Source organism: Chiloscyllium plagiosum, unplaced genomic scaffold, assembly GCF_037043375.1.
Source record: "Chiloscyllium plagiosum isolate Xiang-an unplaced genomic scaffold, Cpla_swu_hap1 HiC_scaffold_13, whole genome shotgun sequence".
NCBI classification, from domain to species: domain Eukaryota; kingdom Metazoa; phylum Chordata; class Chondrichthyes; order Orectolobiformes; family Hemiscylliidae; genus Chiloscyllium; species Chiloscyllium plagiosum.
Window position 1 is genome coordinate 34821208 of NW_028270151.1, and position 110796 is coordinate 34932003.

General features: G+C 41.5%; 1 protein-coding gene and 1 long non-coding RNA gene across 3 annotated transcripts; one reads left to right on the forward strand and one right to left on the reverse strand.

The window, feature by feature from the left end:
- Positions 1-42024: 42024 nt before the first annotated feature.
- Positions 42025-54178, forward strand: LOC148148298 (uncharacterized). Its single transcript, XR_015759167.1, has 3 exons — positions 42025-42105; positions 53380-53563; positions 53669-54178. It is a non-coding gene; the product is annotated as an uncharacterized LOC148148298 (long non-coding RNA).
- LOC122556326 (NACHT, LRR and PYD domains-containing protein 3-like) lies at positions 47834-108628 on the reverse strand. Of its 2 annotated transcripts, XM_087993509.1 has the most exons (14): positions 108510-108628; positions 100028-100116; positions 99767-99928; positions 93996-94130; positions 87287-87466; positions 83865-85641; positions 74976-75062; positions 74263-74433; positions 69085-69255; positions 67402-67518; positions 64778-64948; positions 62202-62372; positions 54589-54756; positions 47834-48170 (listed from the first exon to the last, which is right to left on the reverse strand). In XM_087993509.1, the coding sequence occupies exons 4-14, from the start codon at positions 94003-94005 to the stop codon at positions 48074-48076; spliced, it is 3120 nt and encodes a 1039-aa protein (XP_087849635.1). In that variant the 5' UTR covers positions 94006-94130; positions 99767-99928; positions 100028-100116; positions 108510-108628; the 3' UTR covers positions 47834-48073. The 2 variants fall into 2 exon arrangements, with proteins under 2 accessions (XP_087849635.1, XP_087849634.1); XM_087993508.1 differs by lacking the exon at positions 99767-99928.
- Between the last annotated feature and the right edge of the window lie 2168 nt (positions 108629-110796).

A 110796-nucleotide genomic window follows, 5' to 3' on the forward strand; every position in this document is an offset into this window, starting at 1 on the left:
TCTGATGTTTATACTTTGTTATATATACTGAAAGACTGCAGAGAATGTAGAATAGTACACACATGGTAATAGAAGCAAATAATAAACCTTTGGAAAAGATAAAAGATAAACTTTATGTAAGATAAATGAAAAGCATGCTAAATTTTGGCCATAAGTTGGTGGGTTTGGAAGACTATGTTTGTGCAATATTAACATGGAGGTGAGGATTTTATGGAGCCTGCTTCTGTGATATGTGTGATTGTGGGGTGACTTAACTCGGTGGAATTGTAATTTCCTGATGACAGGTTGCGCTGCAGAGATGAAGCCAGAGGAATGTTTGCAGCACACCAAGCAGTAGGAACATTCGTATTTGTAATACATTTGTTCACCATGAATACTCATCAAAGCAAAACTACTTTTAATTGTCACATACCTTCAAGATTAAATCAGCGGTGCATGAGCATCTTGTAACATCCTTTTTAACCGTCATTTGACGATGCCTTGCACAAAGAAGGGGGTGCAAGAAAATAGCAGCTTGCCTGGAGATTCAGGACTGGGAAAGATGACTTAGTGGGGTGTTTTGGAATGGTATCGGCCTCATGGAAGAGTGGAGGAGGGGTCTGGGGAGGACAGAGAATGGGGTTAGCAGAATGGAAGTGTGTAAAGTGGTGAGCCTGGCATCCTGAATGTGGTCAGGAATGATGGGGTCAGTCTTAGAGTCATATAGCATGAAAACAAACCCTTTGGTCCAACTTGTCCATGCTGAGCATCTAGCCTCAGACAACTGTGTGGAGTTTGTACATTCTCCCCATGTCTCTGTGGACTTCCTCCGGGTGCTCCTTTTCCTCTCGCAGTCCAAAGATGTGCAGGTTAGGTGGATTGGACATGTTAAAATGCACATACCATCACAGGGAGGTGTAGGTTAGCTATGGGAAATGCAGGGTTACAGAGTTAGGATAGGATGGGGTGATGAGTCTGAATGGAGAGTCCTTCAGGGAGTCCAAGTGGACTTGTTGGGCCAAATGACCTGTTTCCACACTGTAGGGATTCTATGATTCTATGACCAAGTTTCCCAAATAAACTAGTCCTATTTACCTGCGTTTGGCCCATATCTCTCTAAACCTTACCTATTCATGTATGTATCAAAATACCTTTTAAATATTGTAACTGTACCTGCATCTATCACTTCCTCTGACAGTTTATTCTGCATATGCACCACATACTATGTGAAAAAGTTGCCCCTCGGGTCCTTTCTAAATAATTTCCTTCATCTCAAAAGTACGTCCCCTCGTTTTCAACTTTGCTATTCACCTTATCTATGCTCTTAGTGATTTTATAAACCATGATAGAGCCACCCCTCAAGCTCCTACACTCTAATGGAGAAAGTCCCAACCTATCCATCCTCTCCTTAAAACTGAAATACCCTAGTTCCCAATAAAACACTTGTAAATCTTTTCTTCGCCCTCTCCAATTTTATAATATCCTTCCTCCACCAGGGCAACCAGAATTGTCCAACCGTCCTCACGAACTTCCTCTACAAACACAACATGATGACCCATGTTTAACTCCTATACTCACTACTCTGAGCAACGAAAGCAAGCATGCTAAATGCTTTCTTCACCACTCTGTCTACCTATGATGCAACTTTCAAGGAACTATGTACATGCAGTCCTAGGTCTCTCTGTTCACCAACACTCCCCAGACAATCAAGTTTTAAAAAGCAGTGGCTTAAACCATAGTATCAATATTATCCAAAAGAACAGTGCTCTCAGTTGTTAGCTGGTGACATTCTGACAGAACTTCGAGTTCACTGGCAACATCTCAATTATGAGAAAGTGAGGACTGCAGATGTTGGAGCTCAGAGTCGAGAGTGTGGTGTTGGAAAAGCACATCTGGTCAGGCAGCATCCGAGGAGCAGGAGAATCGATATTTCGGGGATAAGGCTTTCATCACCCCCAATATCTCAATTATACCTACTCAGACATTGATCTTGGCAATGCTCTTTTGTAATGCGAAGGAGGAAGGGTCACAAAACCTGCGAGATCACCCATGTCCCCACAATGCTCCAAGTATAACATTGGACCGTAACAAGAAGATTCAATAGAAGTGAACAAAGAGGCTTCTTTCACAATAAAGGAAATAACTTCCTTCAATGAATACCAACCATGAGGTGTACATAATTTTATATCTCTTAGCTAGAGATATAAACAAGTAACAATGATCACATGTGTTTAAAGTGAAACTAATGAAGCGTGAAATATTTGCAAGTGAAATTTAATTTTGAAAAACACCCATGTCCCTTTGTGCTCTCCAGTCTTTTGTTAATGCTGCATGATATGTTAGGTGAAGAGTCTCTTTGACCAGGACGCTCTTTGTTCAGCTGCATAGGATGTAACATAGTCATGTGATGGGGTTTCACCAATGACAAGCTTCAATAAATGGAACACCTGTTTCATGCATGCAACTGTTAATTCGAATGTTAATTATAATCACATGAGAAACAGCAAAATGAAAGAAAGTTGAACTGGTTCACAATTCAGGATGTGACATTGGGAATGTTCTTTTTAATTCACTCATGGGACATGGGTGTTACTGGCTGGACCAGCATTTATTGTCTGTCCCTGGTTACCCTGAAGAAGGTGATAGTGAGCTGTCTTCTAGAGTTGCTGCAGATAAAGAATGATGTGCTATTGACAGAATCCCAGCCATGATGATAATACTTTAATAACATTGCAGTAATATGACTAACAAATATTCTTTTAATATTTTATAACAAACTGAGAGGTGTTGTAAAGATTTTGGCATCCAATACAATTCATCTTTTTTTGCTATAACCATAACTCGGGGTGGAGCATTGTGTAACTGTGTACTTACCTCAATTGAAATGTCACCAGTGGAAGGAAGAGGCTTAGGGCTTTTGAATGAAGCCTGGCCTCATTCAAATCCATGACTAAAGTCCCACCCATTCTGCACAGAATAAAGATTATAACTATTGAGGCCTCTGTTTCCTTTGGTGGGGTGGTGGTGGTGGTGAGGTGGGGGGCACGGGGTGGGATGCAGAGGAGCACTGACCCCAAAACAAAATAAAAATATTTGATGACCATCAGAAATGGACCACATAGAACAGTACAACACAGTACAGCCCAGAATGTTATGCCAAGCATTTATACTAATCTAAGATAAACTAATCTACACACCCCTCAATTTATTGCCATCTATGTGCATGTCCAACAATCGCTTAAATGTCCCTAATGTCTCTGACTCTGCTACCACCGCTGGCAGTGCATTCCACGCACCCACCACTCTCTGCATAAAGAACCTTCCTCTGACATCTCCCCCCAGCACAAATTCAGTCATTTAGTGGGTTGGCTTGGGAAATAGACTGAATCATCATTACTTGCTCAAGTCTCCTGTTTGAAATTGCAGTCATGCCCAATAACATCCTGAGGCCAGATATGGATAAGCTAAAGAGGAATCAAAAACTTGATAAAGAAGGTGGAGATGAACAGAAGGGAGGAGCAAATTAAAACAGTATCAAATAAGAGTATGTTTGCACTTACTGTATCTGATGAATAAATAGGCTCAATAGATCTTACATGAGATGTTGACGGTGTCAACCTTTCTTTACAAGGGAATCCTGGATTAGCGTTCTGAGCTGGGGTTACATACTGCTGCAGGAGACTTGGAGAAGATTTCAGAAAGTCCAGGAGTATCATGTTTCCACAAGTGTCTATGGACGCCAATTTTAATATAAAGCAGAATGATACCTGTTTCAGATGGCTGGGCTGCTCTCTCATTTACAAGCTGCCTGAAATTGTGTCAGACAGATCTTGTGTATCCAAGAAGTGGTGAGGTGCACCAAGACATTCCCAATTTTCATTTGAATGGATAGCCAAATGTTGAATTTCTGCTCTCCATGATTTTCTGATTAATTGCCAAATTTTGTGAGATTCTACTAACAGCACAAAGATGGTAAGTTGTTCCATTATTAGCTTGTAGGTTGGTTTGGATTGTCCCATTGGTAATCTTCCCTTTTCCCTTGTGTATGAGTTGTTTGGCATAGTCTTTGATACAAAGACTCTGTGCTATATAAGTTCTCATTGTTCAATACCAGTTGCAAAATTGATGTGGTGGAGCCAGTGTTGGACTGGGGTGGACAAAGTTAAAAATCACACAACATCACGTTATAGTCCAACAGATTTATTTACAAGCACTAGTTTTTGGAGTGCTGCTCCTTCATCAGACAACCACCTGATGAAGGAGCAGCGCTCTGAAAGCTAGTGCTTCCAAATAAACCTGTTGGACTATAACCTGGTGTTGTGTAAGTTATAAGATTGCTCTTTTGTGTTCTTGTACATATCACTGCCTTCTTATTTATCTTGCAAATTTATTTTTATAATGCTTCTATCCTTATAAATGTGTCCCACTCACGCTTCTTAACAATTGAATCCAACAATTTTATTAATTGTTTATCAATCAATTAACAATTCTATTAATTAGGATCTCTTGCAATTTGAGTCAGTGTAGGAAACTCAGTGCTTCTTTGAGCTAGTATTTCTTTATACCCTGTTCTTACCCTTTATCCTGAGATTTCCAGCTATTTATTGTAATTACTCATGATTCTAGTTCATTACCTTCAGTAACTGCTCAAGTGTGTGAAAGCTATTTGCTTCAGGGAGTGAATGAAGGTGATCAGATTTTGTGATTCCTAGAGATTGTATGGTTGAAACCAGGTTATTTTTATTTTAATAGCCTGGTGGTTGAGAGAGGGAGGGAGGGACTATAACTGAAGAGTGGTCATACCACATATCCATGTATTCTTGGAAGGGTTTGTTGGAGTTTAAATAAGAGAAAACAATTGTAGCATCACTACTGTCAGCTCAGCTCAGATCTGGTAGTGAAATCTAAAGCAAGGATTGAAACCAGGCACATTTCTCCTTTCCATGGTTCAAAAATGCATTGGAAGGTATACCTATCAAATGCGTAATCGGAAAGAGCACATTTTACATGATCATATAATCGGGTTATTCAGCCTGTTCCACCATTCCAGATCTTGGCTGACCATCTCCTCAAAGCCATTTCCTAATATTTACTTCACATCCCTTAATGTCATTAATCTCCACAAGCCTCTTGATTTCTGCATTGAATCTCCTCAGTGATTGAGTTTCCACAACCTTCTTGGTTAGGGAATCCCAAAGAATCTGAGTGAAGAAATTCTGATTCATTCCTACTGTTCCTGCTGTTAGCGCGGATGAAATGATATCAGTCCGAGCCCAGAGTGCGGTTCAACAATCGGTAACGTTTATTGATGCAGTAACACCGGCGGAGACCAACCGAGGTCCAAATCTCGGCTGTTCTGCTGTTCCCGCACGCTGCTACACATTATATACCTTTCTTTGTCAGGATGTGAGGATTTTGAGTATGAATGGGATGATAGTCTCCCCATCATCGCTGGAGTAGATGCAAATGGTGGGTTTCCTGCCGTCCCAGGAGAGTTGCAGTGTACACACAATAGGGTGCTAATTGGATTATGTAAACGGGTCCGGGTACTATCTGCTTGTCTCTCTCTGTGAGGGCTGGGGGCTAGCACCCCCCTTTGTTCCCTTGGGGTGCTGGTGTGTATTAGTCTGTTCGTTCCTGTCTGGTGGATGCCTGTCCTTTGTGTCAGGATGGTTCTGTATTGATGAATATGGGTGTGTTTCAATCAGTCTCTTGATTTGATTAGGAGATGGGTTTCCATATTAATTAGCTCCGGAGTTTCGGTCTATGAGTCATGGTTAGTGTCTGGCCTAGTGTGGATTTGATCTGTCCTCTGGCTCCCATCTCCCGGTCACGTGGGCGGACCGGCAGCTGCTGAGTTCTGTGGGTTTAAGCTGCGGCTGCCGTTTAAAACACAAAATTAATTCCTATAGTTTTACCGATGTAGGCATAGTCCCGTGGCAAATGCGGGGCAGCTCTAATGCCCGCTTGCACTGCAATGCCTTAATGTTGAGATTGTCTCATGCTTCTAGAATTACTATTTGCCTCCTACCTGCATGCACACAGTAAGAACGTTGTATGTTTTAAAGAGATCACCTCTCATCTTCAAAACTCCAAAGAGTTCAGGTCTAGTTTTTTGAATCTCTCCTCATAAAACAGTTCCTTCATGCCCAATCTCCTTGGAATGAATATCAATGTATTGTATTTCTATTTGCTTGCTGTACCTGTATGACTCATACCCTGCATGCACCTTTTACTGACTCATAGACCCCTTTAGATGCCTACACGTTTTCAGAAAGTTTGAAAATATTGCAATTTACATTCCCATCCAAATAATTTACATAAATGGGAACAGTTGTGGACGTCGCACTGACCATTGTGGTATACTGCTGGTACAGCCTGCCATCCTGAGGATGCCCCATTGATTCACATTATCTACTTTTTAACTATTAACCAGTTCTCCATCTACATTAGTAGATTTCCCCCAATTCTTGTCCTTTAATTTTATTCACTAACCTCCTACGAGACCGCTAAAGGCCTTCTGGATATCAGAACACACCATATCACTGGATCTTCATCATCTATGCTGCAAGTATCATTCTCAAACTCCATGTTTGTCAAACATAATATCTATCTCATAATTCCATGTTGACTTTGTCCAACTTTGCCATTTTTTAAATGTTTATTATCACTTCCTTTATAACATATTCTAACATTTTTCCTCCTCCTGACATCAAACTAACCCACTGATCTTCTTCATCCTTTTGTAAATAGCAAAGTTACATTTGTTACCTTCCAGTCAACAGCAAACTTTCCAGAATCCATGGAATTATGGAAGATAACCATCTGTGTGTCCATTATCTGTGCTGCTGTTTCCTGTAAAAATCTGAGGTGAATCTCTTCTGATAGATTGATCAACCTTCAATCCAGCTAATGTTTCAAGTACTTTTTATAAATGAGATACAGGCATCACAGGCTGCACCAGCGTGTATTGCCCAAACCTAATTGCCTTTTGAATTGATTGTTTGCTGAAGCTATTTCAAAGAACAGACTCCGTTAAGAGTCTGCAACATTACAATGAGTTTGGAATCTCCTGCAGACCAGACCAGGTAAGTTCACTGTCCGCTATGGTGGAATTCAAAAACATATACCTAGACTTTTAGTCTGGAGCCTGGATTACCAGGTGAAAGTGAAGACTGCAGATGCTGGAGATTAGAGTCGAGAGTGTGATGCTGGAAAAGCACAGCAGATCCAGGCAGCATCTGAGGAGCAGGAAAATCACACTTAGGGCAAAACCCCTTCATCAGGGAGGTCCAGTGACAATATCTCTATGCCACTTCCTTTGCTAGGTCATACCTTGGTTGCAATCCTTTTGCTTATCATTATTTTTTGGCATTCATATAATCATTGCCCGTGATATAATGCACTCTTTAAAGTATTTCATTTGTATCGTGATTCACCTTTCCTTTTAGATGTTTGTGCCTCAAAGGAATGTATATCTGTTGTTAACTTGGTGACGTTTTTTTAACTACCTTTAAATCTTTTAATGCATTTTCCTAATCCACTCCAACCAACTTGCCTCTCATCCACATATAGATTCCTTTATTCAAACTTAAGACCTGGTTTCAGAATGAACTATGTCACATTCTGTTTCACTTTATTATTATAATCACTATTTTTCCAAAGGCCGCTTTACACAAGTTATTAATTCGTTTTTAATCATTGCAAAATACCAAATCTAAAATGGCCTGATCCCTAGTTGGCTCCTCAACATACTGTTCCAGTAACCCATTTCGTAAACACTCCTGGACTTCAGTGCTAGTACTGGCTTGACCCAGCTGGTTTGCAATACGGAGAGATGCCAACAGTTCAATACCGCACTGACTCAAGTTACCATGAATGACTCTTCTTTTTAACCTCTTCTCTTATCTGAGATAAGGTGCCCCTCAGGTAAACTATCACCAGTCTGGTAAAATTATAGAATCCCTACAGTGCAAAAAAGAGGCCATTCAACCCATTGAGTGTACATGAAGTGTCCTAAGAGTATCTCACCAGACCACCACCACCAACACCTCCACACCTTCTCCCACCCAACCCCAGTATCCAAAGCAGAAAACTGAATGAGATTGCCTAAAGAGACTTCCGCAACACCATTTGCCTTGTTATCTTGTACGGTCTGGTGGTCACCCATTCCTTATCTGCCAACGCAACTTTAAGCGGAAGTGTAACTACCTCTCTCAATGTGTTATCCACATAATTCCTCTGCTTCACAGATGCACACGCTATCTCCAGCTGTGACTTGAGTTTTGAAATGTGGAGTTCAAACTCCACTTATGCAGATAGTGAGACTTCTTGCACATGTGTTCATCTGGAACAGATGGTGAATCTACATCTTCTCACATACCATATGCTCTACATTCTACTTGGCCAAACTGCCCGACCACATTGTTATTGTACACACTATTTATTACAAGTTGAATAGTTTATTAGTAACGCAACAATAGCTTCTTTACTGCATTGGCGTAGGAGCCAATTACTGGACATTGAAGAAAGTAAATAAAAAGATTTAAAAATGCAAAATAAAATGTATCTTCTCCCTTTGTCATCCAACTCACATTAACAGAACTCACTCTGCATGAAATCTGCACTCCACTTGCCGGCTGCACAGCAACCTCTATATGTATACTGCTTGTAGTTATTGTGCGAGAACAGGACTGAACCAGTTTATCAAATTAACTAATCACCTCCTCCTGTGGAGATTGATTACCTTGTCTCAGGCTGAAAGAAAGGCAAACTGCAGCCTTTATTCATTTTGTTTGTGTTTACTTTTGCACACAGTCATTAAAAACTCCAGTTTGCAAGTATCGAATTACTTGCCTTGACATAAAGGTCCTATACTGCAACATGACCACCTTTGGATTCATTGGAGTGGGTACTGGAGACAGACGAGGGGTGATCTAGAGGGGTATTTAGATGAGATGGTAGCTAAGGACAGGTAAACTGTATGGCCTGATGTTTAAACAGACTCGGATGAGCTCTATGTGAGGGGAAATGTAAGCCATGCCCCCTATCAGCTGTGAGCAGAATGGTTTTATGGTTATGGTGCCACAACACTGCCAGTGAGGGGCAACACTGATTGCCAACATTTGATTGAGTGTATACCACCTTTTAAAGATGGTGCAAACACAAGAAACATGGTCTTTCAGTGGTTATCTGTATAGTATTAAATAGTTCTGGGAAAATAGAGGGAAAATCGCACATGAGGGACACCACAGAAGTGGGTAGGTAGTTAATGAGGCAAAGATGCAGCAAGAAATTTCACTAGGCCTTGTAACAAAAGCCCTCCTAAAAAATTTGATCGCAACTGACACTTAACCGAAGAAATGTAAAATTCAGACCCACATGTTGCACTGTACACAGGAAACAGTTTCCCTTCCATCCTACTGAAAACAGCTTCGCCTAAATCTAGAATGTCAGGAACTGTTTTGTGTTTCTCCCTTCTAAAAATTGCTTTGAACTTGATCACATTGCATTTGCTACTAAATATTCGCACACCTTTAGACTGTTAATTAAAGCTGACTTATTGCTAATTTAGTTTAGTGCAGTGAAAAGTTTTGTTTTGCTTGCAGTACAGACAGATCATAACACACCAAGATGTGTTGACTGTTCATTGGATGATTGAACAGTGAGGAATACAAAATTATGGCTGCAAAGAAGGTGCTCAAAATGCCAGATCAACATTAAATTTAAAATTTGTGAGGTCCATTCAGAAACATTGAAACATAGAAGATAGGAGCAGGAGGCCATTCGGCCCTCTGAGCCTGCTCCACCATTCATCATGGTCATGGCTGATCATCCAACTCAATAACCTAGTCCTGCTTTCTCCCCATAACCTTTGATCCCATTTCCCTCCAAATGCTGTATCCAATCGCTTCTTAAATACACCCAATGTTTTGACATCCACTACGTCCTGTTGTAAGGAATTCCACAGGCTCACCACTCTTTGGATGGAGAAATATCTCCTCATCTTCATCCTAAATGATTTACCAAGAATCCTCAGACCGTTACTATTGATTCTAGACACACTCACCATCGGGAATAAATTCCCTGCATCTACCCTGTCTGGTTCTGTTAGAATTTTATAAGTCCAGATGAGATTACCCTCATCCATCTGAACGCTTGTGAAAACAATCCTAACCTAGTCACTCTCTCCTCATATGTCAATCCCACCATCCCCGGAATCAGCATGGTAAATATTCGCAGCACTCCTTTGAGAGCAAGAGCATCCTTCCTCAGAAAAGGAGAACAAAACTGCACACAATAGTCTAGATGGGCCTCACCACAGCCCTGTATAACTACAACAACACATACCCGCTCCTGTACTCGAAACTTCTCGCAATGAAAGCCAGCACACCATTTGCTTTCTTTTCTGCCTGCTGCACCTGCATGCTTACCTTCAGTGACTGGTGCACAAGTACACCCAGGTCCCACTGCACACTCCCCTCTCCCAATTTACAGCCATTCAAATAGTAATCTGCCTTCTTGTTTTTGCTTCCAAAGTGAATAACCTCACATTTATCCATATTATACTGCATCTGCCATTGATTTGCCCACTCACCCAACCTGTCCAGATCATACCAAAGGACCTCTGCATCTTCATCATACGTCACCCTCCCATCCAACTTCGAATCATCTGCAAACTTTGAGATGTTCGATTTTGTTCCCTCATCCAAATCATTAACATACATTGTGAATAGTTGGGGTCCCAGCACTGATCCCGGTGGCACCCTACTATTTACTGCCTGTCAATTTGAAAAGGACCAATAATTCCTACTCATTGTTTCCTCTCTGTCAACCAGTTTTCTATCCATCTCAATACACCTCCTACAATCCCATGCACTTTGCATAATATTGCATAATAATCTCTTTCGTGGGACTTTGTCACACATTTTCTGAAAGTCCAAATATACCACAGCGACTGGCTCCCCTTTGTCAACTCTAATAATTACATCTTCATTGAATTCCAACAGATTTGTCAAGCATGATTTCCCTTTCATAAATCCATGCAGACTCTGTCTGATCCCATCACTGCTTTCTAAAGTCTTTGATAATGGATTCAAGGTTTTTCATGACTATCGATGTTAGGCTTGCTGGTCTGTAATTCCCTGGTTTCTCTCTACCTCCTTCTTTGAATATTGAAGTGACATTAGCAACCCTCCAATGCAGGGTTGCTAGTGGAGGGAGTCTTCCAGAGTCGATAGAATCGCAGAGTCTATAAACAGTGGAGTCAAAGCTGTTCTTGAACCTGTTGGAACATACGTTTAAAGTTTTGTTTCTTCTGCCTGATGAAAGAGGTTAGAAGGATTATATCTAGAGTAGGAGGCATCTTTGACGATGTTGGCTGCCGTTCTGCAGCATTGAGAAGTGTAGATGGAGTCAGTGGATGGATGATTGGCTGGTGTGATGGTCTGGGCTATATTCGCAATTTTCTGTTGTTTTGGACCAATGGCTAAAAAGCAGCTAATACTAAAACAGTAATGAAATCCATAACCACTGCTGATAACAAGTTTCATTCTACATAGTGGTATAGAAAATAGGGAGCACAAAAAATTATATTTAATACTGAGTTGATAATGTTGTCTGCTTCATAAAGCTTTAAAGGAAACATTTGGAGAACAGGAAAGCAAGAGAATGGAAAAGATACCTATATCAAATGGCACTGGGAAAATACCAATGCCAAATGACTCTCAGTGATGAGTTAATTCACTTTAGGAAGAAATAGTTTTGCAATGAGTTAATCAACTACTGTCAAACCTGATGAATCCACAGGCATTTCTAGAATGTCCCAATTACTCACCTGTCTTTAGTACAAATGGAATGAGGAAATAAAGTATGACTTGCTGATTTGTAAAGAGCCAAAGATAAGGGAAAAGATAAGCAAAATTTCTACAGTGCTGGATAATTTCACAGTTTAAATAAGGATCACCTGAATAAATTAACTTAGGAAAAGCACCAATGACTAGAAAATATTTTGGTTTTGTGCAACAAAAGTAAAAGCCATTGCGTGTTATACCAGAAGAGCTTTGGCATGAAAGATAAAGAACTAGACCTGTACAGTGTTTTCAATATAATGATAATTTTTAGATTAGATTACTTACAGTGTGGAAACAGGCCCTTCGGCCCAACAAGTCCCCACCGACCCGCCGAAGCGCAACCCACCCATTCCCCTACATTTACCCCTTTTACCTAACACTACGGGCAATTTAGCATGGCCAATTCACCTGACCTGCACATCTTTGGACTGTGGGAGGAAACCGGAGCACCCGGAGGAAACCCACGCAGACACGGGGAGAATGTGCAAACTCCACACAGTCAGTCGCCTGAGTCGGGAATTGAACCCAGGTCTCTGGCGCTGTGAGGCAGCAGTGCTAACCACTGTGCCACCGTGCCGCCCACAAAATATTCATTCATTTTATTAAATCTTGGGTAACAAATGCCAAAACCAGAAAATTGGACTCCCCGGCTCCATTTTATCATGATGAGATATTTTGGCTCAGAAAAATGGTGGCTACTCTACAACCAGCTACCAATATGCTGACAATAAAGTATAATTACTGTCAAACAAAATGGAAATTGGCTGTGTATGTCCTGCCCACAAAATGGAGGACAAATCCAATTGAGCCAGTTACCACCCCAACAATCTATTCTCAGTCTTTCCTTAGTAATAGAAAGTGTCCTTGACAGTGTAACCAATCAACATTTACTCAGCAACAACCTGCTCGTGGATATCCAGTTGGGTTCTGCTAGGATCACTTGGATCCAGACGTCATAACCAATGCTAAACTAATTGAAGCCATCTGTCCTGTGTTTGAGTTTGTAATTGCATTGGTCTCAGCCTGTGGTAAGTGAGAGGGGAGCGGAATCAACTGTAGCTTCTATTCTGATCATTATTTACTGACCTAATGCTGAAAGGTGCCTTTATATTGATGATGTGTGACACATAGTCAGGCTGCATCATTGTCAAGGTATACACATGAAGAATGCTCCCTTGAGTAAGGCAACCGAGTGCTGACAATACAGGAGGAATTCTACACCAGTATAAATCAGCATGTTCAGGAAAGAAAGGGAGGGTAATGAAAATATGAAAAGACCATTCATTGAAAGTATCTAAAGGCTATTGTTAATTGGTTCGTTATGTCTCAGGATACAGGATGAGATTCAGCGGACCAGTGACCAAACACAAAATGAGTATTTTAGCTGTTTGTGATTGGTAAAGCATTCAAAGTATTGTTTGAGCTCACCTTAATTTTAGAAGGGCATTGTAGAATCTGAAAATGTTCCAAGGAAGATTACAATAATAAAAGCAAGCCTAACAAGGTTGTCATGCCATTCATAATCAGAATAGCAATTTCAGGTAGAAACAGGTACTTGCTTATTGCTCAAGACAATGGGTGATAAGAATATGAGGAAGTAACACTCAATTTCAGTGAATAAGAAGGAAATGATGAAGTAAACTGATTTTAAATATTTTAGAACTGTAATCTGAGCAGAATAGATTTGAAGATACTGGCGAAATTTGACCTCTACAGCTAGTTGAAATCCTTATCTTAATTGAGAATTTGTAAGAATTAACAGTGGGCACATAGAGAAGTACATATTTTCACACCATTTATCACATTATTCTAAATTGTTAGTTTCAGCTGTATGATTTTCAGTTTGTTGTTATGGCTAGTTCAGTTAAATGTCGAGAGTGTGGTGCTGGAAAAGCACAGCAAGTCAGGCAGCATCGGAGGAGCAGGAGAATCAATGTTTCAGGCATTAACCCTTCACCAGAAATGAGGCTTGTGGACCAGGGAGCTGAGAGATAAATGGGGGGGGGGGTGCTGTTGGAGGATAGTGGATAGCTCCATCCTTCTCTCCGACCTCCATCTACCAACCACATTCTCAGCTGCCTTCCACCCCAATCCCACCCTCAGCCTCCCCAGCCCACAAGCCTCATTCCTGATGGACTTACGCCCGAAATGTCGATTTTCCTGCACCTTAGATGCTACCTGACCTGCTGTGTCTTTCTAGCACTACACTCTCAACTCTGATCTCCAGCATCTGCAGTCCTCACTCTCTCCTAGTTCAGTTAGCTACTAGTCAATGGCTGTACCTCAGCGATATTGTGATTCCTGAAAATCAGGGAGACGTGATTGATTATCCTTTTGCTTGAAATGTGTACTCTCTGGTGTTTATTTCTATGAATATTATCTTCTATTTCACAACCCACGGCTGGATGTTTTCCAAGGAATTGGGGGGCATAGAAAGAGGGTTTAGAGAGCTGAGGAAGGTGCGTGAAAGTGGACAGAAGAGGTGCAGTGGGATGCAGAGAAAGTTTATACAAAATAAAGCAGTCTTGATGGCAACCACATTATAGAAGCAGCAGGACATTAGTCTGTTAAATCAGGCTGCTTTGGTTGGGTTTTATGTTGCAAAATGGTGCTATTTTTATAGAGTTGTACAGCGCAGAAACAAACCCTTCAGTCCAACCAGTCCATACTGACCATAACCCCAAACTAAACTACTACCACCCACCTACACTTGGCCCATATCCTTCCAAACATTTCTTATTCATGTACTTATTTAATTTTTTTTTTAAATGTTGTAACTGTATCCATATCCACCACTTCCTCTGGACGTTAATTCCACATACTAACCACTCCCTGCTTAAAAAATGTTTCCCCTCATGTCTTTGTTCAATCTTTCTCCTCTCACCTTAAATACATGCCCCCTAAGCATGAAATACCCCACTCAAGGGTAAAGACACCTGCCATTTACTTTATCTGTACCATTCATTATTTTATAAACCTCTTTCAGGTCATCTCCCAACTTCCTACGGCTCCAGCGAAAAGGTCCCAGCCTATCCAGCCGGTCCTTATACCTCAAACCCTCCATTCCTGGCAACATCCTGGTAAATTTCTTCTGAACCCTCGCCAGCTTAACATTATCCTTCTTTTAACAGGGAGACCAAAACTGGACGCAATACTCAAAAAGAAGCCTCACCAACATCCTGTACAACCTCAACATAATGTTCCCAATTCCTCTACTCAAAGATCTGAGCAGTGAAGGCAAGCATGCTAAACACCTTCTTAACTACCCCAACTATCTGCTCATGAATCTTAGAATAGAAGAGGATTACACAGAAATAAATGGGACTATTTTTGCCACGCAAATAATAGAATAATAGAAAGGTACATTTTTTTTTAATTCAGGGGCAGCCAATTTACCTTCTTATGTCCCAAATAGAAGCAATTTCCCTACCTTGTCAGCATCTTGCCAGTGGTTGAATGATGCCTCACGCCACACACAGCTGCCAGCTTTATGGAGGCAGACTGTTTGCACCAATCCATCGGAGGCAGAACTGCAGTCCGAAAGGGAAAAGGTCATGGACATCTAAAGCCATCCCCACAACTCCAGTGATCCAAATGGAGGCGTTCACCTCCAGTCCAAGAGCCCCACCACTTTTCATTCATTCTGATGGCTCTGAGGAACCCATCGTTCTTACATGCCCTGGCAATCATGGAGTCATAGACTAATAGAGATGTACAGCATAGTTTCTTCCCTACTTCAGTACTCGAATTTGACAAACTTCGAGAGCTTGCTCATCCTGTTTAGTCAGAACATGAGTAGAGGCCAGTTTGGACCAGGAAAATAATTCTCTGCATGTAACAGAATTCCAGCACAAGAGTCAGGAAAGGAAAGGTCACAGAGCTGAGTAACAGCAAGAGCAGTGTAGTATATCTTCAACAAAAACAGCATTGATGAACATCTTCACAGGTCTACAAGCAGGTTGACGGGCTGAGTATGTTGAGGGTGTGATGCTGGAAAAGCACAGCAGGTCAGGCAGCATCCACCCTAGCAGGAAAATTGACGTTGATTCTCCTGCTCCTTCGATGCTGCCTGATCTGCTGTGCTTTTCCAGCACCACACTCTCAACTCTGATCTCCAGCATCTGCAGTCATCATTTTCTCCTGGCTGAGTATGTTATTCTTGTTTTATGATTCCCTCCAAGTAAAGGAATTTGGTTAAATTAGGCAATTCAGTTATTAGGCTGATCATTTTAAAGTTTGTTTTCAATTCAATAAGTTTTAAGTAGGCCTAAGTCTAAGTAGAGTCAAAGAGATGTACAGCATGGAAACAGACACTTAGGTCCAACCCGTCCATGCCGACCAGATATCCCAACCCAATCTAGTCCCATCTGCCAGCACCCAGCCCATATCCCTCAAAATCCTTCCTATTCAGATACCCATCCAAATGCCTCTTAAATGTTGCAATTGTACCAGCCTCCACCACTTCCTCTGGTAGCTCATTCCATACACGTACCACCCTCTGTGTGAAAAGGTTGCTCCTTAGGTCTATTTTATATCTTTCCCCTCTCATCCTAAACCTATGCCCTCCAGTTCTGGACTCCTTGACCCCAGGGAAAAGACTTTGCCTATTTATCCTATCCATGCCCCTCATATTTTTATAAATCTCCATAAGGTCACCCCTCAGCCTCCAACACTCCAGGAAAAAACCCCAGCCTGTTCAGTCTCTCCCTATAGCTCAAATCCTCCAACCCTGGCAACATCCTTGTAAATCTTTTCTGAACCCTTTCAAGTTTCACAACATCTTTCCAATAGGAAGGAAAGCAGAATTGCACGCAATATTCCAACAGTGGCCTAACCAATGTCCTGCACAGCTGCAACATAACCTCCCAACTCTTGTACTCAGTACTCTGACCAATAAAAGATTGCATACCAAACACCTTCTTCACTGTCCTATCTACCTGTGACTCCACTTTCAAGGAGCTATGAATCTGCACTCCAAGATCTCTTTGTTCAGCAACACTCCCTAGGACCTTACCATTAAGTGTATAAGTCCTGCTAAGATTTGCTTTCCCAAAGTGCAGCACCTCATATTTATCTAAATTCAACTCCATTTGCAAATTCTCAGTACATTGGCCCATCTGGTCAAGATCCTGTTGTAATCTGAGGTAACCCTCTTCGCCATTTGGATACAGAACTGGCTCAAAGGTAGAAGACAGAGGGTGGTGGTGGAGGATTGTTTTTCAGACTGGAGGCCTGTGACCAGTGGAGGTGACCATCCCTTTCTTATTTCTCAGTTTCACCCAAATAACTTCCCTGGATGTATTTCCAGGAATATCCTCCCTCAGCACAGCAATCTAGGTTTGTTCACTATATCATTTCAGTTGCATGACACAGTGATCTGTTGCTACAAATTCTGTTTCTTATCATCCTACTCCACAACCACCTGATGAAAGAGCAGCACTCTGAAAGCTAGTGCTTTCAAATAAACCTATTGGATCTGGTGTTATGTTATTTTTAACTTTGTCCGCCCCAGTCCAACACCTGTACTTCCACATCATATTTTTGTGTCAGCATTCATCCTGCGGGAAGTGTTGTGACCCTAAAAAAATGCAAATTATGTGTTTCAGAGCAAGTGATATCATAGCAATGCACCTCAGCCTGTTCATTCAGTGGGTGATAATTTGTCCAGCAGGATAATAGAGATGAAGGCATTAGCAATAAAATCATGATATTTCATGATTTGCAGCATGAATAATTGAGTCTTACACATAACGTTTAACTACCCTGGTTCCTCTATCCCAACTACACCAGCTCCCCCTACTCCTCGTGTCCGACCCCCAGCTCCCCCTTGGTTCCTTTACCCATTTCCAGCCCAGGTCACCAGATTTCTCATACCACCCCCATTTCTTGGCTGCTCTTCCCACAACCATTCCATCCCTCCTAGCTCCTCAGTCAGACCAATCTGGAATACAGACTACTGGTCCCTTCATCATGTGTTTTTCTGACACTACTGAGATTGAGGAACTGGATGTGGGCTGGAGGAATCAGATGGCCTTCAGGATATCAGGCCTTAATATGTGAGTGACAGATCCCAGACAATAGAAGGTTTCGGGAAAGTCAAAGGCCAAAGATAACTGTTGCATAACCTGCCCATGCCTGCATTTTCTGGACATGTCTCTCTCTTCCTCTTTTAGTTCTAATTCCATTCCTCTGTCTCAGAGTTTAGAAGCTTATAAACAGTTTACAAAATGGTGGGGGAGTAAAAATGGTTCAGGATAGTAGGGGAGTGAACATATTCCTCAAGAGATGTGTTGGAACCCCTTGAAAGTCACAACATAATAATGCAGGAATTGCCTGGAAATGTATATTTCCAATGGGCGATTACTTTCCATCTGGGAACTCTCTGAGAAAGACTCCCAGTCTGAGTTACAAAGACTCTTTGGAGGGCTGTGTCTCACTGACCTGCATAATTATCCAGGAAATGTTAGACAGATAAAAACCAGTTCCAATCCTGAGTAACTGTAGAACTCGCCTCATTCTAATACTTCACTGTGTCTCCCAGCTCACCATCTCTATTCCTCCCAGCTGGATAGTCCGAATGCCTAACACATCCCGAACTCACATTTGGCCTCTCAATTCAGATAAGTGTTAGGTGATGCACTTGTCGAGGCAAACAAGGCAAGGAAATGTATGATGTACAGTAGGACCCTGGGAAGCATTGAAATATCAGAGGGACTTTGATGTGCATGTCCACTGGTCCTTTAACATCATGGGATAGGAAGATAAAGTGTTTAAGATACTTTCCTTATAGCCAAGGCACAGAATGCAAGACAGGAAGGTGATGCCAAAACAATATAAAACATTCGTTCGGCCACAGCTAGTGTATTGTGTGGAGTTCTGGAATGCAAGTTATACGAGATATATGATTGCACTGGAGAGGGTGCAGAGGAGATTTTCCAGGATATTGCCTGGACTGGAAAGTTTTAGTTATGAAGTGGGATTTGTAAGACTGGGGTCATTTTCATTGGGGCATTGATTACTGAAGGGAGGGTCAAAATCGAGATATGTAAAATTATGAGGTGCAGAGACAGGAAGAGACTTTTCCCATTGGGGGGAGAATCAATGACGGGGAGCACGTAAGTGGCAGAAGGTTTAGAGGGGGTGTGAGGAAGACTTTTTTCCACCAGAGAGTAGTGGGAATTGGGAACTCACTAACTGTAAGGATGCTCAAGGCAGAAACCCTCAAAACAGTTCAGAAGGATTCAGATGTGCACTTGCAACGCCAAGGCATTCAAAACTACAGGATAAGTGCTGGAAAATAGGATTAGAAACAGTTAGATGGCTGGTTTAGACTGGCATGGACTCGATGGGGCGAAGGGCCTTCTGTGCTGTACACTTCAGCGACTCTCATTCCTGATGAAGGGCTCTTGACTTAAACATCGATTTTCCTGCTCCTCAGATGCTGCCTGACCTGCTAATCTTGACTCCAATCTCCAGCATCTGCAGTCCCCACGTTCGCCTACCTCAGTGACTCCGCTAGACCCCCTCACTCGGCGAAAGTGAAGACTGCAGATGCTGAAGATCAGAGCCAAGAGTATGGTGCTGGAAAAGCACAGCAGGTCAGGCAGCATCCGAGGGACAGGAGAATTTTGGGCAAAAGCCCTTCATCAGACCAACTAACTGTTCACCTATTTCCTAACCCTCACAAATGTGGCATCCTACTCCTCACCCACTAACTTCACACACTTGGCTTCTCTCTGCATCTTCTCCATGACACCTGGACCCTTTAAACTATTTTTTCTTTTAAACCAGATAACAGCAGCAAGTTCTGAGGTTTGGCTTCTGCAAAGAAGCCTTCCAAAGCTTTCTACATTTGGTGAGTTTGGGTCCGAAGTAGGCATTCCAACTCAGATCCAAAGATTTGGGGTATTGTAATTAAGGAAAAGGTATATGAGGTATTGGATGGAATACATCCTGTGAAGATTGAAGTATTTATTATCCTTACAACTGGATAAACAAGCACTGAAAATGAAATGCATCCCAAGTTAATAATTTGAACAAGATAGAAAATAGCACAGGCTTTAACCATCATTTTCAAATCCTGTCAGGCAACATCATGATTTCAGAGGGCTAGAGCATTACCAGAGTTGGAATAAAAACGAAATACTGTGGATGCTAAAAATCTGAAATAAACACAGAGAATGTTGGAGAAACTCAACAGCACCTATGGAGCAAAAAACAGACTTAATGCGTCGAGTTGCCTTCAGAGCTCCTAATGTTGCATTGTTGTTTAAAACGTGAAGAGAGATAACCGGAGTAATTCAAACCTGTCAACCTAAGCTCTGGGATGGTCAAGTTAAAATTCTGGGTGACAGCAAAAATTCTCATTTACAGTCAGTAAATATTTGATAAGAGAAGCTTGTATCAGACTAAGGTGAATGAATTTTTTTGAGGAGCTAGAAGGAGTGTTAATGAAGATAGCACATTTGGTATAATCAATATTGATTTTCACAAGGCCTATGATTTTGTCCCTCATGAGAGGCTGATCGAAAAATTAATATGTCCTGGGATCCAAGCAATGTTTCTTTTGGTGTGAGGCTGGTTTGTTTCATTTAAATCTTATTGCACAACTGCACATGTGAAATAGATATGAGGCCAAATTGTACATTACCTCCTCAGGACCTTCTGAGGTCCTTATTAAAATCCATATATATAATTTGGGAATATGGTGGACTAGTGTTTAAGGTTTCTTGACTACTGTTTTCAACAGTAAGTGAAGTATGTCATCAGACAATCACCATCTCTTGCTTTGTGAATGTTTACATTCCTGAAGGTCTATTCAACAACAGGTAATTACTGATCAAACAGAAAGCTGTTGAGACAGGCAGTGAACAATTGCAGCCATAGCAAGTAAAACATCACCTCCTTAAGTAACTACAAGATAAAACTGATCCCATTTATCAGGTTATTCCCTAAAATTGTTCAATTGTGAGGCCCCGTGACAGCAGCAACATGTACAAAATCTCAAATTTGGTCGAAAACAGATTATAGCCTGTGTGAACTTTGTGAACAATTACACCAAGTACAGTTTCTGGTAATCAAGTTAAAAATTAATATTTCAGAGCGGCCTTGCAAATGTGTGCAGCTGTCATGTGTGGCGGCGGTGATGATTAATAAAAATGAATGGAAAAATCGAAGATGCCAGTCACTGCATAATGCACATCTGAGAGGTTGTTTGTTCCCACTTGCATCTTGGATACAAACCTATTTGTGAAGGTGACAACAAGATCCAGGAATGGTTTCCCAGCTAGAAGGATTGGCAAAATAATGATGTAGGGCCTGCAAGCCTAGCTCAGAATGTTCATCTCATGTTTTCACACACAAGAATATTTTTTGGCGAGACTATTAAAAAGAAAGATCATAAAAAACTTTTGTTTCAATGTTATACAACAGCAAGTTTCCAGGTGATTTTATAGGTAGCCAGTTGTGCACTACCTTAATCATCACTGGATAGTCATACAATCTTAAATTACCAAACATTGAGCTCCTCCTTGCTCAGTGATAATGTTTGACAACTGACTAATTTTGTTTTCATTTATATTGTAAAATAAATTTCTTAAGATGGTTTAAAATGTTTTAAAACTGTTGCGTTTTGATTTCTTACAGCTAAATTCAGTGGTACTGGACAATAAAACAAATAACGCAGAAAGCAATGCCTGTCATTATTCTTAAATACCCTGGTGGTGATGTAGCTGATGAGAGGAATAGATGGTCCCATGTCAAAGTAGAACTGCAGGATAGAGTCATAGTCGTTGAATTGTATAGCACAGTAACAGACCCTTCGGTCCAACTCATCTTTGCTGACCAGATATCCTAAATTAATCTAGTCCCATTTGCCAGCATTTGGCCATATTCTTCTAAACCCTTCCTATTCATATACCCAAATCCTTCTAGTCCAGAATGTTGTCTGACACAGTTGACTGTCACTATTTCAGACTCATTTATATTACTAATTGCCATAGAATTTAAATGTAACATATCAAAGTGCACCAGCTTTAAAATACTTACAATAAGATTGTATGACTATCCAGTGATAATTAAATGAACAGCGACAGAAAGTAAATAATTCCTAAATCATTATTTCTTTTTCTATTTTATTTGTAATTTCCAGTATCCACAGAATTGTGCTTTTGTAGTCAATAATTCTTGTTGGTCAGGTTTCACAAGATATTCTGTTCCCGTAGATGGGTGTGAGCTTCTGAAACCCTGTTGAGAGAACAAAAGAAGTGAAATGATGCATTCAATTCACTGCATGCATCTTATATAATTAGTTGCACCTGCTTTCAGTAAGCCCAAGAATTCTCTATAGAAATATAGGAAATTGGAGCAAGTGTTGGCAGTTCGACCCTTCAACACTGTTCTGACATTCACTATGATCATATATATTTAAATTCACTCATGGGACTTGGATATGACTGGCTTGCCTCGGTTGCCCTGTGAAGGCTATTGAGAGTTGCCTTCTTGAAGCATTACAGTCTGTGCTGCAGATTAACCCTCAATGTCCTTGAGGAGGGATATTGAGGAATTTGACCTAGCAATAATGCCAATCAAGCAGGATGCTTTGTCCTGGATGGTATCAAGCTTCTTGAGTGTTAGAGCTGCTGCACCCATGCAGATAGGTGGGGAGATTCCATCAGACTCCTGATTGGACCTTGTAGGTATTGGATTGGCTATGGGGAATCAGGAGATGAGTTATTCACCACAGTATTCCTAGCCTCTGACCTGCTCTTGTAGCCATTGTGTTTACATGGTGTGTCCAGTTGAGTTTATGATCAATGATAATCATACGTGTGTTGATAGTAGGGGATTCACTTATGGTAACACCATCAAATGTCAAGGGGTGATTGTGAATTGTCTCTTACTGGAGATAGTTGTTGCCTGGCATTTGTGTGCCATGAATGTTACTTACCACTTGTCAGCCCAAGCCCAAGATATTGTCCTGATCCTGTTGCATTTAAATATGGACTGCTTCAGAATCTGAAGAGTAACGAATGGTGCTGAACCTGGTGCAATCATCCCCAGTTCTGACCTTATGATGGAGGAACAGTTATTGATGAAGCAGCTGAGGATGATTGAGCCGATAACACTACCCCGAGGAACTCTTGCAGAGACAACCAGAAGCTGTAAAGACTGACCTCTAGCAACCATGACCAATCCTCCTGTTTGCCAGGTATGACTCCAACCAGTGGAGTGTTTGGCTCTTGATATCCGTTGATTCCAGTTTTGCGTGAGCTCCTTGATGCCACAAATGTGGTCTGGATGTTAGGGGCTGTCACTCACACTTCTTAATAACTTCATAGTTATTAGTAACTTCTTAATTCCTGATATTTCTTATTAAAATCAAATTCTACCATCTAGCACAGTGGGATTTGAACCCATACCTTCAGAACATTAGCCTGGATTAACAGCCTGGTGATCGTGTCATTAGGCCATCACCTCACCCCCATGGCTCTTTCATTGGAAGATAGAATCTCTAAAGTTTGGAAGCAGGACAGTCAGCCCATCTAGTCCACGGCTGACGCCCCAAAGGACAACCTAACAAGACCTACCTTCTTACCCTATTCCTATAACCCTGCATTTTAGCCATGGAAGTAGCCTGCACATCCCAGAACAACTTCAGCAGTTTAGCATGGTCAATTAACATAGCCTGCACACCTTTGGACTGTGAGATGAAACCAGAGCACCCAGAGGAAACCCAAGCAGACACAAGGAGAATGTGCAAATTCCACCCAGTCACCCAAAGCTGGCTCCCTGGTGCTGTGAGGCGGCAGTGCTACCGACTGAGCCCTTCTTGAAAACATTCAGTATTTTGGCCACAGAATACAAAGGAATTCAATATAGCTTTGGGCAAAAGAGATCAAATGCCATAAGCAGAAAGTGTGAATAGGACACAGATTTGGATGATCTGCTATTATCATATTGAATGTTCATAGCACATTCAAAGACTGCTCCAATTTCTGTGTTTCTGTACAAAAGTCTCATGCTCACTGAAAGTGGCTCCAAATCAGTATAGTATGCAGGCAATGTTTGAATGTATCATTCCACTCTCTTTGTTCTCTCAACCCTGTTTCTGCAATTCACACCCATCTACAGGAACTAAAGCACTTTTCGTACAACCTGACTGACAAGAATTATCAATTACAAAAGCACGATACTGTGGATACTGTTGTAAATGGTTGCTTAATTTTTAAAAAGCCGTTTTTCTTCATGACACTCTAAGAGACAATCCTAATGAAGTCCAAGACATAAGAGATGCTGAAGTTTCTTCACTTCTTCACTCGACTCCTTATGGACTTTATCCAGCTTAGATTATGGAAATGTGGTCCAACTGGAGATCCAGGCCAAAGTCAGATTCCAAAAACACATAACACAAAGGCAAATAAACCACATACCTTTCCTTTCAAGGATGCCAGCTGATATAACGGTAAGATGCAGTAACTGCGTTCTCCAGTTTATGAGCAGCAGCAGAATAATAGGGCTGAGATCTGCAACATGTAAGGTGTAATCAATTTATGAATCACAGAGTCTCTGACAGTCTTTCTCAATGCCCACCGTGTTTCCTCACTGCCACTTCCACTCCTAGAAGCTGTGAGGTTCGAGAAAAGTGCATGCTCTTGATAGACTCGTTGCATCATGTTTCAGTTTGGTCCAGATGGTCTGATTTTGCAAGGTAAGGTATGTTTTGGGGTGGCAATGGAAACAAATAAATAAGACATACACTAGGAACTGATCTGAGAAGCCAATATAATACAGTCCCAGAAACTAAGGAGACTGCTCAGCCCATCGTGTCCATACAGACTCTGCAAGAGCAGCTCAGCAAGCCGGCTCCTCTGATCCCTCACTGTAGACCTGCAGTTCTTTTTCTTCTGCTTCTTGCAAAATGAAGAAGACAGGGACCATTGCTGCACACAACATCCAATATCCAAGCCACACAAATTAATGGGGATCCCAGAAACAGAAATGATCTCTCATGCCTCTATATTTGAAAGCAGCCAGAAACATTCTGGATGTTCCAGAGGCGAGCATCCAGAGGCCTACCTGCAGCATAACCAATAGTAGAGTAACGTTACAAACTACAAGGTGAAACAGCAATGATGTGTGATAACTGCGCATCTAAATAAAACTGGAAAAGATAAGAACATTTGCCTTGTATGTCACCATGTGAATCACAATGTGAAAAGAGAATTTGAGACAGCACCACCCAACATTACACAGTAAATTTATGATAGCTTTCCCTTGAACAGCATGCTTCAGACAAAGGAAGTTGAAGAGCTGAAAGCTGTTTTGAAAATTCCACAGCAGTTTTTGTTTTAAACCAGCAGAAAAAAGGAAGAACTGCAGATGCTGAATTTCTAAAGCAGAAAAAGAAATTGCTGGAAAACTCAGCAGATGCGGCAATATCTGTGGAGAGAAAGCAGAGTTATTGTTTCAAGCCCGAAAGGTTAACTCTGCTTTCTCTCGACAGATGCTGCCAGATCTGCTGAGTTTCCAGAAATTTCCATTCTTGTTTCAGAACTTCAGCATCTGCAGTTCTTTGATTTTATTTTAATGTTTAACTCACTGCCACATTTCACACTTCAACCGACAAAGGGGCAGCACTCTGAAAGCTTGTGATTTTGAATCAACCTGTCAGACTATAACCTGGTGTCATGTGACTTCTAACATCTTTTCAAAGTAGGCCCATCTTGAAGAAGTTCCGCTATTCCCTCTGACAGGATTTCTGTTCTACTCTTTCTTCTTTACCATCATTGTTATTATTGTCGCTCCGAGCGTTTGACTGCGTGTTTGCCTAAACTTGTTTCTATTCCAAATAACATTCCTCAGTGATTGCCACCAACTCAGATTCACCACACATGGATTCCAACTAAAGTTACATTCTTTGTGTTTTGAATCCTCCCCAGATCAAAGGAATTTCAGTGATGTGCAATGCACCTCAGAAAGCTGTTATCGCCATACTCAGTGCTATGTACTGCCAAATGCACACTCCCAACCTCTCCATGCTGGCTCAGAGCTGTCCTGGCCCCCAATTCCACTCCGTCCTCTGATTTGTTCAACATTCTAACAAGAAACATGTTTTCTTCCTTGCAGGCGTTAAGGAACTCAAGCTACAGCAACTCAGAAGTACCCGTGCCCCTTTGGAACAATCTTCCCTCCACTTGTCTCTGGCCCCATTCCTTCTCATAACCCCACCACTTTTTAAGTAATTACAATCCCTTCTGACATTCCACTCTCTAATGCTCAACATTCTGTACTCAGCAAAGGTCTTAGTTTTATCCCTCTGTGTCCAACCTCAATGAATGCTCTGAAGAAGGTTCACTAGACCCAAAACAATAACTCTGCTATCTCTCCACAGATGTTGCCAGACCTGCCGAGTTTTTCCAGCAATCTCTGTTTTTGTTGCAAAAGGTAATAAATCTACATTGAAGCATAATTTTACGTTTGCCAGCCTCAGGTGAACAGAAGAAATCATTTGCAAGAGGCCTGGCAGGTAGGGCAAATGAACTCGGGGTGTGGTTGGGTACATGAAACATATTACAGTTACAATAGAAACCTGGCTGAGGGAGGATCAGGACTGGTAGCTTAATGTTCTGGAGTACAGATGTTATAGGAAGGATAGAAGATGGGGGTGAGGCCACATTTGGAGTACTGCATGCAGTTCTGCTTGTTTTACCTGAGAAAGGATATTACTAATCTAGAAAGAGTGCAGAAAAGATTTACTAGGATGCTACCTGGGCTGCAAATTTAGGTTATAAAGAGAGACTGGATAGGCTGGGAATTTATTATTTCGAGTTGTAGAAGACTTGGGGGTGACCTTCTAGAGGTCTATAAAATCATGAGAGGCAGAGATAAGGTAGAAAATAGTTTTTTTCCCATAGTAGAGGAGTTTAAAACTAGGGGGACATAGGACTAAGGTGAAAGGGGAGAGATACGAAAGGGTCCAGAGAGGCAATTATTTTACACAAAGGGTGGTGAATGTCTGAAATGGGGTATCAGAAGTGGTGGTGGATACAAGTACAATTTTGTCATTTAAGAAACATTTAGACAGGTACATGAATGGGATACGTTTGGAGGGATATGGACCAAATGCAGGCAAATGGGATTAATTTAAATTGTGAAAACTGGGTGACTTGGGCAAGTTGGGGCAAAAGGACCTGTTTTCATGCTGTCGACCTCTAAGACTCTGTACATAGACGGTGAAATGATTAAAGAAGTGATGACTGTGGTCACTGACTCTTTATTCAAAGACTTTAAGAACAACCAACTAATAAGGCAATCCACAGCTTGTCACTTGGTGCTTTCACAGGAGCAAAGTGAGTGGAATCTTTGTCCAATGACATCTTTCAGCAACAACAGCAGGACCTGAAGGACTACGAATGCTTCTCACTGTAGATTGATGAATTCATCCACAAGACCAGCAAACTCCAGCCGATTGCTTTTCTCCACCTGTTTTAAAAGAACATAACAACCGAGGAGGATCTCCTCATCCTTTTGTGCCTTAAAGAGAGATCAATTAATGAGGATATCTGCAACAAATTCAGAAAGTGTGTATTTGAGAAAAACATTCCAGTCAAGAAATTGTTTTCTATTGCAACTGATGTGCATCAGACATGCTACACATAAATACAAGGCTTGTTGCATTTTTCAACAATGATCCTGATTTCCACCCTTTTGTCAGTTACCATTGTATAATCCACCAGCTAGCAATAATTAATAAAATTCCGGTCTTTCTGCTATAACGCTCGTTTCATTCATGTAAATTCACTATAATGCGATTGACGAATTGGGAATACTGTTTTTAAAACACAAACATTTAAAACATGTATTGGAGATAACGTGATTCCAGCCCCATTAGTTTAAATGGTGCTGCTATTACACAATTTTCTTATAACACCGGATTGCATGAGAACAGAACTACCATGTTCTAGCGGAAACGACTGTAATGGACTCTTTTACATAAGAACTCTGTGGGAAACTAGAGAAGTAATTGCTAGGCCTCTTGCTGAGATATTTGTATCATCGATAGTCACAGGTGAGGTGCCGGAAGACTGGAGGTTATCTAACGTGCTGCCACTGTTTCAGAAGGGTGGTAAAGACAAGTCGGAAACTATAGACCAGTGAGCCTGATGTCAGTGGTGGGCAAGTTGTTGGAGGGAATCCTGAGGGACAGGATGTACATATATTTGTAAAGGCAAGGATTGATTAGGGATAGTCAACATGGCTTTGTGCATGGGAAATCATGTCTCAAAAACTTGATTGAGTTTTTTGAAGAAGTAACAAAGATGATTGATGAGGGCAGAGTGGTAGATGTGATCTATATGGACTTCAGAAAGGCATTCAACAAGGTTCCCCATGGGAGACTGATGAGCAAGGTTAGATCTCATGGAATACAGGGAGAACTAGCCATTTGGATACAGAACTGGCTCAAAGGTAGAAGACAGAGGGTGGTGGTGGAGGGTTGTCTTTCAGACTGGAGGCCTGTGACCAGTGGAGTGTCACAAGGATCGGTGCTGGGCCCTCTACTTTTTGACATTTACATAAATGATTTGGGTGCGAACATAATAAGAGGTACAGTTCGTAAGTTTGCAGATGACACCAAAATTGGAGGTGTAGTGGACAGCGAAGAGGGTTACCTCAGATTATAACAGGTGGGCCAATGGGCTGAGAAGTGGCAGATGGAGTTTAATTCAGATAAATGCGAGGTGCACATTTTGGAAAAGCAAATCTTAGCAGGACTTATGCACTTAATGGTAAGGTCCTAGGGAGTGTTGCTGAACAAAGAGACCTTGGAGTGCATGTTCATAGCTCCTTGAAAGTGGAGTCGCAGGTAGATAGGATAGTGAAGAAGGCGTTTGGTATGCTTTCCTTTATTGGTCAGAGTATTGAGTACAGGAGTTGGGACGTCATGTTGCAGCTGTACAGGACATTGGTTAGGCCACTGTTGGAATATTGTGTGCAATTCTGGTCTCCTTCCTATCGGAAAGATGTTGTGAAACTTGAAAGGGTTCAGAAAAGACTTACAAGGATGTTGGCAGGGTTGGAGGATTTGAGCAATAGGGAGAGGCTGAACAGGGGCAGGGGCTTTTTTCCCTGGAGTGTCGGAGGCTGAGGGGTGACCTTATAGAGGTTTACAAAATCCTGAGGGGCATGGATAGGGTAAATAGGCAGAGTCTTTTCCCTGGGGTCGGAGAGTCCAGAACTAGAGGGCATAGGTTTAGGGTGAGAGGAAAGATATAAAAGAGACCTAAGGGGCAACTTTTTCACGCAGAGGATAGTACATATATGGAATGAGCTGCCAGAGGATGTGGTGGAGGCTGATACAATTGCAACATTTAAGAGGCATTTGGATGGGTATATGAATAGGGTTTGGAGAGATATGGGCTGGGTGCTGTCAGGTGGGACTAGATTGGGTTGGGATATCTGGTCGGCATGGACGGGCTGGACTGAAGGGTCTGTTTCCATGTTGTATATCTCTATTTCTCTATGACTCTATGTAATAAAATTGTTGTTAACATTATAAACTCAATCCAAGCAAGAGCCCTTCAGCACCATTTGTTTAAATACTTAATAAACTCGATGCTGCCTACAATGAATCCTCAATGCTGACGTAGGGTTATTATATCAAAGGAAGGATCTACAAAGATTGTTAGATCTAATGCCTGAAATCATCGCTTTTCTTAAATCAAGGAATAAAGTTGTCTGACTGCTCACTAAATATGTGTGGCTGCTTGATTTTGGTTCCTTACTGACATACCATCAAAATTGAACCAACTGAACTATGAACTGCAGGAAGAGGACAGAGACTTAGCATATACAGTCAATGGTGTGAATGCTGTCAAATTGAAACTGGGTCTGTGGTCCTCCCAATTAACAAACATGAAGCACCATAAATACATCTCCAGTCTGGAGAAAATATTAGAGAAAATCACACAAAAAATGTTTCCACCCAGAAAACATCCTGCACACCTGAGGGAGTTAGCAGGAGAACTCATCAAGCAACTTCAAGAATTAGATGGGTTGGAACAAATCCATTCCTTCACACAGGTATTGGTGAATTCTGGACTAAATTCCATCAGTTGTTTGGTTAATAAGGCATTGATATGGAGAGAATTACTATGTAAAGTTAGATTCAACCGTAAGTCAGTTTGAGGGACAATGACATTTGGGGACTTGTAAATAGAGAAAAATACCCGCTTCTATCATCCTTTGTAATTAAATTGAAAGCTTAATTTGACTCCACGTACCTCTGTGAGACAGCGTTTTCTAAATGAAGGTAATTCAAGTCCACATATCACTATTTCATCACTCACTATTTCATTTATTGTAACAGCTATATTTAAATGTAGATCTTTATCAACAGAGACCAAGGAAGTAGCTTTATATTCAGGTCATTCATGCTGATGGTTAATGTATTGCACAACTGGCTCTTTATAAATATAGCATGCAAATTATCTGAGCGTTAACACTGTTTGTATATTTTCCTTGCAGTTGTTTCACTCTCATTGTCCTTGTCGACACAGTCATCCCAAGAGGGATCTCCCACTGTACTTGCTTGCTCCAGCTCCAGCAACATCAGTTCTTGGGAGTTTAGAGACCCTTAGTTACCCCTCAGCCTCTGACACGTTTTGGCAAAAACAATCCAAGTTTCTCCTATCTCTCATTATAGCGAATGTACGCCAATCCAGCCAAAATTCTGGTCAACCTCTTATGCACCATTTCCAAATCTTCCACATCTTATAGTGTGGCAACCAGAATTGCACACAGTACTCCAAGGAGGAGAAAGTGAGGTCTGCAGATGCTGGAGATCAGAGATGGAAATGTGTTGCTGGAAAAGCGCAGCAGGTCAGGCAGCATCTAGGGAACAGGAGAATCGACGTTTCGGGCATTAGCCCTTCTTCAGGAATGAGGAAAGTTGGTCCATCGTCAGACCACAGCGAAACGACGGTTGGAGGAAGAACGCCTCATCTTCCGGCTAGGAACCCTCCAACCACAAGGGATGAACTCGGATTTCACCAGTTTCCTCATTTCCCCTCCCCCCAGCCTGTCCCAGTCAAATCCATCAAATTCAGCACCGCCTTCCTAACCTGCAATCTTCTTCCCGACCTCTCCGCCCCCACCCCAGTCTGACCTATCACCCTCACCTTGACCTCTTTCCACATTTCCGACGCCCCTCTCCCAAGTCCCTCCTCCCTATCTTTTATCTTAGCCTGCTGGACCAACTTTCCTCATTCCTGAAGAAGGGCTAATGCCCGAAACGTCGATTCTCCTGTTCCCTAGATGCTGCCTGACCTGCTGCGCTTTTCCAGCAACACATTTCCATCACAGTACTCCAAGGTCAGCCAGGTGGATCTCATAGAATAGCAGTTCCCTGACTGGACCAGATTAACAGCCTCAGTCAGGGAGCCCTAGCTCACAGATAAAAAGAGGAGTGACTGTCATTCTGAGAGCTGGCCCAATGTCAAAGACTTTCCAGAAGTAAATAAGGGGTGATTTGACAATGGGATACCAGCCTATGCTGAGTCATTTCAGTTGTGAGGAGAGTGGGATGCTGGTGCCGCTGGTTAGGCCAGCATTTATTGGTCAACCTTCATTTCCCTCAAGCAAATTGACTACCTGTCTTCTTAGAGGATGCAGCCAATCCATCTTGCAGCCTGACTGTACAAAAATGCTGACAGTGAGGGACAAGATGGAAATCTATTATTTTTCTGTTATTTTACCTCCAACACATTCTCAACACCTGAGAGTAGGTCAAATTCAATCTGGAATTCTCAACCCGCTCATCTGAGCAGGATTGGGAAGATCCCACCCCAATTCAGAACCTGATGAAATGTGACAATCATTGGAACCTTTTATGTGGAGCACATGGGTTGCAGAGTATTCCAATAGAAGTGGACACCCTTGCCAGTCCAACTGAGCTTGGGAACAACACTTAAGTAAAGGCAATTGCATAGGGTATATCCTGAAGAGAGGGAGTCATGGTCAGCCCACAGCAAAATTCCAAAACAAAGCCAAGCCTTGGCCACACAATTAAATATATCTTCAGGATCCGGGCTGGCAAACCATTATAGTTATGGCCAGTACGCAAACTTGAGACAGCAAACGAGTCCTACTAGAGCTAAATTGAGTAAGAGAACTCATAGGTCAGTATCCAGGAGAGTGCAAACCCTGGAAAGTCCACTGACATCTAGTTTGGAACAGTTAAATTGTATAGCAACATCCAAATCAGATCCAATCAAAATAAACATCTGATCAAATGGTCACCTGGCTCGAACAGAGGTCAGTGTTGGTGCAGCCATTTCAGTGATTGCAAAACCAGTCTTTAACAAAATTTATAATGGACTCCAACCCTTCAGTTTATGCAAGGCCTCAGCTAGATTGAGAACCTATACCCACGAGCTTTTACAGAGTAAAGGTATGACTTTGGTTCCAGTCTCATATGAGAAGCATCTGATTCAGTTACCATGGATTGTCGTATAAGGCTCGGACCCAACCTTGATAGGGCAAAATTGGTTGAGAGAAATTGACCTAGATTGGCTCAATATTTTTTTATTAGAAAATGGCTCCCTGAGTGGCATCCTAATGAAACCTGGACGTTTCCTACCCAGATGTTTTTCAGGAAAGTCTAGGGACTATCAAAGGAGCCAAGGCCACCTTGTGTGTTGACCAGGAAGCTATTGCATGATACTGCAAGGCCCACACAGTGCTGTAGAAGCAGAAAAGTCTGGAAAGCAAAGGAATTAACAAGCTAATCTAGTTTGTGGAATAGGCAGCATCAGTCATACCAATTTTGAAATCCATTGGGTCAGTTTGTCTTTGTGGAGATGTTAAACAAACAGTAAACTCTGTTTTTGCAGCTGAAAAATACCCAATCCCTTGCATAGAGGATTTATACTCAAAGCTGGCAGGGGCGTTCACGAAGCTGGACATGAGCCATGCTTACTTGCAATTGAAGTTAGATGAGGAATCCCAGAAGTATGCTACAATTAATACCCCATAAGGATTTGTACCAGTATACATGCCTGCCATTTGGGGTCAGCCAGTCCAATGTTTCAGCGGATGATGGAGAACCTTTTCAAGGTCTACCTCAATTCACCATTTATCTGGATGATGTGCTAACAATAGGGAAGATCAATAAGGAACACTTAGAGAACTTTGGCATAGTCATTCGACACTTCTCCTTAGGGCATACACCTTAGAAGAGAAAGATGTGTGTTCCAGGCACCCCAAGTGACCTACTTGGGTTAGAGTCGACAAGATCAGGTTACACCCATTGGAAAATAAAGTGAGGGCAATCAAAGTGCCCCAGCTCCCAGGTCTATACCAGAGATTAGATCTTTTCTTGTGCTGTGAATTCTTATAGAAAGTTCATTTATAACCTGGCCTCTGTCCTGACACCTCTGCATCAACACTTTAAAAAGTGTCAACCTTGGAAATGGTCATTTAGCGAAGCCATTAACTTTCAGGGAAGTGAAGAAACAGCTATCATCCTCTAAGGTGTTGGCACACTATAATCCCAAGTGAGATTTGGTATTGACATGCACTGCCTCCTCGTTCAGCATGAGGTAATATTAGCTCATAGGTGGCCTAATGAAGAAAACACTCAACAGTTGTGCATCCAGGGAGATAGCTAATGCAGAGTGTAAATATGCCCACATAGAGAAAGAAGGTTTGACAGTTATGATTGGAGTCAGGAAGTTCCACCAATACCTGTATGAATGTAAATTTGTAATAATAATGGAACACAAAACCCTACTAAGGTCTATTTAAAGACGACACAGCATCTCCGCCCATAGTTTCCGCCTGAATTCAGTAATGGACTTTAATACTAAGTATGTATAATTACAAAGTGGAACACCACCTGGGAAGCCAAGTAGTAAATGCGGATGGATGTATTGAGCCACCTCCCTTTGGCAGGTACCACCACCACTGGAAGAGTCCCTAATGGCTTTAAATATTCTGGGCACACTCCCAGTCACATCTGATGATATCAAACTATGGACACAGAAAGAACTGTTCCTGGCAAAAACTGGAACAGCTGGTGGTGGTGGAGGAAACCAACAGCCATCACAACCAGAAGTGAAATGTTTCAGACTTGGAGAGATCAGATCGCGGTAGAGGACAGCACATTATTATGGGGAGAAGAGTGATTGTCCCAAGGAATGATCACAGCCAAATACTGTCTGAACTCCACCAGGGACACATAGGGGTGTCCAAAATGAAGATGTTGACACAAAGTTATGTCTGGTGGCCAGGTTTGGATGCAGACATAACTGCTTTGGTGGGGTAGTGCACAGAGTGCCAGCAAGGGCAAAACTTACCACCAGCAGCTTCCCCCATATTCGTGTGAATGCCCGGGTAAACCCTGTACTCAGTTAATACATTGACTATGCAGGTCCTTCTGTGGGCTCAATGTCCTTAGTCATTGTTGATGCCCATTCAAAGTGATTGGACGTGCAGAGAGTTCATATCTCAAACAGAGGAATGGTGGTAGAAAAACTGTTCACGTCTTTTGCAATACACATACTCCCAGAAGAGTTGGTCACAGATAATAGACTATTGTTTACCAGCACAGGATTTGAGAATTTCCTAAAGTAGAATGGGGTTCAACATATAAGGATAGCTCCATATCATCCATCATCCAATTGCCTGGCAGAAAGAGCAGTCCAAATTGTGGAGGCAGACTTGAAGAAACAGCCTACAGCTTCACTAGATACCAAACTTGCCTGGTTCCTGTTTGATTATAGGACCACCCCTCTAGCAATTACTGGGATAGCTCCAGTAGGCTTGCTAATGGGGAGAAGACTTCACATCAGGCTAATTCGGATCTTTCCGCACCTGGGGGATGTGAAGTGGCATCAGAAAGGCCAGTGCTGGTTGCCAGACTCAGCCAAGCGAGACAGAAAGTTTACTACAGTGGACAAAATTTGGTGTCAGAACCACGGCAATGGCCCTGTATAGCTCAGAAGCATGGTCCATGCAAGGTCACAACCAATGATGTTTAAAGTTTGCGGAGGAACGACGGCCCTGAAATGGCGTATGGACCATATGAAAGCCGCAAACTTGAAATGGGGAGGGAGCAAAATGTGCCCTGCCACTTGGAACTGTTGGAAAGGCTATTGGAACCCATGGGTTCTCCCTGAAGAGGCCTCTGAATCAGAGATGGACATGGTGGATCTTGCCACTTCAATACCTTTGCCGCCAGAGGAAGAGTAAATTCCTCCTGAGATGCTCTGGGTGCATTACTTGCCACCCATATCAAACATGGAGTCGGAGGAACCTAACCCGGTGCTAAAACGTTCCAGGAGGCATTATAAGAGAAAGGACCGGCCTCTGTCCTTGGACTCGGAGGGGGTGGTGGCGGGGGGGGGGGGGGGGGGGGGGGGGGGGGGGGGGGGTGGAGGTGGCATGCAATAATTGTAACAAGGTTAGCCAGGTTGACATCATAGAATATGAGTTCTTGGATTGGGGCTGTTAATCTGGTCCAGCCAAGGAGCCCTGGCTGACAGATAAGAATAGGAGTGTCAGACATTGTGATTACTTTTAGACCTGGCTCTGAAGGAGGTGGATCAGTGTCAAGGACTTTCCACGTGTAAATAAAGGCTGACTTGGATTAGAGGTATTGGCCTCTGTGGAGTTATTTTGGGGAGTACCCCAGAGGAACACATTAGGAAATAGGAGATGTTATCATCAGAATTGGACGAGGAGCTTATTCTGTCCACAGAAACCAAAGGTTGTTTACATTTGTCAACAGAGGATTAATTGTAAGCCAGCTGCCTCTGATAAATTGACATATGACGACAATTGAATGTTATAACAGTCGACCACTATATTAAAACAACCGGGAAATGAAACTCAAATCCTTCAGACGGAAACATATTTGTATACAAATTTTGAAATGAACAGACAGATCAAACTCATTCTTTCATGTTATTTTTTCAAAAGTATTGATTTACGTGTATTGATATATTTTAGACCACTACTTTCCAAAACATTTCCAAAGATTCACTATTTTAATTCAAAATTAGCATGACTTGACCCCCAAAACCAACAAAAATATAAATACAAAAGACTGGAAATCTGGAATAAACACAGAAAATGCTGGAGAAATTTGAGCAGAGCTGACAACCTCTGAGGCAAAAAATAGAGTTAATGTTTCAAGTCTGGTTTGATTCTTCTTTAAAACTGATAGGTGTTGGAAAATAGGTTCTTTTTCATACTTTTAACAGAGGCAGAGGAGGAGTAAGAGGCCAGATGGTGTAGAGGCCCAGTACAAAATACAAAGGGATTGTTGAGCATGGAGAAAGAAAAAGAGATGTAGAAAGGGTGTACATTATAGCATGAAAGGGAGATAATTGGTCCTTTCTACTAAGTCAAGATGCATGGTGCTGGAAAAGCACAGCCGGTTAGGCAGCATCCAAGGAGCACTCCTTTTCAAGCACCATACCTTTTGACTCTGATCTCCAGCATCTGCAGGCCTCTCTTTCTCCATTTTCTAATAAGTCCAATGTAAACTAGACACAAACACAACATGGCTGTGGGGGAAGGGGTGGTTCAGCATTTTAGAAAAACTGAGAACAGATGTAATAGAGCATAGAACATAGAAAAATACAGCGCAGTACAGGCCCTTTGGCCCTCGATGTTGCACCGATCCAAGCCCACCTAACCTACACTACCCCACTATCCTCCATATGCCTATCCAATGCCCATTTAAATGCCCATAAAGAGGGAGAGTCCACCACTGCTACTGGCAGGGCATTCCATGAACTCACGACTCGCTGAGTAAAGAATCCACCCCTAACATCTGTCCTGTACCTACCCCCCCTTAATTTAAAGCTATGCCCCCTCGTAATAGCTGACTCCATACGTGGAAAAAGGTTCTCATGGTCAACCCTATCTAAACCCCTAATCATCAAGTCACCCCTAAACCTTCTTTTCTCCAATGAAAACAACCCCAAGTGCCTCAGCCTTTCCTCATACATCTTCCTACCATACCAGGCAACATCCTGGTAAACCTCCTCTGCACCCGTTCCAGTGCCTCCACATCCTTCCTATAGTACGGCGACCAAAACTGCACACAATACTCCAGATGCGGCCGCACCAGAGTCTTATACAACTGCAACTCCGGAACTCAATTCCTCTATCAATAAAAGCCAGTACGCCATATGCCTTCTTCACCGCACTATTTACCTGGGTGGCAACTTTCAAAGATCTGTGTACATGGATACCAAGATCCCTCTGCTCATCCACACTACGAAGTATCCAACCATTAGCCCAGTACCCCACCTTTTTGTTACTCATACAAAAGTGAATCACCTCACACTTACCCACATTGAACTCCATTTGCCACCTTTCTGCCCAGCCCTGCAGCTTATCTATATCCCGCTGTAACCTGACACATCCTTCCTCACTGTCAACAACTCCACCGACTTTCGTATCATCCGCAAACTTGCTCACCCAACCTTCTAGCCCCTCCTCCAGGTCATTTATAAAAATGACAAACAGCAATCCCAAAGCAGATCCTTGTGGAACACTGCTAGTAACTGCACTCCAAGATGAACCTTTACTATCAACGACTACCCTCTGTCTTCTTCCGGCCAGCCAATTCTTAATCCAAACCTCCAACTCACCCTCAATGCCATACCTCTGTATTTTTTGCAGTAGCCTACCATGGGGAACCTTATCAAACGCCTTACTAAAATCCATATACACTGCATCTACCACTTTACCCTCGTCCACCTCCTTAGTCACCTTCTCAAAGAATTCAATAAGGTTTGTGAGGCACGACCTGCTCTTCACAAAACCATGCTGGCTATCCTTGATCACATTATTCCTATCCAGATGTTCATAAATCCTATCCCTTACAATTCTCTCTAAGATTTTGCCCACAACAGAAGTGAGACTCACCTGCCTATAGTTACTAGGGTTATCCCTACTCCCCTTCGTGAACAAGGGAACCACATTTCTATCCTTCAGTCTTCTGGCACTATTCCTGTAGACAACGAGGTCATAAAAATCAAGGCCAATGGCTCTGCAATCTCCTCCCTTGCTTCCCAGAGAATCCTAGGATAAATGCCATCAGGCCCAAGGGACTTACCTATTTTCACCCTTTCCAGAATTTCCAACACCTCTTCCCTACATACCTCAAAGCCGTCCATTCTAATTAATTGTGACTCAGTATTCACATCGGCAACAATGTCCTGTTCCAGAGTGAATACTGACGAAAAGTATTCATTCAATGTCTCCCCAATCTCTTCAGCCCCCACACGCAACTTCCCACTACTATCCTTGACTGGAAGTATTCCTACCCTAGTCATTCTTTTATTCCTGACATACCTATAGAAAGCCTTTGGGTTTTCCCTAATCCTACCAACTAAGGACTTTTCATGTCCCCTCCTTGCTGCTCTTAGCTCTCTCTTCAGATCCTTCCTGGCTACCTTATAACTCTCAATCGCCCCAATTGAACCTTCATGCCTCATCTTTACATAGGCCGCCCTCTTCCCTTTAACAAGGGATTCCAATTCCTTATTAAACCACGGCTCCCTCACACGACCCTTTCCTCCCTGCCTGACAGGTACATACTTATCATGGACACTCAATAGTTGCTCCTTGAACAAGCTCCACATATCAATTGCGCCCTTGCCTTGAAGCCTACTTTTCCAAGCCATGCATCCTAAGTCATGCCTCACCGCATCATAATTTCCCTGCCCCCAGCTATAACTCTTGCCCTGCAGTGCACACTTATCCCTCTCCATCACTAGAGTAAAAGTCACCGAATTGTGGTCACTGTCGCCAAAGTGCTCACCTACCTCCAATTCTAACACCTGGCCTGGTTCGTTACCCAGAACCAAATCCAGTATGGCCTCACCTCTTGTTGGCCTGTCTACATATTGTGTCAGGAAATCCTCCTGCATACATTGGACAAATGTTGTCAGTTTCTCAGTTTTTGAATTCAACATTGAGATCTCAAGATTGCAAAGTGCTCAATGGAAAGTAAGGTGTCATTCCTTGAGCTTGTGTTGTGCTTTGTTGGAATATTGCACAAACCCAGGACACAAATCTCACCATGAGAACAAGATGATTTATTCAAATGGTGAGCAACTAGGAGGCCTGGATCATTTCTAAGACAGAATAGACCTGCTCTGCAAAGCAGTTAAGTAGTTTGTGTTTGGTCTTGCCAATGTGAAAGAAACCCACATTATGAACAGTGAATACAGCTGACTAGATTGGAAAAAATACAATAAAATGCTGGTTCACCTGGAAGGTGTGTTCAGGGCCTTCGACAATGAAGACAGAGGAGATGAATGGGAAAGTGCTGCAATTGCACAGGAAGGTGCCATGGGAGAGTGAGAAAGTGATAGGAGTGATGGAGGAGTGAACCAGGATGTCACAGAAGTAACAGTCCCTGCAGAATACTGTGGAGGGAAGGGGAAGATATGTTCAGTGGTTGAATCTTGCTGCAAGTAGTGGAAATGGTGGAGGATGTTCCTTTGAATGTGGAGTGTGGTGGGGTAGAAAGTAAGGACAAGGAGAACCCTATTGTTGCTCTGAGAATAAGGGGAAATGATGGGGGCAAAATTGTGGGAGATGAGTCAGACACAGCTGAAGACGCTGTGGTCAACCAAGATGAGGGGAATCCTCAGATGAGGTTAAAGGAGGCCACTCTGAAGGCAGCCCAGTTGAAATGACATCATCACAGCAAATGCAATGGACACAGAAAAACTGGGAGAATGGAATGGAATTCTTCCAGTAAGCAGGGTGTGAGGAGTATAGTTGAGGTCACCATAGGAGTCTTGTGATGGAATTTGATGGTTAACCTATCCTCAGGAATGGAAGCTGTGAAGCCAAGGAGGGGATGTGAGAAGTCAGAGATGGACCAATTGAACATGAGGAAGGATGGAAATTGGATGCACGCCTGATGAATTTTTCCATTTCCGACTAAGAGCAGACAGCAACATTGAAGACATTATCAATGTTTCAGATAAATAGTGGGTTCATTCTGGCCATCGCAGTAATAAATAAGGGCTCTCCTCATCTGTGTCCTGGTGTTCTCAAACCAATCCATGTTATATGCGCATACCATGTCCACGACACTCGACGTGTCCTCTTTGAATCTGTCGCTTAAATTATCGTAAGTGAGGACTGGTTTATTTCCGTCACCCCGCCCATTTGTTCCTGCCACTTAGTTAGTTCTCCTGGTGACAAGGTCATACAACAGAGGGCAAACAGATCTCGGGGTATTGCATTGTCCATTTTAATTGTGTGCCAGACGTATTAGGTGAATTGGGCAGGTTTATCTTTAGCAATCCGGGGCCTGATTCATTATCATGATCATCTCTTGGGGTTTCCAAGGGACATAGACCCCAATAATTGGTGGTTCATCTTCCTCATCTGCCTTGAGGTTCAGTAGCTGTCTTGTGGGGAGCATAGTTTTGGGGAGGGTGACATGGAGATGGTGAACTCCAGTGCAAAGATAAGAGGGTGCAGCTGGTTTCCAAGAGCGCATCTTAACGCGATCAGTTAGACTGGAACTCAGGTACAGCAGCAGGGATGGAGTCATTGGTGCCTCAACGGGAGGCACTGGTGCACTGGGTTACATCACCACTCCCCCTCTACCTCTGTATCATTCCGTCCCTCCTCAAACTGGGTTGGAATGCCAAACCTGAGCTTGGGATCCCAAGAAGAGCTTCGGTCCTCTCTATACCTTTGTTGATTTAGCCTTTCTTGTTTATCTTTTTCAGCTTTAGCTTCTTCATGCTGTTTTTCCTGTTTCCTTTTTTTAAATATGTCATTAATACATCCAATTTCAACATCTAAGAGAAGTATTGCCTCCATACTGTCCAGAAATAGCAGTGTAAAGAATCCCATCAATTAGATTTATCCTACTCCTAGGCAAGCTTATCAAGTAAAAATAAAAGTGGTTACCCCAAAGAAGGTTATTCAACCTCTTGTTTCAGTGCCAGTGCTTTGCATGAGGAACACAAAGTCTCACTTTCCCTTAACGGTTCCTCACTTGCTATGCTACCTACATATTTCCTTATATTGCCATAACTTCTGTCACCGATTGAACATTAATCAATGCAGCCATGCTTTAAAGTAACCATGAAGCAATGACACAGATCACTGACAATGTGTAACGGTATAAAGCCTTACCAATTAATTAATTAACTAACTGTGATAATGCAATTCAGGATAGTATAAATTGTTTTAAAATATTGAGTAATAAGTATATTTAATAAGAGATGTAAACTGAACAAGTGACTAGCACTGTGAAATAATAAGAACGAACAAACGGATTTTAAAGTCACAGAAATGATTCAAATCTGTTTAGTGTTGCATATATGAAGTTGTAGCAGGATTGTTCAATTACATGCATATCCCACTCAGCTGACCAAATCACAAGTTTTTTCCTATCAAGTAGGAATTTTGTTAAGAGTCTTCAATATAAACTGGAAATTCATTTGATCAAAATCCAGTGCTATAATGTAGAATGTGCACAGTTTCCAACTCTGAACTCCATTATAATTACCTGGTTCCAGTCTTTCAATTTAAATCCCCAATTTGTTTTTTTTTTCAAGGAGTTTTGATTAGTCATTGCTCATTTGTAATGCCCTAGGCTATGAAATGACTTCAGCAGCATTAATAAAAGTCTTGTCAAGATGCCTCATATGCAAAAGTAATGACTAACCCAAAGACACAGATATTTACAACAGTATCTTAATCTTTGTTACACGATTATTTTTTGCAAGATAATGTTGAACTGACACTTTAGTTCTCAGTGAGGAAGGGAAATTGACACAGAATAAAGCTATGAATGGCATTCCCATCTGACAAAGGAGATGCAGCAGTCTTAAAATTACGTGGAGGTAAACGAGTCCGAATCAAAGATTTAATTCAACCAGTATCATTTTCTGAAAACAATTTTGCTGGTTTGGTATATCCAGACCCACCTTTACACTCTGTTTTACAATTTTTAAATTAAACTATATAACGTTCACTGTAATTCCTCCACTTAATTAACAAATGTTAAAGTCTGAGGTGATTTTCCTCAGTTAGGTTTCGATTTCTTTTTGTTAAGGAATGAGCAAATAAGCTTCACAAATCACCAACACTTTCCATACGGACACTAGGACCCTGCAAAATACTGACACGAGTAACTTGTAGCCAAGTATCGAGAATTGTAACAGCTTCCCCCTGCATGGCCGGGAGGGACCAAAGCAGCGACCTCGTCCACCTGACGGTAACTTTAGGGGTACTGAGGGGAATAGGACAACAGGGAGGTGGAAGGGCCTCCCGAAAGAACCCTTTAGATGCTGTCTGCGATCTCTTTAATTTTAGGGCACTAATGACCCCCAGCCACCTTCCCAAAACCATCCAGGTATTAGATCACATGAATCCTACCCCACAAAGGGTCTCTGCACCCACCCTCTATATTTCCTTTCCCCCCACCTTACTTTTGCAGCGGGGCACTTCTGTGTTCTCCGTGAGACGGCAGACTGACACTGGCCACCCTTCTCAGTGAGACAAGACTTACTTATCCCCAGGGGCAGCCTTTCTCTGGCATTTTAGAGTTCAGCCCAGCATTCTGTAAGCAAACAAACCAGAAACAAGGAACAAACAATAATACAAAACCCACACGACAGGACTAAACACTGGCACTCTGGTTAATTGTTTCAATGCAATCGCAATTAAAAGTGCTAAGTCATAGTTTTGGAATCCATTCACCATTCAAATGAAAGCTTTCACCACACATAACATCACAATCACCAAAAATTCAAACTGGATATCTTCTAATTTGTACATGAAAATTTAGCAAGTCAGTGGGACCTACAACCCCTATAACCATTTCCCTGATCAGGTATTTTCTCACAGATTGTCCCCCTTCCCCACTACATAGAGGGACTGTCCCATTTTTCTTATGCCTCCTTGCTCTGCTGTAAACTATCTCCACCGGCCATATCAATACTGTGGGATGAGAAATTTACCGAGCCTGCCCTCTTTTCTTATTATATATTAATCTCCACTGTCCATATCTGAAAGTGCAGCTCCCTAAACCGAATCCGTCAGATAGTGATGAACACTTCCATGACTAGGGTCCCCAGTCCCAACCTTTTACCTACAGGAACAATAAAGAGTAACCAATGTCACCCCGCAGCAATTCAGAGCAATCTGACAAAACTTTCCTACCTTACAAGCTAAGTCCGGGTGGTTAATTTGACTTTGCTGACTAAGTCACAACTTCTCAAGTTCAAATTCTCTCTCTTTTTGTTTCTCCCTTTCTTCTGTCTCTCTTTGCTCAGCTAAGAACCTTCTCACTCTCTTTTTCCTCTCCCTCGCTCCTCTCTCTCTTTCCTCTCTCTCTCTGTTTATCTTCTAACTCCATTTTCCTCAATTGTAATTGAAGTTTTTCTACCTCTACTGCACTTGTCTGTTTCTCTGACACACCTAAGTGTTTGAGTAATTCCCTTACAAATTCAGGTTTATTTTTGTAAAACCAAATTCAACTTGTTTGCTAATTCTAAAAGTATGGCCTTTTTCTTTCATTCTAAACTTTCTTGGCAAATCATTCTTGAGAATCATCTTCAAATCCCAACACCTCTTTAGCAATTTTAAGAGCCATTTCTTTCACTTTTAATTTAATCAACCACAAATTGCCAAAATTAAACAAATGCCTCACTTACGCTTTATTTAAAGATCTAGACACTAACCTGCAAGTGTTTAAATCAGCTGGGCTTTTTCGTACCCCAAATCTATTCAAATCTGGGTAAAACTGTTCAAATGACACCAAGGAGTCCCCAAACTGTTACGGCACAGGGTAAATCCCTCTGCTCATTTAAACCCAACACACAGAAAAGATTCACCCCATGCTGTAATCTGTGAAAATTCGAGAGACAAAGAATTATCCCAAAAGTCACTATTTAAAGTAAAAATCAACAACTTTAATTTTTAAAAGTGTAATAGAGAAGAATTAACTAACAATTATTGACAACTCATTTATCTAAACCTGTAGAGTCATAGAGATGTACAGCATGGAAACAGACCTTTCGGTCCAACCCGTCCATGCCGACCAGATATCCCAACCCAATCTAGTCTCACCTGCCAGCACCTGGCCCATATCCCTCCAAACCCTTCCTATTCATATACCCATCCAAATGCCTCTTAAATGTTGCAATTGTACCAGCCTCCGCCACATCCTCTGGCAGCTCATTCCATACACGTACCACCCTCTGCGTGAAAAAGTTGCTCCTTAGGTCCCTTTTATATCTTTCTCCTCTCACCCTAAACCTATGCCCTCCAGTTCTGGACTCCCCGACCCCAGGGAAAAGACTTTGTCTATTTATCCTATCCATGCCCCTCATAATTTTATAAACCTCTATAAGGTCACCCCTCAGCCTCCGACGCTCCAGGGAAAACAACCCCAGCCTGTTCAGCCTCTCCCGATAGCTCAAATCCTCCAACCCTGACAACATCCTTGTAAATCTTTTCTGAACCCTTTCAAATTTCACAACATCTTTCCGATGGGAAGGAGACCAGAATTGCATGCAATATTCCAACAGTGGCCTAACCAATGCCCTGTACAGCCGCAACATGACCTCCCAACTCTTGTACTCAATATTCTGACCAATAAAGGAAAGCATACCAAATGCCTTCTTCACTATCCTATCTACCTGCAACTCCACTTTCAAGGAGCTATGAACCTGCACTCCAAGGTCTCTTTGTTCAGCAACACTCCCTAGGACCTTACCATTAAGTGTATAAGTCCTGCTAAGATTTGCTTACCAAAATGTAGCACCTTGCATTTATCTGAATTAAACTCCATCTGCCACTTCTCAGCCCATTGGCCCATCTGGTCCAGATCCTGTTGTAATCTGAGGTAATCCTCTTCGCTGTCCACTACACCTCCAATTTTGGTGTCATCTGCAAACTTACTAACTGTACCTCTTATGCTCGCATCCAAATCATTTCTGTAAATGTCAAAAAGTAGAGGACCCAGCACCGATCCTTGTGGCACTCCACTGGTCACAGGCCTCCAGTCTGAAAAACAACCCTCCACCAATACCCTCTGTCTTCTACATTTGAACCAGTTCTGTATCCAAATGGCTAGTTCTCCATGTATTCCATGAGATTTAACCTTGCTAATCTGTCTCCCATGAGGAACTTTGTCGAACGCCTTACTGAAGTCCATATAGATCACATCCACTGCTCTGCCCTCTTCAATCTTCTTTGTTACTTCTTGAAAAAAATCAATCAAGTTTGTGAGACATGATTTCCCAGGCACAAAGCCATGTTGACTCTCCCTAATCAGTCCTTGCCTTTCCAAATACATGTAAATCCTGTCCCTCAGGATTCCCTCCAACAACTTGCCCACCACCGAGGTCAGGCTCACCCGTCTATAGTTCCCTGGCTTGTCCATACCACCCTTCTTAAACAGTGGCACCACATTTGCCAACCTCCAGTCTTCTGTCACCTCACCTGTGACTATCAATGATACAAATATCTCAGCAAGAGGCCCAGCAATCACTTCTCTAGCTTCCCACTGAGTTCTCGGGTACACCTGATCAGGTCCTGGGGATTTATCCACCTTTAACCGTTTCAAGACATCCAGCACTTCCTCTTCTGTAATCTGGACATTTTGCAAGATGTCATCATCTATTTCCCTACAGTCTATATCTTCCAGATCCTTTTCCACAGTAAATACTGATGCAAAATATTCATTTAGTATCTCCCCCATTTTCTGCGGCTCCACACAAAGGCCGCCTTGCTGATCTTTGAGGGGCCCTATTCTCTCCCTAGTTACCCTTTTGTCCTTAATATTTTTATAAAAACCCTTTTGATTCACCTTAATTCTATTTGCCAACGCTATCTCATGTCCCCTTTTTGCCCTCCTGCTTTCCCTCTTAAGTATACTCCTACTTTCTTTATACTCTTCTAAGGATTCACTCGATCTATGCTGTCTAGACCTGACATATGCTTCCTTCTTTTTCTTAACCAAGCCCTGAATTTCTTTAGTCATCCAGCATTCCCTATACCTATCAGCCTTCCCTTTCACCCTGACAGGAATATACTTTCTCTGGATTCTTGTTATCTCATTTCTGAAGGCTTCGCATTTTCCAGCTGTCCCTTTACCTGCGAACATCTGCCTCCAATCAGCTTTCGAAAGTTCTTGCCTGATACCATCAAAATTGGCCTTTCTCCAATTTAGAGCTTCAACTTTTAGGTCTGGTCTATCCTTTTCCATCACGATCTTCCCCTCTACTCTACCAGTCCGATAAAACCCCTGATTAAGATTTACAGAAAAATTTAAATTTCAAATCCAGCCAGCTGTCGAATCTTATCTTTATATCTCCCTCTGTAGATTTGCTCTCCAAGATGGTGTTGATGTTATTTTTTCTGTGCAAACTCCTTCTCTCGACAGGTACCTCTCAGAGAGTTCGTACTACCAGCCTAAATCTGTTGATCTTTTAGCAGTTCTCCCCCAATCGTTCAATCTTTTCTAGCGTCATACCCCAAAAGGATCAGATTGTTTCATTGGTTTTAATATTATCAAAATACCAACTTCAAACTTGGTTGAAATTTGGTATCTTGGGACATAATTTAAACCAATTGACTGAATTTGAATATGTTTTTGTCTCATAGCAACCCAGCCAGTGCTAGCTGTTCTGACCCAGCGTTACATTGTTAGCATGTTCCGGACTCTCTGTGCTTCCATAAGTCCTTGCTGGCTTTCAACTTTCTTAAAGGTGCAGTCCCCTTTACACCTTTCCAACAAGAATACTGCTGTTGCATTATTGCCCAGATATTGGAAAGGCACTATACCTTTAAGACAGCTAGATGGCATCAGGGCATGATGCTCTTTTTTAGAAGTACTCTTTTATAAAATTTCTGCACCTTACTCTCTGTACATGCAGTCAACTGACCTTGTTGAAACTCTTTCTTTGTTCTGTTTATATTGTTGTTACTTTTGTGGACAATGAGGATGGGAGCCGTACTTCGCACTGAAAAATGCTTTCCAATTCTGAGCACATGTTCTGAACCCTGGCGACATGCAGACAACACAGCCATCTGGACAGACTGTTTGTGGCAAAGAACAATGCCAATCCATCTAACTAATGTCAAGATTAGAGTGGTGCTGGAAAAGCACAGCAGGTCAGGCAGCATCCAAGAAGCAGGAAAATCGACATTTCAGGCAAAAGCCCTTCATCAGGCTCATTTGTGAACGTAGGGTTTGGGGTGATGTGGGTTGCTGAGAGATAAATAGAATCGTGGGGGTTGGGACAGGGGTGAAGGTGGGTGGGAAGGTAACAGGTTGATGAAGCTGGGGATAATTGTGATTGATTGGTGGGAAGGGTGGAGCAGATAGGTGGGAAGGAAGATGGACAGGTAGTACAGTTGAAGAGGGCAGTGCCAAGTTGGAGGGTTAGATCTGGGATGAGGTGGGGGGAGGGGAGGTTTGAAAACTAGTGAAGTCAACATTGATACTGTGTGGTTGAAGGGTCCCTAAGTGGAAGATGGGGCATTCTTCCTCCAGTCATCGGATGGCTTTAATTTTGCAGTGTAGGAAACCCAGGACCCTCCCCACCGACCTATTGCAATCACTCACTACCTGCATCCCCATATTGCCTTCCCATCCACCTGACCCCAGCCCCACCCTTCTATCTATATCTCACCCCTACCCCCCTCTCGCCCCCATCGCCACTGCCCCCCAGCCAGATTCCTGATGAAGAGCTTATGCCCAAAATGGCAATTCTCCTGTTCCTCGGATGTTGCCTGACCTGCTGTGCTTTTCCAGCACCACTCTAATCTTGACATTAGTTAGATGGATTGGCATTGTTCTTTGCCACAAACACAGCTGTGTTTTTCTAGCGCCACACCTTTCGACTCCCATTCCCACTGTTTTCCCATTTTCTGGCACAAAGTTGAATTTCAGGACCTGTTTTATCACACTTAAGTCTAGATACATTTAGATGCCAAGTATATAAATGCATTTTATTTTCAAAAAATTATGTGTAGAAAGTCCTATGAACAACAAACAGCTTTAATCATAAACAAACTGATGCTAGCATATAACAAGAAAGAAATGGATGTCAGTTTCGTAATTAAAACCATTTGCTGGTATACATTGCAATACAGATTTAAAATATTTTTAATCACAAGAATTATGCAATCAAGTACAAAAGATACTCAAAATTTAAATGTTAGGTAATATTTTAGCTTCTTTCTACAACAATCCGAACTCCTGATTTCTCCATGCTCAGATTCTTTATTGTCATCTGTCCATTTGTGGTGAACTGGTTCAGCTCCAACCTATAGCAGAGAGAAATATTATGAGATACTGATCAGATACTGTACATATTGGAAATAAGATAACTTCTGTATCTATTCTTTAAGGCTACATCCTATATTTCCCTATCTTTTTATTTGACAACATCTTGAACCAGCACAAGTGTTGAGTTGCAACAGAATTATGATATTAACTGGAAAATATCTTTCCGTGTGAATAGGTCTGCTTTGCTTTTCAAACACCTGAAACATTTCTTCAAAGGAACATGACTTACAATTATCAATGTGAGTAATGATTAGGTGGAATCATGTTTTCTTTCAGAAAAATATTGGGCTGAATTTTAATGACCAAAAACAGGTGAGTGTTGGTGGGTCATATGTTAAAAGTTTATAAGAGCTCTAGGCCAATTCTAATCTACCTCAATCCTTCTGGAGATGAGACAAGGGCTAAACAGGTTATTGACTTATTTAAATGATTAGGTTGGCAGTCCATGATTTCATACTGTTGTCAGGTTTTTTGGTGCACAGCCTTGGGTAGCCTATCAACTGAAGGGTAGCGAAGGGTACTTCAGGGAAAAGGTAAATGTCTACAGCATTGCCCAGTGCCAGAGGGAGCAGAAGCACTCCCCCTTCTGCCTTAATTTGACCAGTCACCCACACTGGCTCTTGTTGTTGGGAATCACATCACCCTGGAGTCATACCCACCCCACAGCATCAAGGATCAAATATTTCTGAAGCCAGACAGCTACACCACCACCTTTCCCACTTCTAGTCATGTGTCAGACTCCCCCTTCCCAACCCAAGTTTGAACTTCTCCTGCGGAGCTGGGCTCTGCCCTACTAGCTCTTGCAATCTGCTCCTTGCACCACAGAATCCTTACAGTGCAGAAACAGGCATTTGGCCCATCATGTCTGCACCAACCGCCCAAACAGCATCCCACCCAAACCCACTTCCCTGTCTAGCCCTGTAATCCTGCACTTCCCGTGGCGAACCACCTGGCCTGCACATCCCTGGACTCTATGAACAATTTAGCACAGTCAGTTTACCGAGCCTGCACATCTTTGGACTGTCAGAAGAAACTGGAACACCAGTGAAAACCCACACAGACACAGGGAGAACATGCAAATTCCACACACAGTCACCCACTTTTTGAATCAAACCCAGGTCCCTAACAATGTGAGCTAACCACTGAGTTATTGTCTTGTCCATACCAGTGCCTTCCTGCATACAGCTACATGTCCCACCCCATCCTACTAGGAACCAAGTCCATCCATTGTTTTTCAGTTGGCACCCAGTGAATGATAAATGATTTTAGACACACATAAACCTCTGGCTTCCTGTCCGAAATTCCACAATCACACAATGTGAATTATATGTTTTCTAGGCATATCGAAAAGGGATTAGGCCATTATGTTCCAAACAAAAAGTCACTGGATTAGAAATGTAAACTGTGTTTCTCTCTCTAAAGATGTCACTAGACCTGCTGAGTCTCTCCAGCACTTTCTGTTCACATTAAAGACCATTCAGCTCCTCAAACCTTATCTTGCATCATACGCTGATTAATATCTTAACTTCATTTACCCATATTGCTTCCTTAGCTGCAAAGATCTCTACCAAACAAACGTTTAAACAACTGAATAATGGTAGAAAACTGGAGGACAGCCAATATTATTTGTACATTTAAAAAGAATTCTAGGAAAGTTAATATAACGTCACTGGTTGGGAAGATAGTAGACCATTTCTTCAAAGATGTAATCGAAAACAAATATAGAAATCAAAATATTATAAATAAGAATCAGCATGGAATTTCAAATAGAAGTAATGTTTGATGGACCTTATTGAATTTTGTGATGAAATAACAGGAAGAATAGACAAGGTTCATGTGGAAAATGTAAACTACTTAAATTTCCAAAATATTTTTGAGAATGGTATTGTTAATCAGCATAGATTTCAAAACAAAAAGTCATATTTGACAGATCTCGTTGAACTGGATGAAGAAGTAATATAAAGATAAGACAAGGTTAATGTACTAAGCGTAAACCATATGCATTTTTAAAATATCTTTGATTAGATCTGCATACTAGGATCATGGCCAAAGTTGAGAATGTGGAATTATAGAACAAGGAGTGGAATGGGTAGTAAGGTGGCTACAAATGAGAAAAATGAGGGTAGAGGTCAAGGTCAGCTGAATAGTTGGCAAAAGTTATGAAATGGTCTACTGCTTTAGGCCCCCTGTTTACAATTTATATTCATGAATGGGAATTAACATTTCTAAATATGTTCTAAACATTTCTAAACACCAAATTGAAGATATTGATAATACTAAGAAGGTTATGATGATTACCAGAAGGTATTAACAACATTTCAAAATGGATGTTTAAATGATGTATTAACCTCAGCTTTACCAAATATGAGTTGTCGTGTTTTGGAAGGACAATAAGGAAGTCACCATCGAGATAATAAGACTTTAAAAGGGAAACAGTTGCAAAGAAATCTAAATGTATAGGTACACAAATCACGAAAAATGGCAACACAGGTTAATAAGGTCATAAAATTTCAAATCATGCACTAGAGTTTGAAATTGAAAAGCAGTTTTTCATATTAAACGTCAATAAAACCTTCATTAGACTGCACCTGGAGCATTGTGAACACTTTGGGTTCCATGTTATGAAAAGAATACAGAAATATTGATGAAATACAAATATATTTTACAAATTTGACGCCAGAGATGAATGATCATAATTATCAGGATAAACTGAAGAAGTTGGGCATTTTTCTCTATCAAAGCTCTTTTAAGAAGTGACCTGATGGCAGTGATCTCTACTGATCTGAAACAGTTCAATAGTGTTAACATGGAGAAAATTGACAATCTAGTGGGACAGAAAAATATGAAATCATTCCTGAAGTTGGGAATTCAGGAGGAATTTCTTTACTTAAACAGTAGTTGTATATGAAACATACTACAACATGGAGTAGCTGAAGGAAATGGTATAGATATATGTAAAAGGAATCTAGGCAAGCACATAAGAGAGTATGCTGATAGTGTAATATGAGGAGGAGGCTCCTGTGGAGCAAAAACACTATTTAGATTAAATGGTCTGTCTAATGGTTGTCAACTTGACAAACAAAATATATAAATTTCATGTTTGACATTTTGAATTGACCTAGCAAAGCAGCTTTATTTTTTTGGGAAGGGAGTTCCAGCTTCCCAAATTACTTTACATGAAGAGATGCTTTTTGATATTGACTTTAGTTCTGAGCTCAATCAGGGTTAATGTTTTGTTACTGCTTCTTGATCCTCCTTTTAGAGAAATTAGGTTTCCCTTGGCTATCCTACCAAATCCTTTAATTATCTCTCTATGGTAAGGTTACACCCACACCATCAAAAATAGAAATAATTCACCGCATTTAATAAAGTCAGATATCATTTGAGCTAAAATATAAATACAAAGCAAAATGTAAGAAAATTTACAAGTAATTTCAACATTATCAATTTGCTGAATTGCTGTTTGTCATTTTTTTTCCACATGACAAATGATCTTCTGTTTAAATTATAAGTAGTTCGCAGCTTTGTAGATCATGAGGATTCAAACAAGTCCAGAACCAGGGGTCACACTCTAAAAATAAGATGTAGGCCATTTAGGATATCATGGCACCTCTGTGACACACTGGCATGCTGCTGGGAAGGCACCGATTGACATAGCAGGGTGCATGGCCAACTAGCATTGAACAGCTACAGCAGAGAAACTTTGCACATAGGGACATGTATCCAGCTCACATTTGGGACCAACCTGCATTTCAGAGCTAATCATTTGCAGTCTCAGTGATTTTCATAAAGCCTATACTGCATGCTCACAGTACCAATGCCATGCTTTAAATATGGTGTGGGTGGCAACAATCCCTAAAGACACAGAATAGTTAAGTACTTCCACTGCTTGCAATAGCATAAGAACAGCACTCCAAAGGTGTAGTGCATGTGTAGCAGTGAACTGTGTGGGATAACTCTCTAGAGCTCACAAAGAGAAACTCCACGAATCTCTTTGAAATTGAGACTTAGTCAATTATTGATGACATTCAACCCACCATTTCAGAGGTTACAAGAAAATTCCTATTTGTTGCATGGAAGTGAATGCCATGGACCACTGTCATAAACTGCTACTAGCCTACTGTCCCTCCAAAAAGTCACTTACTTAAATTATTGATTAGATTTTTGGCCCTGACAAGGGCCAGAATCAGAGGTGGATTTGAGATAAAATTAACCCTTCCAACCTGTTTCCTGGCTTCATCCTCACTCCAGGCCATTTTTCAGGAGGCAAGTAGAGGGTAGCTGATCAAGCTTATTAAGAATCTAACAGAAAGCAATGTAAGTTCCTGTCAGCCTCCAGATTCTCAAAGGTGGCAAAGAAAGTTTACTTACCTGGAAGCAGAGACCTGGTCTCAGGCCAGAGGACCACATTGCTGAAAATATGTTGCTGGAAAAGCGCAGCAGGTCAGGCAGCATCCAAGGAGCAGGAGAATTGACGTTTCGGGCATGAGCCCTTCTTCAGGAATGAGGAGAGTGTGCCAAGCAGGCTAAGATAAAAGGTAGGGAGGAGGGACTTGGGGGAGGGGCATTAGAAATGCCCTCCCCCAAGTCCCTCCTCCCTACCTTTTATCTTAGCCTGCTTGGCACACTCTCCTCATTCCTGAAGAAGGGCTCATGCCCGAAACGTCGATTCTCCTGCTCCTTGGATGCTGCCTGACCTGCTGCGCTTTTCCAGCAACACATTTTCAGCTCTGATCTCCAGCATCTGCAGTCCTCACTTTCTCCCAAAGGACCACATTCCAGACTAAACTGAGTTTATTTTCATTGGAATGCGGGAGGTCGAGGGATGACCTAATAAGTGTAAATAGCATGGATAGAGTGGAAAGTATGAGGCTTTTTACCAGGGTAGGGATGTCAATTACACAGGTTCAAGGTGTGAGGGGGGAAGCGATACACAAGGCAAGTTTTTCACATAAAGGGTGGTAATTGCCTGAATGCATTGCCCGAGGAGGTGGTGGAAACAAACATAATAGCAGCCTTCAAGAAGCTCCTATACGAATACATGAATAGAAAGGGAATAGAGGGATATAGATCCTGTGACTGAAAATAGTTTTAGTACGTAAGGGCAAAATGTGGTGGCACAGGTTTGGAGGGCTGAAGGGCCTGTTCCTGTGTCATATTGTTCTTTGTTGTTTGCTCTTTGTTCAGACATGCCTGTAGGCCTTTCCTATCCTGCCTGGGGGCAAACCTGTGAGAGATAGCACCCTCTCCCCACACCACACAACATTTGGTGCATCCCCAACTCCCACGATGGTATGCAGCAGACAAGATGCCTTCTGGATTTAACAAACCCTCCCTGCTTTAACCCACATGGAGTCATGGAGTGTTGGTGGTAAGGTATAGTCTAATAAAACCTAATCCTACATGTTCAAAAGTCTTTTTATACACTCATTGAAGTTCATCAAATAACACCGAATTTTATGTCAATTTTTTATAGGCAAATTGCATTCTGCAAAACAATTGATTCATCATGTTTTCCGAGATGCTAACAAGTTGCAGATTTGTTTGCACTGCAACGGGGCACTGCCGATTTTCACATTTTCTTTACTTCTCCCACTGTATTTGTAACACGTGACAGGATCCCAGCATAGTACTCATACAATTGGATAAATAATAAATGGATGAAAAACACATCCAGCAAAACCGAGGAACCCATTATTGACTTTTGGCGGGATGTTACTCATGCCCCGTTACATTTTAACAGCACAGAGGTGGAACAAGCAGAGAGTGTCAAGCTCCTGGGAGTGGTTATGCACAACAAGCTTTTTTGGACTCTTCATGTGGACACACTGGTTAAAAGACCCAACAACGTCTCTTCTTCCTCAGGCAGCTGAGGAAATTTGGCATGACGGCGAGTACCCTTGCCAACTTTTATATGTGCACCATCGAGTGCATTCTGTCTCGATGTATCACTACCTGGTATGGCAACTGTACCATTCAAGTTCAGAGACAATTACAGAGAGTGGTGAACTCAGCCCGGACAATCACAAAGACCAACCTCCCATCTATAGAATCTATCTACCAGGCCCGCTGTCAAGGAAATGCCACCAGCATTCTCAAAGGTCCATCCCACCCTGGCAATGTTTTTCTACAACCTCTAACATTGGGGAGAAGGTACAGAAGCCTGAACACACGCACCAGCCGGTTTTGTAACAGTTTCTACCCTACTGTTGTTGGAATACTGAATGTACTCCCAAACTCTTAACATTCGCCTGTGCATCTGTTTGTGTTTTTGCCGCTGTTTACCTATTATTTACTATCTATGCTATTTAACTCAGTGATCTGCCTGCATTGCTTGCAAGACAAAGCTTTTCACTGTGCCTCAGTACACATGACAATAAATTCAATTCAACTCACCTTAAACATTTCAGGTTACTACAGGTCAAAATGAGACTGCAGAAGATCTTTATGGAACTGTCTGTAAATAAGTTCTCACTTAAGTCAAGAGATGCTATTATCTGCGATGTGCTGAGTGCAGTTATAAGCTTCTTACAACATGCGTCAGTGAGAGATGTTCGTCTTAATCTACAGAGATTGGAAATAGAGATTGGGGTTATTGTGAAAAAATATCATTGCATTGACTGTTTTTAAAGTGACTATACTGAACTTTGAGAAATTCCTTCTCCCACGGTGGCACAGTGGTTAGCACTGCTGCCTCACAGCACCAGAGACCCGGGTTCAATTCCCACCTCAGGCGACTGACTGTGTGGAGTTTGCACGTTCTCCCCGTGTCTGCGTGGGTTTCCTCTGGGTGCTCCAGTTTCCTCCCACAGTCCAAAGATGTGCAGGTCAGGTGAATTGGCCATGCTAAATTGCCCGTAGTGTTAGGTAAGGGGTAAATGTAAGGGTATGGGTGGGTTACGCTTCGGCGGGTCGGTGTGGACTTGTTGGGCCGAAGGGCCTGTTTCCACACTGTAATGTAATCTAATCTAATCATTTTTACTTAATCTCTGAATATCTTCACTTCATGTCACTTAACAAAATCTGTGCAAGTGCATCACAAGCACAATTTGAGCCCAAATTTCTGGTAGGTGTGTGTATTCCTGCAAACTTTTCTTGGGTCCCATTCAGTTTTGCAAAATGCATTCAGGTTTATCACTTCAGTGTGTTAGTATTCCAGGGTTAACTGTTCCTCTCCTTGTCAGAATTGCTAGAAATGGAATATTAGCACGAAGTAGGTGGCCAGCTACACCAGTATCAGCACAACTGTCGGGTAGGGAAGGAGGGAGTTGTGGTAATAATCACCGAATAGCTACTGGGAGTTGCAACCAAATGAAGATTTCACAGAATCGTTCAACCACACAGCTCCTGTATGATCCAGATCATGAAGTTCATTCAGGCCATCTTATCTATGATAGTGCTATCCAATTAGGTCCTCTCTCTTGGTCTGTCTCCCTAATCATCCAAATGTTTCATCTTCAAACATATCTCCAATTCACTTTTGGGAATTACGGTTGTATGTTTTCACCACCCTTTCAAGCAATGTTTTCCAGCTAACAAAAATTGCTGCTTGATAAAAGAAACCTTATCTCTACACTCTACTCCAATTAACATATGAATGAAATGAAATCCATATGCTCAGGTTGCTAAACATCCAGCTAACAGAAAAATGTCTTCTTACTCGCTCTATTCATCTCACAATTTTGAATACATCCATTAAATTTTCTCGAAACAGTGCTAACTGTACTAAATTAAACACTTCTGAAACAAGAAGAGTCTCAGTTTCTCTATTCAGTTCAGCTGCAGTTCTTAATATTCTGGACCATTGCAGTAAATCTCTTCTGCACCCTCTCTAACTTATTGACATTCTTTCAGCTGCAGGAAGTAACTATTCTCCAGAAAGAAATTGAATGCAAGTGCAAGGAGCCCTTTTCCTCCCTCCTTTCCTGTGGTGTAAGCTTTTTTCATGTAGTTGTTCAATATATTAGCAACTCACAGGCATTCCACAGAAATAACTAATACCACTGTCCTGAATGAATTTCAATGGTAGAGTCAAAATGTTCATTAAAACCCTTTGCTACTTTAACAAAATAATTAATTTGTTTATTACAAATTGGATAATTCTTCAAAAATAATAATAGAATAGATAAATCTATATAAGTGTACCTGAGCTATTATCCCATAGTTGCATTTCAAGACCCATACATAGGTTTAGAGTTAATTGTAGAACTGGCTTTAGATGTTTATCTCTTAGTATGGCTGACTTTAAGGATACGTGATGTGACAGGAGATGAATCTCCATGTGAATTCTTTCCAGACAGGGTTTGGGATACAACAACAATTTGTGTTTATTTAGTCAATTTATTATAAGTAAAAACCCCAAGTTTCTTTCAGGAAGCATTGTAAATGAAAATATTATACTGAGTCACATTGGAAGGTATTAAGGAATATGATCAAAATCCCCTGATCCAAGAAGTCATAGGTTTTAAGAACTATTACTGGATTGTCATCCAGATGTGCAGGGTAATGGCCTGGAGAAATAGGTGCAAATTATTTTATATAGATCTGAAGGGGTGAATACTTGATTGAATATCGTAAGTATCATCAATTATAATGATCTTTTGAACAAAGTAAGGAAGGAGATGAAAGGAGACAGATCTAAGGTTGGTATGTTCTGAATTGTTTCTGTAGTAAGTGTAATTTGTAAATTTGTTGCAGTAATCAAATAAACATGACATTATTTACTCAAAAAGACTAGTAGTTTGACCAGAAAGATGACTATTGTCATCCATGCTTTACTACTTCAGGCTTAATGGAACACACACACACACACATCATGCTCAGCAGGGGTTTGGTTATGACAGGGGGAGTGATCGATACATGAGAAAATTTTACATCTAAGGATATGAAATTTACATCTTAAATGTAAGGGTAATTATAAGGATATAAAAGACAGCTATCTAGAGTGGATTAGGATAATGGATTTAGAAGTATGATGGTAGAGAAGTGGTAACAGACAGTTAAGGAGATAGTCTATAACTCTCAACAAAGAAATGTCCATTAAACCAAAAATATTCAGCCAGAAGGATATGCCATCTGTAGTTGTTTGAGAAAGTTAAAGGTGATATCAAATTGAAAGAAAAAATTTCAATGCTTTCATTGTACTTCTAGATGGTTGTGGGTTTGGAAAGTGCTGTCTAGGGAGCCTTGATGAATTTGTGCGATACATTTTATGGATAATACACAGTGATGCTGCTAAGTGTTGGTGGGAGTTGGAGAGAATGTTTGTGGATGTGGTGCCAGATAAGTGGTCTGTTTTATTCTGGATTGTGTCAAGTTCCTTAAGTGTTGTTGAAACTGCACACATCCAGGCAAGTGGGGAATATTCCATCATACCCCTGACTTCTTCCTCATAGATGTGAGACAGGGTTTGGGGAGTCAGAAGGTGACTAATTTGCTCCAAGTTTACTGGCCTCTGACCTGCTGTTGTGGTCATAGTCCTTATTTGACTAATCTAATTCCGTTTATGTTCAATGGTATCGCACAGGATGATATTAGGGGATTCAGTGATTTTGATGTCACTGAATGTCAAGGGTTGATGGCAAGATTCTCTCTTTTTTAGAGATGATCATTGCCTCGTACTTGTGTGACATAAGTGTTACTTGCCACTTTCAGCTCAACCCTGAATGTTGTCTTAGTCTGACTGTATTTTGGCATGGTTGCTTCAGTACCAGAACAGCCGCAAATGGTGATGAACATTATGCAATTATTGGCGAACATTCCTAATTCTGACTTTATGATGGAGGGAAGGTCATTGGTGAAGCAGCTGAAGATGTTTGGCCAAGGACATTACCCTGAGGAACTCTGCAGAGATGTTCTGGATTTGGGATGACTGACCTCCAACAACCACGACTGCTTGCCCCCTGATACCCACTGATTTCACTTTTACTGGGACTCCTTGAAGCCACATTCAGTTAAATGCAGCTTTGATGTCCAGGGCTATCAGTCTCACCTCATCTCTGGAACTCAGCTCTTTTGGCTATGTTTGAACCAAGGCCATAATGAGGCAGGAGCTGAGTGACCCTGGCAGAATGTAAACTGAGTGTCACTGAGCAGGTTATTGCTGAGCAGGTGCTGCTTGATAGCACTACTGGTATCACCTTCCATCATTTTACTTATAATGAAAAGTAGACTGATGGGACAGTGATTGGCCAGGTTGGATTTATCCTGCTTTTTTATGTTGAGGATGTACCTGGGCAATTTCCCACATTGTCAGGTTGGGATGTCAGTGTTATAATTGTATTGGAACAACTCAGCTAGGAATACAGAAAATTCTGGAGCACAAGTCATCAGTACTATGGCTGGAATGATCTGTGTGCCAAGGATTGCCTTGTTTAATGGCAGAAATCTATGAAGGAGAGTGGATGTCAACCTTGAATCAAGGAATTGCAAGTATGAGGAATAGACAGGCGTGGGAAAGATTTGAAAGCAGCATGGGGGTTTTAAGATCTAGGCATTGTTTAAATGAGTTTCAAAGTTAGCAAATTGGATGGTGGATGATAATTAAATGACTGACATAATGTTTACAGAGAGTTGTATGCGTGAGGACATTGAGGAGTACACTAATGGAGTTAATTTTTTTTAAAAAAGCCATGGATGAGGCCATCAGTAAGAGACAGGGGTTTAGATGAGTAATGTTGCAGAGGTGAAGATGGTTGTTCATAGTGGCAGTGCAGACAGAATGCTTATCTGGTTGGATGTGTTTTTGAGGTCAAATGTGACATCAAGGTTGTGAAGAGTCTGGTTTAGTCACACTCAGCTGCCAGGAGGAGGAAAGGAACCAAAGGAGAGGGGGCAGCATTTTTGGTAGAACTGAAAACAATGATTTCATTCTTCCTCTTATTTAGAACTTGGAATTCAGTGGATAAGAATGCTGCTATTTTGTGAAAAATCTGGAACTGTTTTTCAAAATTTATTGGCATCCTAGTTATGTTATTAATTCAGCTCCACAGCGATTCCTACCCACATTCAACTGTATTTTAAAGCATATAAAGAAAAATAAAGAGCTAATTGATCCTAGCAATGCAATGCATTTTGTTAGCAGTTTTAAGTGATAATACAGACATTATTTAATCCATGCTCTTTTTAGAATGGCGGTTAGTAATGTTGGGGGTGAAATCTATGAGTTGGACATTATACACCCCGACCTCACCCTGTGTAATGAGGTCAGCCACGTGGACCTCATAGAATATGAGTTCCCTGATTGAGGCTATTAGCCTGGTCCAATCAGGCCCCTTGGCTGATATATATAAACAGGAATGTCACCCCGGGCAGGTACCGGGGCAGGCTGTCCTAGAGGTGGTCGAAAGGTGTGCCAGGGCGGACCGAGAACTGGAAGGGGCATGGGGTGGACCGAGAACTGGAAGGTGCATCGGGGTGGGCTGCCTTAGAGTGGCCGGAAAGTGGGAGGGACGGGGGCTTGCTGGGTCTGTATTGTCTGCACTTTCTTATGTAACTGGATTGTTTCATGTACAAATGTCATTGTTGATGTCTTTTCATGTTTGAAACTGGGATTTGAGGCGTGTCCTCATTTCCCTGTAAACTGGTTAAACGGTAGGGTTTGGGGCTTGGCTTTGCTGCTCCTCTCCCTTGTAAAATTGCTGTTGTAGACAACTGTAAGTGTTAACTGTTTTTCTGTAAACACTTTCGTAATTATTTAACAAAATAAAAAAAAAGGAATGTCAGAGGTTATGCTCACAATGAGAGCCGGCTGCGACAAGTATTTTATAAATAAAGGGTGACTTGGTGATAGGATACCAAGGCTCTGTCGAGTTATTTCACCACCATTTTTAAAAAGACCATATGATCACAAAATCTGGTTGCAGAAAGAAGCCATTCAGTGCATCACTGATCTCATAATCTTCAAGTGTTCTTTGCTGCCTTTCCCATTACCCTTGATTCCCTTACTGATTAAAAATGTCTATCTCAGCCTTATTTATAATTAATGACTCAACCTCTATAGCTCTCATGGTAAAGAATTTCACAAATTCACTCCCCTCGAAGAGATGAAAGTCAATCTCATCTCTATCTTAAATGGTCAACCACTTCCTCTGAAATTATTCCCTCTGGTCTTAGATGCCCCCACAAGAGAAAATAACTTTTCCACACATAGTCATAGAGTCATAGAGATGTATACCACGGAAACAGACAATTCAGTCCAACTCATCTATGCCAACAAGGTATCCTAACCTAATCTAGTCCCATTTGTCAGCACTTGGCCCATATCCCTTTAAACCCTTCATATTCATACACCCAACCAGATGCCTTTTAAATGCTGTAATTGTACTAGCTGTACCACTTCTTCTGGAAGCTCATTCCATACATGCACCACCCTCTGCAAGAAAAACTTGCCACTTAGGTCCCTTTTATATCTTGCCCCTCTCACCCTTAACCTATGCCCTTTAGTTCTGGACTCCCTTATCTCAGGAAAAATACTTGTCTGTTTATCCTATCCATGCTCCTCATGATTTTATAAACCTGTATAAGGTCACCCCTCAGCCTCTGCACTCCAGGGAAAACAGTCCCAGCCTATTCAGCCACTCCCTGTAGCTCAAACCCTCCAACCCTAGCAACATCCTTGTAAATCTTTTCTGAACCTTTTCAAGTTTCACAACATCCTTCCAGTAGGAAGGAGACCAGAATTGCACACAATATTTCAACAGTGGCCTGACCAATGTCCTGTACATGACCTCCCAACTCCTATATTCAATACTCTGACCAATAAAGGAAAGCATACCAAACACCTTCTTCACTATCATATCTACCTGCAACTCTACTTACAAGGAGCTATGAACCTGCACTCCAAGGTCCATTTGTTCAGCAACACTCCCCACGACCTTACCATAAAGTGTATACTTCTGCTCTGATTTGTTTTTCCAAAATGCAGCACCTTGTATTCTACCCTGTCAAATCCCTAAGGATCTCTTTCTTTGAAACTCCAGAAATTAAATGGGAAATTAAACTTGTTGACAAATCAATTGCAAATGTTACAATCCTTATGCCATAATGCAATTGGCATGCATAGGTAGGCAGGATTTGAAAGACCATTTCTACACCCCTAAGTAAAACCTGAGAAAGAAGGGTGCAATTATCTTTTAAAGGGGTATGCTATGTATTATGAGGGCACACACCCGACCAAGATATTATCCACCCTTCCCTTAGGCATACCTTACTTGGCCTTGTATATCCTAGTCAGTAACAGGTGGAATTGTCAGATCACAAACCAAAGCATTTCAGGATCATTTTGTTTTCATAACTAAATTTGAAACAAGATCTTTTGTAGACCAAGGTAGCTCTTTTAACCCGACCTATCTGGTGGAAATTGGGTTGGGTATGCAATTACAATCATACAGATTCACAAAACCACTCTGAACTGAAAAAGGAACAGGGAGGCCAGCACAAAACTGATGGATCCCACTTTACAAACATCATATTGGTGTCCAAAAGTATAACTGGGTTCTCCTGATAATCTTAACTGAATGGCATGAGCAAAGTTTCCATCTGTCATCACTCAGAGTGGATTTGGTACAGATAGGATCCAGAACATGATATAATTCTTCGTTAAGGTAGACAGTTAAACAGCTGAATCTGAAATTATGATACTGTATCTAAATAAAGGTAAACTGTGGGTTGTGAAAAGGAGGTAAGGAGGTTTCATAGTGCTTTAGATAAGTTGAGTGAACAGGTGAACACATGGCAAATTCAGTACAACAAACAGAGGCAAGGCTTCAAGAAGGGGAAATCATGCCTGACAAATTTACTAGAGCATATTCTGGGAAAATATTATCCCTGGAGGAACAACGGAGTTATAATAAAACTCGCTAAAGCCATAAAATCAAATTTTTTTGTGTAACAAAACAAATTAAACAATATGGACCATTCATCAAAGTTCCAAATTTAAACTGTCATAATAAGAATAAAATATTTTATAAATGATGTTTGACGATCAAACGTTTGAGATGTGCACTTACCCTAGAGTTTCCAGTTTGCAGCATGGTTCCTTCAGTGCAGTAGACAGTGCACACACTCCAGAATCACCCAATTTGTTCATGCTCAGATCCAGCTCTCTCAGTGTCTGGTTTGTGACTAGCACAGAGGCAAGTTTCTCACAACAGGTGGGTGTTAGTTTTGTTTCAGTCAGCCTTCAGAAATACATATTAGTGCAGACACAAACATTGGGGGAAATATTTACTTTTTTAACATCAACAATTCATTCATTTTTCAGACAAGTTGTTATTCTTGGGCATTTTCATAAACTCTATCACTTACCCATTAATCTCAGCCCCTTTGTATAGACACTCATTTAGGCAGAACCTAATTGTGTAATTATCATAAGGCCTGTAGAATGAAGGCTTTGTAAATTGAGGATGAAAATGTAAAAACAAGAAACCATTATAAAACGCTAGTTCATCTTCGACTGAAGAATCTTTAGTGAAGTTGTGAAGACTTTAGAATGAGTGGAGAAAAGATTAATAAGAGTAGCCACAAGGATGAAGGAGCTCAATTATTCTGAATTGTTTGGATAAGCCGAAGATGTTCAACTTAGAGAGGGTAAAGGGGAAAATTGTTGGAGGTGTTCAAAATCATGAGGAATTGAACAGATTGGATAGTAAAATTGTTGACATTGTCAGAACCACAGAATGCCCAATTCATGATGATCAGCAAAAAGTGCAACAACAACAAAAATAAACATTTTCATGTAGCCGGTGTTTAGGATCTGGAATGCTTTCCTGAAGAAGGGCTTATGCCCGAAACATCGATTCTCCTGCTCCTTTGATGCTGCCTGACCTGCTGCGCTTTTCCAGCAACACATTTTTCAGCTCTGATCTCCAGCATCTGCAGTCCTCACTTTCTCCTACCTGGAATGCTTTGCCTAAGAGTGTGGTAGAGGCAGGATCAATTGTGGCTTTCAATAAGCACTTGAAGAGAAAGAAAATATTTCAGTAGTTCAAGGTGAAGGAGTGCGGTTGTGTGAGAGGTGACTAGCTAAACTGATTCTAACTCAATGGACAAAATGGCCTATTTTGTAACCACAGGCAGATATTTGCTGTAGGCAAATAGTTTGGCTATGTCCTAAAACCAGCCTGTCCCATTGCCATAACATGCTGTGGCCAACCTGAGTGGCCAGCAGATCAAACAGTCCTGGCAGTTCCAGTCCCAGGAGGAAGGCCTCAATGGATTCGGGGCCTAGGTAAGTAAGGGCATCGGGCAGGAAAAGTTTGGTAATGAGGGCAAAGGGCGAGTGGGCTAAGAGTGATGGGTTTTAAAGTCCAGGTGAAGAGGAAGGAAAGATTTTTTTTGGAGGGGAGGGTTACCCCTGATCTGCACAGGCAACTGCCAAAGATAATTCGTATGATCTTCCCTCCCCTTCCATTCTGCACTTGCAACAACTTGTAAAAATAATAGGTTTCCATTTTTTACAAGCTCATTGTTACATAATTATTTATTTACAGTGGTGAGTGGGCTGCTGATTTCAGCACCTGACCACCTCCTGTACTATGGGAGTGAGCTCAAAGTCAGCGGGAGGGTAGACGGCTGATCTATTTTACCCAGCCCATCCCAAACCCAACATACCAAGTTGGAGCAAAAATAGAAATTGCTGGAGAAACCCAGCAGGTCTAGCAGCATCTGTGGAGAGAAAACAAAGCTAACATTTCAAGTACAGTGAGTCCTCATCAAAACTGAATACACAAATTGAGAATCTAATACATGATTACTCCAGTTTATATGTATTATTATTCTATTTTAAGCAAAACCTTGGTATTAATTTCACCCAGATCTACGTTGTTCATTAAATATTTTATCTAACGCTATGACTTTACTTCCACTAGTGTAATATTGCTCATTCATGATACAACCTTAGCCATCTTGTTGTTGAATCCAAATTCAGGTTTCTGTTTCCTCTACACCTGATCGCTCAGGGCTTTCCTTCCTGGCTTCACGTCTCCTAACCCCTCACTCTGTAATTTATTAAATTTAAACTTGTAATCGCAATCTTAAATTCCCAGTTGCCTTCCCCAATGTTATGTTTGATATTTTTTCTCCAGCCTTTAATCTCCTTTTGCATCTCAAACAGTTTTATAACTCTTTTCATGTGTTTCCCTCCATATGCCACACGATCAGTACACGTTTGTCAGTCACCTCAACCACAGATGGTTAAATTTTCCTTCTTTCCAATCTCTTTGCCTCTAAAGTTCTCACCAATCTTCAAGAAAATAACAGCTCAGAACCAATCTTTATGAGCAAGCACTCAATCTTTTCTGCTGCAAACCACCATTTTCTCTATTTTTCTTTCTCATGAGGCATATTAGGGTATTAAAAATGTTGACTAAGTCACGTTATGGTCATTGTACCTTCCCTGCTTGAGTGTCTTGACCAGGTGGCCATCCACCATGGCCATCCTCCAATAAAAATTTGGCAGTACAAAACATAAACATAATGTAAAACTATATTATCACACTTATTTCATCAACGCCCTTTCATATGCTATGAAATAAATATAAAACCACACTAGTACATAATCTACACTTCATGAGTCTTTGCTTACACCAGTGATTGTATTGAGCAGCTTGTGTCCATCAGTGCCACGGATAATACATTTATTCCAGAGTCTTGAATGACATTGGAACTTAGATCCAGATGGGTCAGACTGCAATTGATTGTCATGGCAGAAGCAATTTCTTCATAATTTTTCTGTGTCAAACTATTCTTGGCCAACCTATTGAGTAGAAGAAAATAAAATTTTGCTTTAGATTAGATTACTTACAGTGTGGAAACAGGCCCTTCGGCCCAACACGTCCACACCGACCCGCAACCCACCCAGACCCATTCCCCTACATTTACCCCTGCCCCTAACACTACGGGCAATTTAGCATGGCCAATTCACCTAACCTGCACTGGACTGTGGGAGGAAACCAGAGCAAACCCACGCAGACACAGGGAGAATGTGCAAACTCCACCCAGTCAGTCACCTGAGGCGGGAATTGAACCCGGGTCTCTGGCACTGTGAGGCAGCAGTGCTAACCACTGTGCCACCGTGCCACCCAAAAGGTAAGGGTATTTTCAAAGGAAATAAAATGACAGCTCTCCATACTAAGATGGATAGCTCCCCTGCCACCTTACCCCAGTTCCAACCTTCCAGCTCAGCACCGTTCTCATGAACCATCCTATCAGTCCATCTTCCTTTCCACCTATCCACTCCACCTCCCCTCCAACCTATCACCTATATCCCCACTTCCATCCACCTCCTGCACTCCACCTTCCCCCCAGTCCCACCCTCCTCCCATTTATCTCTCCACCCAAGACTCCCAGCCTCATTCCTGATGAAGGGCTTTTGCCCAAAACGTTGATTCTCCTGCTCCTCTGATGCTGCCTTTTCCAGCACCACACACTTGACTCTAATCTCCAGTATCTATGGTACTTACTTTCGCCTAGCTTCAGGTTTTGTTGGTGATGGAAATGTTTTATTAGGAATGTACTGGGAACTGTTCAACCTATAATATTTGCTCATATTGATTTGACAATCTTAAACAGCATTCTGTTATTGGCATCCGCACAAAGATCTACAATTATAGCTTTGGAAGGAAAGAGCAGAGATTACAGAATATTGAGTAAAGCTTTTGCATATTGAACCATAAACAAGTTGTTGAAGAATGTTGATCAAAGCTCACTGGGAGTCAAACTCATGATAGATTAAATGAAAAAGAAGGTCAAACAGAGTGGATTTGGCTGCCTGTTTCTTATCCGCCATTTTGCTTTATTATGCAAAATCAGTTATACTTTTTGAATGGGGAAGGGGAGTGAAATAGGTTGCAGCTGAAGATTCCACCAGGTGGAGAACATTGCATTGGCATTAGTCATCAAAGAAAAGACCAAGAGAAATGGCTTCCTTGAGTAGGTTGCAAGCTCTCCACTCTGATCATGCACCACACCATTACCCAGTTAACAATGTTAAAAATTACAGAAACTATGTGAGGTTCATTTCCTCAACATAAAAATTAGGTCATTGCTATGAAACCTTCTATTTTCCAAATTTCAGGGAATTGTCCTTCCTGGCATGAACTTTCATACTGAAGTGTATTTAGATTTTTGTCACCTTCATTACCATCTTTCTTCCACCTGATTAGAGGATTCCAACCCGATACACAATCATCTTCTCTTGCTTAGCAATTAATGCAAAGAAATCCTTTTTATTTCCACAACCTCATCTGCAAAATATATTTGCCAAAAATCCAAAATGGTGGCCTAAGAGCATCCCTGAAGTCAAAGAAGATCCTTTGACTGGGATTTATGAAGGCTCATTGACAATTCTTTCCACCATGGTTTACTGGGCAATGACATTACAAGTGCACATTAACATCCATTTTGCAAAAAAGTTCTTATGCAGGCACAGGATTGTCACTAATATAATTATACAGTGGCTGCATTTATTCCAAGCAGTCATCAGGGTGAGCTGTAAAGTACCTCAGCTCAAATGGTATTGGGTACACTTCCTAGTTCTTTCATTTTAGGATGTTATTTAATAAAATTCGACTTTGGTTCTCATTTTTAACATGGCTAGTATACAAAACAAAAACCATTTCCACTCCAGCATATTGTCCTATACAAATGTTTATTGCTTTTGTTTTGTTGAAAGGAAAACAAAATGCAATAAAATGTTCCTTAGAACATTTCACAGATGCATAGTTACAGCCAGGTTTCAGATGAGAGGGAAAGACTTAAAAGGGACTTGAGGGGTAGCTTTTTCACAGAGAGGGTAGCGAATGTATGGAATGAACTGCCAAAGGAAGTGATAGAGGTGGGTACAATTACAACATTTAAAGGATGGGTATAAAAATAAGAAAGGTTTAGCAAGGACCACATGATGGCCAATCTAGACTAGATCAGTTTAAGATAGCTAGTCAGCATGGACAAGTTGGACCGAAGATCTGTTTTCATGCTATATAACTCAATGATTCTAAATTCTGTCATGTCTAGAAATTATAAAATTGTTTCAGTGTGACACGTTAAACAAAAATGCTCTGCCTGGTTATTCTTCCTCATTTAAAGTAAGTACAAGATTGTTGGCATAGGGTTAATAGATTTTAGCACTGTCTAAGCCACTATTTGAGTAGCTTTGTGGGAATTGGCAGGATTATGTAGTGTGAATAAACCATATATATTTCCACTTACTCTAAGCTTTTTAATGTGCATCTCGGATCTTTTAGCACATCACTAAGTATTTCCATTCCAGTCTCTTCCTGATAAGAGCCCATCATTCCAAAGTCAAGTGTACAAGTATTATTAAGCCTAAACACAAGAAAAAATTAATATTAATTTTAAATGAAATATTAATGATTAATCATTATTTCCCTTTTTACTTATGACATAGTTAACATGTCCCAAAGTACCAAAGTAGAAATAGTACTTTTTTGAACAAACAATGCTACTAGAAATTCAACTGTGTCGAGTTTGGGAACATGGGGAATCACAGAAAATAATTCTTGCACATGAAGGGTGAGATTCAAAAGATTTCAGAATAGGCCTCACTTGATGGTAGGCCTCAGGCCTCATTTCTAACAAGTCACCAAGCTATGAACAAGAACAGGCAAAACTAGATTGGAGATCAGGCAACTGTAATCTCGTAATTATGTGGGGATAATTAGGATGGACATTGCCTGTGGCTCCAACTTGACTCCTCACCTACTTCTTCATTAGTGCAATTGTATCATCTAAACCGAACTATTCAAAGACATGCCCAGCTGGACTTCCACTTTCTCATCTTTGTAAATTTGAGGCCATCCAAAACTTTGGTCTCTGTGTCTTGACTTGCAACAAGTCTTGTTCCTCAGTCACCTAAGTGTTCACTGACATAGGTTTCTAGCTAAGCAAGGTTTTGACTTTAAAATGCTCATCCTTATTTTCAAATAATTTCTTGGCCTTATCCTTCTCTATCTCAGTAATCTCATTCAGCCTCAAAACTTTTCAAATGTTTAATTCTGGCCTTTTGTGCATATCCAGTTGTAATTATTCCACCAGTGGTGACTGTACCTTTGGTTGGGTTCTATTTCAGATGGAAGTTTACTTTGGCATGTTGCGAGTTCTACCCACCCCACTTCCCCACCCTCCACCATGTGTTTCCAAGTTATACTCAACTTATACTGTACATAAGATATTATTCTAATCTCTGAGCTGGTGGTTGCTACAGTAAACACTGTGATGTTATGTTTTCTTTCAGCTGTCTTTACCAGCCCTCACCATGTCACTTGATGGTAGATATAAGGGAGAGGCACTTGGAAGCCCTCATCAGGAATCAAAGGCTTGCCACCTGTATAAATGCTATACTCATAGCTTTAGGAAAAACTAATAGTCCCAGTCCTTGAATTTGCAGGAGAAATAACTCCACAATAACAAGGAGTAGAACAGGATTGGTCAAGATGCTCCAAACATTTGAGCTCTGACCCCAACAGAGGAAAACATGGCTCTGGAACTGCTGACCACAGTAACATCAGCATAGGAGAGTAGGTGCATTAGTATAAGAACACAAAGATGCACCTGGACATCACACGAGGATCAGGAGCTCATCGTGTCCACCTCTGGATACATGAAGATCCACATCATGGCTGATTGGAAACATCAAGCCTTTAGCCCATAAAATTGTTTTCTCATGCAAGTCTCAATACATAATGTTCCCAATAGATGGTCAATTGCATGGTTTTGAAGCCATCAGTCCATTTGTGAGGAGCAGGTGCTCTTATATACCAGACTCTTGTGACCTACTTTATATACATACTTTCTATATACATTTGATTTCATAACAAGCAATATTTCAGACTACAGATTAAAAGTATATGATCATTCACGATATTGACATACCCTAACTTTTCTAATTTGCAGCGTGGATCTTTCAGTGCACTAGACAGTGTTCTCAGGCCTGCTTCGCCCATTCTATTACTGCTCACATTCAGCTCTCTCAATGTTTGATTTGTGATGAGCACAGAGACAAGTTCCTCCCAGCTTCCAATTGAGAGATTGTTGTTGCTCAAGCTAAAGAGATAAAAAAAAGTCAATATGTTTGAACATGGAATTATGCAAACGTTCTTATTTATAGTTGATCAGGTCACATGTAAATAATCATTTGACTTCCAAACAGATACTCAGATCGCCTCAGTCCCATAGACAGATGGCTTATTCCAGCTTAAAATTCCATGATCTAGATTTTGCATTCAATGTCACACAAGTAACATTAACATTTATTTGCATTTTTACCTGCCCATAATCTTCAATGGACTTTTTCACTGGAAATTTGGTTTGTTAGAAATGCAAAACAGTGGATCTGGAGGTTATGTGCATAGCAGGCACTGTGTGTCTCTTTAATCAATCAATTTAGATAATCCTTATTAAATCACACTGAGTCTTTACAAAGGAGTATAAGCTAGAATAGTAAAATCAATAAAATATCTCATATTTAGAAACTGAAAAAAAAAGGGAAAATTAAAGGTGGGGTTAAAAGTAAATAAAGTTTTGAAAATTCCAAAAATAATTTTATATTTTGATAAGGAATATCAAAGAAGGTTGTAGCACTGGGAGAGTGCAATGTTAGGAAAGGCCAAGGTCATGTAGAGAATTGAGAATTTTGAAATCAAGGCATTCCTTTGCCAGACATCAATATAAATTGGTGAACATAGAGATGGTTTGGTGACATCTCTTGACTTTGCCCCTATCTCAACTCAAGTGTAGTTGGATACCTAATCATACCTCGAGATCTGATGATTCCAATGCATTCCTGGTGATTGTCCACATTCTATCCTCTGGAAAGGTGAGGCCATTAAGAAGCTGTTGCCAATGTCAGCACAAAACTGTCCCAAGTTTCAGTTTTTGAAAGCTTGGCTCAAGCCAAATCTAACACCAATGTTACGAACAGACTGGCTTAATCTCAAATTGCTGCCAGTGTTCATGGTTGGCTGATTATGTTGGTAAAAATACACAAGTGATGCATATTATTTCAGGACAAAGTTCAAAATCACACAACACCAGGTTCTGGTCCAACAGGTTTTTTGGAAACACTAGCTTTTGAAGCGCTGCTTCTTCATCAGGGCCATAAGGCACAAACTTTATAGCAGAAGATTACAGTACCATGCAACTGAGATTATATAGTAAACAAACCTTGTTTGTTGCTAGGTTTTTCACCTTTTAGAATGAGTTGCAGGTTTTGGTTCTTAAAATGGAAATCCCAAACTTCTTTTAAGTACCGTTCTCGAGATAACTTAAGCTTTTATTTAAAAAAAATTGACATCTCAGCTCAAACAATGCATTAAAGATGTATTAAACACATAGACCTGGACCCAACTGACAACCGGAAGCGGCAGGGACAGGCCACTATAAATGCCGGAGGAAACACCACAGAAGCACTTCACAGGAGGCTCCCAAGCACTGAGGATGTCACCTAGACAGGGGACGAAACATTTGCAACAAAAACTTCCAGCTCGGTGAACAGAACTACAGCAACGAGCACCCGAGCTACAAATCTTGTCACAAACTTTGAATTAAAGATGTGAGGTTAGAGTCGATCTGTATCCCAAACTTGAGTCAGACTGGTTCTATTTCCAAAGTGGAATTTACAAAATATTACATGGATTGACTGCCTACAGGTTGTGCATTTTTTGAGCAAAATAGAATGTATCTGCAAATATAATTCTGCAAATACAAATTCACTCCATAAACTTATATGTCTGTGCATGTGCAGGAGAGAGAGTGAGAGAGATAGAATGAGTGTGTGTGTGTTTAATGTAGTGGAGTCACCTGCAGTGTGACTTAAACCCAAAGTCCTGGTTGAGTGGTTACTGAACTTGGCTTTCAGCCTCTGTTCAGCCATTTTGCGTTGTTGTCTATCCCAAAGTTCACTTTGGAGGATGGTCACACGAAGATCCAATGCTGAATGTTCCTGACCACTGAAGTGTTCCCCGACTCGGAGGGTACACCCCTGTCTGGTGATTGTTGCACAGTGTTCATACAGTCATTGTCATGGTGTCTGCCTGGTCTCACCAATGTACCATGCCTCAGGGCATTCTTGTGATAGACAATGTAGGCTGAGTCGCATGATTACCTGCCATATACATTGTGGATGATATCCCAGGTTTAATGGTGGCATCCATGTCAACACTCTGACACGTCTTGCAGTGGTTGACATGATAGTGTTGTATGGCTTTGTGGTCGATGTTGCCCTGAAGGCTGGCAGTTTGCTACGAACAATTGCCTGTTTGAGGTTCGGTAGTTGTTTAAAGACAAGAAGTGGAGGCATAGGGAAGGTTTTGGTGAGATGTTCATCCTTAATGATAAGGTGTTGCAGGCTGCAAATAACATGGCATAGATTTTCAGCTCCTGGGAAGTACTGGACAATGAAGGGTACATTAACAGTTGCAACCAGTGTCTGTCTCCAGAGGAGGTCATTATGATTTCTCACTGTGGAATGGCAGAACTGGCGATCAATGAGTTGAGCATTGTACCCTATTCTTATGAGGGTATGCTTGAGCACCTTCAGGTGTCCACCACGTTCCTCCTCATCTGAACAGATCCTGTGTATGCATAGGGCTTGTCCATAGGGGATGGCTGTTTTGACATGCTTCAGGTGAAAGCTGGAGAAGTGTACCATCGTGAGGTTATCCATGGGTTTGCAATGGAGTGAGATACTGAGGTGCCCATTCTTGATGGAGATGTGTCCAAGAATGAGAGATACTAAAGATTAGTCCATGGTGAGTTTGATGGTGGGATGAAACATGTTGATATATAATTGTTTCTGTGACTCCTCGCAATGGGTCCAGAGGAAGCAAATGTCATCAATATATCTGGTGTTTTGTGTTGGTTGGAGGTCCTGTGCAGCAAAGTACTCTTGTTCGAACTTGACCATGAAAATGTTGCCATATTGGGGTACAAACATGCATGAAGAGCTGATTGTCAAAGGTGAAGACGTTGTGGTCGAGGATGAAGCGGGTGAGTTGTAGGATGGTGCCTGGCGATTGGCTGCTGTTGGTATTGCATTCTGAGGCTGTTACAGTGATGCCATCATCATGGGGGATGCTGGTGTTGAGTGCTAAAACATCCATTGTGACAAGGAATGTTCCCGGTTCGACATGTCCGTGCATGCTGTGTTTCTGTAAGGAATCTGTAGTGCCACGACAGAAGCTGGGGGTCTCCTGTACAATGGGTTTCAAGATGTTGACACAGATACCACCCACCATGTACGCGACAGGTACTCATGTGACTCAGACTACGTTGTCTATCTCAAACACTGCACGCAAAGATGCCCCGAGCAGACACTACAACAATGGATGTATGGATACTGCACAACAATCACCAGACAGGGGTGTTCCCTCCCAGTCGGGAAACTCTTCAGTGGTCAGTGACTTTCGGTCTCAGATCTTCAGGTGACCATCCTCCAAGGCGGACTTCGGGACAGGTGACCATCCTCCAAAGCGGACTTTGGGACAGGCAACAACACAAAGTGGCCAAGCAGAGGCTGATAGCCAAGTTCAGTACTCATGAGGATGGCCTCAACGAGGACCTTGGGTTCATGTCACATTACAGGTGATCCCATTGCACTATACGCTGTCTCTCCCTCTCTCTCTCAAACACAAACACACACACCCTCTCTCATACACATGCTGTCTCTTACACACACATGTACATCCCCCACACTCACATTCACACACACACCCCCCATCACACTCACACACACTTTACCAGCATGCACACACGCAAACACACACTGTCTCACGTGCTCTCACATACACGTGCACACACTCACATGCACACAGTCACTCACTCTGTCTCTCTCTCTCTCCTGCACGCACACAGACATATAAGTCTATGGGATGAATGTGTATTTGCAGATATATTCTATTTTGTTCAAAAAAATGCACAACCTGTAGGCAGTTAATGCAGACAGTCAATCCATGTAATATTTTGTAAATTCCACTTTGGAAATAGAACCAGTCTGAGTCAAGATTGGGATACAGACAGACTCTGACCTCACACCTTTAAGGCATTGTCTGAGCTGAGATATAATCACTTTTGTGAAACCTTAATTTATCTCAAGAATGTGACTTAAAAGAAGTTCTGGGATTTACATTTTAATGAACCAAAACCTGCAACCCATTCTAAGAGATGAAAAACTGAGCAACAATTGAGGTTTGTTTAATATATAATCTTAGTTGCATGACACTGTAATCTTTTACTATAAATTCTGTGTCTTATGGTCCTGCCTCACAACTACCTGACGAAGGAAAGGAGCTCCGAAAGCTAGTGTTTCCAAATAAACCTGTTGGACTATAACTTGGTGTTGTGTAAGTTTGAATTTTGACAAACGAGTCCAACACTGACTCCTCCACATCATTATTTCAGAGTGAGAGCACAGATTAAGAGAGTCATGTGTGACTTCTGGCAGTCCTATGCATCCTTTCCTGCTGAAGGGCTTTTGCCCGAAACATCGATTTTTCTGCTCCTCGGATGCTGCCTGACCTGATGTGCTTTTCCAGCACCACTCTAATCTAAACTCTGGTCTCCAGCATCTGCAATCCTCACTGTTGCCTAGTCCTATGCAATGACAGGTTAAGTAGGTGATGGTTTGTATGTTGCCTATATTTTCAGCAACTTTCAAGAGTCCATGTTTCATCTTAGCGTGTCTAAGCATCAAGATATCGAATGTTAAACAAGGTATTGGTAAGTGACCTGGAATAATAGTTGCAAAGCACAAAACCTTAGGAAGAAAGATGAGGTTAGGAATAGGGAGCTTCATGGAATTTCCAAATCAGTTTAGACCAATTTTTTAAGGAGAAGAGCAATAATAATGATTTAGAAAGTCATATGAATAGAGTCAGGACAAGTACATTTAGCCAGTACTGGTGAAACAGAAAAGAGGAATTCTGCTGTCAGAAGTTTGAACAAAAGAACTAGACAGAAGGGCTTAATGGTACAGAGCTCTGTGGGGGCCACTAAGATTCTCATATCTAGATATAAATACATTTGAAATCGTAGATGTACAACTATTTCACTTACTTCAATGTTTGTACTCTGCACTGAGCCGCCTTCAGAGCAGTAGACAATATACGTATGCCTCTATCTCCAAGATTATTATTACTCAGGTTTAGATTTGTCAGCATTCTACTGCTGCTCATAATGAAAGCGAGTGTCTCACAACATTTATGTGTCAGATCATTTTTTTCCAGCCTAAACATTTCAGAAAGAACAAATATTATAAAAGTTACATATCCAAATGTGGTCTCGAAATCATTTTTTAATGCGCCACTTGAGAGTTTACTGAACTCTTGAAAGTTTTAGGAGAATCATTTACTCTTTATTAACGCTTAAACTGGTTGCCTTTTGATGCAAGTGGATTGATCAAAGAAACACACTGTTTTGTATGAGTGCTGTGGCTGACATTGTGAGAAATCCATTTACTTGGTTACTTAACTTGCAAAAATATAACAGATGAACACTGCCTTGAGTAGTTTAGAAACAATTTGGACAAAACAGTGATTCCAACAAAATAAATCTCACCACTTTATGTTAGGCTACTTGAGTGATAAACAAGCATTTCCAAGCAATTTATTTTTTAATTTCATAACTTGATTTCCACTTTCTAAACTCTGTGCCTACGAAATGCAACTGGCATATTTAAATTCCAGTAAGTGACTTATGTAATACACCACAATAAGAAGGAGAATTGATAAGTTGTCTTAGGTATTAAGCACAATGATTTTACAACTTACTCCAGATTTTGCAATTTACAGTCTGGACTTGTCATCACTTGTGACAATATCTTGACTCCAGAATCTCCCAAATTCGATCCAATCATTCTAAATGGAAATAAATTACAAATAAATTTGGAATTAAAATGCCATATTTTGATGCCATAAAAGACATACATTCACAAGCACAATACTTTCCAGTATCTTTGTCACTGTCATAATACTGCAGTATGTTAAAGTTGCAATGATGGAAATGAATATGAATGTTACTCATGAGACTGCTATTGTTGTCCATTCCTAGCTAAGCAAGGAAGACTCACCATATCACTGTTAGACACAGCCACATATTGGTCAGGTTGTGAATATATTTTTCAGAATAAAGTTCAGTTGTTGAATTTCTAATACCTTGTGCAAGCAGAAAAGCCACTTGCTCAGTACAGAACAAGAAAACTAGCCCACAATTTATTCCCTTCTCTGTCTCTGCTCTCTCTAGTTGCCTGTGATTGATGATATGCTTAAATGCAGGACTGTTTTGTGAAAGCAGGGCTTTCCTACAGAAAGTCAATGGTCAGATTGCTCTCAAAATGTTGTTGGGAAATCTACCAACAGAGGAGATGCTACAAGAAAAACTTGGTTTTGTTGAACTGAGAGTTTTTGCAAACAGTTGAAGTGCCCGAGCCAGAAGCAACACTGTAAGGCTTTCAATGAGGGTGGAAATGTGTATGGTGCAACAAGATCCAAATTCGATTGTCCTTCATCTTTACAGATATGCTGAAATAAGCTATTGAAAGGAATTGGTGACTACTGATATAAAAGGGAGGTCAACATATTACATTTTGAGATGCTTTATTACAAAATGACAGGTGACAGGGATAAGAAAGGCAAGAGACAGGCTGAAGAAGCCAATATGGTGAGATTTCTTGATTCTTTTCCCCACCTGAGGGACAAGTATATTGATTCTGATAAAATAGAGACTGTGTATTCTTGAAGTTTTTTTTATTTGGAAATGAATTGGAGCATACTGACAGAAACTGAACGCTTCACTTAAATAAAATTGGCATTTGAGAATGTGCACAACAAATTTGCTTTAAGGAACAGTTGAATTGTAAAATCTATTTGAAGTTTTTCTTTTTGTTCTGTCAGTGAGTATTTCACTCTTTAATACTTGTGATTTAAAACATTAAACATACTTTCAAAAATATTTTCATATTTTGTCAAGGTTTTTTGTCTGGCATTCATCAGGACTGTCATAAAAATATCAATATAAAGGGCTACTTATAAGCAATGCAAAAACCTTCGACATAATTTTCTTTCTCAGTGTCATATATGTAAACATTTTCAAAAGAACTCTTCTGGCAGAAGGTAATGGAGCCATTGGAAATGGATTGGAAGACATCAAGGTATAAAACGGTGAGGATGAGTAGGAGGTGGAGTGACCATCATTTTCCTGATGTCATGGAGTTTTATTAGCAATACGAATGTGGATGCCAGTCTCCCCATGTTGAGGGAGCTCATCTAAGTAGGGTTACAGTGCATTAAAACCTGCTGATCTCCCCATTCGGGCAAGCCCTGCTGATAGGACACTCTGTGGCCCACACAGGAAGTCCGTTGCAGCAAGCTCCCGCCTCCATCTTCACCAATCACACCATGTCCCTTCAATGGGCCTACCAGGCCCAGCAACCCCGACCACAGCTTTCTGCTTTCAAAGGTAATGTCTATGTTGTTTTCTTGGTTGGACACATTTCCAGCAGTGGTCACTGCACCTGATGCTGCTTCTGGGACTGAAGACATGCCAGCTGTCCAACTGACCCAACAAGCTACTGGGGGCAGGAGTCCCAGTGGCAGATTATTAACCACCTAATGGATACAAAATCTGGTCTTACCCTCTGATATCTCCAAGGCAATGTTTCATTAGGAGAAAGTGAGGGCTGCCGATGCTGGAGATCAGAGCTGAAAATGTGTTGCTGGAAAAGCGCAGCAGGTCAGGCAGCATCCAATGAACAGGAGAATCGACGTTTCGGGCATAAGCCCTTCTTCAGGAATGAGGAAAGTGTGCCCAGCAGGCTAAGATAAAAAGTAGGGAGGAGGGACTTGGGGGAGGTGCTTTGGAAATGCGATAGGTGGAGGGAGGTCAAGGTGAGGGTGATAGGTCAGACTGGGGTGGGGGCGGAGAGGTCAGGAAGAAGATTGCAGGTTAGGAAGGCGGTGCTGAGTTCGAGGGATTTGACTGAGACAAGGTGGGGGGAGGGGAAATGAGGAAACTGGAGAAATCTGAGTTCATCCCTTGTGGTTGGAGGGTTCCCAGGAAGAAGATGAGGCGCTCTTCCTCCAACCGTCATGTTGACTTGTTCTGGCGATGGAGGTGTCCAAGGACCTGCATGTCCTTGGTGGAGTGGGAGGGGGAGTTAAAGTGTTGGGCTACGGGGTGGTTGGGTTGGTTGGTCCGGGTGTCCCAGAGGTGTTCTCTGAAACGTTCCGCAAATAGGCGGCCTGTCTCCCCAATATAGAGGAGGCCACATCGGGTGCAGCGGATGCAATAGATGATGTGTGTGGAGGTGCAGGTGAATTTGTGGCGGATAAGGAAGTGTCCCTTGGGGCCTTGGAGGGAAGTAAGGGGGGAGGTGATGGCGCATGTTTTGCATTTCTTGCGGTTGCAGGGGAAGGTGCCGGGAGTGGAGGTTGGGTTGGTGGGGGGTGTGGACCTGACAAGGGAGTCATGGAGGGAGTGGTCTTTTCGGAATGCTGATAGGGGAGGGGAGGGAAATATATCCCTGGTGGTGGGGTCCGTTTGGAGGTGGCGGAAATGACGGCGGATGATACGTTATACATGGAGGTTGGTGGGGTGGTAGGTGAGGACCAGTGGGGTTCTGTCCTGGTGGCAGTTGGAGGGGCGGGGCTCAAGGGCAGAGGAGCGGGAACTGGAAGAGATGCGGTGGAGGGCATCGTCGACTACGTCTGGCAGGAAATTGAGGTCCTTGAAGAAGGAGGCCATCTGGGTTGTACGGTTTTGGAACTGGTCCTCCTGGGAGCAGATGCGGCGGAGACGAAGGAATTGGGAATATGGGATGGCGTTTTTACAGGGTGCAGGGTGGGAGGAGGTGTAGTCTAGGTAGCTGTGGGAGTCGGTCGGTTTATAGTAAATGTCCGTGTCGATTCGGTCACCCGAGATAGAAATGGAAAGGTCTAGGAAGGGGAGGGAGGAGTCTGAGATGGTCCAGGTGTTTCATTAGGGCCTTTCAACAAAATCTATCCCTTCTTTTATGAGTCACAGCATACACCATATTGGAAAGTGCATGAACACGTGTTTCTATCAGCAGAATGCAGGGTGGATAAAGCATAGTGCCAAACCGGAGTTACTGCCAAGTTTCTGCCTTAGGTTGGCACAGTTGAGGATCCCGTCCCCCACTCTTTTGAACACAGTGTGACTGGGCGAATAGGCAGAGACAACAGAGGTAAAAACAATGCTTGTAGAGAGCAAAAGACTGTGATTTCCCAAGATGTTCGTGGAGAAATTCTCCTACTTTAGTCCATGAGGGACAATTTGTAAGAAATGTGCACTTCTCTCAAAACCCTTCTGAAATCTGCTGTCTGCTGCAGTCACAGTGTCTATAAAGGTGATTTTTGTATGTCGGATTTCTTATGGCTGGAGATGGAGATGTTAGCAATGTCTTACATTTTGCTGCATGCCCACCTGTTGCATTAAAGAGGTTGGACACAGTTCCAGCAGTGGTCACTGCACCTGATGCTGCTTCTGGGACTGAAGACATGCCAGCTGTCCAACTGACCCAACAAGCTACTGGGGGCAGGAGTCCCAGTGGCAGATTATTAACCACCTAATGGATACAAAATCTGGTCTTATCCTCTGATATCTCCAAGGCAATGTTTCATTAGGAGAAAGTGAGGGCTGCAGATGCTGGAGATCAGAGCTGAAAATGTGTTGCTGGAAAAGTGCAGCAGGTCAGGCAACATCCAAGGAACAGGAGAATCGACGTTTCGGGCATAAGCCCTTCTTCAGGAATGAGGAAAGTGTGTCCAGCAGGCTAAGATAAAAGGTAGGGAGGAGGGACTTGGGGGAGGGGCTTTGGAAATGCGATAGGTGGAGAGAGGTCAAGGTGAGGGTGATAGGCCAGAGTGGAGTGGGGGCGGAGAGGTCAGGAAGAAGATTGCAGGTTAGGAAGGCGGTGCTGAGTTCGAGGGATTTGACTGAGACAAGATGGGGGGAGGGGAAATGAGGAAACTGGAGAAATCTGAGTTCATCCCTTATGGTTGGAGGGTTCCCAGGCAGAAGTCCGGGCATGCATAAAGGATCTCACAGGCAGAGCCCTTCTCACCACCAGCCAAGCCATGTCTTGGTGCTTGTTGGAAAGTTCTGGCGATGAGGCATTCTGCCAAATGGCTTTGACAGTCTGCTCAGGGAACCGCTCGATAGGATCCGCCCTCTCCTTTTCCCGAAGGGTCTCAAGGACACTACGTGCTGACCACTTCCTGATGGACTTGTGGTCAAAGGTGATTTTCTTCATAAACTTCTCCACGAAGAACAGGTGATACGGAACGGTCCAACTACTCGGAGCGTTCCGTGGCAGCGAGGCCAGGCCCATCGTTCACAACACCAGGGACAGGTAGAACCTCAGTACGTAGTGACACTTGGTGTTTGCATACCGGGGATCCTCGCACAGCTTGATGCAGCCACACACAAAGGTGGCCATCAGGGTGAGGGTGGCATTGGGTGTATTTTTTCCCCCGTTGCCCAGATCTTTGTACAGCGAGTCCCTTCGGACCCGGTCCATCTTTGACCTCCATATGAACTGGAAGATGGCCCGGGTGACTGCAGCGGCACAGGTTCTGGGAATAGGCCAGATCTGTGCCACGTATAACAGCAATGACAGTGCCTCACACCTGATGACCAGGTTTTTTCCCGCGATGGAGAGCGACCGTAGCTTCCATCTGCCCAGTTTCTGCCTCACTTTGCTGATACGGTCCTCCCAAGACTTGGCGCACGCTCCAGCCCCCCCAAACCAAATACCCAGCACCTTCAGGTGTTCGGTCCTGACGGTGAAGGGGATCGAGGATTGGTCGGCCCAGTTCCCGAAGAGCATGGCCTCGCTCTTGCCTCGGTTTACCTTGGCCCCCGGGGCCCGTTCGAACTGGTCACATATGCGCATGAGTCTGCGCACGGACAGCGGATCCGAGCAGAAAACAGCGACGTCATCCATGTACAGGGAGGCCTTAACCTGCAGGCCCCCGCTGCCAGGAATAGTCACCCCTCTCAGGCTCGCATCCTTCCTGATGGACTCGGCAAATGGCTCTATGTAATTGTACAGACCTGTAAATAGGAATGATTACTCTGTTTTCGGTATGCAAACAAATGGAATGTTTACATATGTATGGCATGTCCAGTTGTACAGATCATCAAAGTATTTTATGAATAAAGTATATTTTTGAAATAAAATAAAATTAAAGAGGTGACTGCAACTCAATATAAAAAGGACTGAATGTAATTAATTCTGTCTTGTCAGACAAGAGGAAGTAGTGTGTTGCAGGTTTCTTCATGTTGCAGGGTGACATTGACTGCAAACACTTTGTTGTGTGGGCATTGTATGTCAACTCTGAGATGTATTCCAACCAAAAAGGATTATACTCAGTCAACACCCTGTTGGTGTGGGAGCCTACATGTACATTCTAGCCAATACCTAGTATGCTGCTGGTAGTCAGGATGCCTTTAGTTTATGATCGTCTGCCATTCCACCAGAAGTTGGGCTACTTCAACAAATCAAGAGATGAATAGCAGGTTGTAAGCTCTGAGTGATAAGGGATATCCGTTGACCACATGGCCCATTCACATATGAACAGCAGCATGTATACACAGAAAGCCATAGTGTCACACAAAATGTGATACAGAAGACCATTGGTGAGCTGCAACAACATTCCTCTGTCTGGATCACTTACAAAGAATCCTGCAGTACTCCATAGAGTGTCAAAATCTGTTGTGGTGCTCATGGGAGACAGCTGTTGCCACCAGGAAGAAACCAACCAACAGGGTAAGGAAGGGAGGAGGCAACCGAGACAATTCCCCTTCTGGCAAGACTGAACAAGAATAACTCTGTGATTATGATATTAGTAAATACAACCCTAATCCCCCAATCACTACAAGTCCCACAATTTATACTCATTCAATACTGACCATCAAAGTAATGATTTGGCTACAACACAAAAATTAAACCCACCACAAAATGAATATTTCAATTAAAATTAGTGGGGTTGGTTAGTTCAGTTGACTGATGGCTGGTTTGTGACGCAGAGTGAAGCCAACAGCATGGGTGAGTTTAACATGAAGGGCTCTCCTTCTCAACCTTTCCCCTTGCCTGAGGCAAGGTCACCCTCAGTTTAAACCACTACCCTGTAATGCAAAAGCAGCCCTACAATCTGGTAGGACTATAGTGACTTTACCTTTATGAATCAAAGCTTACCTTTCTGTCAACTAATATTATTTGGGCATACTATTAGCGTCAGACCTGAAAGTGTGTTGCTGGAAAAGCGCAGCAGGTCAGGCAGCATCCAGGGAACAGGAGAATCGACGTTTCGGACATAAGCCCTTCTTCCTATTAGTGTCAGACATTTATGTGCTTTTGCCTAACCTGGTGCTCCTATAGCAGCTAGAAGCATGTGCCAGCATGGTTGGTGAAAAGTTGCTGACTCCCAGAGGTGCTGATTGAAAATGACTTGGGAAGACATCCCTGAGCAACTCTGGGCCCAGCAGCAGACTGGTTCATCTCAGCAGGACTGGCAGCACTCTGAGCTGCTGGCTGACAGCCAAAATAGAAAGGTCTAGCAAAGCAGCAGTAATGACAGGACAACCACTGTCATGTGGGAATGGCAAGTTCTGGAGATCAAGTCTCCAATACTACTGTCAGAATGTTATAAGGTCCCCTTGCTTTTGCAGTATCCTGTGTCTCCAGCTATTTATTGATATCACATGGAGTGAATGGAATTGGCTGAAGACTGGTATCTGTAATACCGGGGACCACTAGAAGAGGCTGAGATGGATCATCCACTCGACAATTCTGGCTGAAGTTTGCTCTGAATGCTTTAGGCTTATCTTTTGCACTGATGTGCTGGGCTTTTCCATCATTGAGGGTGAGGATATTAGTGGAGCCTCCTCCTCCAATGAGTTATTTAATTGTCCACCAGCACTCATGACTGGATGTGGCAGGACTACAAAGCTTAGATCTGATCCATTGGTTGTTGGAACTCTTAGCTCTGTCTTATGACTTGCTGCTTATGCTGTTCTGCATGTAAGTGATCCTGTTTGGTGGCTTCATCAGGTTGACGTCACATTTTTAGGTGTGCCTGGTGCTGCTCCTGCCTGCCCTCCTGCACTCTCCATTGAACCTGGGTTGATCCCCTGGCTTGATGGTAATGGTTGAAAGGGGGATATGCTGGGCCATGAGGTTGCAGATTGTAACAGAAATTGCTGGAAAAGCCCAGCAAGTCTGGCAGAGCAATCAGAGTTAATGTTTTGGATCGAGTGATCCTTCCTCAAAACTGACAGATTCTCAGCTGTTGACACCTGGATAATCCTCTCCCCTTGCTCTGACTGCTGGTCATTCATGTTCTGTCATTCATCTCTGATCCCACCTCAGTACTGTCAATTTCAGGATCTGAAACAGTGACTGTGAGTGTAAAATCAATTGATAGAGTCTCAACATTATTGTCCTGTGGGACTTCAGTCACTGCTTGGCAAAGTGGTAGTTCTTGGATGCTTTAAAGGAGAAATGCACAGAAGTAGGATTGTGGTGAGGAGAATGCGGCAAAGCTAGAGTTGCATGCTTAAGCCATCTACAGGTTGTAAATGAGAGTGTGGGATGCATGAAAATGAGAAGTGAGAAGAAGGGTTAGGTATGAAGATGCCTTTATTTTCTAGGGTTTCTGTCCCATTTTTGGCATGAAGTCAACAAAGACTTCTCTAATACTAGCGAGAACCATCTCCTCCATTAGTATAAGGAGTAACAGCTGTGTCTGTCCAACAACTGCTAGCTCATGCTATCTCCAGTTGTAGGTGTCTTTGTCTTGATGTAGAGACAAAAGTAGTTAAGTGAGTATTTGGGTCATGTGCTGTCATATTTAAATAGCTGCCAGTGTGGGAAAACCATGTAATGTGTTGTGACACTGGCAGCATCAGTAAGTTTGTGAGGATGAGCTGCAGGTTGAATGTTAGACATGAGTCTTCATTGAAAGAGTCTGTTAGTGGATGAGTGGTGGGATGTAATGTAATGAACACTGTCTAAGACCATTGGTACTGACAGTAGGGTATGGCATTTGAAGATGAATTCACAGACTTTCGCCACTTGTGTGAATTCATTCAAATTTTTGAGGCATTGCATCCAGTATTTTGAGGCTCACAGCCTGGATGACTAAAGTTACACAGCCCTTTTTTTTTAAACACTTGGAGGTCCTCATGAGTCCTTTTATAAATTGCACTTCCCTCCTCCTTTTCACCTCTTCCAACAAGGCCTGAGAATAGAGCTCACTCTTTCCCTGGTTCCACCATTGTTCAGTTTTTTTCTCTATGTTACAGTGACTGGTTCCTCCAGCTTCACAAAATCCCTCCTTTAGTGCAGGGTAATTTTAGTCTTTCACAGTTTTGGGTCTCTTGCTGAGGCATGGAATCAGTCAGCAATACAGTTCAAACTAGTCGTACATAACTGAATGCTCATGATAATGAAGGGGAAGTATAGAGCTGCCTACATCATTTTGAACAAGCATAGAAACATTTTATACCACCAACACTTCACTTGATTTTGACAATTGTTCAATTGTGCCCTCTACATATAACCAAATCAATTTATACATAAGTTCTAAATTACTGTTTTATAAATGAATTATTGCTTAAACAGAAGTCGAAATCCTTACTTTAAACTTGTAAAATGATGCAGAACTGGCACCAGTCTCTGGAATCCAACTGAAGATATTTTGAGTTGTGAAAGATCTAATGCCTCCATATCTCCGTTAGACATTTGCAGAACAAATGCCAGTGCTGAATATTCTGCTGGTGTAAGTGTCCGAGAAGTAACAGTACCAGCAACAATGATCTTTCTGGTTTCTTTTACCAGTGAATTATCCTCTAATTCACTTAAACACTGTAGAATAGTAATACATTTTTCTGGAGGAATATCTTCCTGCAATTTCTTTTTGAAAATTTGAACAACCTTTGTTATATCATCACGATTTATTTCACAACTTGTCATCAGTCCTTTCATGATTTGCTGATTTTTTTGAGTCCCGAATCCACAAAGGAATCTGAGAAACAGGTCAAAGTGACCACAAGAACTTTTCATTGCTTCCTTACAGGCCTGTTTACAGACTTGGGAATAAGAGGGTCTTTCATGTTTTCGTAATGTTTTTGCATTCGCTGCAGTGTTTAAAGGATTATTTTTGTTGTTGTTTAATGACAGGAAAACATACAAAGCAGCAAAATATTCCTGCAGTGACCCATCAACAAAACAGAAGGCCTTCTTTGAAGGATTTGCATTTCCCACAACAACCTCTTTGCAAAATCCACTTTCTGCCAAGGAAGCATCGACATTGTATACTTTTAAATCTTTCTCATAAAATATCCGCATCTGGCCTCTCTGTAGATCGAAAGCCAACTTCCCCAAACTGATGATAGCTTTTTGCTTTGACTTCAACAGTGCATCAATGGTCTGTTTCTTGTGAGTTAAATACTCCAATTTTTGCTCTTGGTGGGAGAAGACATGCACTAAGAACTTGGTGAAGACAGATGTAATTGCTACTGGCATGGAATCACCAAGCCCACAATGCTGAAATAATTCAAGTGCATCTTCCAACATGATTGATAAAGCGCAGCAGAAAATTGGCATGTTGCATAGAAGGGATAAACTCAGTTCTTTGTTCACAATTGCAATCATTTTTTCTGCCAGGTGCCTATTTTCATATTTCTTGTGAAAAAAATCCTTCTTTTGCTGCTCACAGAATCCTTTTATTTCTGTCAGTCTGTCAACGTAGCAGAGAGGAATTTGCCCTAGGGCTGCTGGCCGGGTAGTTATCCAAACTGAAGCTGAAGAATGAAGGTTGCCTCTGATGAGATTTGTGAATAAAGATCCAAGGGACATTAATTCATTCTCATCATAGCAGGCTAGTTGTTTTTCAAAATCCAGACTTTGAAGGCTTTCATCTAGTCCATCAAATATGTACAAGGATTTGACTGATTTGCTTGTTAGAATCTCTTCGCAATGCTCCAAGTGTGGGTAGTAATGCTGGAGAAGTTGCACCAGGTTCAGTGACCTTTCTGACAGCATATTGAGCTTACAGAAGGAAAACAAAAATATGAAGTCAAATTCTGACAGTGTAGAACCAGCAGCCCAGTCGTGAATTAACTTTTCCACACAAACTGTCTTTCCAACCCCAGCTATTCCCTTTGTTACAATGATTCTGTGAGGTTTTCCATCTCCACATGTAGGTGTTAAAATCTCTATGTAGCTGAGGGGATTGGTTGACATAACATTCTGATCCAACCCCACATGTTGTGAGGTGTCGTGATTCAAAGGGTATGCATTGCTGTTGACAATCCATAGATTTGCAAACTTTTTGGACGTGGGTTCTGTTACATAGACACAACTTTCTTTCAAAACCTTGATGTGGGTCTTTTGGAGATCATAGAAAGCATCGTCTGTATTTCAAAAAGGAAGCAAAATGTGTAATCATTGTAACTTATGTGGCACAAAGTGGTTTTTTGAAACATCAATCAGTAGACTCCAGATGTTCATCTTCGTTGACTTTATCAAACATCTTATTCATCATTAAAAATCACACAACACCAGGTTATAGTCCAACAGGTTTAATTGGAAGCACTAGCTTTCAGAGAGCCATTCCTTCATCAGGTGGTTAGGAGCAGCGCTCCGAAAGCTAGTGCTTCCAATTAAACCTGTTGGACTATAACCTGGTGTTGTGTGATTTTTAACTTTGTACACCCCAGTCCAACACCGGCATCTCCAAATCTTATTCCTCAAAAGTCTTACAAAAGGTCTACCATTTGAATTGACGTCTGGGCACAGAATTTGAGTCAATTCTGTTGCTGCCAATACAGGAGATACAGGAGAGAGATACAGGACCCACAAGAGTTGCCATTCTATAAATGGGTACTGGTCATATGACCTTGCCAACAGCATCACATCAATGAATGTTTGTTATCTGGGCAGCAGCCAGGATTCATTCTTTTTACATTGGTCAACTGACCCACTAACATTGGGCTTCCATAGGTGCTTGGCAGCAACCAAACTGATTTTGACTGTTCAGGGATATGTGGCTGATGAGCCCAATCACGATCTAACCACACAAATACAGTGGCCACGTGAGCTGTTAAACACTAACAATTCTAGCAGAGCAGACAATTGACCTGGTCAAGAAATGGTTCTGCTGCCTTGATAGTTCAGTGGTGGCTCTACAGTACACAACCCAGCCTCTGAAATATGTGCTGGTCTGCTGTGTCCTCCATAACAGGGTTAGCAGGAGAATACAGCTATTACAGCAGGAATCTGCAATCTATCTCAGGATGAAGAGGAGACATGAATCTTTGATCTCTGATATCCTGATGTGCTGTCAAGGAGTGCATTCGCAGGACGCATTTCTCATAAAACTGCCTCCCTGACCACTGTGGTCTCACAACTCCCCCACCACATCCATCCCAAATTCCTCATCGCAGTCCACTTGACCACTATCCAACAATAAAGGCCCCACACAAATATTCTCAATAAATATTTTGAGCCCAAAATGCAACCAATTATAGAAATAGAAATGAGCTGTTCATCTTGGGTAACCCTTTAGGTCCTGCCTTTGCTTGTGCAGGTGCTCCTTTACAACACTGCCTCAGACTGATAGATGGCTGGAGGCAGACCGTTGGTTCCAAATGATGCACACGAGCCAGATTAAGCCTCAAGGCCTGACTTTGGACTGTATCATCTCAGAGGAAGTCCCCAGTCTGGACTGACTGGCTGACAGACATCAGCAAGTGCACTGATGAAGTAGTGTTGATGAGAAGAAAAATGCTGTCATTCTGAAGCAGGGCAGCAGGATTTTGCCTTATGGAGCTGCTCCACAGGGCTGCACCTCGACAATCTTAACTCCAAGTTCTGTGGGTGCCCTGGGCCACAATACAGCTTGACAGTAACAACAGGCAGACATACTTGGTGTGCAGTTCATTAACATTCTCCTGTATATCACAGTCCTTATCTGAGCCCTCTATACCTGCTGCAACCTCACACAAACCATCATTTACCCCTAGCCTGGCTGTAGCCCGCTCATGCCCAATGACCAACCTTTTGAAGATTCCAGCTGTTCAGGAGTGTCTACGACATGCACAATGCCAATCTCTGAGCTGGCGGATATGAGTTTCAAATTAAGTGACTGTATCTCCTCAAAGCAGGTATGGAGTTGCTCTCCTTCTTCCTCTTGGATGTGGTCTGCCTGCTCAGGTAGTAGTTCTTGGGAAACTGAAACTATAAAAGTAGAAAGGGAAGGTTAGTGTGATGAACCAAGATACATAGTTGAAGTACAACATGAAATGTGAACATACAGGTAACTCAAAGATCATGAAACAGGGATTCTGTAATCTATTGGCATCTGTTCATTACCAAAGGAAAATTAAAACTAGACAAAGAATTCTGTATGCATGGAATGATCATTTGGGTAATATTTGTCTGAAGAATTTCTTTGCCTGCCTGCTTCCCCTGCCATCAATTCCCTGATAGCAAATGACGTCCTTTCTTTCCAACAAGAAAACCTTATGACTCCAGCTGTCCGCTTTCACTACTGCCATCTGCTGGTGGAGATGCTGTAGTACTGCTCAGCACCTTTGTTTTATGTTTTCGCATCAACCTGGTCAGAGATCTTATTGTACACCTCTGGAGTAGAAAAGATTTGAACCCAGGACCTCTAGTCCAGAAGTAGGGAAGTCAGTACTGGACCACAACAGTCCTCTCAGCGCCCTTGCTATATACCCACTATCACTGTGACCAGCTGATGCGGAAGGTTCCATTACAGGAAGAACCCAGGAACATACAAAAGGTGTTCAGCCATTTGGACTCTTGAGCTTAATCCTCAGATTTAGGAGATCATGGCTGATTAGAAACTAACTCCAGTTTTGCCACATAATCCTCAATAGCTTTTGATAACATAGATCTGTCAATCTCAGATAGCCATGCCATAAGAAATTAACTGTCTTCATGCAGCTAGTCAAGCTCAATGCATGTATCTTCACGTGATATCTTCTCCCACAGCAACCTCTCACTCTGTTCAATATTAAAATCACACAACACCGGGTTATAGTCCAACAGGTTTATTTAGAAGCGCTAGCTTTCAGATTGCTGCTCCTTCATAGAACATAGAACATAGATCATAGAACAGTACAGCACGGAACAGGCCCTTCAGCCCACAATGTTGGCTTCATTAGGTAGCTGTGGCTCATTCATCACTCCTTCAATACTTTGTCCACCCCAGTCCAACAACAGCTCCTCCACATTATCTGCTCAATCTACCACGCCAAAATCAATTTCCAGTCTCTGGAACAAAGGATGCACTGCTAGCATCCAGATAGTTTACTTCACTCTTACACATGGTTGAATACTTCCAGATTCACACGTTCCATGATGCCTCCACAAATCCTCACTATAAAGCTGTAGCAGGTGCCTCACAATCTCTGACATTCTCCCTGCTCTCTTGCAGATCAAGGTGGCACAAAATCGAAGGAGCAGAACAAAACCAGACGATGGCACAAATCACTGCATCTCCTGCGGCCTGATGGTTAAAATGGTTCTCCAAACTGACCTTTGGCATCAAACTTTGGTGGGAACATTAAAGCTGACATCAGGTCACTGCCTTCTGTAACTGCTCAACTCCCAGCATAGGAGAGCCGCAGGAGGATGGAAGCAAAAAACAGCACAGTCATGATGATGAGTCCTATCTCATGATGTAAAGCTTCCAATCACCAGCTGAGACATTAAGACTGGATTTCCTCATAGGCTGACTGGGGTATGAATCACAGGCAATGAAAACAGAAAGTCCTGAAGAACCTCCAAAGGTCTCTCTTCATTTCTGGAGAGAGAAACCAGGCTAACATTTTGAATCCAATATGAATCCTCGTTAAAATTGAAGAAGGGTACTCAAAATGTGAACTTCATTTCTTTAACAGGATGCTGCTGAGATTTGTAGCACTTTCTAGTTTTTATTTCAGATCAGGGTCTTTTGCTTTAATTTTAAAAGTCACAGACAAGCGTTGCTCCAGATAGCTCGGAGTTTATGAATGGCACATAGAAATGTCATGAAGATATCATCATAAGTCTGTAGTCTAGCTAAAAAAGACACATTTTGATGAGCTTTTTGTCTTTCATTTATCAGGACAAATCACACAAATACCGATTCAATGAGAAAACCAACATTTCCACTGTATGGGAACAATGTGCTGATTGGTTAGCAAGTGCTCGAGAGAGACATTGCTGTGAAGAATGTATCCATTGATGCTGATTGACAGTTAAAGAACAAAGAACAGTACAATACATGAACAGGCCTCTTGACCTACCAAGCCCACACTGACACATGACACTTTTCTGAACTAAAGACCTTTCTCCTCTATATGGTCCAGATCCCTCTATTCCCTGCCTATCAGGTATTTGTCAAGATGCCTCTTAAACATTCCAATGTACTTGCTTCTACCACCTCCACTGGCAGCACATTCCAGGCACTTAGTGGTGCAGGCTCGAAGGGCAGAATGGCCTACTCCTGCACCTATTGTCTATTGTCTATTACCATCCTCTCTGTAAAAACTTGCCTTTCACATGTCTTTTAAACTTCCCCCTTTTACCTTAAATCTATATTCATTTGTAACTGACATTCCTACCCTGGGGAAAAGACTCCAACTATCTACGCCTCTCATAATTTTGTAAACTTTTATCAGGTTGTCCATTATTCTTCAACGAAGTTCAAGTGAAAGCAAACTATGTTTGTCCAATCTCTTCCCATAGCTGATACTGTCCAGACCAGGTAATATCCTTTTCTGTACCCTCTTCAAAGTCTCCACATCTTTCTGGTAGAGTGGCAATCAGTGTTGTATGCAATATTCTAAATGTGGCTGAACTAAAGTTCTATACAGCTGCAACATGTCTTGCCAACCATTATACATTACACCAACCGATGAAAGCAAGTATGCTATAAGTATTCTTGACCACCTTATCCATTTGTGTTGCCACTTTCAAGGAACTATGGATCTATGCACCTTGATTCCACTGCATGGTTAATGCTACTAAGGGTTCCGCTATTTACTTCACTTCTTGCCTTTAAACAACCACCAAAACTCAAACAGATCATTGTTCGCAGCAAACTGCATAGCCTTCAGGACAACATCTGCCATGACACTTTACAAGCCTGTCACAGTAGACATTGCAAGACATGTCAGAGTGTCAACACGGATACCACTATTGCAAGTGGGGACACCTCCCATCATGTGCATGCCAAGTGCTCATGTGACTCAGCCAACCTTGTCTATCTCATACTCTGCAGGCAGGAATGCCCTGAGGCTGGGTCCCTTGGCGAGACTGAGCAGACACTACGACAACAAATGAATGGAAACCGCGCAATGATCACCAGACAGGAGTATTCCCATTTAGTCGGGAACACGTAAGTGGTCCGGGCCAATCGATCGTGGACGTTCAGGTGACCATCCTCCAAGGCGGACTTCGGGACAGGCAACAATGCAAGGTGGCCGAGCAGAGGCTGATAGCCAGGTTTGGTATCCATGAGGATGGCCTCAACCAGGTCCTTGGGTTGATGTCACATTAGAGGTGACCCCATTACACTATACATCCTGTCTCACACACACACAAGCGCATGCACGCGCGCACACACACACACAAGCGCATGCTCGTGGCCACACACATACACCCACACACACTCCTACATACTCACACACTCACACACTCTCTCATACACAAGCTCTCTCTCATGCAAATGCACATGCACCCTCCCCGCCCCCCCCCCCCCCGCACTCACACCCACGCACGCACCCTCTCACAGGCTTATACCTCAGTACACTCACAGACATATTTGACCAAGCTTACACACACACATACACACAGTCTTTCACATGCACTCACATCCACATTGCACACACTCACATAAACACACCCACTCTATCTCTCCTGCATGCACACACATATAAATTTATAGGGTGGATCTGTAGTTGCAGAATTGCATTTTATTTTGCTCAAAACCTGCATAAATCCATGTAGGATTCTGAAAGTCCCACTTTAGAAATAAGACTGACTCAGTATTGGGATAGGCTTTAAGTTCACGCCTTTAATACATTGTCTGAGATAAGATAATACCTACTGATAGATACACTGAAGCCACCTTGAGAACGTAACTTAAAAGCAATTTTTGAATTTACATATTAAAGCGCCTAAACCAGCATATCCCATCCTAAAAGATGCAAGACTTAATCTAAGTTTGTTTAATATGGCATTATAACACCGTGACACTGTAACCCTTTTGCTATAAATTCTGTGTCTTCTGGTCCTGCTCCACAACCACTTGATGAAGAGTTAGCACCTCAAAAGCTAGTGCTTCCAAATAAACCTGTTGGGCTAGAACTTGGTGTTGCGTGATTTTTAACTTCTATGAATAAAGCAGTTTTGTAACATCTTAGCAGCTCGCCACAGAGCCCAGGTGACTTCACCTTCTGTACCAGTCCTCAATAAGGGACCTTGTCAAAGGCCTTGCTAAAGTCCATTTCGATAACATCTACCACCTTACCATCATCAATCATGATTGTCACTTCCTCGAAAAAACTCAATGAAATTTGTGAGACATGACCTTCCCTGAACAAAGCCATGCTGCCTATCACTAATAAGTCCATATTTTTCCAAATGTGCGTAAATCCTGTCTCTAAGATTCTTCTCCAATAATTTCCTTACCACTGATGTAAGGCTTACCAGTCTATAACTTCCTGGACGAGACCTATTGCCCTTCTTAAACAAAGGAACAACATTTGCCATTCTCCAGGTCTCCAGGATCTCTCCTGCGACCGAAGAGTCACAAAGCTGTACAAAGAGGATTCAAATGTTTTGTACAAGGCTCCAGCAATTTCCTCCATTACCACCCTCAGTATTCTGGGATAGATCCCATCAGGATTTGTATATCTTAATGCTTTCAAAGCACACAACTTCTTTTTATCGACATACCTTAGAATATCAACATACTCCACACTTGACTAACCATCCACCATGTTGTTCTCCTTTCTGAATACCAATGCAAACTATTATTTAAGGATCGCACCCATTTTCTTTGGCACCACACATAAATTCCCTCCTTTGTCATTGAGGGGATCTACAATTTTGCTATCCATCCTTTTGCTCTTATATAGGTATAAAATGCTTTGGGATTTTCCTTAATCCTGTTTGCCAAGGACATTTCATGAACCTTTTTAGCCATTCTAAATCCTTGTTTAAGTTCTTTCCTACTTTCCTTATGTCCTTTGAGGGTCCTGCCTTCATTCTATGCCTCTTTTTCCTTTTCAACTATACTCACAATTTCTCTTGACATGCAAGGTTTCAAAGTTTTTCCATCTTTATCCTTCATTTTCACAGAAACATGATGGTTCTGATCTCTAATCAACAGGCCTTTAAAAGATTCCCACATGACAGACATGGATTGACTCTGAACTTATTGACCTTATCAACTCAGCAACTCATGCAGTTAAGGTAACTTTCTATGCCCAAATAGATGTTGCTGTGGAATCCCTGCTAGGCCCAGGTCCTGTGAATATATTTGTTGGATTCCTGGATAAACGGGCCTCCAATCGAATGACACTTCTTGCATACTTCACTGACAGGGTGGTACGTTTGCTATATTTCAAACTAAGATGCAAGGAAGAATTTCCTCATGACTTATTGGATTCCATCCTGCACTTAAATCCATATTTGAAATGGGATAGTCAAATATGCTTGCTTTCCTTGATATCCTAATTGAGAAATTGGCCAAGGGATTCTCTATTACTTTCTACTGCAAACCTGCATTCAATGGGAAGTATAAACCTTGGGATTCGTATAGTTCCACGAGCTATAAGATGCCTTTCTCAGCAAACTTGTAAATGAGGCCTTAGTCATTTATTCACTGTGCACACTTGATGTTAAAATTGGGTGCATCAAAACCATCCTGCAGGATAATGGCTACTCTGATCAGATTATTTCTCACTGTATATCGTGCAAATTCATGGAATGAAACTTTCTTGGCCCTGAAAAGTGTCCCGTCAGTCTCATAATTCCCTGGTAATGTATCTCAAAAGTTTGAACAACAGGTGAAGCTAGCTGTTTCACACTGTTATTGTGCAGTAGCAATATGAGTGGTGCTCACCACTGACAGGATGCTGCCAGCAAGAAAAAAGACGTTCTACCTATCACACAAATGAACAATGTACTGTATGAATTGCAACATGGTAAATGAATGTGTATTACAAATTGTATATATTAATACATAGGACCCTGTTAATTGCAGACAGAAAGAACATATGCATATATTGCACCTGTTTCAATTTAATAAAATAAGTAACAGCCATTTGCTGGTCCATTCCTCAGGGCATTACCCTACCCAATTAGAATCAATAAAATTGAAACAAAGTCTAGCAGTTATCTGTCAATCAGCGTTAATGTGTGCATCCTCCACAGCAATGTCCCTATCAATCACAATGCTCATACCAACCAATTGGCTCCCTCTTCTCATGCAGTTCTCCATGAATTGTTTTTTTAAATTGCAAAAATATACTTTATTCATAAAAGGAAATTCTGGTGATTGCAAGATTAAAACCTTTGACAAAATATATATAATTTTCAGCAATACTTGGTGTGACCAAACAACTATTTATAGTATTATATTATAAAGAACTCACATATTTCCAAATATATTCTGATCTCTCATTATTGCAAATATTTTTGAGACATAGTTACAGCCTAACATACCGTTGTGGTATAGTATTCTTACCTCCATTCATTACATTGGCTGCAATAATATTCAAATCCTGGTTGTCACGTGGAAGACTGCTTTTCAGCTCTTCAGTTAAAGTTACTAAATCACTTGCAACCTCTTCAAAAGGTGCCAAACACTGCTGAACATTACCTTAATAATAAGAACAAAGGTGCAAGATGTAAAACATATAATTTATCAAGAAGACAAAATCACAACATTTCCATGGATTAATGCAAAAAGAACAATACCCAGGATGCTGCAAATTTCAAATAAGAACAGAAAATGCTGGAAAATTGTCAGCAGATTGGACAGCATCTATGAAGCAAGAGACAGTTAACAGGCTGAATTTTAAGAGAAATATAGGAGGGTGACATTGGGTTAAAAAGCAAGTCCTGAGCCCACACTTGCCAGCAGTAAGACCTGCTCAACAACTTTATACAAGTCTGCCCACGAACTACAATTGCAAGGTACTGCAGATGGCTACCCTTCTGAACATCCTAGATGATAGATAATGAAAGTTGAGCTCATTCTGTCTAGGCACTGGGATAATTTCTTCTGCATCCAAATTATTTATAAAATACAACTCTAGTGCTTAAAGGGCTCTGCTTGTATCTTTCCTGGGCATTAGGTTTTGCATTACTTCCGGTCATATTGTTTCAGGATACACTTTGTTTCCCGCATGCTACAGCTCACAACAAAGGATGGCAGGGTAGTTGCTGATGGTGCCAGGCCAATTATAGGACCAGCAATTCCTGCACATCAGCAGCATTACTAGAAGAGGTAGTCACTGTTGAGGTCTACATGACAACATGGACCTCAAGCAGGTAAGTGAGAAAAATAAATCCCAAGCCCTAGCTAACTCAAGGGTAGAGTGAAAATTCCTCTGATTGGAGTACTGGGGCCACTGTCTGTTGCCCATACTTTAGCTCATGTGGCCTTACCCCCAACTCGGGCAAGGAGACTGTTAGCTCCACACAAACAGAGAGAGGGCTTGCCTCACCTTCAGCAAAATTCCATCAACACCATAACAGGGTCTTATTTGTGCTTTTAATAATCTTTGCCTCCAATTCTCTCTGCATCTGGTTTCTCTTTTGGTAAAATGACCCAGTGTGCTGAACCAGCCTGGCTGTCTGGGAAACAAAAGCTGCCTGAGTATAGAGCTATAATTAGGAAAGCAGTTGTAACATTGAAAGTGTGATTTTTTTTGTGGGATGTGGGTGTCGCTGGCTGGCAAGCATTTATTGACCATTCCTGGTTGCCTTTGAGAAGGTGGTGGTGAGCTGCCTTCTTGAACCGCTGCAGTTCACCTGCAGTGGGTTGACCTTAAGGAGGGAATTCCAGGATTTTGACCCAACGACAGTGAAGAAATGGCAACATATTTTCAATTCAGGATGATGTGTGACTTGCAAGGGAACTTGAAGATGGTGGGTGTTCCCATATATCTGCTGTCCTTGTCCTTCTAGATAGAAGTGGTCATGGGATCTTTAGTGAACTTCTGCAGTACATCTTGTAGATAGTACACACTGCTGCTACTGAACATCGATGGTGAAGGGAATGGATGCAGTGCCAATCAAGTGGCCTGCTTTGTCCTGGATGGTGTCAAGCTTCTTGAGTGCTGTTGGAGCTGCACCCAACAGGCAAGTTGGGTGGGCTTCATCACACTTTTGACTTGTGCCTTGTAGATGGTGGGGAGTCAGGAGGTGTGTTACTCACCATCAATATTCCTATTCTCTGATCTGCTCATGTAGCCACTGGGTTTATGTGGTGGAGTCCAGTTGAGTTTCTGGTCACTGGTAACCCCTCAAGGATGTTGATAGTGAGGAATCTGACGATGGTAACACCACTGAATGTCAAGGGATGGTGAGTTAGATTATGATGATCATAGCCTGGCATTTCTATTCTGTGATATTACTTGGCACTTGTTAATCCAAGCCTGGATATTGTCCAGACCTTGCTGCATATGAACATGAGCTGCTACTGTATCTGAGGAGTCATGAATAGTGCATAACACTATGCAATCATCAGCAGAGATCCCTACTTCTGACCTTATGATGGAGGGAAGATCATTGATGAAGCAGCTCAAAATGCTTGGGCCGAGGACACTACCTGAGGAACTCCTGCAGAGGTGTCCTTGAACTGAGTCTCCTTTGCTTGGTCTCTTTGATGCCACACTCAGTCAAATGCAGCCTCAATGTCAAGGCCTGTCACTCTCACCTCACCTCTGGAATTCAGTTTATCCATGTTTGAACCAAGGCTGTAACGAGATCAGGAGCTGAGTGGCTCTGGAAGAACCCAAACTGGGCATCTCTGAGCAGGTTATTGCTGTGGCAGGATTCGAAGCTGGGTCCCCAGAACATTAGCTGAGTTTCTAGATTAATAGCTTTTGATATTACCACTAGGCTATTTCCTCTCTTTGTGATTAAGGTGTCTGGACAGAACAGCATCCATCCTTCACTCTGTACCAGTCAAGGTATCCAGAATTGCCTGTAATTGTCTATTGCTGTAACTTGAACAGCATTCAGCAGCAATAAGGACTGGAAATGCAGGAGGAGGATGGTGATGATCACTCTTCCTTCTTGTGGAGGAAGAGGAGAGAAAGGAGGATAAAGATCATATGATGAGGGTACCAATAAATGCACATATAGCCAAGGGTGCCAAGGACAGACTGACTCAAGCTGACTGATTCACCCAAATCCACTGGATCAGCAGAGCACAGCAGCTCTACATTCAACAATCCATTCCTTACAAAGACATCCATTACCTGTCATTAACTCTTATCATGCTATTCTTCATCATTTGACATTAAAAAAGGTAAGGTTAAGGAGTAAAAAAGTAAATGTTGCAGTTTCATAAATGTTCTGGTACATAAATATAAAACAGAAACTATGTCAAGTGAACACCCTCACATAACCGTTCATGTAACTTCCAGCTCACAGGTGCCCCAGGGAGTAAGTAACAGCACAATCCTTTTTGATAGTAGAGACTCAATAGCTGAAGGACCTCTTCTGTACTGTATAACACTATGATTCTCTGAGAGGCCCCTGTATTTCACCTGAGACTCAGGACCACTAGCTCAGATACTGGCACTACATTTACCTTGGAAGCTTATATAGGGTAGGCACATGATCATCCATTTAGGCACAATGGCTTGGAACCAGACCCAGTGACAGGATTGATCAGTTCATAGGAAGGCAAGGTTATAGACAAGTACTGATGCAGAGAACTCTGATGAGGACTTTTATGGGGTGACAGAGAAGAGAATGCATGTAGGTATTATCATCAATGTTTCCTTTTCAAATGGTGTTATACGTTTCCAAATATGTTTTGAAATGTCATATTAATACTTATTTTCTAGATGATACTTATAGCACAATATACAATTTTTGCAAAATATTCTTTGTTTGATTTATTGCATTGGCCATATTGCTGTTCAAAAACAAAAACAGATACTTCTGGAAAAGCTCAGCAGGTCTGGCAGCATCTGTGGAGAGAAGTCAGAGTTAATGTTTCGGATCGAGTGAACCTTCTTCAGACCCTTCCTGTTCAAACCTTGGTTTTCATTCAGGAGATTGTTTACAGACTCTCCATCATCTTTAATAGGTTCCACAGTGTGCTGGATAACCTCAAAACCTTCTTCATTTAAATAAGGGCAAATAATCCAACAATTGTACCTTGTCAGTGAAGACAAAATAAAACATTTCAATTGATGAATATAGAAATAAAATCATTGCAGGTGCTGAAGTTCAGAAATAAAAACACCAAAATACTGCAAATATCAGCAAATCTGACCATACCTGCATAAAGATAAAAAGAAATAGGTGGAGGACTCAGACAGGCTGGACAATGGAATTTAATCCTAAAAAAGTGTGAGATCATGCATTGTGGATTAACAAGGCAATGGAGTACATGTTGAATGGTAGAACCCTAGAAAGTACACAGGATCAGAGGGACCGTGGTATGTATGTCCACAGATCCTTAAAGGTACCAGGACAGGTATTAAAATGGTTAAGAAGGAAAATGAGATATTTGCCTTTATTAGTTAAAGCATTGAATACAATACCAGGGAGGTTATGATGGGACTGTATAAAATGTTAGCTAAGCCACAGCTGCAGTACTGTGTGCAGTTTTGGTAGCCACACCATAGGAAGTATTCAATTCCCCTCGGAAAGGCACAAAGGAGATTCACCAGGATGGTACCTGCACAACAGAAGAGAGTTGAAGAAAATGCTTTTCATTCTGAGGATGAAGGTATTTGGAACCCACTGAAAGAGTGGTAAAGGCTGGAACCCTCAAAACGTTTAAGAACTATTTTAATGAACAAATGCCTCAGCAAACCAAACACAGGGCTAAATGCTGGAAAATGGCATTAGAGTAGATAGGTGCTGGTGACTGGGCATGATGGGAATAAGAAACTCCATGTCTCTATGGTTCCATGAAATTGTTAATGGGCTGGATTTACACTACGAAGACAGATAGCTCAAGTCAGAAATTCCCAACTTAGCAGACCTGTTTCACTAGAAAATGGCATGTAAGACTCAACCGTCTCTTTAGTGATGGGGGTTAAGAGGAGGGGCACAGGTGGGATGCAGTCAGCCCTGCTTACACCAGAAGCATCTTAGAGGTGGCCACTGAGTGGCTTGGTGCTATTTTGGGCAAATTAAAAACACCCCTCTATACTATAGGACTCCATCTCAGTTCTTTGTTTAACTCTTAGGCCCTCTAGCCCTTGCTCATCATATCTATTAACACCTTACCTACTCCCAATGCCAACTCCATATTCACACATACCTTCGCTCACCCACAATGACTTCTTTCATTTTGGCATGTTGCCACCCCACTCCACCAGACCTTCATGTTAAATATGCATATTGATAAAACCATTTGCTTAGTGTGCAATTCTTAAGACCAATGAATCTTATCGTAATAATGGCTTCTGTGGGACTGCTTATAAAAAATATCCATTCATAATATTCCTTTAACAAGAGTTGCTGTTGCTATAACCCAATAAAAATTTTGATTAGTAAGACATTTAAAATATCAACAAGAGATGATGTACACATTTGACACTTCTTTCATTGAGCCATTGAGAAAAAAGATCACATTAAAAAATAACTTATCCTACCATCATAAAGCTGCCAATTTTCTCTGCACTATGTTACCAAACTCACTTCCATAATCATTTTTATGAGCATCTGTGGGCCTGATTTGAATTCCCAAAGTTTAAAGGAAAGATGTTGCATGTTCCTGTGCCCCTCTTTGCTACATTTTTATGGCAATTAATTCAACATTGACCATGTTGGTGATACCTTCCAAACTTCATCTTCTGTACAATGGGTATGGATCAAGCCAAATATTGTCACCTTCTCCAATTTCCTAGAACACCTCCATGATGGTGAAAGGGCATTTTAAACTCGCCTCATCCTGAATCTTGAATCATATTCTACTATGTACAAAAGTGTCTGCAGTGAGCGATTCATATTTCGTGAGTCAAATAATTACTTGAAGATGGAACCTTCATATTAGAGTTAAAGGATGCTGTTAGCCACTACCCACCCCACTCTGTGTTCGTCTCCCCTGTCCTGTCCTTCTGTCTGATCAGGACATCACATTCTCCCCATGCCAATTGGTCACTCACCATACAATGGCTGTCCCCCTACAACTTACACAAATTTCAATTCAGTGCTGAAGTTAGCAATTTCTCAAAGTTGTAGACAACTGCTCACATTGAGATGAGTGATCAAGCTCCACAGCTCACTGATTTTATGGAGTTGACTTCCAAAGCCTACCTTCTAGTAAGCCTTAAGCTGTTGCATGTGGAAGATGCTTTGGACCCAACAATGATATTGTGATGTTTTCCAGAGCTACACAGGTCTATCCCACACAAAATCTTCAGAAGAAGATTTGAGCCGAGGGTCTTCTTGAAACTTCATCAGAAACATTTGCAGATACTAAATACAGAAGTTATTGTAAAAATTAATTCACTGTATTGCATCACAGTTCTACTTATAGTTCAGTCGCCCTTAACATGATGGAGCTTTTACACCTACCTTTCTCCATGATGTTGTAAAACTAGATCTACAGGCCAGAGACAGTAATTTACTGCAAAAGTCTTTTTCACTGGTGTAATCCTTGTTGTCTGGAAGATAAGAAATACTGTTAAATCTCATTGGGCTAGTGTGTTGGAAATCAAGCACTGATGTTCCTGGAGTCATCATGAAAGTTAAAGACTTTATAAAAGTAAGCAAAATGCTCTTATCTTTTACCTGTCATTTATATCCAGGTTGATAGAAAGCACAAACCAGGTTTCTGTACTTAATAATAAATATTATTTATTCCAAGTAAGTAGATTCTACTACAGGAAAGCAATTATGAAGCATTGTCATATAGCTTTGTTAGTTAAGGCACCAATCTCTTTATAAAACAATCCTACACAAATATAGATCAATTGGCACAAAACAACATCAGCGCCATGGGCAAAGGAAAAGATGAAGGCATATCAATGGCCCTTGTCCAGTGTATTGGCTTAGATGATCCTTTCAGCTTGTTACAACCTGTTATTACTCACTCCTCCTATTCCAGGTACTCTCACTTGCCTGCAGAAGAAACAGGGTGACTGGTTCATGCTTATAAAGTCTCTAATTTATTTGTGCACAGCCACCGCTAATAGCAACTGATAGGAGAAATAAACTGACTTTCTTCTAGTCTGAAATCTTTTTGTTGCTGCAGAAAGTCAGTTCCTTTCTTTCCAGCAAAACAATGGACTCACACCCAGACATCATGCCCATAAGCTATTCACCTACAGAGTTGTTGACAGACAGAATACCATTGTATTAACAATTGGTCAGCATTCCCCAGACCAATCAGCTCCATATTGCCAGCTGAATCTCCATTTGTACACACTGTTGGTTCCAGTCCATCTCCAATTAGTCTTTCCTTGCTACTTAAACAAAAAAGCAGTCCAAACAGGTTGCCTGCTTTCTAAAAGTGCAGTTATCCCATTCTACAATCTTTGTTTTAAAACAGTCCTGTTTTCATTTCAGTCAGCAATCAAAAATACACAAAAATAAAAACATAGAGTCTTTACAACACTTAGATGTATTTTCAAAATATTCATAGAGTTGCATTAGAGGGATATGGGCCAAGTGCTGGCAAATGGGATTAGATTAGATTGGGATATCTGGCTGGCATGGACGAGTTGGACCGAAGGGTCTGTTTCCATGCTGAACTTCTCTATGACTCTATGACCACGGTCAGCATTTTCCGAGAGAGGCAATATCAAAAATGCAATGTCCACTGTTAAAGTTCTCACCCACAGCACCTACAGCAAGATTCTCTTCACAGATCATATTAAACATTCACGTAATATTCATGCCACATATGTGTCCAACTCTGTAGGAAATGACCATCACCAATAAGAGACAACCTAACCATTGCCCCTTGATATTCACTGTAATTACTATCACTGAATCCCCCATTATCACACTTCCATGACTAGAAACTCAGTTGATATAAATTCAGTGGCTACAAGTATAGATCAGAGGATAGGATTATTCATCTCCTGACTCCCTAAGCATGTCTACTATTTACAAGACACAAGTCAGAAGTGTGATGGAATACTTCCCATGTACCTGGATGGGTGCAGCTCTATCAAGACTCAAGAAGCTTGACACCATCCACAACAAAGCAGCTGGCTTGATTGGCAACACATCCACAACCATCCACTCCCTCCACCACCAATGCTCAATAGCATTGGTGAGTACTGTCTACAAGATGCACTGCAGAAATTCACTAAAGATCCTTAGACAACATCTTCCAAACTTAGAACGACTTCCATCTAGAACTTACATAGAATTGAATCCGTAGATTGTGGAAAGAGGCCATTCGGTCCATCAAGTCCACACCGATCCTCCAAAGAATATTCCACCCTATCCCCGTAACTCCGCATTTTACCATGGCTAACCCATCTAGCTTACACATCCCTGGATACTATAGCATGGTGTTGAGACACAGGGTAAACCCTCTTAATTTAAAACCAGCAACACAGAAAAGATTTATATCATGCAGTACTCTATAAAGATGTGAGTGGCCAAGAACTAAAGAAAAAAATTAACAACTTTATTTCTTAAAGTATAACAGAGAATAACTAACTAACAGCTATGTATAAGTCCTTACTCTAACCTATCTTTTACCTTCCCTTCTATAATACTAGTCCGATAAAACTCCCAATTAAGATTTATAAAACAACACTTCTTATCTCAAAACCAGGTTCTTATATTTGGATCTTCCTGTGTCTTCTTTTCTTCTTCTTACGAATTTCTGTGACACAAATTACTGATCGAAAAGGTACCTTTTAAGAGAGCTATTTTTCAAGCAGGCTGTTACATGCTGGGGCTTGGCAGTTCTCCTCTCAACTGTTCAACATTCTCCAGTCTTATAGCCTAGAGCATTGGATTGTGTCATTGGTCTTTAAGATTGTCAATATACTCATTTTAAACTTGATTGGAATTTAGTATTTTTCAGGGTATAATTTAAACTGATTGGCTTGATTTGGATTTTTATTTGTCGTTTCCAGACAACCAGCTACTCCAGTAGCTCGAGCACATGTTACATTGTGTCTATTGAGAACACTTGGTGCTGTCACTGCTAGCTTTTTAACTCTCTTAAAAGGTATAGTTCACCCACATCTTCATAGCAATGACAAAACCACCTAACCTGCACATCTTTAATCTGTGGGAGGAAACTGGAGCATCCAGCAGAACCCATGCAGGCACAAAGAAAACATGCAAATTCCATGCAATCGCTCAAGGCTGGAATCCAACCTGGGTCCCTGGTGCTGTGAGTCAGCATTGCTAACCATTGAGTTACCATGTTGCACCACTGCACCATTTAGAAAGACAAGTGCAACTAATATTGGCAAGTTCCCCTCCAAGCCACTCACCATCCTGACTTAGACTTATATCACTGTTGTTGTACAGGCGCCATGTCAAATTCTGGAACTCCCTCTCTAAGGGCATTGCAGTTCAACTGAGAGCACAAAGCCTGCAGCAGTTCAAGAAGGCAGCTCACCATCACCTTCTCAAGGGCAACTAGGGGTGGGCAGTAAACACCTGCCATCCAGAGACACCCACGTCCCACAAGTGAATAAAAAAATTTCAAAGATATTGGAAATAGTTGTTAATTACATAAAAATAGAAGGATTGAACTGGTTGCCCAATCTATACCTTTCCTAACCTTACTTCCCGTCAAATTCAACCAGGATTATTCTTGTAGATTGGAAAGGCTTTTCCATCCATCTTAATAAATCAAAACCAAAAGACCCTAAAGTTACCAACAAGACACTTTTTTAAAAAAACTCCAGATTTATTAATTTAATTCAGTTTCCATCATCTGTCACAGGGAAATTTGAACCTTGACTCAAGATCATTAGCTGGTTCTCTGGATTATTAGTTCAATGACAATCCCGCCACCTCTCAAAAAGTTGAAGATACATGTACATGTACTTGTCCATCCATTGATATTATAAGTTAATATTTTAGATAATATGTTTCATAAGTAGGAATGATTTAAATGGAAAGAGATGGCAGAACCAACAGGGAGAAAGGGAGGTCAGATTTGTATACAGTTGCAGCAAGTGGGTAACTAGAGTCACAGAGTCATAGAGATGTACTGCACGGAAACAGATCCTTCTATCCAACTCATCCATGCTGACCAGATATCCTAAATTAATCTAGCCCCATTTGCCAGCACTTGGCCCATATCCCTCTAAACCCATCCTATTCATATACCCATTCAGATGCCTTTTAAATGTTGTAATTATACTGGCTTCCATCGCTTCTTCTGGCAGCCTCATTCCATATACATACCATCCTCCACGTGAAAAGGTCGCCCCTAAGATCCCTTTTAAATTTTTCCCCTCTTAACCTAAACATATGCATTCTAGTTCGGGATTCCCTCACCCCAGGGAAAATACCGTGTCGATTTACCCGATCCATGCCCCTCATGATTTTGTAAACCTCTATAAGATCAACCCTCAGCCTCCGCGCTCCAGGGAAACCAGCCTTATCCTGTTCAGCCTCTCCCTGTTGCTCAAATCCTCCAAGACTGGCAACATTCTTGTAAATCTTTCAAGTTTCACAACATCCTCCCTATAGCAGGGAGACCAGAATGGCACACAGTATTTCAATAGTGGCCTCACCAATTTTCTGCACAGCCGGCACATAACCTCCCCATTCTTATACTCAATCCACTGATGAATAAAGGAAAGCATACCAAATGCCTTCTTCACTATCCTATCCACCTGCGACTCCACTTTCAAGGAACTATGAACCTGCACTCCAAGGTCTCTTAGTTCAGCAATGCTTCCCAGGACCTTACCATTCAGTGTATAAGTCCTGTTTGATTTGCTTTTCCACAACGTAGCACTTCACATTTATGTAAATTAAACTCCATTTGCCAGTCCTCAGCCCATTGGTCCATGGGATCAAGATCCCGTTGTACTGTGAGGTAACCTTCTTCGCTGTCCACTACACCTTCAATTTAGGTGTCATCTGCAAACTTACTAACGAATCTCTTATGATTTAGAGATGCCGGTGTTGGACTGGGGAGTACAAAGTTAAAAATCACACCAGCTGAAAAATGTGTTGCTGGAAAAGCGCAGCAGGTCAGGCAGCATCAAAGGAGCAGGAGAATCGACGTTTCGGGCATAAGCCAAAATCGCACAACACCAGGTTATAGTCCAACAAGTTTAATTGGAAGCACACTAGCTTTCGGAACGATGCTCCTTCATCAGGTGATAGATTTATATCTCTTATGTTCACATCCAAATCAATTAACATGCTGTCATCTATTACAAAGGGCATGGAGTATAAAAGTTGAGATATTTTGTGACAATTAATTCCAAGATGAGTAGTATATTTTATGAGGAAAGTTTGGATAAGTTGGTCTGTGTCAGTTGAAGTTTCAAAGAATGAGGGTAATCTCATTGAAACTTATAAACAATGGGAAGACTTGACAGGGTGAATGCTAGAAGCTTGTTTAATCTTGTGGAAAAGACCACAAGAGACGCCATTTAAAAATGAAGGATTTTCCATTTAAGACAGAGATAGGGAGATCTTTCACTCAGACAGTTAGGAGTCTCTAGAAACCTCTTCCTTTGAAAGAGGGAAATGCAGGGTCACAGAATCTTTTAAGGCTGAATTACATAGATTCTTAGTGAACAAGTGCAGGTGTAAGCAGGGAACTGAAGCCACGATCAAATCAGCTTCTGTTATGACACCAGCAGATCCCAAAGAGAAATTATTTTGTTTTTATTCATTAACAGGAATGTGGGTGTGGTACCTATGCTAGCATTTATTACGGATCCCTAAATGCAATCCAGAAAGCTGTAAAATTTGATTTCCTGAAGAACTGCAGTCCTTGGGATATTGAAATATCCACTATATTGCTCGGAAGGAAATTTTAGGATTTTAACACAGCAGCTCTGAAGGAATGGCAATATTCCAAATCATGATGATGTGTTGGCAAAAAGAATTTCCACATATATTGCATCTATTTCAAACGAAGGGATCATGGAGACAGCCAAACTCTCCTGTATCCCTATGGCAATGCCTTAACCAATCAGAGCCTAGCAGTCTGGTCTGAGAGTTTAAATTGTTGCATCTCCAGGCCAATTAATGCCCAACTATTCAGCATCCTCTTCTTATTCTGTGTAAAATGCTGTCCCTTTTCTCAACTCTGTTTCTTGCAACACAGACTTGCAGCAAAGCTTGAATTCCTAGTTGCCTTTCAGCAATACCTAAAAACGCAACCTATTTTTCCTCCATTTTAAAACCTAAATTTTCAAATATTAATATTCATATAGTCTGATCCTACATCACACCATTACCTTATCAAATCGTAAATGGGTTTAAAGGTTGAGTAGTTGACTTCTGTCCTTATTTGTCTGTCACTATATTCATAAAAAGGAAAGATTATTTTCTCTGGTTAGAGTCAGTAATAAGTACTCATTAATCGAAAGTTATCATGAAATGTGAGGAGAGTGATCTGGAAGAATTGTTTTACTGTGAAAGTTGTTAGAGCAAGAGGGCTATGCACAGGGTTCAAGAGGAGGCAATTGTAACTTCTAAGAAAAAGTAGACAATAATTTTGTGCAGGCAAAGATCCAGGCAGAAATCCTTTATGCATTTTAGTATTCTGTGGTTCACCAAACAACATCATAGAGACACTTTCCCAATCTCAGGCTCCATTAATGGGCAGTCAAGTCCAGACAACGTTAGTCTGACCAGTACAACATTACCTCCCATAATCCATGGCTAATTATGAAGAAATGGTGCACCCATCAAATTACAGCCTCTATTATTCACAGCCCGAGTTAAAGATTTGAGAGTATTGGAGACAGGGTCTTGAGCCTTCTTTCCCCACAGTCAAGGCCTATCAATCCTTACCCAATCTGGCACAATGGAAAACTCCAAAAGCCATTTGACGCAGATGAATTTCACATATCTCATTTTAAAGAAAGAGAAGATCTTCAGTCCACAAGATCAAATCCACAATACTCCCTTACGCAATTTGAATAAGTCAAGATTCTAAGCATTTCGGGAAACAGAGTAGTTTCTTCTTAAAAACCATGGAACGTTTTGAACTATCAGCTCTTCTGGAAACATGGGATAATCCTAGAGGCAGGTATGAACTATATTGAGGGGACAGCATTGAGGAGCCATATCAGTTTTTGTAAAATTCTATCCAAGTTTTTGCTAGTTTTCTAAAGTTTGAGAGATTGTTTGAACACTTTCGCCTAAAATTCTTAATGGAGTTCCACTGATCTCTCAGCATAACTACAGCAGAAGACCGAAGTAATGTTGTTCTGTGGCATTTCCCTGGAAATTCTGTCAAATGCTAGTCAGACATGAAAACAGTAGAAGCCCTGTACAATTTTAGGATCATTGGGCAGCATTTTGTAGGGGAGTAGACTAATCGGCTCTTTACACTAAAATGTCAATTTCTAAACAAAGGGAAAAATACCTGCAGTGATAAAATGCTGTGGCTAGAGTTAATAAGGGCAAAGTGAGAGAAAGTCCCACCCTTCAGGGCTGCTGGAGATCGGCAGTGGGCACTACTTACATTGCAAGCAGGCCCAGGATGAAGGTTGCAATGCATTTCGAGAGTGAGATGAGTCGGAGGTAGTAGGTAGCAGAGAGGGAGGGGCAGTTCATAGAGGCGGTAAGTGAAATCAGGATGGATTTTGCAGTACAGGCAGAGAAGAAGGAAGCAGAATGCTATCTTCTGGGAGGATGCCTGATGTGTTAAGTGCACCCCAAAAGATACTAACTCCCTCCTTCAAGCCATTTTCGAAATATTTTTTCAAAAATGCATTACCTATTTCTACCATCCATGTGAAGGTAATATTACTTATTATTATTAAGTTATTTACTAGCATATGGTGAATGAGCAGTCAATTTTGGTGCCACCCAACCCTCTGTTAATAGGATGAATTTACGAATGGATGTGAGTATGGTAAACTGGTCATCTGACATATTTTACCTTTTCACCCACTAAAAATAAATCAGCAGAAACACACAAAGCCCAACCCATTAACTATTTACCTTCCCAACTTCACACAGTTTCATTTCAAACGGTAGTAATGTCTTGTAGCTTTAAGAGCAGGTCAGAGGCTGGGACTGCCACAAAGAGTAGTTCATCTCCTAATTCTCCAAAGCCTGTCAATCATCTACAAGATGGAATACTCTCCATTTGTGCAAATAAGTGCTGCCGCAAGCTCATGAAGCTTGACACAATCCAAAAGAAGCAACAATCTTGATTAGCAATCCAATCACCACTTTCCATTTCAATTCCTCCATCAAACCAATGCACAATGGTAGAAGTGTGCACCATCTGCAGTAACTTGCTAAGCTTCCTTCAAGAGATCTCCCAAAATTTTGATCTCTACCACTGAGAAGGATAAAGGCAGCACCACCTTCCAAGTTGCACATCATCCTACACATTTTCCAACTTTTTCACTATTTCTAGATCAAACATCCTGGAATTTCCACCCTCTTAACAGAGGACACCTACACTTTATGGACTGCATAGTTCCAGAAGACTAGAACCATCACCAGAGATCAGTTAGCTCAGCTGGCAAGACAGCTGGTTTGTAATAAACAGTGACGTCCAGCAGCAAAAGCTCAATTTCTGAACTTGCTAAAGTCACTATTAAGGCCCCACTTCTCAACGTTGGCTGAGGTGTGGGTTGCTCAGGTTAAACGCTGTTGTTGATTTCTAACGAGTGAACAAACCAAGGTCGCTTCCTCAAGGTCAATTAGGGAGGTGCAATAAGTGCTGGCGTAGCTATGATTCTCACATGTGAAGAAAAAGGTCTGTTTGGAATCTCTAATCTTTAACTCATACATTTCGACTGATTATATGTGCACACATTAAAAAGCATGGCTCATTCACTGCCTTAATCTGTGAATTTGTTCATTTTAAATTAAAGCAAGTTTGACATACACCATAAGAAAACAAAAAGAAAATTACCTTATCCTAAGTAGCTCGGGAAATAATTTGAAGTAAAATGTCTTCAAAGAAGCAAAGCACGTCGAATTCTAAAGTATTTCCTTAAGCTTTTGATACTTTTGAAATATGCAAGGCTTAACTTTGATTTGATCTGTGGTGTTGACTCTTTATAATTGTTCATGCTGTAAAGATTATATATTAACTGCCAAATTATATGCGTGGGCTCGGTGTATTTGTGTCATAAACAAACTACATTTCCTTTTCAATAACAAAGCTTCATCAATTATTTCAAGTAGAAATTCTCCCTGAATAATTTTATTTTTTGAAACAGTTTTACCTTCTCAATGCAATAATAAGTCAACTTAACTGTGACTTCTTCTAGTTTATAATTCTTTTCCAGTTTTAAACATTTTATGATTTCAACTTTGTCACAGCATTGTCTTGTAATTCAGCGACAAATTTGTTCATAAAGTCAGTACAGGAATGCAATCCTTTATCCGAAATTCCAAAGTCCAAAATGCTCCCAAATCCAAAATGTTTTTCAAGAAGTGTGGAGCATCATTTTGGAGTGCGAACAGGTGACCCACTCCACACCCACTCGAACCACATCACTCAGATGTGACGTGGCAGTGTGGCCCAGCACTGGCAGCTGTCAGTTATGTCTCCACGCTCATACCATTCACATGTGTGTCTGCTGCTAGGTAACTTGTTAAAATTTCACTGTGAAAATGTCATTTATTCCAAAATTCAAAAAATTCCGAATTCCGAAAAACGACTGGCCCCAAGGAGTTTGGATAAAGGATTGTGTACCTGTATAGACTTTTGGCAATCAGTAAATATATTTTCAATCTAAATATTACTTGGTGAAAATTCATCATGTTATTTAGAAACATAATCAATTTCAGAAGTTATGAAGGCTTTCTTAACTGTAATGCATTAATTATCAGAAAGAACTGACCTGTAATAATGGGCTTAATTATAATGCTTCATCAGAAGGCACATTGAGGATGTTACCTGGCAGGGTGATGAAACGTCTGCATACAAGCGTAAAAGTTCATTAAGCAAGCCAACAATCGCGTTGTTTTCTCATGAGTAATTAGTAATTTGAAGAAGAAATGACTTGTCCATGTTTAATGCTGTATTAAGAACTCCTAGCAATTTGAAGAATAAAAATGGTATTAATGGGTACAAGAGCAGGAATTTCATTGGGAGACATATTGTGACTGATATTGAGGGAGAAGAGGCAAGTGTCAAAGGAAGCTTCAGATTTGTCTATGATTCCTGCTGCTTCTCCATTTTATGGTGGATGTGTAGACACACATGAGGTTAGATTTTATATGCTCCACTGGTCATGGTTAAGGCAGGAGTGGCACATTAAATATGTCAGTTGGTTAACCAACCACACTCCCATTCGCCCTCAAACTGATTCTCATAACACATTAGGTGTCGGGCCCACCAGGTGCAAATGAATAGTGAAAAGTTAGTAAGCCTATTGACCTGGATAATAGGCAGCTGATGTAGCGCACAGCTTGTGTGATGATGCAGACTGGAGTGGCAAGGTTATATTTTCTGGCCTAGTGAGAAAGAGTTGGAAGTTCAAGGGGCTAGAGCTAGTTCAGGCTGTACCTTGTGTACATCAGTTGGCCTTGTGTACATCAGTCACAAACACCCCATGATGTCATCTCCCTGCTTTATGTGCCTTTCATCCAAAGAACACTGCCTCACTGTTAGAAATCAGCGTCTCCTTTAAAACCCTTCTTTCGCCTTCCATATTTATTATTTGCTGTGTAGCAGGAAACCACATGTAACTGTGTTACAATAGTAACTAGCTTTGTACAAGCGTAAACACAAGATTTATCACACACCATATTATCCAATCATGATTGTAGTGTTTTGGAAAATGAGAAGTTCTTAGAAGGAATGAAAGGTAAAGCACAGTGGTCATCCAGCATCACCATAGCTGCCCCATGGTCATTGGCCAAAAGGATTTCAACAATTGATTGACACAATGTAAGCTTCCAGCCCATAGAATTAGGATATATCAAAAGGTTGTCAGGCTCAGAGCAGTCTTGTAGATGACAGACTTTGTCAGAGAATTGGACCAGAAGAAAAGTTGTCAAAGACAGGGAAGAATTCCTTACTGTTTCAGATAATGAGCAGAATGTTACTTTACAGAAGGAAAAGATTGCAATTAGACCAATATGCTGATTACTGATTGACAGATGAATCATAAAGTGGACGTCTCCCTTATTTAGCTAAAATCAAAACATGTCAAGCAGAATTCTGTGAACAACCAGTAGCTAATATC

Coding starts and splice junctions, on each gene's coding strand:
- LOC122556326 (XM_087993508.1), bottom strand. Junction 87,467..93,995: donor AGCCAATGTAATGAATGGAG/GTAAGAATACTA, acceptor CTACTTTTATAG/TTTCAGTTTCCCAAGAACTA. Junction 48,171..54,588: donor AGTAACCTGAAATGTTTAAG/GTGAGTTGAATT, acceptor TCTCTGCTATAG/GTTGGAGCTGAACCAGTTCA.